The sequence below is a fragment of the Agelaius tricolor genome, unplaced genomic scaffold (genome assembly GCF_023055355.1).
Source record: "Agelaius tricolor isolate 1412-34295 unplaced genomic scaffold, bAgeTri1.0.p SCAF_26, whole genome shotgun sequence".
Classification (NCBI taxonomy): Eukaryota; Metazoa; Chordata; class Aves; order Passeriformes; family Icteridae; genus Agelaius; species Agelaius tricolor.
The window spans coordinates 3,838,370-3,982,548 of NW_027269286.1; the positions used below are offsets into that span (position 1 = coordinate 3,838,370).

Below are 144,179 nucleotides of genomic sequence, written 5' to 3' on the forward strand. Positions count from 1 at the left end.
ATATTAAAAACATACTAACAGAGCAGAACTAACCAAGGCCAGCATATGCAAAACAGCTGAGCTGATGTAAGGCTGAAAAAAATAATTTCCTGAAGTTTAAGCATATACCTTCATCACTGAGATTACATTAATCTAAATTTGTTTTATTTTAATTTTTCTGACTTTTTTTTCCACTGATTGAAGTAAGGAAAGATTTAAGTGCCAAAGACCGCAGTGCACCATGTGTTTTGAAGTCCCCAGAGAAATCACTTGCTCTCAGAGTGATTGCAATTTGCCGTGGCGTATGCCTGGATTGCAACACTCACTGATGGGTCTTGTAAAATTCTCCTCACTTCTTAGGAGCAAAGAGAGAAGGAAGCTCATCAGTTCCACTGTAATCTGTACAAAACTGCTGGAAGAGCAGAACAGAGCTGATAGCTGTGTTTGAAACCTTCCTAGAAAGAAAGCTTTCCACGTGGAAAAAAGGGTTCACCATAAGATTTGGCTTCTAGTCCTGAAAATGGTGGCTCTTAGCATGTTGTGCACCACTGAGCTTAACAAAGCTCTAGAAAAGCCAGGAATCCAAGTGTGCCAGCCTCCAGATGCAGCATGTGTCAGGATCAAGTCTAGAAGCATAAGCTGCAGTTGTTCCAGCGCTCCTATTTCGTCCTTGGCTGTGGTGTGTGATGGAAATGTTGCAGCAAGTGTTGCTGTATGTTTACAAAACTGACTTATTAAGCTCACATTTTTCAAAGCACCAATCCATCCTTATTTAGGCACCTGGTAAGCAAGCTAATTTTCAGAGGTGCTGAGTACTCCTACCATAAACTGAGCTGAATGGACATTTCAGCTGTTCGTTTCTTTTGATTTATAAGCATCTCCCACAATCTCTAGATGTATATTGGCCCTGGGATCTATAATATCCTTTTCCAGGAACTTTCAGATAGAAATGTTTTTCTCAGATACTTTGAAATGCCCCAAACGGAAATTCTCAAATAGGCCTGGACAAGGCTCTAGAATGACATCAGTTTTGGAATAGAAATTATGCAGTAATTTATATGTATTAAATATTTAAAACTTTCTGCTGTTACTCATCCACACTTGATATATACTGTTCCCCTTTATAAACAGAGGATATACTGTATCATTATAAGCAAAAGATAAACTAATTAGGGATTTCTGTCAAGAGCTGATGATACTAAAATCTTATTTGCTTAAGAATTAAATACCTTCAGGCTTGCCAACACTTTTAAGCTGTAATGGTGTCTTCCTGAAAGAAAATGCTGATGTTTAAAACACTAGACTGATCTGAACTGCTGCAGTGATATCCTTTTTATATACTCAAATCTTAATTTCATGCACATGGGCATTCTCATTTGGGTCCATATGACTCATTAAGTCCAGAAAGTTAAATGCATCCAATATGGGAATAACCCTAACCCAATCTGAGGACAATTGTTTTCCACATTTCAGAGCCATTTGATTTGCATTCAGACTTCACCTACGTGCTGTCTGTTCATTCATTTCTGCTAGGCCTGCTTCTTATAATGCAAATATCTGTGCAAATGCAAGCATCCCTTTTTGCCAAACAAAAATTACTTACTTTTGGTGCCAAAGAAATGCTACCTCTTGTCCACTTCAGCTGCAGAATTTACTCCTTCCTTCTACCCTACATTAGTTTTGAGTGAAGGCAGTTTTAAACTTTGCTCAGAGCAAGAAACAAAAGACGGTATAGAAAGAAGTGTGATTCATTTTTAAGTAGAGGTTGTTGTTTAAAAGGGAAAATTATTTCCACATAATTATGTTTCATTTTACACTGTTTCAACAAATATGGGCCAAGTTTATCTACTTTATGCTTCAGTGGTTCAAGCATTTGCATGCATGGCTTTAAATCCACTGCTCTCCACATGTAAGGGTCACCTGCACGTAGGGATGCAAGGGTTACATTCAATGCCAGTAAAAGGCCTAGTGATACATGTAACTAGCTGATGCACCACGATACTTATGATCCATTTTAAATTATCTAGTTTAAAATACTGATCTAAGTTAATCACAGGTCAAATTATTGCTTTGTTTGGTTTTATTCAAAACAAAGCATATGTGGCATTGAAACAAATTGAAATATGGAGGCCAGACACAGAGATGGCACTGACCTGAAAGAACACATACTGGCATTATAAACCTTTAAAATCATTTGAATTTCTAAATTAAATTTCAAGTCAAGCTGAAAAATAATTATTTTAAATTGTTGTTGATGACAGCATTTGTCTAAGCAAGTGCTTCTCTTATTGAAAATAGTCAATTTTAAGGAAAATAACAGTATTCATTTAAAAGCACTCAAGCAATGGTGAAAAATATTCTAACCAGCTCTGAGCAGAAATCACTTTGTCCTTTGCACTAAACAAAGTTGCATCACCTTGGGCACCTATAGGTAACAATTATAGTTTTTTGCCTTAATAGAAATAACCTTCTGAGTTCAAGAGTTTGCCAGTATGTTGGGTCAAATACCCGTAAGAGCGTGAAAAGGAAGAAAGCAGAATTAGAAGGGAAAATATAGGCACACCCACAGAAACCAGGGGATTCATATTGCCTAATTTTATGCTGTGAATGTGTAGTTTCAATCTGATTATATAGTGTCTTTTTCTACTAAATGGAGAGAAACAGAGTAGCATCCATCTGGACTACTTCCTAAGTTTATGTCAGAGTTAGCCCACCTATCTAGAGGTAGATATCCAAATTGAAGATACCCCAGATGAAGTGTAAGAATTTTCTCCACTACTTTTTGGTGTGTTTGGGGTTTTTTCCTTCTTTTTGTCTGTACTGGGAGAGGCTCCTGTTTACATACAGTTGTGATCATTGTTATAATTCTCCCTTTCCCCCTGTTTTTGGTACATCCATCACACCCTAAAAATGGATGAGGACCTTACTGTGGGGTTAGCACAAGCAGATATTTATTGACACAAGTATGCTAGATCTAAGAAGTGTTATTGTTCCTCTGTTTAATCAGCGAGAAAATTCACTTATTGGAGGTGTGTTGCTATAGCAAGCAGACCTCGGTCTGTTTATAGAAGCTGCTCAGAATGATGTATACTGTTTAGAGAAAAAAGTTGAATGAGTATACAGATTGTGAGCTGGCTTGAAATGAACAGTAGCAACACTTGTTTAATGTGCTTGATACATTTATCCACAGCAGTAAGTTACTGCAAAATATCCTCATTATGACTCAGACACTGGTAAAAAAAACCAAAACACACACACAAAAAATCCCAAACCAACCCCCCCACCCCCAAACCAACCAACCAACAGCAAAACAAAACAAAACATAAAAAAAAACACACCCAAAACCCCCCCCAAAACCAATCAAATAAGAAAAGCCTACAAAGGCCCTGAAATATGTTTTTTTTTTTTTAAAGCCAAACATATGAGTCTTTACTAATATTTTCAGATTAAAAGTTGTTGCATCAAAAGCATTATAGCAGCTATATTAACCCTGCCTTCCTTTACTGTGTATTTCTACATATTTCTCAGAGCCATTAGGATGCTCTCAGAAAGTAAATGTTCACTTGAAAAGCAAAGCATGAATAAAAGGTATGAAACAAAACATCCACGTTAGTAAGAAAGAAATTAACACTTGAGATTGAATGTTACAGTGAACCTTGTAAGTGCTGTGTTATGGCATTATTATTGATATTTTTGCTGTTACTATAGTTGTTGTTATTATTATTAGCCAAAAGTACTTTGACAGTCTGGAGGCTGCAATTTTCCTCCCAGAGTATCAATGGTTAAAAATGTAATATCTGTAGGATAAAAAAAAAAAATATTAACAACACCTTTCTACCACAGTTTATGTACATGGATACATACACTGTACATGTATCAATGTATATTGACACAATCATTTAAGTCTAAATTTTTCAGACATATGTGAGAATACTACTTACCCTAGAGTATCCCAAAGTACTATTAATCCTTGGATACTATCCATGTAGTTCAAAAAATGCCACTTATTCTTCTCCTCAAACATCTTTAAACATCTAGAATTTCTGTTGTTCTGTGGTGTTCCTATTTCTTTTCTCTGAGGAATCCTCTCTGAACAACCATGGTGTAATTAATGGATGTTTTTCTGCTATTTTTTTCCCTCCCTGCTGTATACTAACAGCAATTCTATTATTAAAGGAACACATTCATAATTCTTTTATCCAGCAACAACTAAGATGCCATTACAATGGTCCCTTATGGTTAATTAAGAAACTTAAAATAGTTAACTTCTGATTTCCGACATACAAGTCTAAACCAACACACTTATGCTCTTGCAGAAAACTTACCAGGTGGAATCTCAAACAACAGAACTGTTTATAATGCCATCTTCAGAGAGATAATTCCATGCAGACTTAATTTCTTTCCTAGCAAATACTGTGTGCCCATCTGGGAAGCACAGCTCTCACCAATGATGGTCATTTGTGATGTCATCTTCAAACACAGTCTTGCAGCAGACCCACTGAATTTCTGTTATTGGGGCTGCTCTGTCCTCCACCATCAATAGAGTAAGACAGGGAACCAACAGTAATGGTAAAATGATTATGGAAACTCTGAGTGGTGTTTATAGCCCAGTCTCCTAAGGAAGTAAGGCTTAGGGGAGGATATTGTTTATTTGTATTCATGTCTGAGTCCTCCCTCAGTAAGTGGTCACTGACTTCACACACGTTTGATGCAAGTTCATATTTTATGAGAGTGTACACCCAGGCTTAGGGAACAAACATCTTTCAGGTGACATTCAGCTCCCCCTGAAACAAATACCCATCTCTGGACAGCCCATCAGCTCCCTAAAATTCATGGCATTTGTTGACTTTGGGCTCAGCTTGGTTGCAGAGTGGGAACACCTGGCCATCCAATTCTGGTCTAGTAGGGCACTGTCTCCCATAGGTATTTTGTCATAATGTACATGTGTCAGATACCTTAGGGTATCTCAGATGACATTAGTGACCTTCCTAGGGAAGAGAAGGATTGTGAGATAAAGAAACACAAATTCTAAATGCCTTAGTCGTGAGTCTTCTGATGTTCAAATGCCATAAGGTAGTGGAGTATCAACATCATAGCCAAGATTTCTCTCTCTTAATTATTCTTTCTTCTTGTCATGCTTTCAGCTGGGATAGAGTTAATTTTCTTCTGAGTAGTTGGTACAGTGATGTTTTTTAAAGTTGGTATGAGAATATATCTCAATGTTGACAACACACTGACGTTTTCATTGTTGCTAAGTAGTGCTTACTCTGAATCAAGGGCTTGCAGTTTCCCTTGCTCTGCCAGCCAGCAGGTGCACAAGAACCTGGGAGGAAACATGGTCAGGACAGCTGACCCAAACTGGCCAAAGGAGTATTCCATACTACAGAACATCATGGCCCGTATTTAAACTCTGGGAAGTTGGCCAGAAGAAGCAGATCACTGCCTGGGGACCGGCTGGGCATCAGTCAGTGTGTGGTGAGCAAATGTATTGAGCATTGCTTGGTTTTGGGGGGTTTATTTATCTCCCTGTCCTTTTCATTATGAATATTGTTATTATTATAATTAATATTTTTCATATTATTAATATATTTTATTTTGTTTGAATTGTTAAACTGTTCCTACCTCAGCCCATGAGGGCTGAAGATTTTGATGATTTTCTGATTCTTCCCCTCACCAGGAAGGGTGGGAGGGAGTGAGCAGCTGCAATGGTGCTCAGCTGCCAGCTGGGGTTAAACCACAACACATGTAGGTGTGAATATTCCTGAAGGCTTCCAGCTTTGAATAATAGCATTTGTAAAATGGCTAACATGTGCATGGATTATGTGATGTCTAACGAGAACCTGAGCTTTTGCCATAGTTCAAAGGAAAATTCAATCACCTACAGAACGCAAAATCATTAGAAAATGAGCTTCACTAGTGAATTTGGAGCATTATTTTGTTGTTGTTATTCTAAACCCCAGATATATTAGAAGGGGTTATCTGCCTATGCCCATCTGTGGTCATGCACAGAAATCCCACCATGGGGCCAGAAGTGTGGGCTGTGTAGTGGTTGTGAGAGAACCAAGCTTTGCCTACAAGTGAAAGCAGGGTGAGCTGTAAGGCACAGGTATGAGTGGGTTTAGAAGGAATAGGTCTATAGCAGTTTGAGACACCTGAGTTTTAAGTCCAAGAAGCCTCATTTGACACAGAATACAAACACTGTTCTCACAGATGAAGAAATTTATGTAAGACAGCTTATTGTTGGAGTGGCCAATTCCCACAGAACACAGATGTCTTCTCCTGCTTCTTGCATAATTCCTGGTTGTGGCTTCTTTACTTTAACTGTGACTGTAACTGTATCAGGAGAAGTGAAATAAAGAGGGTTAGAACATGGCCTCAAACACTGTCCTGAAACCTGTCTAATTGGTGGCAACTCCAGGCTTAATCCTGTGCCATGTAGTGAACTTCCCAGACATTGCACAATGCCAGGGACAACAAGACTTTGCCCAATAAGTTGTGTGAGCAGTGTGAGTTGGGTTTGCATGGCAAGGTTTTGGTAGTAGGAGGGGCTACAGGGGTCGCTTTTGTGAGGATCTGCCAGAAGCTTTCCCCATGTCTGAGAGATCCAATGCCAGCTGGCTGTAGGACAGACTCCCCACTGGCCAGGGCTGAGCCCAGCAGTGACAGTGGTAGTGCCTCTGGGATAGCAGAGTTAGGAAGGGGTAAAAAAACTGCACTGTTCAGACAGAAGGAGGAGTGAGACTACACGAGAGCAGCAGTTCTGCAGACACAAAGGTCAGTGGAGAAGGAGGGGCGGGAGGTGCTGAGATTCCCCTGCAGCCCCTGGTACAGACCATGGGGAGGCAGCTCTGCCCTTGCATCCTGTGGATGTGCACAGTGGAGCAGAGATCCACCTGCAGCATGAGAAAGACCTCACCCAGAGCAAGTGGATGCCCCAAAGGAAGCTGTCACCCCATGGGAAGCTTGTGCCAGAGCAGGGTCTTGGCAGGACCTGTGCCTCCGTGGGGATTCACTCTGGAGCAGCCTGTTCCTGAAGGACTGCACCCCATGGAAAGTACCCACACAGGAGCAATTTGTGAAGAACTGCAGCCTGTGGAAAGGATTCATGTAGGAGAAGTTTGTGAAGGACTGTTTCCTGTGGGAGGGACACTGCTGGAGAAGGCAAAGAGTGAGTCATCCTGCTGAGGATGTGTGATGACAATGTGTGATGAACTGACCGCCGCCCCCATTCACCATCCCCCTGCACCACTGGCAGGGCAGAGGTAGAGAAATTGTGAGTGAAGCTGAGCCCTGCCTGGAAGAAGGGAGGTGAGGGTGAGGAGAGTGTGTTTTAAGATTTGGGTTTATTTCTCATTACCCTGCTCTTCTTTGATTTGCAATAAATTAATTTCCTCAGGTTGAATCTGTTTTGCCCATGACAGTAATTGTTGAGTGATTTTTCCCAGCCCATATCTGTATCCAAAAGCCTTTCCTTATATTTTCTTTCCCATGTCCAGCTGATGAGGAGAGTGACATAGTGGCTTTGGTGGACATCTGGCACTCAGGGTCAACCCACCACACAGGGCCACCCTTGGGGGAAGAGTACAGTGTCAGCATCATGCTTCTTCCCTTGGGCCCATGGAAGGCACTCTGGGTTGATTTATTTGCTAGTTTAGATGCAGCCATGCTTCACTATGGCTCATAACATGTCCAGTGAGAATTTTTGCCAAACAGGACGACTGCAAGCAGGCACAACAGGTCAGTAGTCCAATAAATCTTGCAAGGCTCACCTATTTCTAGGACTTGTGGGTGAAGATTTCGTTGGCATGGCCAGTTCATGCACTGTGAGCTTGACATTTCTGGAAGTGTAAGACTTACTGCACACGAAGAAATATTACTGTAGATCTGCATCTCTGTGAAATAGACTGTGTAACAACTGCAGATGTGTGCAGATACTGGTGCATGCACCGTGTCCATTTACCCAGAACTACCAGCCCAGGCAAAGTGATTGCCATGGCTCCAAATGGACAGCCAGTCATGTGGGGATCCTTGACCATGTTTTTTTTCTGACAGTAGAAATTTTCAGGAAAAAAAAAGGTCTTTTCTGTGGAATGTGAAGATATACTTAAGAATTTGGAATTTTCAGTTGTTTCTGAGTTAATGGTTTCAGCTCCTTTACCATATAAAACTTTTCACTTCACAACAGTTTTTCATTTCTCTTTTAAGTGTCTCCTGAATTCATGGGCAAAAGAAACCTTACTGGAAATTAGATATTGGTGAATTCTTAGATTGCTGCATGTGTTAATCATATTGAAACTAGCTATACTCTCAGGTTACTTTTAATTCAGACTGAAAATCAGTATTCTCAGTTGAATTATGTATTGGCTTATGAAGTGTTGCATCTTCACTAATGCAATTAAGTCTTATTTTGTGAGCACTGCAAAAAGATTATATTGTTAATATATATAAAATTTGATTTCAGCCAAGTATGTTCTCAAGGGAAATTCTAGGAGGAAAAGGGTCCTTGTTAGTTGGAACATCATTAATAGTATTTTGTGACCTTCAAGGCAGATAATTACAATAACAACTTGTTGAGGTTTATGTACCATCCATAGCTTTATTGAAACAAAGGACCTGTGTGCGATGCTGTTTCAAAGATTCTCTACAGATCAAGAATTGTTGTCTTTTACATAACCCTTATCAAGAACATCATACCAGAAATAAAGAATTGGCAAAAAAACATCCCCTGTACTGGATTTGGGAAGTAACCAAACTGATTACAAAGAAAGATTGTAAATTGATTTAAAATGTGAAAGGGTTGTATTAAACTTAAAGACTGCTGTACTTGTTCCATATCTTTAGAAGTGACTGGCTGAAGACTGACTTGCCCATAGTCTGAAACAGACCTTTTATCATCTGTCTGCTGGATGGAACAATACAGGCATGTTTCATTTATTTAGAATATGGCCAGGGGCCAAAGAAAGATTAAAAATGTAAGCAAGAGTCAGTGCAATGGTTGTTCCTGTAAGAGTTAGGCATTTGGACTGCAATATCAGCAAATCCACCCACAAAAGATATATTCCTACAACAGAGGATTTTCATTTGAGGTCCTGGAAAATTGGTACGGTAAGGACAGGCTTACCCATTACTCCAACAGTTGAATTTGGAATGCATTTGGCATTTATAAGAGTAAACAAAAGCAACTGACACACTTGAATAAGTTGTTTTGTGCGCAGCAGAACTAATGAATGCAAACAAATTCTAAAAGGAACAAATTGTTCCTTATGGAATTCTGTCTTTGTTCTTCAGCCTCCCTCATCATAAGCCCAGCTCCCCTGCCCAGGTCCTCTGCACTTTTTGAGCCAGCTGAGACTCATCATATGCTGCAGCTTACTCAGAGCTGGGGTGTGCTGCTGGCCCCCAGGCCCTGCCATAGTTGAGCTCACCGTGTCTGTCTCAGTGAGGGCAAGTTGTCTGAGCACCTCTGTCCTCCAGAAAAAGTTCATTGTTTCATAGATGCCTGAGAGGGGTTCAATCCTGCCTAACTGAGGGACCTAACTTGAGCTTAAATTCAAGAAAGCCAGAGAGCCAGCCTTATTTCAGTGTTTCTGCCCTACAAAGCAACAATAGATCATTGCTGCCTTCCTGAGACTGGGCATGTAATTTTCGCAGACAAGGTCTGCCTTCAGAGAGATGCAAAGGTACTCACCTGTCTCCGCTGGCCTTAGAGAAAAACTTTGTTTTAGGAGAGTTTATTCTTCAGTTTTCTGAAATGTTTGGTCAAGTTAAAAACCTACAGTAAGACTCCAATTTGAATCTTGTTCTTTCTAATTTGGTTGAAACTGGCCATGGAGGTCAGGAGAGGAAGACAGACAGATTTTCCCATTGTGGGAATTATGGGAAACTATGCTAAAAGTAATATCAATTAGGAGGCAAGTGTATTTGATATAGTGGTTTATGTGCTTTAATATTGCTCTAGATACTGCAGAAAAATACTGCAAAAATGGAATAAATTTTCAGTTAGTTTCATTAAAAGTTCTTTTGAATTGTTGAACACAAGTCCAAATCTTGTGTCTGTCTGGAACAATTTAATTCAAAAATATAGAAGAGTTCGGTCCAAAATTTCATTTCAGGTAATGCAACTTGATTCTGCTATGTACATTGGTAGTGAGTTGAACAGAAGAAAAAAACTTCTTGAACACAAACTTCTGTAGAAATGCTGTGCTTCTCCAATTGAACTCAGCTTCTCTAATAGAACCTGTGTCTTCTGAAAGTACCCAGACTAGTGGCTGATGTGATTCCTTAATCTTTCTCCAAAATATGTTTTTAATTTTTTCTTGACACTCAGGTGGATCAGAGATCTATTGCTTTATGATTTTAATTATCTTCAACTGTTTTGGAACATGTACAGCTCATTACACAAAGAGAGCAGGAGAACTGCTGGTTCAAAGGGATAGTAACAGAATTTGGAATAAGTCTGTTTGAATAAAAGAAGAAACCAGCAGAGCCTGTAGTCAAAAAATCGAACTGATTTTTGCATATTTGGATAACAAAGAACACGCTATAAAATGAAGATTTGCACCTTCTCATCCTCTTGGGCTGAAATCAGAGTGAGGAGATACTCTAATGGCAGTTCCACTGTGCTAGCTCAAGCACAAGTGTGACTAGGAAGTCAATGAGTTCTTACAGGAAATCTGTTTCCAGCTCAGTTGCACAACAGAAGAATCGAGCTGTTTAGGAGTAAGAATACCTATTTTTCTTCAGTGAATGTCTGAAGACTTTCCTATAAGACCTTGACATTCACAGTATGGAATGCCTGTCTATTTGTCCACCCATGCTTCTTTTTTTTATTTTTTTACTTAAATGCCAGTTAGGCTAAGGTATGCATTCATGAAATAAATCTCTGATCACCTGGGCTGACTTTGTTTCATAGACAGCTCCCACAGGAGTGCTGTGTCCTCTTCTGTGAGCAGTGACATTGACACAAGGAAGAGCAGTTCTCCTTTCCACCAACAGCCAACCTGCCTTCAGAGGGCAAAAGGGGGAGTTCCTTCACTTGCAGCCAGGCTTTGCTTCTTTTCTTTTCCACCATGCAAATACTCTCTAAGCCTTCTATGGTCTGGCTCTAGGCCCATCTGCCATCACGTTTTTCTTCTCAGAGTTGAAATAAAATTTTACAAGTCAGTTTTGCTTAAGCAGCAGAATGTTTGGGGAACCATCCTGGACTCAGGGAGAGGTACTTCCACTGAGGTATCAAAAATACTAAAGTGCTAAAACTATTATCTGAATATTTCTAAAAAAGAAGAAAACCTAAGAAATATGGAAAAACCATCTGGGTTTATTTGTGCAATATAGAATTTATGAATTACACAGAACGCATATAGGACACTATCAGTCCATGGGGAGGCTATCTTAGCTCAGCCTCGCAGGATTTCCACATTTAATGCACTTAGGAGTAGAGACATAAACCAAAGCTAGCACCTTTTTTTTTTTTTTTTGTTAAATTAAGACTTCTGTGCTCAACTCTTAAGTGATTTAATGTGGAAATTCTGACAGACAAAAAGCAGAAAAAGGAAAGAGCAATTGTAAATAAACTCACAAGAAATAAGGACGATTTTGGCAAAGGAGGATAAAAAGATAGAAACGAAGAAGTGAAATATGTCTAGTGGGAGAGAGAGAAGGAGTAACTGCAGGGAACACCAGAAATTTCCTACCCATGGGACAATATCAGCAGCTCAGACAGAAGCAGCTGTGCCCAGCAGAGACCCAGATTGTCAGAGACCCTAGGGCTGTCTTGACAGAAACAAGACCCAGCTTCCAAATGCCAAGCAAAACAGGGTTAGAGATGAAGAAATCTTTTTACCTTAAATGAAAAGCTCTGCCTTAAATAAAAAACTTTCAAAGGACTGTCCTACTTCTCCTTTGCTGCATGAGAAATAGAAAACTTTAGTAGTCAATGGCTGTCGGGCTCTGTTGTCACAGACTTGGTTATAATGCATCTTGAGCAGCCATGGTGGATGAGGCCAACAGGGGATACAAATGGAATGACCTTTTTTTGTTGCATTTTGGTTTTCAGTTTTCATTAAAAAAAGCTCTTTAGCTGAGGTCTCTACCTAGGCTTTTTTTTGTAACCAAGATATAAAACAGTTTGGCTCCATCTTAACTGGCCAGCCAAACTTACAAGGTCAGGCCATAAACAAATTTAACAACTGTTGTTAATTAAATAGTTATTGTAGTATAGATGGGGTCAAACAAAGGGTATGTGTGGGAGGGGAGGGAAAGAGAGGGCCTAAGTGGCAAAAGGTGGGGGAATCTTGGCTCCTGACTTAGAAGGCGTGAAGCAAGAATTCTGTGGAAAAGACCTCTGGGACATAACAATAACAGTTAGCATTTCAAATTTTGGTGCAAATATTAAGAAATTATTAGCAAAAAAACCCCAACTCATGTTCTCTCATTTACACTTTTCTATTATGTGAAACCATCCTGGTAAGACTTGGCTTTCCTCCAGCAGAAATCCTGTATCTGCCTCTATCAGTGGTATCTCTTCAATGACATATTAATGCCTCTCCATGCCAGGATGTTGTCCAAGTTCCAGCTGTTTGAAAGAGTTGTTACAGAATGGGAATTCCAGTTGGAGATTTATAGAACAGCAACAGGGAAAAAAAAGGAGGATTACATTTAATTTTAATACTCAGAAATGTGCTTTCCCTGTCATGAAAGTGGAACCCTGCCTGTGTGTCTGCAGCCTGCCCTGCATACTGATTTTGTGTGTGCCTAGCTAAAACCAGTGCCTGTGATATGATCTGATTTTGACTCTACAGAGGAAGGTAGGAGGAGCAAAATTTATGTTTCAGGTCTGTAAGGCATTTTAAAGTTAATCGGGTCCTTTGGGTCTGATATAATTTGTGTAAGATTGCTGTTGATGATTAGAATAGCTATTTAAGATTTTTGTTAATAGTCTGTTACATGGGCCCAGTGGAAAGATTCCAATAGCAGTCTGTTAGTTTTTCCCTGTCACATTCAGGTTACAGACCCTTCACAGATGTTGTAAATAGACATCAATACTAAAAGGGAATATTACACAAATTAAAATCATAAGTGTGCTCAAACTGCCAACATAGACATTTTGTTAAAAACATCTGTCACATAAAAGCAAACATTTAAGGCCATTATATTTATAACAATTGTTTTCATTTTTAATATGTACTACATATTTTTCTTTTCTTCTGTTTTTATTGATTTGAATATTTTTTCTTAGACTTTAATACTTTTTTTTTTTCCAACATTACTTGTTCTTGACCATATAAATAATAATGTGGTCTTTTAATGAAAAGAAATAAATCTCAGTGGTTGGAAATCTAGTGGATACTTACACAATGAATGAGTCAACTGAGAATCCAACACCATGTTCTCCAAAAAAAAAAATTATCAAATGTTACAAACACAAGTATTAAGCTGCATGTCTGTTCAATTACATCCAGTTATTTCGTTCTGTTCTGAAATTAATTTCTTAGGTGAAAAGGAAAAATGACATATAAAGGTTCTATTCTGGGCCTTTTTGTTGCATTAGTGCTGATGCAGCTGTTCTGACTGTACAAGTACTCACCATAACACTGTGCAATAGAGCCCCCCAAAGCTGGACAGCCCTGAGGTGCTTTCTAACTAACACACCTACTGCACTGATAGTATCCACCCTTCCTTCCCCCTTTCCCCTGCAGTTTCTGGGTAAATCTGTGGAATCTCTAAGCCCAAGCTGCTCTAGGCTTGTCTCACTGGTGCTGTTGTTTCTACTACAAAATAGAAGAGGATTAGAAGCAATCAGTGCCCCCATTTACCCTGCTTACAGCTCCTCTCTCTCTTATGTTTGCTTTGGGGAGAACTATTTGGAGCTAAGGCAGAAAAGGAGCTAACAGTAAAGAAGTGGGGACACCTGGACTTTGTGCACAAGTTCAGCCTTATCTCCTTCCATTTGTAGCAGCATACCTTCACACCTCCTAACAGCTCAAACTTGTCGAGAGATTATACAAATATAATGAATTGTCACAGTCAGGAAGAATTTGCTGCTCATGGAACAAGAGTCTTGGTCCAGTTAAAATCAATATTTGCTATTTTTTTGATTACCTGTGTTTTGAAAACCACTTACATAAATGATCAGCTTTAAGTTCATAATTAGCCTTTCTTAAAGTTGATGAGCTATTTCTCCTTGTAAGGCCTCCATATAATTAGATCCAGTTGAAGAATAGTTACAGTATCCTGAGACACTGTTATTTGCGTGGCACAGAGGGTGTGCTGGACCCTTTACAAATGTAGAGACACAGCCGTGGCCAGGGGAATTGTTGAAGCAACTCAGACTCAAAATAAAGTCATAAAAAATGTAAATACTGACTTCAGGTTCCAGTCAAGAATGGAGTTCTCATGAAGAGATTATGAAAGTGTTCAGTTATGTAGGAATGAGTAAGCCAGGCCTGTAGCATCATAGAAATGTCAGTTGGAAGAGATTTCCTGGTCATGCAGTGAAACCTCCCTCCCAAGCAGGATTGCCACCATAGCTAGAGCAGCCCTTAGTCTGAAAGAACATTGGGATTTTTTTTTCATTTCTGTGCATCACAGTTTATAATTATCCTTTAAAAGTGTCATGTACAGCTTCTTCAGAATGATCCTGCATGTCAGGATCAGGACCAGATCGCTCAATAAAGGCACAATATCTTAAAAAGTGCAATTATTATGGTCACAATAAAGGCAAACCCAGAAGTCACTGGGCTTCACTGACTTGTTGAACACAGGAGTCATATAGTAAAGGGCATCTGTGTAGCATCCTGCTGCTACTGCAGGGTTCTGGTTTGCCATAAGTCCTATTCTAACTCTCTGTCACACCTGCCAGCCTGTATGGATGACTCTTTATGGAGCCAGGGAGTCTCAACTAGACACCTATTTTTAGGAGCTCCATTGAGAGTAAATAGATTTCAGCTGACTGCAACAAGAGCTTACACAACATGCCCCCAGATAAATACCTGCATACAGACACCTTTAGGATCCAGATCCTACCTGGAGTGGTAAAGGAGGAGGTTTCTGGAAGAAGAGTTTTAAACCCTGTTTTGAAGAACAATATGTTCATCACCCATCTTTATTGTGGAGGTGCATATCCCATGTCCCTGTTGTTCCAAATGAAATATTGAGGAGGCTATGCTGTATAAGTGTATGCACTAAACCAGCCTCGCTTCTTCACATATTCTACAGGGTTTCTCTGCTGTCTAACACTTAACTGTACAATCATTTTAAAATTTCAGTATTTAGTAATAAATATGTAATAGTATCTGTTCTATTGTATTATGTTATTTTTCATTTAACAGAAGATTCCTGAGAAAAACAACAAGAAAAGATAGTGAACATGCATAACAAAAGATGAGCTATTACAGTTTCACCCTCAAAAAATGACATCATGTATTTTTAGAGGTTTTCAGTGGGGAAAACAATAGAAATTGGAACCACAATGGGTCACAAATAAATTGTTGCTCTCAGAATAACTGCTTTTATGAACTGCAAACCAGAACCACCAGGCATTCAGGCAGCGTGGAGATAAGAACCATCAGTATCAAGGCACTACACTGACAGATTCCTGTAAAGCACATAGCTCCTAGGTATGTGACCTGCATGAGAAAAATATACAATTCCTGAAATATGTCAGTTCCTCTGTTTTCTGCTCATTTTAACTTTTCTATGTGTCTTCAGGATGCCTAATTTGCTGTGTTTGGGCATTTATTTCAGCAATGATTTCTCAGCATGTGTGTGTGTGTCTTGTCCCTTTATTTCCACTATTTTGTTCTGTGGACAGTTACTGCTGTTTGCAACATGAGTTCTGGTAGTATTGTCCATCTCTGATCTTTATGACCTTAAAAGTGCATTAAGTCAGGCATTTATTTACATGTCTTTCTAATTTGTTACCAAATTATGCCATCCTCTAGAACTTACCAATATTATGCCAGCAGAGATTTCAGAGAACAGGTTTTGGGTGCATGTACTTCCAAAATATTTATTTAGAGCTAAAGGAAAGAAGTTTTTTTAGTGGTTTTTGTTTGTTTGTTTGTGGGTTTGTTTGTTTGTTTTCCTTTTCTTTCTGGGCAAATGAATTGGAAGGTTTGGCAGGAAAAAAAAAAGGTAAGAATCAAACTGTGATGCTATTTTTTTTCAGAAAGAATGAAACAATAGAGTCTGTGTTGAAAGGTAGCTGAGGGCCAGTGTAACCTGTGTAGGGATCTGGGGGAGATTTCTCCCTTAAGTGATTTAATTGTATTGCAGCTTTGCCTTGCAACTAGACTCTGCTGGGATAGAGGTAAGCTACCATGGGGAAAAGACAGCATGCAAATATTAGCTGCAAATCCACTGACATCATCCCTCAGTAACTCCACGTGCCCTTTTGTCTTGCAGAAAAGTGGTCCTTTGAAATCTCTTGCCTGTCAGCCAGAAACAGGTTGAAAAGTAACAGTCCTCTGGTACCAGAGGGGAAAGGCTGTGCTGGCCAGCACACTGGCAAAACACAGCTGCTAACTCTGTGCTCTGACAGGTTGGGAAAACACAATCTCTGGGGCTTGTTCTAGGTCCTTCCAGATCTCAGAAGGAATGTTCATTGCCTTTTCTGGTGCTGGCTGAGAGCATCTATGCACAGATTTTCCCAGTACCCTGCTCAGATCCTTCAGGCACTCCCTGGCAAACATTCTGTAAACACAGTAGCACTCTGCTTTTGTGCCTGACTCTTGTGTCTGTGGCTGATCTCTTCCTTCAAGCATACAGCTGACAGGAACCTGTATTTATCCTCATATTCATTGTGCTTTCAACTGTGTTCAGCTCTTACAAGTGTCTTCTATTTGTTATTTTTCTGTTGAAGCCTTTGTTTGCCTAAGTCTTTGATCTCACATATCCAAACATAAATACTCTCTCAAACACTGTACTCAGATGGCCAGAGGAAGGAACAGCCTTTGCAAATATGCATTGTGTCAGTATCTCAAAAATCAGGCAAAATTGCATTCATAAAGCCAAGCATTATCCTCTGTTTATAAGTCAGTAAAGAGTAGGGAAGCTTCTTATCACTGCACAGAGCAGCCCTGGCAGGAGGGGGGAGGTTCCAGGGAGAGTCATTCCTGTGCTGCTAAGGTGTTGTGGTGACACGGGGGGGGTGAGCAGATCGTGGGAGGGCAAGAAAGTCATGAAACCCTTTCCTGCTGCAGTCTGTTCCCCAGCAGAAGGCTGAGCTCCCTTTCAGTCCCCATAGTATGGTTTTGGGGTGGGAGTGATTCGGACCAGTCAGGTATCTTCCAGGAACTCTTCATGGTTGCTACAAGGAAGGCTCTTGGAGCCAGCTAGTCCTTTGGTCTCCCCAACAGGACAGCTGCCTCGTGGAGTGGGAAGGTAGGGACTTGGCCAATGGGATTTACTTTTGGGCAGTAAATTCAAGTAAGAGACAGAGTTGTGTATTGCTTCAAAATGCCTGGACACTCTAGGAATACTGTTAAATGGTATGACTGAGCTGTCAATCAGAGGATGGGCTATTTCAGCTTCACCCTAAGTCTCTGGGGTTTACATGTTTTCAACACCTAGAAACTCTGTATCCATGCACTGGCAAAAGAGGGGGGCTCGGTGACTGGTCAGAAAGCAGTGTTTGTAATAAGTAAATTCCAGTAATTTCACCTTAGTTAAAAAAACAAACAAACAAACAAACAAAAAACCATTAAAATATGATTATAACTTGGTTGGCAATGACAGTGACGGAGGGTGTTAAAGAAAAGGACTCTGGTGGCCTTCAAGGCATAGTTGTGGAGGGCATTTGTAAGCCTGCAAGATTCTCTCCCAGAAGGATAAAGAATCATAGAGTCATGGAATGGTTTGGTTAGAAATTATCATCTAGTTCCAGCTCCTGTGCCATGGGCAAGGACACTTTCCACTAGGGTCAGGTTGCTCAAAGCCCTATCAAGCCTGGCCTTGAAAACTTCCTGGGATGGGGCATTGTGAGAGTCTGTCCAAATTTTCCTTCATCTGTCTCACGATTGTCATTGGGGGACCACTGAAGAGAAGACCCTCCCTGTCTGAAAATCTCTGGCTCTGAAGGAGAAAGTCATATGCCAAAGGCCCTGAGACCTGAGAGCATTGCTAAATTATTGTTTTCACAGGTGTTGTTTGCTGTATGCTAAGAAGGGGGCACCATGCCCTTTTTTGCAATAATAGCTTTTGGAAACTGTCCCACCTCTCGGCCTGGCTGGACTTCTCCTGAGTTTCGGGTGGTCTCCCACAGAAGACCCTCACCTGTTTTACAACCACTGTGACAGACAGACTGAGATGTAAGAAGGTCTCAGTCCTCTCTGTCAAGGACTGAGACATGAAACTCCTATGTGAAAAGGCCCCTCTCCTCCTTCCAAGGACTGGGACTGAAACCCCCAACCCGGGGGAGGTGTGTGGGGAAGGCAAACTGACCAAAGCGAGATGTTTGCCTGCAGGTTGTGACCACTGGAACATGAAAACAATGGCTCTTGTTTACTGCTGAGAACATGGACTACCTGTTACATCTATTCCTTATTGTATCTGTTCTCCCCCCTCACAATTTTCAATAGAATTATCATAATAAAACCTCTGAGTTAGCTAGAGATTTTGAGATCTCCCCAGCATAACAGGCAGATTCTCAACTGGCCTGGACCAAAGGGCTTAGTCTCTACGTTTGGTAGCTATACCCCCCTCTTTCTCTCTCTTTTCTCTCTCTTTCTCTATCTTTTTCTCTCCCTTAATCCCTCTATCACATTTTGCTGTGGTCATTTAATAAAGGTATATTTGTTTTGATTATTCTGCAAACCCCCTTGTACCGTGTCAGTTTTTTGCACCCTGAGATCACTCCTATGAACCATCACGTCATCCGTTCATTAGGACGGATCGTGACAGGCATCCACAGCTTCTCTGTGCCAGGGCCACACCACCCTCACAGTACAGAGTTTCTTCCTAATATCTAATCTAAACCTACCCTGTTTCAACTTGAGGCCATTCTCCCTTGTCCTAGCACAACATGCCTGTTTTCCAGGTCTCCTGGGCCCCCTTTTAGGTATTGGAAGGCAGGTATAAGGTCTCCCAGAGATTTCTCCGGGCTGAACATTCCCACCCCTCTCAGCCTGTGCTTGTAAGAGAGGTGCTTCAGCTCTCTGATTGTCTTTGTGGCCCTCCTCTCACCCACTCCAACAGGTCCATGTCCTTCCTATGTTGGGTGCCACAGAGCTCAGGGCCCCATTCTGTGGCACAGTGCCTGCCCCAGCCATGGCCCAGCACACATGCCAGGCTGGGCAACACCAGTGCACCAGCCATGAGGAAACCAGTTATAAAGAGAGGAGGAGCACTGTTTTCTTTGGCACTGTATGAATTTCCCAAGTATGGTTGCCATAGCAACAGCTGCCAGTTACACCATGAGTTTGCCATGCAAAGTGGGTGAGAAACTCAATCTTTATTTTGTGCCAGTGTCGTGAATGAACCGTCCACCTTTACATATGGGATCCATAGGGAGTATGTTCAGAATCTGCACTGCCTGCCCATGGTGCCTCAACTCTCTAAAGTATTATTTAATCTCACTTCTGCTCTTATTCACATGCTGCCATTCAGGCTTTCCCTGAGTACCTCATCAATGGAGAGTAAGTGCAGCACTGGATTTGGTCCTTTCACTTCAATTTTTACGGTTTGTTCTTATATAAACAAATTTCAAGGAGTTTTACAAAAGCTGCATAATTCAAGACAGCTTTTGGCATGATGAAAAGAAAGTGAAAAGAGAGGAGAAAAGATCCTTTCACTCTGATTTCAAAATGAAGGAGTAAGAAGTGTCCTAGACATCTGAGATGGGAAGGTCCAGAAAAGACTTCTTAGCAGCCCCCTATCTACATAAACAGTGAGACAAATAAGCCAGTATGAAATGCTGTGAAAAGCCACAGCAGCCCTAACTGTACTTTTCAGGGTCTCAGAGGTTGAAAAAACCCCACCACTTTTTCAACATAGAGCTTGTTGGAAATTTTTTGCTTGGGCTGACCTTCCAGACAAGAAACAGTACTCTCTGAAAAAACCTGCAGTGGAAAACACTGCTATTGCTGAAGAGAAAAAACCCAAACAAACAACAAAAAAGCAAACAACAACAACAACAACAAAAGGTTTTGTTTGGAAAAGTCTAATTAAATATTTCATTTGAGGTTATCTATTTAGCTAGTTAAAAGTTATTTAAAATCACTTGAAAAATCGAAGTGCAAGGCACTGTAAGAAAACATTAAAGAATGCACATTGTTGCTTAAATGTAAACCATGCAATGGTGACTGTGATGTGTTGCTGTAGCTCTCCTGCGTTCCAGCTGCTGCCCTAGACAGGTGCTGGTCTGCTACAGCCCTGTGTCTCATCTTTCAGCCCTCTGGGAATGTCTTTGGATCCTTTACAGCACCCCACTCTCCTCAGAGGCTGCAGCTGACCCAGACCACTTCTTCCTTGCTGCCTTTTCTCAGGCCCAAAACTGAAGCTCATTCACCAGTGCATGTTCACCAGTGCAGAGGCCAACGATGAAGTCACAGAGCTCTGACATCCATCTGGCCCTTCTGTCTGGCTCTCCACTCACCTGCTGAGCACATTGCTAGGTCTGGTTTGGGAGCCCTGTTTAACTGGTTCTAGCTCTGTCATTGAGCATGACCTACAGAATTATCTTTACATATATTTCACCAACTCTGGGTGGAAAATTCAGAGCAAAATCAGACAGATACCTGGAGAGAGTCCCAGGTCTTTGTGGGGGGTGAAGGAGAAGATTTCGGCAAGTTTTTTCTACTTGTGAAGAGATAGAGTATGCATTGTATCCAGTGCACGTCTTTACAAATGTTCCTTCATTGAGTAACTATAACCATCCATAATATAAACTCTAAATAACCAACCACATGGTATGAATCTATAGGTAAGTAAAATTAGAAATGGTTCAAATGAATTCTTCTAGAACCAAAAGTTTCCTTCTTTTTCTTTTTTTTTTTTTTTCTCCCCTCCCTTTTGTTGGCCTGTAATGGAAAATAAAAAATTATACCCCTGGACTTTTCACATCTTCCAATTAACTTTCAGTATGACCGTGGGCAATTCAGGTGAGTGAAGATACAGAGGATTCATTGTAAAATGTCCCATAGCCCATTAGAACTTCAAACATGCATGAATGAAGATCTACACAAGAAAATTAAACACTTCTTCAACTATTCAAGAAAATGACAGCATCTTGCCTTATATTAACAGGACCAAAACATGCATATGTGGTTTACAATCCTGTTAACACATCTGATATAATCTGATTCCTTTTAGGCACAGTGCCTTAATAGAACCATAGAATAAAAATGAGACATTGTGTTTTGTCTAAATTTCTACTCTAAGGAACTCAGTGCTCTTTGGTCAGGGACATACCTTAGCAGGTATGGTAATTTAATTGAGTTATGATTTTAAATGCTTACCTGTCCAAACCATATTACATTAAATTAACAGAGCAGCAAAAAAAAAGAAATTAAATCTGGGTTAATTTTCGTATTATAGTAGTGGGATTACATTAAATTAACAGAGCAGCAAAAAAAAAGAAATTAAATCTGGGTTAATTTTCATATTATGGTAGTGGGATGTTAATTTATAATGACATTAAAAAGCAAATCACCTACAGCAAACACCATGAAGCTGTTGTTAATTGAGGTGGATTTTTTCCTATTGCAAGGACTATATTGTGAGGTACTTTCAGGGCCAGATATAGCTCTGATCTAGGAGGGGGCTTGCAAAGGAGATACTCAAGTGCTTTCATGTCATGCTGCTCCTCTGGCTGGTGATAATGTTAACAGGACAGCCATATTGTTTTCACCATCCCTGACTTCTGACATCAGTTGGACAGTTGTGGTTTGGGGGGCTTTTTTCCCCCTTTTCTTTTTTTCTTTTCTAGTCACATTCTTCCATTTGTCTATAAAATTTGCACATTTGATTGCCACACCTCTGATTGAAAAATACAATGTGAAAACTGATAATGCTGTATTTGTGGAAGGGCTGGCATGCAATTCCATAGATCGAAGCCCAATCCTGCAGGCTTTTCCCTAAGATGCAAAGCCACACTGAATTTAATAGCAGTTCATGACCATGTTTGCAAAATAAAAACACACACTGCATAGGCCTCTCTTTCTAGAGAAATCAGGTTTGTATTTATAGCCTTTGTAATAGTCTCTGTTTCTACATTTGGAAGAAAAACAAAAACAAACCCCAAAGTTCAGTATTTTCAGCAAATCTCTGAGGAAACTCCCAACTAAATTATGCAAACCATCAAGTTTATGGCTATGGCTGTTAAACCCAGTTGCTGTCTAATTGTATTAGTGCTTTAGCTTGAGCCATAGGAGAGGGACTGAGCCATAATATAATTGGATTAAAAATATAGTGTGTCCCATGTAGAGACCCTGGTCCTCTCCAAGCCTGGATGATAGAGGGATTTGGATGGAAGCAAACAGGCTGTCATCACTTCTTCCTATACTGAAAAGCTAACTGCACATATAAGACTTTTCTTCCAGACTGACCCTATTTTTGCCTTGCCACTTCATCATGGATTCTTTCAGCCTGTAGTAAAAGGTACAGTCTTCCTTCTTCTCTGATTAAACAATAGTGAGGCCTGGTGGTTTAGGGACTGTCTTTTCTGAAGCTTCACCAGCACAAGCTGCTGACCTCCATACCCTAAATGTAGGTACCAGCCCAGCCCCAGCTGTAGAGTCTGTGATATCTTCCTGGCAGTGACATCAATCACTATTCCAAGAGAAACTGGAGCTCATTTTAAAAGCATCCTAAGCTGAAGGGTACTCAGGGCATCATCTGAAAGTTGGAACAAATATAATCTCAGGTTTCTGTTAATCTGGACCCTGAAAAAAGGTCTAACTGGATTAAGAGTGTCCTTCTAGCAGGTGCCAACTGGCTTTAATCTACACTGCAAGGGACAAGCCTTGTCCCAGGCAAACTGCATCCATGCCACCTTGGCTCAGGATTTCCTGCAGGCCCCATATAACACATCTTGCCCTCAGGTGTCAGCATTATCCCGTGTAACATTTTCAGCTGAACCTTTCCAAAAAAGTACAGACCAAGCCTGCAAATGATGTTTTTAAAGCAAGACCGTGAGGTCAGGTTTTATGCCCTGAGCTGTCTGTGGCGAGTCCAGACCCCCCTTTCTGGCATGAGGGCTTGGCAGCAAGTGTGACACAGCTCTCATGTACTTGGCTGGCCACCTGACCAGCTGCTGGTGGGCTTGTGATGAGGACAGCACTAAGGTCAGAGGGATGGGTGTGGCAGGATTCAGGAACTTGATGTGTACATCCTGAGCTATAATAATCCTTGAACCCATTTCTGTGGTTTGAAGCAACCTGAGTGTTTGTGTATTCACTGCCAATGGCATCTCTTTTCTACTACAGTTTTACAGTTTTATTAAATTACTTTGGTTTATGTTAGTAGGATTGCCAGCACATGTCCCCTTTCTGAGTATTTTTAAGCTGGAGTGGGCAAGGGTCTGAAAAATACACACGAGAAATCATCAGAGTTAGCAGAAGAGATGTCTTCCTGTGGAAAATGGTGACACTGAGGGTTCTCAAAACCCTTTCAAAAGATCCATGGTTTTACCTCAGTGGCTTAAAGAAACCTTTCTCATTTAAATGTTCTGTAATTCTGTAAATGAGCAGTATTATTCATCTTAGGTCTGTCAGATAAAGAAAAAGAATGTACATATGAATTTAATCCCTCAGTTGGTTTATAACCTTACAACTCAGGCAGGAGAGTCACAAATCCATGTAGACATCTGAGTGCTGACTTTTGCATTTGGATTTCTGATTTAGTTGAAAAATATATAAAAAACTTGCATAGCCAAACAGCTCCCTATTGGCTACACATCTGTACAGGCTCAAGAGCATTGTATATTTCTGCAAAGATCTGGAATAAATTGTGCTCAATGAATTGGCCCATTGCATGCTTGTTTCAAACAGGAGACTCGGATGAACTCATGTATCGTGGGACCATCAATAGCAAAGCAATACCTCTTTGGTCAAATCTAGTGGGAGCTGCCATCATAAATATGGAAGATGGGTAGATGCAGAAATAAATAAGTTTGGGGAGATGGAAATGTACTTACAGATCAATATTAGTGACTGCAGGCTACATTCAGCTTCTCAAGCATTAATTTTACATTTTGAAAACTCCACAATGACTCTGAAGAAAAGCACTTTCTGTGGTTGGGATTCATCTACCTAACTCAGCCATCTAGAAAAGAGGCACCTACTCTGAGCCACCCACATATATGCATCCTTTATAGGTAGTTCTGTGAGAGTTTGACAACAGAATATGTCCCCATGTGAGATTGCCTCTTTTTCCATTGACAAAAGGGAAAATATACAGGACTCCATTTACAGTGGTACACTCAAGTTTTATCCAGCTAAAATTAGGAATCTACAGATGAATGTGTACTCACTTGGCCCCTTGCCTAGCCCACATGCATAAGTGGCAAGTGTTCAGTACTGACAGCAGATTTATTAATGGTTCTGTTTATGTAACTTCATCCACACCCCACTCTGAAGTCCTTACTCAGCCCCTTTTGTTATACAAACAATGTCTTATCCTTTTTATTCACCTGACCCGACCTTGTTTCATTAACAGTAGGATATTTGTATGCCATTCTTCTCCTGTGAACATAAACAGCTCTCTGTTTGCAATCACTAACTCTTAACCAACAGCCAGCCTCTCGTTCAGCTGCTCAGCTGAGCATTCACCCATAGAAACTGCTCATGTGTTGCTGTGCAGATCTCAAGCATGAAAGTTTGGTTTTCTTTCATGACTGGGATTTTTCGAGAGCAGGTAAAAACTGTGCACAGATTTATGATTTCTGCTATTCACCCAGCCTAATTTTTGGCTCTGCTTCAACCTCTTTCTCTTCCTGTTTTCCCAAGAACTTTTCCCCTTTGAAAGCCAGCCTCATTAATGCAAATTCAAAACTTCTCAGAGAACGCCCTCCCATCTTTTTTAGCCAGCTCACATCCTCACTAGGAGCCTTATAGGTCTGTCCCTACCGAGCCAGGCTCCTTTCCAGGCCCCTCTGGTCAGAGTCAGTTCCTCCTCCACCACCTGATATCCTGTGTTCAGCACAAGCTCAAGTCTCTCAGGTCTTTTAAGCTCAGTTTCCTCCCTCTGGAGTCTTTGCTGAATTTAGGTGACCCATAATAATGTTTCCCAGAAGGTCCAATTATAGTCACTTGCTGCTAACATGTTGAACATCCCTCAGCACATCTGCAAAGTGAACTATGGCTAGCACAGGTGAGACTGAGCCTGTAGCAACTCCCTTCCATGCCAAATAACATGCATTTAGACTTCCAGAAAAATGTAAACCATTCTCATGGCCCCTCTTCTAAAGACACAGAACTATATTTATTTGTGGTTTTTAATAAATAAATGCCTAGTCCCACTTAGTACTGGCTAATATTAATATTTCTACTCTTAGATTAGTGTGGTGACAGCCTGATGAACACTGTAAATTGGCAAAGGTATTGCTAAGGAAAGAAATCACTGATATTCCATCACTGGTTCATGCCTCACAGCATTCCTCCCTATGCTGGCACAGCAGCCTCCATATCTGCAAAATTAGCTTTTCTGGGGAGGGAATCCATCTGAAGTGTTTTTGCTGGGTAGGTTTATATCTAGATCAGCTTCTCACTCCAGTTCTCTGCACAACTATGATGGAGGAGGTGATGCACAAGCAGGAATGTGAGGCCAGATTGGGAGAAGGTAGGGCTGTGTCTTTCTGCATCAGTGCCCCTCTATACTGACTTTCTGTGTCCATTGAATTGCAGCTTCCATTAGTTTACCTGATGTTGCACCTAAGGAAAATTACATCTCTTTCAGAAACACAGAAAATTTTTAAAAATCATAACATTCTATAGTGGAAACTGTTCTGAGAACAAAACAGTCACTTCAAGTAATTGCATTTTCTTTAATTCCTGTTAGAATTTACACCCTAGATTTTATGTAGAACTCTTAATGGTTTCAGAATTTAAAAAAAAAAAAAGTTTCTGTGACGTTTGAACCATCAGTTAGTCATTTAAAAAAAGTGTATACAGCATATGAAGTTAATGCAGAATGATAAAGCTGTACTTCACTCATCCAGGACAAATAAGAACCCTTTCTTTACTCCAACATCAACATGTTTACCACTGGGCTGGAGGGAAGACAACACCCCTGGATATACTCTTAAGAATAAAGTTATTTTCGCTTGCAGGAATTTTCATTACTTTTACCCTCACAAATACAGTACAGATGTGGATATTAGGAAAAAGCATCTGAAAAGCCATAAAACTGCTACTCATTTTATCATGCACTTATAGTCTCTGTATGATTACACTGTCTTTAGCTACAGCAGTGCATTAGTCAGCTGTGCTCAGCACTGACACATCACAGATGAACCACTCTGTGCGCTGCTCCTATGGTGCTCTAAAGCTGATAAAACTCAGCAGCTGTTATTTTCACTGGCTCATGCAGCACATAGTGGGTGTTCTGGTCACTTTATAAATATCACCTTTACACTTCCAAATGCTTATAAGCACATTTATTTCTAACAGAGTATCTCCACTTAGGTGCAATGTGTATTTAGTTGGTGTTATATAAAAAGGCCGGTTCTGAGGGCAAAATGTCTCCCCAGAATGACACATAAGAGACTGAAAATATTTTTGTGTTTGTATCCTAGAAACACACACCTAAGTCTGGTCAAGGGCTCCCCACAGGAAGAGCCACGGGGTGGAAGAGGCTGCAGCACCCAGCTGCTGTGCCTGACCTTGGCTGCAGAGCCAGACCCCAGGGCTGAGCCAGCAGGGGCTCAGCAGGGCTGAGCCACGTGGGCTGTGTGCAGCACACCAGTGCTGAGCCACCCATGCTCATTCAGCTGTTCATGGACTTGTGGGTGAGCTGGGCTGACTCCATGCTTCCAGGGGAAGGGACAATCCCAGCTGGCCTTCTGTGGGGGGAATGGGAAGAAGCTGGAGAGGAGCACTAGGCAAAAGAGAGCTGCAAAATGCTGTCTGCTGAGGAGAAGGAATGACTATTGACTTGCCCTTTTCAGTACAAGACAGATGTGCTATAAGGGAGCCAAGTTAAAAACAAACATAAAGTGATTCCTCAAGTAACCAGTGGGCATGACTTTGTTGCCAAAAGACATTGTGTCTGCACAGGTTTAGAGGGACAGGGGTCAGGCGCTTGGAAGGGGATCTACTGTGGGCTACTAAACAGGAGAAACTGTCACAGGCACCAGAAAATGCCTCTAGTTGAGAAAGGTCAGAGACTGTGGAAACACTTTACAGCTTACTTGCCTCTTCTCATTCATCAACAAGCATCACAATGAGGACATTGTTTGTCTTTTTCCCTGGGGGAGATCACAAATGTGGTCCCCCATTGCCACAATTCAGGGAGATGAGTTGCCTGTTTTGGGGACACCTGCAAGATGAGTGCAACCAAAATGCTAAGGATGAGCCTGATCCAGGGAAAACACACTCCCTGTGACTCTGGGAGTCAGAATGTGGGCTTGAGTTACTCTGATCTAACAGAGTAACTCAACAAGTAAATCAACATCCAGCCAAGCAATGGACAAGTAGACGGCAGAAATTATGCTCAAAGCCATGTTCCTGAAAGCCTCTGCTTGTTTTTCCATAAGCATTTTACTGGGTCTCTGAAATTCTCTGGAGCATCTGTAATTGTTCAGCACCTGGCTTATGCCTAAGCTCTGTTAATATGCACTGGGCAGGTGTTTCTCTGGATGAATACCTGCAGGCTTATCTCCAAGGCCAGTTTCACAGCAGCAAAGCAATCCCCAGCACCTCCACACAGGGCAGCAGCAGTTCCACCCCTCTTTGTGTAATGGTGGTGGGGAAGGGAAGGGAAGGGAAGGGAAGGGAAGGGAAGGGAAGGGAAGGGAAGGGAAGGGAAGGGAAGAATTAGGACAACCTAATCAAGTCCAAATTAGAATTGCAGAATTCTGGGAGAACATGTAGCACATTTCCTGGAAACATGGTGTCTCCTGAGCAAAAGTATTCCCTAAGGTCCTGTGCCCCCAGGCCCATACAACCATCACTGTAATGTGCAAAGAGCAGCAGCAACAACCAACAGCAGTGCAGAACCCAACCATTCCTGCTAAATCCTACTATCACCAGCTGGGCAACAAAGGCTTACTGACTCACAGCCACTCAAGCTTTTTTAAAATTAGTATCAGGTTGGACTGGGCTTTGGAGCCAACTGCTACAAAATCTCAGCCTCCCCTCCCTGTCTCACAGTCCAGATACTCAAGGGAAGGGAGAGCATCCCAAATCCATGCCACCAAAAACCCCAGCACTCTGTCTGCAAGGCCTCATAGTCCCGATACCTTCAGTGCGTGCCAACCCAAACAAGCAGCAGTGAGCAGGGCGCAGGTGGGGGAAATGGGCTCCTCCCATGTGCCAATGGAAAAGGAGTGGCATGTGGCACCAGCCCAGCAGCCCCTCCTTGTCCAAGAGGCACACAGCAGGGACAGCACACTGCTGCAGGTGCAGGAAAGCCACGGAGTTTGAGTCTCCCCGCAGATTTCCTATGCTCCTTCCAAAGTCACAGTATTTTAATTGATATTTCTTATGAGAATTCAACAGGTGCAACATAAATCCCATGGATTGTGCTGAATCCCACAAAATCTTGACTTTCATTTTGGAAGGGCGAGGGGGGGAAGAGGAGTTTTCTTGCTCTTTGGGTTTTAAGCCTTGAGCTACATGAGACAGAAAAAATGCTGTATTTGCTCAAAGTGCTGCCAGATTAAAATAAGCAGCTATTCATCTTATTTTTCTGAAAGGGTGGTTAAGTCATTGAGAAAAACTCATTGAATATAGAAATACTTTCAGTTGTAGCACAAGTACAGAGGGGAAAAGCTTGGCTGTTCCTACTTTATGTCCTGGAGTGGGGAGCAAATGCTCCTATGTCCACTTCTGCCCCTTCAGGCATGCACAGCAATGCAGATGGGACAGCAGCAGTGCCAGGAAGAGAATCTCTGGGCTTATGGACACACACTGGAACCCTGCTAAAATCAGTCAGCTGACCCATTCTGCCAAGGTTTTGGGTGTGAGGTGAGAAGTGCTAGTGGTAACAAAGGTAGATGTCACCGCATATGATTTCTTTAGCATGAAGTCATCTCCTCTTGGTTTACTCTCCACTTCACGAATTGCTCAGTATCTGCAGGACTCCACATGGTACACAGATAAAAAAGGAGCAGATAGGGAGGCAGATATTGGAAATAAAGACACACTTCCACTTCTCATTTTTGCAGTTGGCCTTGTATAGTATTTTTACACAAACTCCTGATACAAGTTTGCTAGATGGTTTGAAGATTTTTAGGTTTCTATATTAAAAAAGGTATTATAAAAATGTTAATCCTGCCGAGACTTTAGACCACCTAGGAAGATCATGCTTCTAGCACTTAAAAAGAGATCAAGCTGATAAACTGTAAATGTGCCTGTTTTTTCCCCTACTTGTGTACCTGTTATTCACTATCTAGCACATTTGCACTTTGGTCTGAGTGCCTGACATGGGTCCTGCATGCATGCCAGGCCAGTCTGATAGTCCTCAAGAGGAAGGAACAGATATCCATCTGCTGACAGATGTTTATCAACTGATAGATGAGGTTTACATCTTTAGAAAAACAACTGTTTTCTCCTAACATCAACACTAATGCTCAGCACCACAACAACAGCAACAGTAAAACTGCTGGCAGTAGTAATATAATGGTAACATTGATAATAATAATGGCAAGCTGTACTGAAAACGTAACAAAGACTATTAAATCCTATAATACTGATTTCACTTAGTATATGATTTTAAAGCAGAAATAAAAAACTAGGCAGAAAGGACAATTTCTCATTTCTCTTCATTGTATATAGCATAGGGGAAGAAATGATGCTTTTTTCTCCCCCCACAAAAATCTGAGGTTTTTCACTAGGATGAAAATTGAAATATCAATTTTTTTTTTTTTTTGTAAATGAAAATCTAAAGCAATACAAAAGACAAAATATGGATCAACACAAGAAAAACACTTATCTTACTTCTTCTTGGAGGAGTATACTCCAAGGTATAGACCTTTTGTCTATACCTTGACTTAAAAACAATCTAAAAAATCTTTACAATACATGCTTGGGTGTTTAAAGGTGTTACTCTGACTTTCTAAGCATTTTTTCCTGATTTTTAAACAAAAAATTATGAAAATGGCTGTTCTCCAACAGACAATGCACATTTATCAATGCAGAATTTTTGACAAAAAGACAACTGCTTAATACTAAGTCATTGTCACCTTCTTCTAAAAGCCTGCTGAATTTGTAATACCTGACATTTTCACTGTACAGGTCCTAAAACAGATCACCATGGGAGTCAACATCATTGTCCTCATTTGCCACAGTGAAAGACTGAGGGACTCACCCCAGGACAAGCAACACACCATGGAGCTGAAACAAGAACTTTCCTCTGTTGTTTGCAGCTCAGTGCTCTTTGGTCTTAGCTGTGAAACCAAAAATGGTCTCTGAACAGATAGTTTATAATCTAGCCCTGATTTTTTAAGAAACAGTGACAATAAATCCCATCTCTACAGAGCAGGAGAAAGACCAGCACTTCTCCAGTGGGAATTATTGTGAGAAATTCTGCTGAGTGATTGAAGCAATATAGTTTTGGAGGGAGGTGAGCTCATCTAAAGGTATTGGGACCTGGCACTTCCCTCGTAACTTCCCCCTATCAAAGCAGATTTATCTACATTTATGAAAAACACAATGCTGAGAGAATGTTATCTAAAGTTTAGCTAGGGAGTGTAAGGAAAGTTTAAATAAAAGTCTTTCAAGGAAAAATAATGAGCAGAATTACACCAGAAATAGTTGCTTTATGGATAAGGTAAAACATTTGACAAGAAAAACATCTCTGAGAAGAAAGCACAAGGGTAGAGCTATTATAGCCTCAGAGGCCTTTTCCCTCAGACTTCTTATTTTATAATATATTTCTAAAACACAACACCCACAACTGTTTTTCTTCATCTATCAAAGCATAAAATTGCCAGTCCTTTGACCTAACTTAAATGAAGGAAGTAGCAATGTTAGGTTTAATTAAAAACAGCAAATATTTGTACAGCTGTCCTTGGTTTCACAGCACAGAAATAGGTTTAGCATCAAATCTTACAGTTCTAATTCCTCTGGGAACTATATACAAAAACATATAGGATCCTTCTGGCTGACTTGCTAAAGCCAAAAATACGGTTTTTTTTGAGTTATTTCAGGTGGGGCTCATTCAACCTTCCCGTTTCCAACCCACTGTTTTCCTACTTGAGACTTTTTTTTTTCCATGCTCCAAACGTGATACTCTCAGCTTGACAGGTTTGGATGCATTTGATGCATTTTGGGGTTGTGAATAATAATAATAGTAATAAAACTGGAGGTAGTCTGAGAAGTTTTGGCTTATCATCAGCCTTTCTGATGGAAACCCTGATGGCCAGACCCATCTGGACATTTCCAGGTGTCTCTGCCTCTCCGTGTGGGTGTCACTGGGAGGTACCTGGCATGGGATGCAGGAGTATCAACCAGATCCATCCCCAAAACTAGGAGAGGTGTGGAATGAGGGACTTTGCTCCTGGCCCTTGCTCTTATTTTAAATTACACATTGAAACACCCTGTGAAGTCCTTTGGCACTGAGGTTTATAATGCAGCCTTTGGAAGCTGACTCCACGTGCCACTCATCCCCTTGACTGGGCCAACCAGGGCAAGCCCACTCCCAGCAGGGACCACGGGAGGATTTACACTGCCTTGTGCAGGAGGCTTGGCAACCCCAAGCTCTGGACTCTCCTGCCTGTTCCTCCCAGGGACCTGCAGCTTTGAACCTGCCAGAGGGTGTTGGAGAGGCAGGTGGGGCAGGTGGCTACACAGCACAGAGCCAGAGATAAGAGGGGACAAGGAGAGAAAGGGCCAAACTGGGTTAAAAACTGCTCACCCAGGTCTGGAGCAGGAAGAGAGGTGGGAATGCTGATGGCTGGTTTGGGTGCTCTGCCTGCATCCGTCAGGCACCAGGCAGGGGATCTCCTCCTCCTCTGAGCTCTGCAGCCCCCCAAATTCCCCATAGCCCCCACAGGCTTCCCACACCCAAACCTCCAGCACCAGCAGGTCTGGCCCAGCTTGCACGGACCAGGAGAGGAGGGGGAGGTGTCCGAGCATGGTGGGGCTCAGGAGCTGGAAGGAGAGAGAAAAGTTCTGGGGAAGAGCCCTAAGGAAGGAGAAGAGAGTGGAGACCTTCCTCTCAGCCCTGGTGAGCCCTGGCAAGAGGGGCTGGCCCAGCCAAGGCTGGAGAGATGTGAAACACTTCAAGAGATGGCTCTGCACGGCAAGATGTCCCTATGAACAGAACTAACTTCCCTTCTTCTACACGTAGAGCATCTCCTGTTTCCTCTCCTACAGGGGAATCCTCTTCCTCCTCACCCAAGCCTAAGTAAGAGAGAGACAAGAAGTACGCTGATCTTGGGTTTCTGACAGAATGGCAGTGGACTGCACTCATAATTGCACATGCTGGGTCTTGCCATGTGAACTGCAAGAGTTTCAATTACAGTAATTTTCAGTTAAGTAATTTAAGTCTAAAACCCATAAAACAGAAAGCTACTTGACAGTTAAGTGCAGTTGCATCACAGGAGTTCAGGGGATAAAAAAGCTTTTTTGGCAGAATGAAGGCTTACTAACATGCTCAGTAGCCTGGAAAGATTATTTATAGCTTTTTCAGAAGCCAGTTTCATATGTCTAAATTTCTAGAAATGCACATAAAGTCTTAAACTGTGAAGCTATTCTGCAGTCCTCAAGGAGCCAAAAAGCAACACAAGATGCAGAGTTGTAACCTGCAAGTGGAATATGGCTGACCCACAGAGCTCAGAATTGTTCAAAACTAACACACAATATATCCAGCATAAGAGGTGAAATGAACATATGCTCGGAAAAATCCTCAGTTTTCCAATAAATAAAATTGTTATGCATATTAGCCCAGGAAGAAGTCTAAGAAAAAGCCTAGGTATGGGCTTGTAATTCATGGGTATAGTTGTCCAAGTCCAGTTTCTCTCCAGTGTCTGGTCCCCAGTCAGTTTACATTGGCATTGTCCAAAAGGTGTTTACCTTATTATATCTTGGGTATACCATGTAGAACAAGATGGCAGTTCATGTCCAATTTGTAGTACCAAAGGTGCATGCCACAGAAACACCATCAGTAGTAGATACAAATTGCTGGGCTAGGTGAACTAAAACTAGAATTTGCTTTTGTTTCTATGCCAACTTTCCTAGTAAAGATCAGTACAATGTGGGAAATTGGGGCATACTGAATGCAGCAAAGACATAACCACTTTAAAGTCTCCTCTGGTGGGTGAATATTTGTGAATGAAGTTTTGCTATGTCTTTTTGTTTCTCAGTATCTGGGTGATGAACTTGACATATTGCAGGATGCTCTTTTCATGTATACTGTGTCCAGTTTTTGATTGTTCATAATTCATTAAAAATTAAACCCAAGCTATCTCAAATCAAGATACAACTCACTCATAAACTTAGTTATCAGGAATCAGTAGCACCTTTAAACATTTGGATCCAACTATTTTCAGTCTCTAGGAAGACCCACCTAAGAGTCCACTAGAAATAAATACATGCTGAGGTGGAAAGGATGATACTGGAAACTAAAAAGGATGTTAAAATGTGTTAAATGTGTTAAAAAAACCCAACAAATTAAATAGTCAGACGAAACTCTTAAAAAGGAGACAATAGTGACAGATTGGAGTTCTGCAATACTAATTTTACAGTAACTTTTTTGTTGCTCATAACTTAAAATAAGGCTAATGACATTTGGATTTTGCTAGCTTGATGAAATACAGCCATCTCAATTAAGGTTTTGTTTTCTTCCTCTTCTTTCCCAGAACAGCTTTAATATCTATTAGCATGAAAGCATAAGTTTAGATACCACTGAGACTGGTTTACTTTGGATTCTGATTTTTGTATTCTATTTGAAGCTAAGTTAGGTCCTATTTTCCCATTGTCATGAACTGTTGAGCCCTGGGACTTTCCATCCAAATCCTTCTTCAGTGATGGTACATACATTCTGCAACAGGTTTCCTCAAACACTGTGTCACAAGTAACTAACACCTTTAATTACAAGTAATTTCACTGCTGTGGATTTTAATTTGACGTAAATTGTATGCAAGGGATCCATTTCTATTAAAACCTGTTTGTAAATTTCAATGAACAATTCCTTAAAGGTAAGCTCTGAGATGATGAATTGGCTGAAGTCCCTTCAAAATGGCAGCCCTTGATAACATGTTCCTCCACTCATTGTTTTTGAAGGAAAGCTCCAGGTTTATGGCTCAGAGACACTCACTCATGGTAGGAATCAGTATTTGATACTTCTCATTTATTGCTACAGTTACCTCTCTTTCACTTACTTCTTGGGAAACCTGATTTTCCTGTTATCCCTTTGTTTTGAGGTCATTCCTTTTTCCCCCCTAATTAGTTAGTTTAGCAGCTGAACTGGTTCCAAAAAATCACTCTATAAAACAGTCCCAAAACACAGACACAGTCTTGAAGTATAAAATCAAGGAATGGGAAGAACATACTGAAATAACCCATCCTCTGTAGGTACCGACAACAACATTTGTGCTGCACCCCGGTGCACATTACAGTGCTAGTCCTCAGCAATTAAAAGGCAGGTGTTAATTTCTTATGAAATGTGACACCCTCACAACAACTGGGTGCAAACTTTGCTATTGACAGCAAGCGTGTTACTGAGTTTGCAGTACAGCTGTAGAGATGGCTTAGCCAAAGGGGAGATGAGAGATGGGGAAGGACAAGGGGGCCCTCTCCCCCATCCCAGGACCCAGGTGACCCCTTCACCCTGCTGTCTACCCAGCTGATTGCTGGCATCACACCCACAAGTGAACTCCTTGTGCCTCCTGCCCCCATAAAGGCACCCTGTATTAATGCCTGTGCTGTCTCTCTCCTATAATTACACACTGCTAAGGTGAACAGAACAGCCTCTTTTAAAAATAGATTCTGTATTTTAAGCAGCAATATGAGTGCTTTTGAAAAGGAAAAATACAAGGTATAAAAGCTTCCCAAAATAGCAGTGTGTGGCTTGCCCTGGCTGTGCTCAGGTGCAGTTATGCATTACTCCAGGTTTTTTGATAACATCCTGTCTCTTGCACTGAAGTTGCACCAAGGGGTTGTGAGGTGGCTCTAAAGCAGAAATGTGTAGTGGATAGGACTGGGCCAATCTCAATGGCAGCCAGAAGGGAATGGAACATAAATCACGCCAAGGTAAAATAGCCATCCAAATTGCAAAACAGTCATGGTGTTTTCTTTAAGGGGGAAAAGAAAATAGTGTCCTTAAAAGGTGCCAGATTGGCAGAGAGGGATAATAAAAAACCTTCTGACAGTGCAAGTTTCTCCTCCCCTATGCTATGGTGCTGCTGCTCTGCCCAGCACAAAGAAAGATCAGGGCAGAAGGCTCAGCACTCCTAGACAAAAGGAGCAGCATTGCCAGACACACACATCCACCTGTAGTTCCCTTGCCCTGGATCTTCCATCCGGGTGAAACAGTGCAGTTGCCATGAAATCAGCCCAGTAGCACTCAGTTTGTACTGAGAGTGAGTCACATCACCCAGACTCCAATGATGGCAGAGGCAGCTCTGCCAGGCTCCTTGCAGGCTGGCGGGCAGGCAGGGGGCAGAGCATTGCCTAAGTCTGCCACAGCAGTGCCAGACACAGGCTTTGTTTTCCTGCTGGAGAGAGATTCATCCCTAGGGAGCAAAACAGAATCCGCAAGTTCACTGAAGGCCAAACGACAGCACGTCATCAGGCATTGCTGGCTTTGGCCACAGGTGACCTGAAGACATGGAGATGTCCTCAGGAGATCAGCGAGGGCTGGTGCAGCCAGGCAGCTGTGCCAGTTGCTCACATAGCAGAAGCCCAGAGCTTTCCACCCTGGGGATTTGCCCATTTTGGGTGACAAATATTGGAACGGTGGCAGTTGCTAGATGACATTTCTAATGGTAGTTAATAAGCTTGTTTTCTGGTTGCTGATTTCCTGCCACAAATCAGAGATTGGTTCTCAGTACCAAACTAACTCATTCTTTCTTATGCAGGAGATCTGATGACTGATTCATAAATAATGGCATCGGGTTGGCGGAAACGAGATAAATTGCTTTCATTAAAATTCACATAAAACAGAAGCAGAGTCCCTGCTTGCCGCCACAGATTGAACAAATGTGCCAACATGCACGTTTTTCATTTTGCAACCACTGATAATATGAAGTTGTTCCTGGACCCAATAGCTTTGAATGTTCATTTTTTAAAGTAATTAATATGAAGAGTGATGCTGGAAAAAATTGCCTCACCCTCCATAAAGTTATTTCAAGCTGTAGGCATCAATACTCGTTTGTGTGGCTATTTTTTTTTTCTTGAATACAGACAAATGAACAATTTGAACTTTTTCAGGTGAGGATATGCTTCCAAGATCTTTCTGGAAGCTCAGAGGAAATACATTTAGGTGATTCCATGTTATTAATATAATAGTCCTACACTCTGCATGAATCTGCACCTGCTGTGTTAGAAAAAGGCTTTCCAGTTACAAACTGCAGAACAAACTACATGAGGGGCTTGGGGGCCTTCTTTTTTCCACAGGAACAGTAACTTTACAAGAAATTACTAAAAACTCCACCATTCTCAGTGGTATATGTCTTAGGAGATATCTTCCAAATGCAACCTTTTTAGAAAACAGATGCTGAGAGACGAATACAGGCTTGAAGTGGGGTTTATCTGTCTCATGATGTTTCCTGAGGACTGAGCTGCTCGAACCATGTTTCCCTTTAGGATCATCACAGAGAAAGAGACACTCCAGATTCAGTTCATCCTACAGCAGCCATCTAGGCTGGATCACATAAACCATTCCTATTGCTCCCCACTGACCCCAGGCAGAGCCTCTGGGAAAAAGTTTCAGCTTAGACTTTCATGTACCCAAGGAATGCTACAGGAATAATTTTCTAAAATGGCCATTTTATTCCTCCAGCAGTTGAGCTATGCTGAGAGTTTTTACTGGAAAAATATAAAATAGGTCAGTGGGGGTGGTAGTCCTGAATTACCAGAAATGGACATCAGGAGCTCTGGCACTCCAGCCATGACTCCCAAATTTTGGCTCACCAGTCATGGAGAGCATCCAGCACCTGGACCAGGGCACCACCACTACCACTCTGCCTTCAGTGGAAATTTTGTCTACCAGGACACATGGAGATTAAGAAAAAATGTTGAGGGTTGGCAGCAGGCCTGGGTCTAAAATCTGAGTGTGCTGAAGAAAAAGGCAGCTGTCTGTAACAGCCAGCTGTAGGAATCTCTTTGATGGGTCAGGTTGGCATCTCTGAATAAAACAAAATATGGAAGAAAGCCGTTTGTGTCTTCTCCAAGGAAGCCTTTATAAAAGTGGCTTCTTCATAAACGCAGACCAAGTTGGTGGATAATATCAATTTTATGTTAAGGTGCAAAAATAAAAGCTGGGCCATCAGAAACATCCTGAAACTTCAGCCTTCCACTGAATGACAACTGCATGAAACAGACCCAGAGCAGTGGAAAATTTTAAGCCGTAAATTAGCCTTGAAACTAGTAGGCCATGTTGTTTTTATTCTGGAGGAGGTTCTTTATTAACTCATCTGTCTAAACATATGGATCTTGACAAATGAAAGCTGCAGGGAGGATCTGCTCCTGTCCTGCAATTGAAAACACTTAAAATTAAATTACTGCAAATATTCCTGTTACCCTCTCTTAAATGGCAAAGTACCACAGGAGCTGTTGCTCTCTATCAGTTCAGCTCACAAGGGGCCTATTTCCTGAAGCTAAAATGGAAAGAATTTTTTAGTCTGAAACTTTTTCTTCAGTTAGTTACTGCCTACTTTTACTGAAAGGAGATAAATAAGTTCAGTTTTTGTTCTCTGTCATGTATCCTAACTCTCCCATGTGCTGGACACCTGCAAAAGCTAGCAAAGCCAGCTTGTTTACTTAGTGCAATTTATTTGACCTTTTAATATATTTGAGTAAGGATTTTATATCTAAGGCAACTTTACAGAACAGATTTGAAAGGTGACCTTCAAAGGAAACATCAAAATCTTTCTGAAAAAGGAAACTTTGGAAATATATGTGAAAAAGGCTGCTTTTCAGCTAAGCTCCTGACTCAGGACTCCCTGGCTTTTCGGCACAGGGACATACCAGAGCAGTGAGTTCACCTTGCCTACAGCAGACCTACAAGTGCTACCATACAATACCAAAGGGCCCAAAAAAAGGTTTTGGATGGCCAGTTCCAGAGCTGCCATAACAAATGCCTTCTATCTGCTGGCTCGGGCAGTCACTCATGACTGGTTTTGATGTTAAATTGCATTTTAATCCTTAACTGCAAATCCTCTTTTCTTTTATGAACCTGGGATCGTCTAGGTCAAATGGAGCTCTTTTAGGGAGGGATGGGAGCAGACAGAGGCAAAAGGGAATGTTTTCTTTTAGTCATTGCATAAATGGGCACTGCCTTACAGTACTCACAAACCTAGGGTGGCTGAGGTCAGTGGCAGGGAGAAGGCTGCCCATGCCACAGGCAAGGTCCTACACCCAGCAGCACTACACATCCTTAGGGAAAAACTGGCTCCACTTGGCTTTTATTTGTGAACACAGAAGTCAAGGGCTTCCGTGAGCTTCAACATACAATGTTAGTTTGACTGCATTAAGGAATGCATTTATCCCATGCAGAGCACTTCCCCATCACAGGCAGCTATTACGACAGTGCTTTCCATGCTTCAGGCCATGCCACCTCTGGGGGACTGGGAAGCCTTCAGAATTAGTTATGGTGTGCAATGGGCAGAGCTGTTGAGTTCACCTGCCTCACTGATGATCCCATTCACATCACAGATGAGGAACACTGCATGGAAGTGATGCTTCAGCAAGGGCTGCTGTCATAAAGTCCCCTCAGGAACCATTGAGACACCTCTGGATATAACATTTCCCTGAGGTCCTAGCCATGCCTGATAGGGTAGAAGGAATTAAATTTCTTGAGGGCAGATGCAAAAGGTCTGTCTGGCAGAAATAATTTTTTTTAAATAGCAAATTGTTGAGGCCTGGAGAATTAGGTGCCCATTGATACTGAGAAGGTGCAATTGCTATCTAGGACTTCTTGCCAAGACATCTTGCAGTGGTTATTCCATGGTTACATACATTTATCTCAAACCTGAAGATCTTTCACACTAAATCAGAAAACATGCATAATTAGGAAATTTCTGCTTAGAAAATCAAGCCTAGAATGCTTGTGGAGCAGTATTTTCCCCTCATTTCTTTTTGCTAGTTCTTTTAGGATAGCATTGAGTTAAGAAACATCTGTAGTCATACGGCTTTACAAAGAGAGGGACAACAATTTGAGAAAGACTTACTTGAAGCTCACCAGTGTTTGAAGACCATCATTGAGAAACTCATTTGTTCATTGGCAGTTTTCCCCTCAGATTCTTACATTCCGGTCCGATCTGCTCTGAGACAAATCCTGCAAAATCCCCTGGCAATGTGAAGGAGCAGGCTGCTTGCCCAAGGAACAAGCAAAGCTTATGAGCTGTAACGCTCCTATAAAAATCACAGATACCTTGAAAGGTGAATCTTGGAGATTTCATTGTAGTGAGAGCTCCTGCTGACTTTACATCAGTGAAGATTTCCCAGAGGAAATGGTGTTCTTGCAAAGTAGTGAATAGCCTTCTCATATCAAACTCATACCAAAATCTTGTTATTAGGAGCTGGGAATGTCTCCAGAAGTTGCTCTGGAGGAGCAAGAATTCATTCTTAAATAATAAGGTCTTGAAATGAATACAGAAATGTCGAGGCTGAGAAGACAACCATCAGAAATCTCTGTTTTCATCACAGCTCAGGAAAATGTGTTTTCAAGTAATTCTTTATTGAATGAACACTTGAGAGAGACAGAGAAAACAGTGCTTAAGTATGGACTCTTTCATGAGAAGGTGCACAGCCTGATTATGTTGTAAATAAAGACAGTCTGCTAGATTTTTACTGAATTTTACCGTAATAAGCCAACTAACCAATGGAGAGGTGTAAGTGAAGTATCTTCTGTTGAGAAAAGAAAAAAGAAGACAAAGAAAAGGAAGAAGAAAAACATGTGGGTCCAGTGGGATCAATCACTTTAAAGCAATAAAAGGTTTTGGTAGATGATCCAGTGGTGGTGACTGGAAAGCAAAGCAGAAGAGGCATTAACACGGTGAAGCAAAGGTATTTATAAACTGAGGTGAAACATTTGTGAAGATTGCTTTGCAGAGCTTTCTCAGCCCCGTGACTATGCAGCAGACAGCATAAAACTCTGCTCTTCTACTGCCAAATCAGGATGGTTTATGAAGTCACTTACTTCTGTCAAACAGCTGCAGCTGTAATGCTGAGAAGAGACATCCCCCCTCCCCCCCCCTTCCCCTTTCTGCAATAAGATTTAATGTCTGTGTGATTGCTGAGCAGGAATAAGGGCTTGTAAAATTTTTTTTTTAAGGGATAAATTAAGCTCCTTTTAACTGTGATTTGGGTAGTAGGTGAGGGAATTTTGTTGACTATGAGATAGAAAAGTGTCTCTTTCCATTGGCTGGAGGAGTAAATTTCCACATGTGATTTTTAATTTTTTTTTTAATTTGTTAACATGTGATCAGGAATATCATCAGCTGAATACTTTCCAAATGTGGTTCCATACTCTGATCGATTTGCCATACTTTATGTTCACTCTTTAAATATTACACTGGTTTCATTCTCCCAACTACAATTAAGGTTTCCTCAAAAAAAACTTACTCATTGGTTCTTGGTGTGAACACAGGGTTGAAATTTTGTATGGGATGTCTTAGCTTAGGAGTTATTTAAAAATAGTAAAAAAGTGCCATGAAGGTTCAGATACCTGCTTTCTTTTTCCAAGTGTGACTCTGTCCCTGAAGGGAAGAGGGAAAAGGGCTCTGCTGGGAGCACAACACGGTGGTGTTTGCTGAAATGTTGTGATCTCCAGGGCAACGCTGAGCATAACAGCAGGCAGCAAATAAACAGAGGGAATGCACACAAAGGTGTTATACACGTTCCTACTCCGGTTTCTAGTGAGCGTGCACCCACAGTTGGTGGCACCACCCATCACAGGGAAGGACAGAAAGCTGAAGAACTCCTCTGAAAGGAGAATTTTGGCTCTTTTTCTAATGGTATCCTCTTGTAGGGGAGACATGAAGGCAGCAGAGAAGCCAGGGGAGGAAACCTGTGAGGAGGCAGCTGCAGCTGCAGCCCTGAGATTGCCCCACTTTGCAGAGCACAAAGTGGTGCCACCACCCCTACACACTTTGGTGTGACAGCCACCCGCTGGAGCCCAGGCCCCTGCTCCCCAGCTGCAAGGGACTGTTTTGTTATTTCCCACCATTTAGGCTTCTTACAGTTGTTTCTATTAGTTCACTCCATCCGCTCTCACACACAAAAAATACCCTATTATAAGGCCTGAGTTCCAGTTCCTTCAGCAATGCATTAGCCTCAAGCACAAATGGTTTTATCTCCAGTTTAATTAAAAAGTCATTTAAAAGAAAAGCTTCCCCAAATAATCTCTATACCCTCACTTGTAGGCAGCTCAGTGTGTTGAAATCCTGGTCTGAAGATCAATAGGAAGATCCCATTGGCATCACCAGGGCCAGAATCTCAGCTATGCTGTCCAGGTCAAAGCTCACTTCATCAGTGTTGCTAACAGGGTTGGCATCAGGAAAATTCTGAAAATAAACAAATAAACTAACCCCTGGCTGATTTGAACTCTGTTTGTCAGGTCACATGCATGTGTACACAAAACTAATGAGGAAATTGCAGAGGAGTGAAAGTATTTGACAGATAATCTTCTCCTCAAGCTTCCTAGAACCTAGCAAGTCCAGTCACAGTTCCACCAAATTGGACAGGTTCCCTTCTGGATGGCTCAAGGCTTGCAGAGATTTCTAGCTGAAGAAACACAAGGCCCAGAGACTTGGGGGAAATTCAGGCCTCCTGAATATCACTCTTCATGTCTTCGTACAAGAACTAGTGTTTATGCTGAAAATTTCCAGAACTTTTTCTTTCCCAAACATTCCCACTTAAAATGAATATTTTGATTCACGGTCATTTAAAAAGAAAACATTGTTAAATTCTTTGAAATTCTGGCTAGAAATCCAAGAATCCCTTGGGAAATTCATCTTGCATCAGAATATACAGCACAGGTTTTCAATTCCTCTCCCTGTCCTCAAGATGACAGTGCAAGGGAATGGGAAGGCAATGGGTTCTGAGACCCTGAGTCTGCAAACACTTTGGGTATGGTTTCATGACTCAAAGTGCTCACATTACTGTGGTTTAATAAGTTACCACCCATCAGCTGAGCTGTGGCAACTGCCTGTGCACATACAATTAGCTCACCCTAATTGCAAAATGTGCAACTTACCCCCTTACAGGAGATGTGTGCAGCTGCACATTTATCTCAAGTTCCCCCTTGGCACGTTCTGCTCAAGGTCCCGTTTCATTGTGCCTTAATTGAGATGAAGAGTGCTAGAAGAGAGGAGCATCCAGCATGCCCCTGGGGTGGGGAATCACAGCTCTCCTGCCTTCAGACATGCCCCTGGGGTGGGGAATCACAGCTCTCCTGGCCTCGTGGCCTCGGCAGGCTGGCAGTCCCCTGCCAGGGTGAGCAGCCCTTGAGCCAGGGTGCAAGCTACTCTCTGCAGTGCCTTGTGTTTGCTATGCAGCTGATGAAATTTAGAGCATCAGAGAGAAGAGCCTACATTCTGCCTCCCTGCCCTCGACACGTGCAAAGGGACCTGCTGTCAACAGCTCAAGTGCCACACACACAGTGCTGCCACACCCCAAAAAGCTCAGATTTTAATGCTAGGATATTCCACTTTGGGTTCAGAAGGAGAGCAAACACTGCTTGCACTTCTGTTATTCCATATACCCACCCCAACATCCTACATCAAAGCACCTTTGATTCAGAGCTCTCTGTATGCACCTTTTCTGCGGTGCTTTCCAAATGACACCACCCAGTTCAGCACAACTGCTTGTGCATATGATCCACAAAATCAGCCTCTTTGCCTGGTTATGTATTTACATCTCCTGCTACCAGGTTTTTGATGAAACAGCTTCCTCCTCCTTACAGTCCTTTTGGGCTTGGATGACTCAAATCCTTGCCCACGTGAGCAGTCCTTGTTTGAGCTGGATCTGTTGTTTCAGCTGGATGTTCCTACAGCAGCATCTAAAGGATCAGGATGTTTCCCACCAGCATGCAAGGTTTCAAACATGAGATACCCCTGCTACAGCAGGGAACTAGTGAATAAGAAACTGAACCAGCAAGGAAACCCTGAGCATGAATGTATCAACAATTCCATCTGATTAAAGTATCCCCCTATTGTATTCTGCACATGAGGCTCAGCTTAATAAATGAGGCAAAGTAGTCCAGGAAAGTAGAAAACTTAAATAGTAATGCAACAAAAATGTACATATACACCTTTTCATGGCATATGTAGAACTACTAGGATTTTGTTTCCAAAATCTAGGATGAAATTTGAAAACTGAAAAAAATAAAATAGAAAAAATATTTTATGATTTTTCATATGGGTATTTTTTCTTAAATAAATCTCATGCTAACTGCCCTGCATTTTCTTTTAGCTACTTGAAACAGTTTGAGATTTATACCAGAAAAGAAGACTGGAACCCTTTTTTCCAGAAGGTGTTGGTTTTGCTCTGACCGGTCTTACCATTTAGGTAACCTTTCCATACCTCTGTAGCACATTTCGTCTGTCATTCACCTTTGAGCAGCACACCTGAGCTCATGAATCCCTGCTCTGAGATTGCTTTAGCCTTCCAAATTCCTGACCAGATTCAAAGAAGCAGAGCTCCTTGTTTGTCAAACATTAAAGTATATTTCCTTCACCGTCAACTTCAAATACTCAGTGCCAGACTAAATGTGCAATATCTGACAGGTGCCCACAGCTAGAAATAGAGGGTTTTTTATAAATTTTAAGCTGAATATTGCATGCTTAAGGGGGACTGTCACTTTGAACCTCTCCAGACAGTTCAGAGGTTGCTAAATTTGTGTTCTGTGCAAACTTGCACATGCTAAGAAAATGTCACATAAAGAATCTAAAACTTCCCTAGGAAAACTTCCCTAGGAAAACTGATTTTATAATTGCATCACACCACAGAATATTCTGGTTTCTTCTTTAGCCGTGTTTGCGGTCATTAGAGAAGGTCAGTGTGCAACAAGTGCTGTAAAAGGCAGTGCCATCAAACCAGCAAAGGAATGAAAGAGTTGTCAAAGTTTGTTTTTTTGCAGTCCATCAATACCTCCCTTTTGGACAGGCATAATGTGAAAGTTTTTAATTCCAGACCCTTTGTCTGGAGGCTCCTGCTGAGTGTGCACCCCAGACAGAGAGCATACCCAGGACAGAGAGCGTCTCCTGAAGGAGCATCCCTGTGACCTTTAGTGCCTGCCGCACGGAAGAGGAGGAGTTGTGGCACACAGAGATGGCAGCCGAGAGATGCTGCCCTCGCTGGGCACAGCCGCAGGGCACCCCAGCTGCCACAGGCCTTTGTCATCCCTCCCACGGGCAGGACAAGGCCAGGCCTGGGCTCAGCCTCCAGGTGGGAATGGACAACCCAGGAAAGGTTGAGACAGGATTACTCGGCTTTAACCAGCCTTGCACGTTGCTGCCCAGCTCTGCATATGGTGCTGTGTAACTTCAATGCCTGGTGCAACCTTGTTTGCCCAGAATAAAACCAGCAGGAACTGGTGAGGGATCCTGGCCAGTGCCCTCCAGGCTGCCTCTGGCACCGGGATGCGCAGGCGGGCGCGGCTCCCGGGGTGACAGACTTGGGCTGCATCGATGTCTATCAGTGATCGCCATGCCGGCTCTGCTCCGGAGGGGCCCCGCAGCGCCGCGTCCCCGCTCGCCCTCGGTGCCCCCGGGTCCCCGCGGCGCGGCCGGCGGGGCTGCGTGGGGCCGCCCTTCCCGCGGCCGCCAGCGGGTGGCGCTGCCGAGTCACCGACGGGGCACGGCGGGGGCTGCGCGGGAGCGGAGCGGGAACGCACCGGGAGCGGAGAGGGAACGGAGCGGGAGCGGAGCGGGAACGGAGCGGGAGCCGGGTCTGGCGCGGCGGCCCCGTCGTGGGTGGCGGGAGGCTGCGGAGAAGGTGAGAAACTGGGCGCGGAGCGGGCGCGGGGAGGGAGGAAGGCGAAGGTGGGAGGAATTAAAAGCGAAAAAAGTGATGCTGCCGCGGGGGCTGCGGAGGGCTGAGCGAGTGGTGGGAGGCGGGGCCGGGCCGCGGAGGCATGGGATGGGATGGGGTGGCGGAGGAGAGGAGGGGAAGGGAGAGAGGAGGCAGGGAAAGGAGGGAAAGGAAGGAAAATAAATAAATAAACAAAAGGAAGAAACTTCTTGCGTTTTCCCCTCAGCTTTTTCAGAAGGTCAAAACAATTAAGCTAACTATCCCTATTTTTTATTACTATTAAATTTCCACCCACTTCCACGCTATCTGCAGGGATTGAAAGTGCAGGAACTCAAACACTGCAGGAAGGCTCTTTTCCAATGCAATGTTTGCTGCACTCCCCAAAGCGCTGGAAATCTACACCAAGAGACAAGTTTCTTTTTTTTTTAATCACACGGTTACTGTGGTGATACCTCAAGTGCAACTCTGCCTTCGCTAGTGGCAGCATGTACCAGTATAGCACCTACCTCCCCTGAGGAGTCAAAAATGGCACCAGTGAAGAGGAGCCTGAACTAGACTTACCCAGTAGGACTGTGCTGCTTGCACTGTGCCGTGACATCCAACAGGTACGTTCTGTCTTCAGAGTCACACTCATGGGCTCAACGCTTGCCAGCAGCATAAGACTACACAAAATGGAGTATCACTGGGCATTCCTCATTTTAGTGGTAGTTCTGGAAATGCTGAAAGCTTTCTGCATACAACCAGGTGAGGGAAACGTCCTTAGTGCTGCAATAATAGTCTTTAACCCAAAGATTTTACTTGCTTGGGTGATTTTTTTTGGTGGATTTTTTTTTTTTAGGAAATCATATTATCCACCTTTTCATCTGTTCCCTTGCATTGTCCCCTGGAAGGCTATTAATATTGCAGTGTCCAAGCCCTGAGTTATGTTTGGCCCCTGCCATTGCACACACTGTGGAGGTAGCCACAGTACTGCCAGGAGACACAGCAACACCCACATGCGCCTGAAGGAAAATTACAATAACCACTTTCCAAAGGAATCTGCTAATCATTTTTGTTTCACCTTTTCAAATAACTGCTGGTGACTCAGGCTTGACATGGCTCCCATAATCTTCACACATAATTAAGCAATTTATACCTTGTATCTGTGGGTAGACGCTGCTGTCAACACTCAGGCTGGTTCTGGAAATGGCTGAATTGCTTTCCTGGGGAAAAAAGAACTAATAAACAACAACCACCTCTTGCTTTCTGCCACCTTTGATTAAATAATCTTAAATAACAAGGCTGTACAGTAGGGAAATTTGCTTGTGTGGGCCATTGATTTTGAAGCTGATGTGACAGCTTGTTGCACGACTCTGTACACATTCTTCCATTTCATGGTGATGAGTGCAAGGGATGAGTGGAGTGAGAAGTTCTTCACTTTTGTTACTCTAAATTGATAAAATAAGCTATTTTGGCTCTGATGTTACACTGATACCAGTGTTTCACACCTCGGCAGTCTGAAAGTGGCCGTAGTGTCTATAGCATGGGCTGAGGAGCCCCAGAGTGGACTCCTACAAACCCAGAGTCTTGCTGCCACCACTCCCACTGCAGCATCAGTGTCAGAGGGAGCAGGGAGAAAGTCTTGCTGCCCCCATAGGTTACCATTTGCCTGTGTTAATAGAACATTCTGGGTAATACACGTGCTATCTTCAGTTTTCTGAACTTTTCTTGCATGGACAGGGTTGTCCCAAATTTATGTATTGTCAAGGAGCCCTGCAAGGGCCCCAGGACATCTCGACTCTGAGAGGGAAACTTGTGCTGGGGGTTAAACAGGCTGCAGTGTCCAACCAGACATTTAGAAGAGATCCAGACTATGTAACACATGGACATAAATTAAACTGGGAAAAAAAAAAAAAGTTAGACTTGTGGAATCCTCAGTTAGAGGTGAAAAACATTATTTCTTCTTCTCTTCCCCAGAGTGAAATAGGATGGTTTCTTTGATAACTGCACCATCCAAACCATTTTTTAGACTCATGGCTTACTTCCATTATTTTAGTAAAGGTGTGTCTCATTCTGCATGTAATATTTGAAACAGGGGAGACTAGGTAGCACTTTCCAGGCTAGCTAGTCCATAACCACACAGAATGCTATCATGGAAGAGTGACTTCTCAGTCTCATGCAAAGGGAGGAGAAATTTAACACAGTTAAGAAAATGCAGATGCAACCCACTTATTGGGAGGATTTTTCCAGTTGTTGGATGCTGCAGGTGGTGGAAGAGTCCCTCCAGAAAATATTGGTTTGCTCTTCATCCTGGCACATGCTGAACTCATCTGCACAAAGCAAAAGGAGACACTAGAATTAAGTCAAGGAATCGAACAGTTTTTCATAGAAAAGCTCATAGACCATTTCTCCCCCATTTTTTCCCACTTTTTTTTTCTTTTTTTTCAAATGAGAAAAGCAGTTATGTTAAAAACATCATGGGGAGTAATTCTAAACTGGCAGAGAGATGGGATAGATGATTGAATAGATTCTTTCCATCTCCGCATTTTGTGATCTGTGAACTCACCTTTGGGAAACTTTTCTCATTTCAGACTGAGTTTCTCTCCCCCAGGCTTGTCTGAAGAAGGTGAGATATTTAACCTAAGCAGCATTAACACTACAACTGTGTTTTGGCTTTAAAAGCTAGCAAGATGTCTCAGCCTGAAGAAGCCATCACAGCGTGACTCCTCTCTCTTTTGCTTTCTTCCTGGAGGCCTCTCCACAATAATTTCTGCTGGAGCTTCACACTGCAAGCCAGAGATGTAGTCAGCTGGATGTGCTGTGGGGCACATGCATCCTAAGGTGTGCTGCACCAACTCCCTTAGGACTTCCTTTTGCTTCCTGGCTTGTTCCTCACAGGCTGAAAGCTCACATGAAGGACACCAGTTAAATATGGTTTTTAGTTTTTAAGAAAAAGCCCATCTTTCTTCCCTGTGGTGGATGGTCCTCTTGCCAAGGACTGTCCAGAGAAGCCCTGCAGCTCAGTGCTGCTTCCAACACTAGGTTGGTGCTTAGTGAGCATGGCAGTATCCTCAGCCAGTAATCCCATTTAATGGGGCTCACTGTAATGCAGGGGAACTGGGTGACAGGCATCCAAGGAATTGTTTTAAAATGAGGAATCTGCAGAGAATTCCTAATGACTCATAGGATAGCATTTTTTTTGGAGAGCAAACAGCAAATTAGGGGAGAGCCTTCAAAAATGAAAGGTGTGGAGGAAAGAGGAAAGGACTGGAGTCACCAAAAGAAAAAAGGAGTCCAAAGCATTTGACCAAGCACCTGGGAATGAAGAATTTGTAGGAATGACAGTCTGTGCACATGTGGTGATGTGCTGATGATACTGTGAGGCTTGCAAAAGGATCAGGGAGATCCTCAGCTATAGAGCAACTGATTTTCCTCTGGCTTCATTCCCATAAAAATCACTTCTGTCACAGTACCCAGGCATTGCTTCTCCTAGGCTGGGTTCTTCTGGGTGGTTGATTTTACTCCAAGCAGCTGCATTTATAGCCAAAAGCCCGCGATCCAGAATAATGTTAAATTTAGTTTACAGCTCAGAGGATGTAAGGAGGAAGTAATGTGGATATCAGTTCAGGAAAAAAAAAAAAACAGTAACCTGGAAACAGAGACATAAGAGGACATTCACCCATTTCAGCTAGAACAGTTTACCATCACATGGTGCTAAGGGGACAGCATCAGACTTATATCCAGTGGTCTACAGGTTTTCCTTATATTCTTATTAAACTTTCCGAATTAGAGACAGTGCAAACTTATGTAAATAACAGTATGTAATACATAACTATTTTTGATGTAAAAATGACTCCTGGTGCCAAGAAACAATTAATATTTGAAAAAGAAAAACCTCAGAAAAATCTAATTTCATTTATATTTCTTTTCAGCCTGGAACTTTATGGCTTGGAGAATGGATACACTGACCTTTTGCTGGTGTATGCTTCAGCTCTTGCCACAGGCATCTGAGTGCAAGGGAGCTCAGCTGTCCTCCCCAAACCCCTCCACATGCAGACTCCGGTGATCAGGAGCCTGTGCTGGTCTTGCCACAGATTTCCTGTGCGGTCTTGGATAGGAAGGTGTCTGTGTGCCTCAGTTTTTCCATCTGTAAAATAAGAACGATATTACACTGCTTCACCAGTGCAGCTAAATTTCTGCTTTAAAAGCACTCTGTGACCTTTGGGTGAATGGTGGTAATGAGCTGTTTGCCTTATTTATAAGTATCATTTGCTGTGATATAAATATTTTTTGTATTGTTCATACTGTGTTTATTTTGTGCAAGTGAATACAGTCCCAATGAAAGCAGGAGACCAAGTATTTTGCTTTCCCACATAACTCAACCAGTGTTCCCAAATTCTGATCTCTAACACCTCTGCTATTGCAGTCCTGGGCCTCTCTTGAGCAGAAACTGCTGATCATGCCAAATTCTCTGGTGTTTTGTAATGTGGGCTAACATGGGCTGAGGTTTGGATGAGACCAATAGACTCATTTTCACTTAGGGCCTGCAGCAGCACTGAAGCTGGAGAGAACAGAAATGAAAGGTCAGTGTTTCCCTTCCCTGAGCCACACAGCTCCTGTTTGAAAGCAAATAAAAATATAATATGACTCCTAATATTTATAAATATTTTTTGATAGCTTTAGTGCCTTTCTCCCAACTTTACACCAAGAGGACATGTAGATGTTATTACTTTTATACATTTGCATTGTTTCTTGGAAGGTTTGCTTGAAATAAAAACAACTGTAGACCTATTACTTCTCTCATTTTTCTAATTTTGTTTGTCTCGGGTTATGTGTAAAGTGTTAGCCAATATTTAGTTGCCTTTCTGAACAAAGTGGGTGAATATGACCATGCACTTTGAGAAAATAAGGTCTGAATAGACCTGGATAAGCAATTAAGTTGCCACAAGTTAAGGCGTGTCTTTAGAGAATGATTAAAGTGAGCACTTAGCTTGGGTGAGCTGGGATCATGTGCACAGTAAATTACTATGGCTTGGTAGATGAATAAATTGTTAAATCATTTATTTGAATTTTCCATGTCCATGTCCTGAAGGACATGACAGTATCCGCTTTCCACTTCCAAGGGTAGATTCAGCTGCTTTTCCAGATTTCCTTTGGAGTCGATCAGAGAGGCACACACAAGCAAAGAGATGACCCCACTTATTTTGTGCATTCTGTTTTGGAATGGTGGAAATCAAACACTTTGAGGGCTAAAGTTGGTCAGATGAATCCTACATGAAATACATGCAATAGTATTATTATCAGAACTTCTTTTCTTGAAGGGGTGTAGCCATTGAAGGATAGTATCCTAGAATTATTTGGGTTGGAAGGGACTTTAAGGATCATCTAGTTCCAAACTCCCTGCCATGGATAGGGACACCTTCCACTAGACTGATTTGCTCAGAGCTCCATCCAACCTGCCCTTGAACACTTCCAGGAATGGGGCATCCACAGCTTTCCTGGTCAACCTATTCCAGTGTTTCACCACCCTCACATTAAAGAATTTCTTTAATAATGCTAATAATAATGCTAATAATAATAATAATATTATGGGCACATATAAAACCTTGAGACAAGCTTAGCAGCTCAATATACACATCAAATATCAGAAAGCTGGTGATGCAGCCAAGCCCTCAAATGCCACTACCACTACCCCATTTGTTTTGAGAGGAATTCTGCTGTGGACAGCCCAATGGTCTAAGAAGGACTGTTTCTCAACAGGTATACTACTTGAGACAGTCATGTCATGTTTCTGAAGGAGCCATCCAAGCAGCACATAAGGAATTACTTATTTCAGTACAGAAAGACAATCCACAGGGACATTTTATCTCCAGTTAATACATTGCATCGCACGCTGGAACCTACACAGAAAATCACTGAGCGATTGCTGCTTAAGCTCATATCTAGCTGTAAACTCAGTGCTGCCTTCCAAACCTTTCTCCAAGACCTGATATCCAGGTCTCTGTTAAAGGAGACACTGGATGGAATGTATTGCATGGCGGTGCCTCGTCACAAGCAGCACAGTATAAAAAGTCTGTGGCAAGGTATACAGATCAAATCTGAGAAAGAGTGACTAGCAAATAAGGGTGAATCTCCAGAAGTCTGAATCAAGTAGTCCCTATAAGCATTGAATATTGCTGAGAATTTATGAAAAACATGAAAATATACTCTGATGAGATTGCTCACCATTTGCATCTCTAATTACATGAGAAAGACTACCAAAAAAAAAAAATTGTGCTTTTCATTGGATCTTCTGCTACAGGTATTCATTATCATGAGAAATGTGAAGCTGCAGAAGAAGCAGAAGATGGAAAACAAGCTGTTGTGGAATTGTGTGAAACTTTGAATTTATTTGACTGAGGTCAGGACTGCAAGTTAACCCTTGTATCAGAAACCAACCTACCTACATTATAGTCTGCCTGCCTGACATTGCTCTTATTGGTGGTGAGGGTCTTTCATTGAAACAGAAATATAGAAGTTATTGTTACCCTAGGTATGACATCTCACCCTACAATAGTTGCTTTGTGATTGAAATGAGTTTTTGACCTAGCAGAGTTTATAACAAGCCAAATTTGAGCAGACACAGCCTCAGGTCACTTGAGCACATTACAGGGACAGAGCAGAAGAACATGATGGTGATCAAGCAGCTGGCTGGGGAAGCCCTGCTGGTGGAGTCCTCTGCACTTGCTCCTCATCAAACCTCAACAAAATTTTACAGGGAACAAGCAAGCGGTCCCTTCCCTACTGAGCATAATATATTTTCATGTGGTAAAGAATTAGGTGGATTCATTTTCTGATGTAATTGAAGAAAAACAGGATACCAGGATATACACTGTACTGTAAATATGATAGGCATAATGGTATAATTGGAAAAGGGGCTCCATGTTTCTCCTCCTTTCTGGAAATAAATATAACCAAAGACAATAAAAGTATCAGTAGGGAATAAATAAATAAAGAAAAAAGGTTCTGTGCTGAAGATAGTTAAGCAAACAAGCAGGAATGGATTTATCAGCATAAGGGGAGGAATAGGAGCTAACAGGAATAAAGTAGAGGGGAGCACACAGAAAGAAGATGTGGCACTTGTCTGCTAGGAGAAAGATTCTTCTTCCAGAGATTAAAGGAATCACTTTATCTCCTGCATTTTTTTTTCTTAAGAAAAGCCACAAAAAGGGTAAGACCAACAGAACTTCCCAGAAGCAGGCTTAATGAAAACTGAGGTGAAATCTCTGTGGGCTGCAACTCAAGTGTCTATTGGTGAGAAGGAGGCAGAAGACTCAGCACCCAGAATGCTGCTAAGGGAGGCAAGCCTGAGGGTGCCACTTTGACAGCCATGGCCATGGAGGAAAGCTGGAACAAGCAGTCCTGAACGGAGCTCAGATCCGGTGACCTCTGTGATCAGACCATGTATCACAAACTAAAGTGAGTCCATTAACAAAACCTTGTCACTTGTTTGCTAAAATTTTGCTGAAGGCATTTTAAAATTTGGCTAATGAAAAAGCTACATGCTCCTTTCCAGACTTGCTTAGGGAGGAAGCTCTTTTCAGAGATACCTGGGGTAACTCAAAGTATCACTACAGAGCTGTTTGTCATATATGGGGCACTTCAGTTTTTTGTCCACTTTGATAGGTCTGTTTAAAAGTCACTGTGGTGCTCTCACTGAAACTTACCTTTTCCTTATTTTTTCCCTATAAGAACTACTATTTGTGTGCCAAGTCAGTTGAGGGAATGTGACAGTTCTCAGATACTACTAGAAATCAGTTATTGGACATGAACAGTAGTTTGGGTTAAATTTACTTGGAACAAGTTACTTACAGAAATGTTTATCATCAATACAAAAAGAGGGCTGAAGAATTCTAATACAATGAACACCTTAATTATTTCAAAGCTTCTAGCATCTATTTTAATTTGTTATCTCTTCTGGTTTATATCCTCATGTTGGTTAGGGTTAGGGTTAGGGTTAGGGTTAGGGTTAGGGTTAGGGTTAGGGTGGACCTATAGATGGACCTATATCTAATATTTAAATCTTCTATCCATATAGTTCCTCATATTTGATGTTATTTTTATTCATATTATTATTTTATTATATTTGATATTATTTTTATTATAGTCTTCAAAATTACCTTTAATAAAGCCCCAAATTTTGGTACCACCAAAATTACCAAGTATATGTTTATGAGCTCTATCTCTTAAAGAGCAAATATAAAATCAAACTGGATTTTTTTTAGTGTTAGCTGTTTTCAACTTCTGAAATGAACGAGGAAAGCTTTGAAGAAATTTTTGAAGTGTTCTCTGAAATATCTCCTTACTTAAAACAAAGACATATCACATCAGCCATTACAAAAATATTCTCCTTTGCCAAGAGACCACACATGAAGCTTCAGGTGGGAAAAAATTAGGCTTACAAAAGAAGAAGAAAAAACTATTGGGTCTTCCAATAAAAATCAACATGGAACTGCTACTGTAGTTCATTACAGAGACTCATAAAAACATTTCCAGTTGCTCCCTAGTAGGTCTCATTTCCATAAGCAAAACCCCTCTTTATTTCTTCCACAGTTTCTTATAGGTCTTTAAGGAGCTATGAAAAGTCTCTTGCCAACAGGGAATTTCTTGCAGAAATAAAGTGTCTTAGGAAACATTTTTTTATAGATCTGGAAACATATTAATGATTAAAGGCCTGATCCTTCAGAGCTGAGTGTTTGCAGTTTCCATTGTCTTCTGTGTGAATTACAGATGCTGGGCATCTTTTCATATCAGCTATAATATCTGAATACCTCAAGTGTTAGATGATTGTACCAGGCTTGAAGGAAACCTTAGTGCTTTGCCTTAGGAACCACACAACAGAACACAGGTTCTCATATTGAAACCCATGAGTTTCAAATTCAGGAATCAGGTCCTTAAAATCATGGGACAGGCTTAAAATTCATGAGCTTTTTCAGTTTTTATATGATTAATTACTTTGAATCTTTTTTTCAAAGTCAGCTTCTTGCCTTTTAGGTTTTCTCTGCAGAAATCCAGGCTGGAAATGCATTTTTCTTTAGTATAGAATGGTTTACTTACCTGTCTCCTGCACCTGGGGCTAAATAAGGATGCCAACACATTTAGTGTTGCACTACAGGCCTTGATGTGGCAAAGTCATTGTCCCTCTTGCAGGTCTGGTGCCGTGCTCCTGCTTGTCTGTCCTGGCACAGCCCTGTGCTTTCTCAACACTTAGCTGGGGACGCAGACTCATATGTGAACCAGAAAAAAAAAAATCTGTGGGAGGCAGAGCTGCAGCTGCTGGAGGAGCTTATTTTATCTGTCAGCAACTGTACATGAACCCTCTCTACTGCAGGATAAAATCTGACAGAGAGGCATAAGTCCTGACAGAGAAAGTTTTATGTACATTGAAGTCCCCATCAACCTGTCAATGCATAAATGGCCATGTGCAATGTAAGTGATGATTAAAAGTGATCCAAAAGAAAGCATTTAAAAACCAAATGAACCAACCCACTACACCAGATCTACACCAAAGCTTCTTGATAAGTTAAACTGTTTTTAACTTGGAGATCAGCAACAAAAGGCCTGACTGCCAAAAGGCATTTTAGACATTCAGCAGATTTCCTTTTAAAACGTAAGATAAGAAACCATCAAAATATAAATGAAAAAGACCCCAGTCAATGGTATAAAATTTCTTGAGGAATCAAGGAGAGCGTGTCCCGTTTATGGGTCTGCTTTCAGGGTCTTTTCCCTCTCTGGCAAAACCAGTTTAGAGTTGGAATGGCCACATTCAGCCTACAGCCCAATAGCGGCTCCCCTTGGAAGGATATTTATTATTCCTGCTGCCTTTAATTGCCTGGTTAATCTGTGTAACCAAGTACTGTAATCCATGTAATCCCATGGCCTTTTCACTTGTCCTTTATTGACCAGACAGGTATTTGTTTTGCTGCTGCTTGTGCTCTTCCCTCCACACAGACTGTCAGCTCTTCACACATGAGGATTTCCCACCTCACTCAGTGTTTGTACAGAGATGGCACAACCGGACCGGCCTGAAGCTTTCAAGGGCTACCAGATAAAGCAAACAAATACCCCTGAAGCCACTCTAGTGATTTGCTGAGGTTTATTTGTCTCCTTATACCATTGAAGCTGGCAGAGGGCAAGGGAATGAGAAGAAAAATTACATTTTCCTTAAAAAAAAAAAGAAAAATAATAGAGAATCAGGTGTTGTGGGGAACCAAGCTCCATCCATAGTGTTCTCAGACCTCTGGGTAATCACCTTCTGGGGAGGTACCAGAAACAAACTCTGATTTTTCAAAGATGAAAGTCAGCTCAATGTATTCTATAAGGCAATGACAATTAAGTCAGTAATATTTTCTCAGAACCTTTCCATCAATATAAGGTACTCCTTTAATTGTGTCATTCAAATAACATTGCAATTGTGGGACAAAAATGTAATTCTTCATTTTCCTGCATTTCCATGCCACTGAGGTTAACAGATGTACCTACTCCAGTAATATGTCCATATGAATGTCTGCTCTAGACCTATACACTGAATAAATGACTGAGGATATTTGTCAAGCTGCCCCTGGGAGTGGCCTCATATTTTTTGTATAAGCTTCAGATAAAAGTCTAAACATCTGGATACTTATAAAAATCATCTAGAGCTCCTGGATGTTGAGTCTTTTCTCTCATTCATTTGGACTGAAATTGTCAGTGGGCACAGAAGTGTTGTAATGCGAGGCATAACCAGCCAGTGGACAGAAATAGGAATCAGATGTCTTTCAAATAAAACTCGCCTCTCCACCAGCAATCCTCCAGCGAATCTCCCACACCTGTGGATGAGGGTTGCACTGCTGTTACTGCCATTTAGAACTCTTTTAATGCTGAATGTGTTTTTTAAAAGACAGCTCTCACAGCTTATAAAGCAAGGTTTTGGCTTCGGCTAATGAAAAGCATTAGCGTACTGTGGGAGGTGCACGGAGAGAAAGATTATAATTAAATCTCTCCACTCCTCTCCTGTCTCTAAGGGCTTGGATAAGAAACAGTTCTTCTGGGCAGCTGAATTTTAGCTAAATAAGATAGCTGGGGGAGGGAGCCTTCTTGGTGGTTTCATATATGCTTGCACATGTGGTAGGGCCAGGGAACATTTCTGATGAAAATAAAATTGTTCTGGGCTCAATCCAGCTGAAAATACCGGCAGCTTGCCGGGCCCTGCAACTTTCATAAGGTTGCAGATCCTGGCTCCTAGCAGGAAGTTTGGCCCAGCCACTGTAGAAGGCCCAGCAAGCGAAACAATAGCTTTATGCCTGAAAATTGCTCATCAAGTTGGGAGAGGCAGGAGGACACGCACCAACACGCTCCCTCTGTCCCAATGCTGCCGAGGCTGGGCTCCTTCTTGTGCCTGCAATCTCCCTTGCCCCACAGCCTGTGAGCACAGCCAAGAAGTTACACAGGAGTCCAAAGCTGGAGGCTGTGGTTCCTCTGCTCACAAAAAAGGGCTGGTGGGCCTTGGCATCTCATAGGCTGTTGGTGATGACCAGTAATGGTCTGCTGCAGGGTGAACATGGCTCTCCTCTCATCCTCCTGTGTGTTCCTTTTACTATCAGCCTCTCCTGAGTTTGATTTGGTCTTGAAGAGCAAGTGTTTGTTGAAATGATTTACAATTTACATGAATTTATATAGCACCCTTTAAGTACATCACAAGTGTGTCTTTATAAGAACTAAGTTTGAAACAATGTAGGTGCAACATGCCAAAAAAATACAGCTATTGAAAACAGAAGACTAAAAGACTCCAAACAACATTTTAAAACTTCTGAAGGAATTTGATGTAAAACCTTTTCTTGGAGTATAAGGGAATGCTGGATTCATGGCTTTGTATTGCTGGGAAGTGTGTTCAATACACTCTTAGGTTGAGAATGGAGACTGAGCCTATGTTGGGCAAAAAAACCCAAAAAAATCCAAGTTCCTAACCTAAGTCAGATATTAGAGACATGGGCAACAATGATGTTTTAAACTTAATGCTACAGAAGTAATTCCTGCAGCTGTTTGGAGCAGACTCAGCTCTGCATCATCTCAGTATTTGCATCTCATTACCCTAAAATCTCTGGTGGTCCAGAACTTCTCACAACATGACAAGATGGCCTGTTCCAGGACCAGAAACAGGGGCCACGTGAGCAGGGTCAGTTCACCTTTCTGACATACGATCAAATGCAGCTGCAAAATTTTGCTTTAAGTTTCTTTTAAAAGGAAAAAAGACAAGTTTCTACCAAAACACAACCCTGATTCTGGCAAATCTGCACCTTTTTCAGGATTATACTGCTCTGGAGGAGTGGAAAGGCCCATAGTCACACTGATTTCTACCAACAGAAAGGGGTTTTTTTTTCAAAAAGTTGTTGTTTTTTTCCAAAAACATTCCTTACTAGAAATATTCACAAGCACAGAAAACATGGAATATAGTGAAAAATAATGTTGAAGTAAAACCAAGCTGCTAGTGCCCCTTGTCATCTCTTTAATCACTGATAAGCCCTTGCACCCACAGACTTTTAATGTAATTTAAACCAGCAGTAATTAGTCCCCATCCAAAGAGAACTTATAAAAAAACATCAACCCACCATGAGGACAGACACCCTAAGATGCTACACACACACACTTGCATGCTGTACTGACTGAAGCCTTCATTTTCCCTTTCCTGTAGGGGAACAGCTCTTTTTCCTGTGGCCATGGAGTTAACCTGAAAATTTCCCAGCCACTCATGTTTTTTCTGGTCTAGCAAAGCTTTCTCAAATATTTCAGCTGTGGTTGGATAGCAGGCCTGATTCTGTACTTGGGAAGTGACTGAAAATTTTGGTCTTTATTTCAGTGTATTCAGGATTAGATCTGGCCAAGCAGCAGAAATCTAGTAAGTATATGTGTGTGACCTTTGCTTTCAGAGTTTCTCAGATCTTGGACTACCAGGTCAGTCTCTCTTTAGAAGCACATATTTGAAGAGAATGTAAATAGGCACATGTAGACACACACTCCATGCATGCATATATATATAATAATAATATTACTTTATTACCAGAACTGTGCGAACCTGTTACCTGATCTAAATACAAACCAATATTACTTTAATGATGGAAATCTTTGCTTTTCACAGCAGTTGTCTTTGTTGAATTAAACAAAGACAACACTTTTATCAGAAATATACCTAGACATGTAATCCAAATGACACAGAGCCCTGTTAAGCACAGAGAGATATTTTACCTTCAGTTATACCAATGCAACTGCTGCTCAAGATGAAAGACATCCCTCTGATCTTACAGCAGGAAGATGTACTTCTTCTAAGCAAAAGACATAAAAGACCTGTCAGACTTGTGCTCCTCAGTGGGATTTATGTCTCTGTAAGTGGGCCTGTTTGACTTGAAGATGTTTGTATATTCATTATGGGAGCTTTTCTTCTTCCCCTAAGTGCAGCATATGCATACAGACACAACTGCATTACATATAAAAACGTAATAAATAAAATGCTTTGCTTGTGAACGTGCAGTTGAACTCTAACACGTAATTTTATGAGAGAGAATTTTTGCATAATCTGATTCTTACATTATAACATGTTTCAAATATAGTATAATGCTCTCTCACTTTGAAGTGATAGCCTGCATAGAACAACGTCTCATGGGATAAGCCAAGAGCCCCTTGCTCTTGCAAACACACTCTAAAAACAGGCTAGAGCTCTCAGAAGAAATGCACTGAATGGGTTTAGACCAGGGGCTCACTGGTCTGGGTAGCATTCCAAAGGATCTCGGTAGAATTGACTGGGAACGACCCAGGACCAAGGTCCTGGCAGTCCATAGATCCCTGGAAGAGCCATCTTCTCTGAAAGCCACATTGCAGCTTGGCCCATAATGGGTAGGAGTTATGTACAATGAGCTCCTCTTGTATAAATGGCACCTCCACACCAAATCTTTGATGTGCTTTCCAGGGCAGTGATGATTAATTTTAAATAAACACTGTGGGAAGGCCACACCTCCCTCCATGTCCCGTTCAGCTGCTGCTTTCTGCTGAAGTGGCAGTCTTTGTCCATTGTGCTGAGAAGCAACATGTTATTCCAGATAGTCCTGTGAGGGCTCTGAGAGTCACTCTGCCTTGGACCAGGGCAGCTGGCAGTATTTCAGACCACCTAAAAGCTACCACATGATGGAGTCAGGACCATTTGCAAAAAGCTGTGGGCACAATGCCTTGAGACAAGGGTACAATGTGAGCAAGGGTACAATGGGAGGGATAACGTGACAAGGGAGGGGGGCAGCGAGACAGTGGGGACACCACGTGCCTGGTGTAAGTCCGGGGTAGAAGGGACACATCTGCACACAGAAATGAAGTCAATAAAATTGCAGTGTCTCAGGAAGCCTCTTGGAATAGGCACTGTAATCCCTGCTGTATGTATGTCTAGAAATGCATGTCACAGCATCAGTGACAGACTTCCACAGAGAAGCAAAAGGGGTTGCTTCTTCCATCTTAAAAATAATTTCCTTATTGTAATGATGGTACACAATGACATTGTTCAGTATTTAGGTACTGAATTCCCCTTTTTTAGAAGGGACTTAAACTTGAATGACCTGTGGACCTACCATCCATGTACTGAGCCCTCTTTGTTATTTGTGCTTTTCAGAGAGATTATGCTCTCATGATTTATATAAAGATTCTGCCGTCTTGGAGAGGATTTCATATGACCCCATGATCCCATTATTTAAGGACTAAGATCCTTCTTGTTAGAGGTTACTTTAACCACCATTTAAACACTCAGCTCGCCAGAACAGGGCTTTCCCTACCAGTGTCAATAAAGTTAGCTTTTGTTCAAGTGCTCTTCCTCTGCAATTAAATCACACTTGAATGGCAACAATCCTATTTTTTTGGCCTCAGTCTGGCTGCATCCACCCATGCCAGTGGCATGTTAAGCAAAATCCAAACCCAAGAGTGGATGTGGATGTGGATGTGGGTTGTGCTGCCATGACTGTGGCTCTGAGCCCCACCAGTCAGCACAAGAGTGCAAGGACTGAGCATGGAATGGTGATGGCATCCTACAAGACTGTGATGAACTCCTTAAATAGCACATGCTCAGGCAAACCCCCAAATCATTGCCACGGCAAACTGACATGATGAAAAGAACTGACTTTGAAACTACTATGTCCTTGCCTTTTTGTCTCAAGCATTTCACATTTGTGAACCATGTGAACCATGTGCTTTGTGGGCAGTTATGCTGGTAGCATAAGATTAAAAGCTTTGTTTTAGCATGTTTAGGTAAAGAATGCTTAATAGGACTCACAGAGAATAAATACTAGGACAGTTTTAATAATAAGTGGCAATGGGCTCTTGCAAATTTCAGGGAGCTGAAAGAAAAGCCAGGAAAAAGCATAGTGAGGAATAGTATCTTTTTAGAAGACAAGTACTGCATGGACCAGAGCATTTCAATTCCACAAACAAGAGACAGAAGGAGAAAGGTAACTAGGTATAAAGGAACTACAGTGACAATATATAAGATGTGGTAGGAAAAAAGATGATGCAGACACGAATATGGCAATGCAGAAAAGTAATACAGAAAGTAAAGGCACAGAGAAATAAATGAGTCCATTAAATAGCTGTCTTTCCATTGTAGAACTGTAGGTGGATCATGAAAGGAGAAGAGGAAAATGAGGAATTCCTATAGGAATTTCATAGTTTAGAGATGGCAAAAATTCTTTTAAAGATGTAGCCAGTGATGTTTGAAATAAATCATTCCATGAGACACTTCACAGGCGGCTGAAGAAGCTAGGTGTTGCTCACAGGAGTATTACAGAGCAACATACCTACAGAGGCTGTTAAAAATCACCTGTTCCAGAAGAAGATATATCTGAGGTGACCTTTGGCTTAGTGGTCTGATATTTAGGAGATGCTTAATAGATTTTAGTGTATCAGGATAATTTCAGATAATTGAGATGTTGACTTTGTGCCAGGATTCATGAAGGTAAATGGGTAACTCTAAACAAAAGTAATGAGAGGTTCTCTCATCAGACAGAAATTTTAAGGAAAAAAATAGAGTAAACAAAGTGAAAATTATCAATAAAGGAGGCAGAATAGAAGTCTTTCCTTGTTAGTTTGCTATTCTGTTCTTTAAATTGTTCTTGATCGATGACTTAAAAAACCCACAATAGATTGAAGAAATTACTTTATTTGACCCAACACAAATATTTTATTTGGTGTTCAAGTATAAAATGTTCTTACAACAAAGCCGAAGCAAATTTTTAAATTTAACATTTCAGACTAAAACATTCAAATACTTAGTTTTTAAAATGACAACCCAATACTTTTCAGCTGTTTTTTAGGTTCTCCTTGTACCCCTACATATATGAAAACACATGTTTTCAGCTGCAATAATTTCAGACATGTAACATTATTTCAGAAAATGTATTGGTCTGTTTCAATTTGCATTTTTCAATGGGTAAAAGGAACTTTAAAATAACTTTTCACTCAAATGTAACAAGGAAATTATAGATGAGAAAATATTGCCAATCAATATGGTCAAAAATACAGGTATAATTTTACATTTGTACATAGCTGCAGGAACACAGATGTTGGAACATTATGTACAGTTTTGGTCATCTCATATTTATAAGAATATGTTGAAAAACTGAAGAAGATATGAAAAAATGAGCCAGGAAAAATATTTCAGAGGAGGGAAAAAAATTCTGCACAGTGCAAGACCTCAGAATCTGTTCAAAAAGAGGATGAATAAGTAACTTGAATGTGCCACACATTCTTTCATCACAAGATATTCTGGGACTAAAGTGAAGAAAAATACAACTGAAGAAAATGTTTTGGAAAGCCAAAGCAATTTATTGTCCCAAAAGTCTTCATTTCAAGGTTAGATGTATATATGGAAGACTGTGATTCAGAGAAACTCAAGGTAGAAAACGTGATATGGAACAAATTTAATTTAAAATAAACAAACAAACACCAAAAAAACCCCAAACCCAAAGAAATCCGAACAAAATCATGGCCTATTTTATCCTAGGAAATCAATCCTGATGATCTAATAGCCTTTCTGGGCACATCTGTGTGACTTGCTGACTCTGTTTCTATGGATAACACTTTGTGGAGCAGACCCAAGTCTTCCTGTACATCCAATTTACCTTTTTTTGGCAGACTACTGAGAGGAGAGAGAGCTGTGCAGCTATTGCCAAAGCTAAGAAGAGTATCTGGGACAAGACAAAGCCCTGCTTGCAGAGAGATTTGAGCTGAAGTGCTGTCTATCTTCAAGCAAACAGCGAAGTCATGAACACTCTGAAGCCCATTCTGCCTTAGGTTCCTCGCTGCTCTCGCATGGTGTTAAATGCTGGGTGAATTCAGGGCTGCTCTTGCCCTCCCTATGCACATCTGTGCCTTCTCATTTCTAATGCTTTGTGGCGTTGAGGAGACAGAAGTTCTGTAACACTCTTGTCCCCCTTCTATAACAAAGCCATTAAGACCTCATTTAAATCTGCATCTCTCCATTGATTCCTAAAGGTTTTAGTCAGTGTGTTTGAAATTCATCCACAGTTTGCTGTACCCAGAGCCCCCAGCCCAACTTGAGCTACTGTCTTCAGAGAGGCCTGAGCCCTCAAAAGGTTTTATTTCCTACCCTTATGCTTCTTAACTTGGAGTCTTCAGCTCCTCTTATACAAACTGACAATGAAAAAAAGGATTTGAGGATCATGTCTTAAATGATTTGGAATTTTACTCTCATAAATCCTTATCTGTTAGAGGACTGAAATTTTCCTTTTCCTAAGAAAGCAACAAACCTCATTTCTCTTTAGAAGTCCAAATATCCCAGAAAGCTAATTGCAAAATAATACTGACTGTACAGACACCTGTGCAAAGTGCTTCTGGCTGTCAGCTAACTCAAAAATTCAGATAACCAACACCATTAAAATTAATAGGAAAACTTGCTTTCTGAGAAAGTAAAGTTTGTAGGACCCAATCCACTGCAGAGTTTCTTTGTTCCTAGAGACATTTTGTTCTTCACTAAGTAAAAAAAGTCATCATATTTCAAGGTGAAATTTTGCAGGCCATTGATCTAGAATGTGAGCTAGTTCCTTTGGGTATTTTGAAAAATCAGAAACAGCATATTTATTTAATTTAGAAAAATTACTTCCGTCCAAGGCTGTTTCTCAAGAAATATTCATGACAGCCAAACTTGCAAACTTGCTACACATACGTGCCAGGCATAGCATAAAGAAAAATAGCTCAATACTTTGTGAAATCTCGCTGAAAAAGAATTGCATATTGGATTGTAACAGATCTTAAAAGAGCTTCCAATGTCCTGGAAAAATAATCATAGTTTTAAAGGGCTAGTAAATCTTCATATGGTAGTTAGCAAATGTTTCAATAAACTGTTAAGATTCCTTCTAATGATTTTCATACTTAGTCACTGAATGATTAACCATGTTGCTTTTCCTAAAGTTTACATAAAATAATAAGAAATAGACTTTCCAAAATAGTAAGGCCTTGTGATTCTTATGCCAATAGGAAAAGCCAAGGGCATTAAAAATTAAAGATGACATCTCAAATCTGGATTTTGACCCTAGCTACGTAATTTTCATGCTTCTGGAATGTCTTGGTCCCCTGAGCAAAATGGACAAGACCATTCTCCAAAAGCTGAGGGTAAACCTGACCTAAATTCTTTCAGACTACAAATTTAGGGAGCAGAAACTAAAGTTGGCTTAGTTATTGAATTTCTTTGTGTTGTTACATAAGGCATGGTACACTTTGCAGAAATAACTGCTGAAATAACTAAGTGAATTGTGAGCAAATTGTAGTCTAAAAGAAAGAGTGTTTGGCTGTGTTACCTGGTTTAAAGGAGCTTAAAATTTCTCTTCCATGCTTTTATTATTTTCTCCTTTATGTTTTCTAAGTATATAACAAACTTAAAATTTGATAAATGTTGGGTTTTTTATCTAAAAAAAGTAAATCTTTTGTAATAAAAACCTCTGAATGTTGGTGTGTGTGTGTGAGGGGTTGTGTGTTGTATTTGTTTTGCGGGTTTTTTGTCCTGAAAAACATAAAGAACATGCAGAAAATACTCAGATGGAAACCAAATTTTGCTACCAGTCAGAAAGCTCACTTCTACTTCCCTGGAAACAGAAGATTAAAGGTTCATTTTGCCCTGAACCAGGCATCCTGTACCAAATGTCAAAGAGCAAACAAATAGCAATTCTTCACTAGAATACTGTCTAGTAGTCATGGGGCAGAGACTTTCTCTGTCGGGGTTGGTGTCTTTGTATGTAGTAGCACACACAGGATTCATCCCCCAAACCTTTATTGTCATCTTGTTTGAAGAACATCCTCAGCATAAACACACGTGCAAGAGCTTCCTTTTGCTCACTCCCAGCCTGACATCTGCTAGATGTTCTTGTCCTGTGTGAAAGTGAGAAGGTTTTATTCACCTTCCCACCTCTGTCATTCAGCATTTCAATTCAAAACTCTGAGGTCTTCTTGGTGTAGACCAGAACAGAATAATTTCTGGACAGTTCAATAAAGCTAAAATTAAATGTTATATTTACATTTAAGTGCCAAACTTTGAATGAGATTCTTGTGAAACAATTCCATTTTGTAAAATCAGGGAAATCTTTTTTGACAAAAAAACCTGTCTTCTGGAAAATATTCAAGCTTCTCTGAGTGTTATGCTACATTTTTGGCTAAAGAACCTCAGTAAGGGTTCTTTATTTTTATTTTAATACAAGGTGTCAAAATTAATTATCAGAAATTTCACTGACATAAAGGAAAATATTTGGGCCAGGGCACTCATTGTTATAAAGACTATTACCAGAATTTTCATGCTGCAGCCATAACCACATATTCATGTAGACTAACTAAATAAAATACAGATTTCAAGCAAGGAAGGGTAGAATTTTTGGCTAATACACACAAGGCAATATCTTTCGTGAAGTTTGACTTTTATCAGTTCATGTTGTTCAGCTTTGACTACAGATATTTTGGAGTCTTAACAATCTGCTCATTTAAAGAAGTTGACTCAGAAATGAGGGAGGCCAGAGGCCTGCCAGAGATTATGCCATCCCTCTTACAGAGCAGTCTCAAGAAATAAATGGCAAAAAGGCAATTCTGTGTTTGGTGTCTGTATCATGCCCAAGCCCCAGTTCAGCTGCCTAGCTCCTGCAGAAGACTCTGTTGCTCAGACATATTTTCCCCTTTATAAATCCATGCTGATTTCTCCCAGTCACCGACTTGTCCTTAATATGTTTGGAAATGTTTTGTTCTATCACTTTCCTAATGATTGTGTGGAGGCTGAGTGGCTTTTAGTTCCCTGGATCCTCCTTCATGTCATTCTGGAAGATAAGAGTGAAATTTGCTTTTCTCCAGTCCTAAGGAGTCTCTTGAGACACCCACGACTTTTTCAAGACCACCAGGAGCGGCCTCACAATAGCAACCATAGTTCCCCCTCATGGTGTAGGTTGCCAGCTCCATGGGCATGGGTACATTTGGTTTGTTTAAATATTCCCTAACCTGGTCCTTTTCCACTAAGGGAAGTTCTGCCTTGTTCCCACCTTTTCCACCAGTTTCAGGAAATTGAAATTGAGACTGGGATTCCTGAAGGTATATCTTATCAGTAAAGACAAGGAGGAGAGATTGAAGTACCTTGGCCTTTTTCCAGGCCCTTTGTCACCAGGTCTCCTGCCCTACTCTGCAGGGGGCCCACATTTTCCCTGGTCTTCCTTTTGCTTTTGCTGCTGTGAAGCTTTTCCTCATCACCTTTCAGGTAGGCTCTGGCTTTCCCAACCACGGTGCTGCATGCTTAGGCAGTATCACTGTGGTCCTCCTAGGTCATCTCTCTCTGCTTCTACTTCTTTAACTGAAGTTTAAAATGTTGAGCTTTTTAAAAAAGATAGCAGAAAACATTCCAGAGAGGGAAGAATAAGCCTGAAAAACTTATGGTAACTCACATTGCTGGAGAGGCACATGGACCACATTTCCTGAGTGTTGATGGCTCCTGTCTTGTACCATGTTGTCCAGCTGAGGAGTGACAAAGATATAAAAAACCAAAGCCTGATTTTAGCTCAGAAACATCATTCAAAGATGTCTCTGTATGCAGGCTTGGATACTGCAAAGGCTCCAAGGCTTCACTAAAACAATGGCCTGAGCTGAAATAATACATATGTGATATGTCAAACACAAGATCATGAAACCTTATGATCTTTTAGAGGGATATGGGCTGGGAAATGTGGAATATTCCTGAAAGGATTGGCATTAAAAGTGACACCCATTATTGTGAATTTTGCTCATGAATATGGCAAGAATTTATCATAACACGCATTGTTAGGCATGTAAGCTATTTAGCAGGAAAATTGAACTTTTTGTTTTTCTTCTTGGAAGAAGGAAATTCCACAAGGGAATACTGAATATTGGGTTGTTCTCCTTCAAGATGCTGGATAAAGAAAGGATATAAAGAGGATAAATTGAGAAATTTTTTTCCACTCTTTTTTTTTTTAATAAATCCTTGTTTCAGTGGACTCCAACTTAATTATTTTTCAGAAATATTCAAGAGGGAGGCACAGTGTGTTTAACTGTCTAAAATAGTTGATGATTTCTTGAAGCACAAACCTTGGAGGGTGTAGACCCTGCTTAAGTCTCTCTCTCAAGGTTTGGGGCCAGGGCTTGAGCCAGGTGTCTGAACCCCTGGCTAAGGAGCTGCACCAAGATGTGCTTCTACAGGAGTTCTCCTCTTTCTCTTTGGAGGGAAGCTTGGTCTGGAGCTTCTGAACAGAAGTTTTTCAGGAAAGATCTAGTTGTAGCAAAGATTTTCTTGCTTCAGGAAATAGTAATTTTCCAATTTAAAACATGTGCTGTGGACTAAGTTTCCTGCCTTGCTCCAAGGCTGGGTGTCTTCAGAGTCTGGAGATGTTCAGGAAGGTGGAAAGTGCTTCACACAAGGGGCAGAGTGCTCATCATCTCACGTGACTACACAGCAAACACAGGAGATGCAACAACAGGAATGAGCCTATGCCAGGGCTGTTTTATAGTCATCCAGAACTGACCACAGCTTGTTGCTTAATGCAGCAGTTCGGTTTGGGGAAGACTGTAGGTCTCTTTAGGTTGTTGTCCTGTCCTGAAGGCAGCAGCATTTTCCAGCTCAGGAGAGATTGATAAGAGACTGAGCGAGCCAAGCTCTGATCCCACAAAGAGGACTTTCTGAATTTGCCATCTTTTCAGAACAGCGAGAAGTTTTATTTTTTGATGTTATCCATTTTCTCGGCTTGTGAATACTTTGTTTCTTAAATAAACAGTTTTTTTCCACTTTTCTCCAGGGAAATCTTGTTCCCAAACCAGCTGGGGGAGGGGCCACTTGAATCTGCTTTCTAGAGGGATCCCTTTGGAAGTTTCCTCCCAAATTTGCCCTAAACCAGGTCAGAGGGCTTGGGGAAACTAAGGATGGGAATATGGGAGTCTGGTGAAACTTCTCCAGAAAAATAGTTGTCTATCCAAAGGATTAAGTGAAAGTTGGCTTTTCTATAAAAGCTCAGGTCTGGACATGTGCATGCTGATGGAATAGCAAATTCCTGTTTTGCAATTATAGCCAGAAAGAGAATTGTTTTCCATTTGCTGCCTCTCCTCCCACTTGCCCAGTGTTGGATAAGGGTGTTATTCAGTTCAGCCAGAGAGATGGAGGGTTGGGGGATAACAGGAGTTTCAGGGACAAAGAGACAGGAGTATGAGGAGAAAAGAGGAAGGAGAGGAAGGAGGAGGTAAGAGTCCTGGCACAAATATATATATGCATTCAAACTGTTGCAAAACTAGATCTTGTGAGAATATAAACCTTGTGTGATGGAAATGCAGGTTCTGGTATGATTATTTCTCCTGCCTGTGAAGCTAGGAGGTCAAAACAGGGAAAGATAATTCTAAGCAGCAGATGTGGAGGCTGGCCAGGCACTGGTACACCCACACACACTGGGTAGGAGGCCTGGGCCTGTGGCAGAATCAGAACCCTGGCCAACTTTCCTTTTTTTTTCCCTTCTCACAAGAAAAAGCATGAGGTTAAGCTGACCAGAGAAAGCAAAGCTACCACAGCCTTTGTGGCCAGTAAAGCCAAGTACAGACTGTCATTGTCAGGCTGTGTAACACAGTCCACTTTTGTTGTTTACTTGCAGCAGTGGGTGAAAGGAACTGCTCTATGTTTGGTGATGAGGAGCCAGGAGAAGGGTTGTCGTGGGAGGAGGCTCTGCTGTCTTCCTGAACTTTCACTTTTGATTTTCAGCTGAGCTGGAAACATGATTCAATTTTGTTATTTTCTTTCAGTGCCTGGACCCGAGGCGAGATCCTCAGCTGGGATAAATCAGCTCCACTTCCCTGTGGCCAAGGGAGGTAGGAAGATGCACAGTGGTTCTGGATACAACCTGCCTTGTTTAGAGACTGGACCTCTTCTTTTCCCTGGTAAAATTGAGACCACCATTTTTATGTATTCAATCATGAAGTATGGGAACATTTTTCAAAAGCACAACTTCCCAATGACCCAGAGTGCCTTTAAATAAAAAAGTGCTATTGGGCCTCGGCAGTGTGAAAGGAGCAGTTGAAATCCCTGTCTTGCCCAGCTGTTAAACCTGTGTTTGATTTCTGAAAAACCTATAGAGAAAAAGGGTTAAAGGAGACCATACAAGAAGTAGAAGAAATAAATTGAATGCACATGTGCAATCATTATTCATACTAACGTTCCTTGTATTACTTCATAACACAGCTGTATACACAAAAAAACCAGTCCAGTTTGGTTTCTTCCTATTTGAATCTTATTAATTTCTGTTTAATGAAACACAAATGTTTGTGCTCTTCATTTTGACGAATGCAGCCTCGTGGTGTATTTGTTAGGCATTAGCTAGCACGGTTGTGACCATCTAATACAAATGTCTCTGGGCCTTTCATGCCTCCTGACAGGACATCTTTTGAGCATGACAGTTGCCATGGGGATGGGTGCAATGCCTATTTGGAAGGAAAATTGGGAGCAATGCTCATTACGTCAAAAACTACATTGGGTAGGGAGGGAAGGAGAATGTTTGCTTCTTGTGCTGACACTTAGCTGCTTGTTTTACCCGCCACCCACACACTTCCATCAAACAATATCTCTTTCAAATGCAGAAGTCAAAGTTTGCATCTCCTATCGTTCCAGCTGGAACAGGCAAGGGCTGTGTGAAATGAATATCATCGTGCTCATGGCCGGGGCACCGCCTGGCTGGCTCTATCTGTCACTTCCTAACACAGCAACACTGAGCCCTCTCAGCTTTCCCCTCCTCCCACCCTCGGCCAAATGCTTTTCAGAGCTCCCTGGGGCACGGCGGGGACACCAAGGTGGCGTGGGGAGGGGGCAGCTGGGGAAGTGTAACCAGTTTACTCAAAAACATCGGATTTATTGTGGGTTTACTCTGGTGAGAGAAGGATCAGCGTCTGTGTGTATCATAATTTCCAGAGATAGGGAAGGTGGCAATAAAAAATGCAAAGATCATCGTAATTGTATCCTCCCCATCCCCCCAGGACACCGTGAGAAGTCAAGGGAAAAATACCCCTTTTTGTACAAAGGGTCCAGAGCTTGCTCTTTCCATGTATTCCTTAAGTCTGCACATTTCTTTCATTAGAAGTTAGCCATTGTTATATTTTTCATGGACTTGTTCTGTTGACTTAGACGTTCAAAAAACCCCTAAACCCACACTGAGAAAACCCCCAAACTCCACAAAAACTGGATACCAGCCAAACAATTGGGAGAGAAGGGAGAGATGAGGCAGACTCACCATGAGGCCCAGGTTTGAACAGGAGGTGTTTTCAAAGTGCTCAAATGTCTGACTTTGGGTGCTGGTGTAATATAAAAAAATCATCTTGGTGAAATACAGGATTCAGTGCAGCAACACCTTGCTGATACCTGTGGTGTGAATTGTCAGGATGGGAGGGATGCTTAGTCCCTGAAATACCTGCATCTTGAAGGATTTGCCTTAAGCTCCTGCTTTGCTTTCTGTGTTTTACAGGGGCCAGGTGTTCATGGCAGCACCCAGGGGCTTGCATTTCTCCCGCCCTCAGGATCATACAGGCAATCCAGAACCTATTTAGTCCACGCTCTAGACTTCTTAGAATTACACCTTCCCTGGCATCTGGGCAAATACAAATTATCTGCCATATGGAGCAGGGACAGGATGGTGGAGTTGGAGTTAGCCTCTACTTTGTAGATTCAGTGTGTGTGTATGTGTGAGTGTGTGCGTGTGTGTATGTGTGAGTGTGCGTGTGTGTGTGTGTGTGAGACCTTGGGGTTATTTCATGCTGTCAGAGCACTTCTCCATTCTCTTCACCATAAGATTGCAAACATAACATGTGATGCAGAGAAAGAGGCAGCTTTGACACACTTGCAAGTTTCCTGGCCATCACCAGTCTGTGGGAATTCTTGCTGGGTACTCCAAACCAGAGAGGCTCCTTGACCAGCTCCCTAACTGAAGGCAGCAATTAATTTCTAAGGTTCTATTTACATTAAAAAAAGTCCCAAACTACCAAACCTCAACCCTCCCCTCCTAGAAATGAATGCCATTATGTGCAGCTGTAACAATTCTCTCTTCCACCCCCTCCCTGCTCAGCTGTGCATTGACAGCTGTCTTTACACTTGAACTTTCTCTACTCCTGCACAGCCTGCTACCACTTAAACTGCTTGACTAATATCACATCACCTTGTAATTGCAGCAGCAGCAGCAGATGTTATCTTGTCTGGGGAGAGAGGTTTCCAGGTCTGAATGCCAGAGTTGCAGTGGGATCTCACGCATTTCCCATGGAGTCACAACCCCCGGGAGTCATAAAGGTGATTTTGCATAGGGGTGACAGTGAGAGTCCCAGGTAGTGCCTGGACCTTGGTAGTCTCCTCTCTCCCCTCTGTATTTTTTTTGTGGCATTCACTAAAGCCAGGAGGCCATGTCTGGAAGGAGCAGGAGGTTGCCTCTCTCACATCATGCCCACCATTTGATGACCACTTGTGGAAGGCTCATTTAGCCCCATTGGAGGACTCTTCCTGTTCATTAGGGTGACACGTGTGAAAGTCCAGCTTCTCTTAGCTTTCCTGCACAGCCAGCTGCTGGCCTCCAGATTAAGAAATGACATTTTTTTCTAGAATATTATTTTGTCTAAATACTGATGTGTTTTACATGGGTTCATTGTCTGCTACATCAAAATCTGGAATCAATTCCATATTTATTCTATAAAAATTATATAAATGCATATTTTCTCTCTAAAACAGTTTTCCTCTCAGTAGACACAGCTAAAAAGAATTTAAACAAATGAAAACTAGCATTGCAGCATGTTTCAGAGTTAACCTGTGGTATCTGTTTGCCTATGGCAAACATGAAGCAATTGAATTAATTTAGCCATCCCTGCCTAGTCATATCCTCCATCACCATATTTATCTGGCCATCTGATCAATTTGTTTTGTTCAAACTTTAGGGGCAGTTCTTTCTGCAGATTTATGCATGCAATGACATGCACAAGTCTCTTAGGTTTAGTGGGAACTATGTCTCTGAAGGAAGAGCTCTAGATCAAAAGTTTATATGTTTTCACAAACTTGCATGAAAACTACTCTGCAGAAGAGTAGTCTATAATAGACCAGTGTGAATTTATTCTCAGTCTTGCTTTTTTACTGTCTGAAGGTATAATTTTCATAAAAATTTAAACTTAGTTGTAAAAACCTAGATTTTTATAATATCTGATATAAGTTACCAGTTTATCACTTTTACAATGAAAATAATATTTTCAGAGCTTCTAGAACTTCTTTATTCAGTTTTAAAGGGACTTTAATTTTTAATTTTTTTTATTTTTATGCAATGTTCTGGCATTTATGCCAGTGTCAAAATTAAAGCAGGAGACACTTTGAAATAAAAAAGAAAATAAAAAGTTAAACTTGCTAAATGACACTTACCTCTCTTTCCTCTGTGCTTTTTAAATGTAATTTAAATAAGAGTACATTAGAGAAGCAGTTGTCATTAATTACACATTGTATAATACTGTGAAAAAGTAGAATAAAAGTTAAAACTACATTACATTAACTAAAAGAAAATAAATTTTAAAAAATTCTGAAATGAACTTTTTAAAATCATTAGATATTTCCAGTTTCCACTACACTGAAGTTTTCATCTGTATATAGTAATGTTCTAAGTCTCTGACAATCTCAATAGATGTTAAGAATCTCGGAGCAGGAAAATGTCTTTTCAAAAGACTACTATTGCAATTAATTCTGCTCTCTTACAGTGACTTTACTATGCAAGGAACAAACACTGGCCTAAGTGTTTACTAGGAAGAAACTCCCATTTCCAAACACTTGAAGTAACTGCTTTTTGTTCTGTGGCAACCAGGTTTTGAAATTAAGAAGTTTCATTCTTCTCTGGTACAAACCTCCCACACACTTTGCTTTCTCCTGCTTGCAGTGGCTCACAGAGCTGCACTTTGCAGGCAGGGACCCAAAATCAGCCCTGGTGCAAACAGCCCCTGACTCCTAGGCTGGCCTACAGCTGTCTTTGGACTTGTGTCTGCTTTTCTGCTCAGGGTTCAGCCTTCCATGGAGCTGAGCTGCACTGCTTAGGAGTCATTTGATTTAACAGAGGGGATGAGTGAACAACTCCCTTGGCCTTCATTGGAAAATGAAAACTATGTCTCTGGCAAAAAAGTCTTCTTAGACTTTACACAGTCTTTAATGGTGCTGTGCCATGAGGTGCTCACTGAAGCATCCTGTCTCCTGGGCTGTACTGTATTTTACACATTCTGAAGGTGTTCCGAGTGCAGCATTTCCCTTGGCACTCTGAGCACAAGGATATCTCCACAGCCTCACCATGATACTCTGAGGACAAATTGCTCCCATCTATTGAAAACAGCACTATTTCTACCATTAGAATGAAAAAAAAATATTTGTAGGATGTTGGATATCCTTTTTTTTTCAGTCAGTCAGGGAATTCTTCCCTTTTTGAACTTGCTTAGCAATACTATAATTGTTCAGAGAAACAGCTTCCCTTGAGCCAACAGTATCAAGAAAGCAGACAGGCTTAGTTTGTTCCAGTCACCTCTATCTTTCTTTCCAAACTCAGTGAGCAGTCCTTGTGGCCCGGCAGAGGGATGGAAAATCCTACTCTGAGTCTTGATCTCTCAAGAAGAAAACAATAATTTAGGGAAAGGTACGAGAGATTCAGATCCAAGAAATACTAGAAGATAAGAAATGTTTGCTTTTTCAGAGTTTTCTGGTCTTGCTGAAGGCAGCAGTTCCATAAAAACTAGTCAGCTGAAAGGCTTGCTAAGTAAGTGCAGGGGTTACATTTAGATATCCTCTCCTTGCTGGTGTAGGAATAGCCAGGATTACAAAGAACATGAATGTCTGGTACAGCTCAAATGGATTTGTGCCAGAACTCCTACAATGTGCTCCTGCTGTCATGCTTGTCATGCTCATTTCAAATAAAATCACTTGCTGGTGATTAACATACACACACGCACACACCAAAAAACCCCCCAAAAACACCAAAAAAACCAACCAAACAAACAAACAAAAAAACCCAGTTATAGTTTGGTATATTTTCTGGGTCTGCATCACTGGTACATGTAAAAGACCATTTTTTTTGCTGGGAAGATTGCTATCAGAGACTGATAGCTAGGGTTGCATCCAGACAACACAGCACAGGTTGTCCAGCTAACCACAAGACACCATTATCCAGACATCCTTGAGGAAAGAACTAGGAGAAGATGTGTCTGGAGATAATACATCTGTGAAGTTTCCATTTCCTGAGTCAAATGACTGAATCATTTAAGCAGGATGATGCCCTCAACATGTCCTTGGAATAGCCTCTCCCTGGACTGGTGACTTTCCCTTCTCCTTCTGCAGTTCTCTCTTCCAACACCAGCATTATTAAGTGTAATTATTTTCCTTTTCCCTAACTGAAGCCTAGATTAATGCAGCTTTGTGTATTCTGCTACTTCAGCCTGTGTTCTGGCCCATATGCCACTTATACCAAAGTTGTCATTCTCAGTTAAAGCTGTTCAATCCCTTTATGCATTTCAAGCCTGAGGCCGGTGTCCCTGTTTCCCACTACTGAGGTAATTCAGTGTAAATCAGTCCCTCTGTCCCTTCTAGGAAATGGAAGTTCAAAATCAAATGAGAATAACTATGTTGCCATATTTCTTATAATTCCCTTTTTTCCTATTGCACTATCCAGGTCCTTGCTTTTTTAAACTGTTCTCTTCTCTCCCCCTCCTCCTTCCCATGTGTCCTTCATGAATCCAAAGCCCTCTCTCTTGCCCAAGGTGAGGTTCCCATGCATTTTCTTACAGTCATATGGGAATTCATTTTGGTCCTCTTTGACTAATTCAGGCCCTAAATGCTGAAACCACTCACAACAGCAAAAAACAATTCCTGCTTTGTGTTTCTTGGGGCTACATCCTGGGCTTTGCAACCCCAATAATCCAGCAAACCTCACATTGTATCTTCACAGGGTTCCACATGGCTCATACTTCTTAACAAGGACCATCTGTGTTGCCTCACTCAACATACACACCTGTCCTAGGTTTTCTTCCATCCTCTCTGTTGTGACTGAATGTCTCAGGAATTCTCCACAAATAAAATGGTATGGAATTTCTATCTTTCTGACAAAGAGGGAAGAAAAGAAATCAATTTTTACACAATTTCTCCTCCAAAAAGTGATGCTATGTTTAGTGAAAACAGTAAGGACAAAAAGCAGGTTTTATTCCCAACCTTAGGAATAAAACTTCATCCAACCACAGGATGAATTCCCTTTGCATTTGTTCTAGTCAGGGACATACATCATTCTTGTGCTTATCACTGATTTTGCATCTCTGCTAGTGCTCCTCAATCCACATGGCCCAAAAACCCCCAGCAAAGATACAGATCCTAGCAGGAGCCTCAAGTTTGATTCCCTCCATGTTCTAAAATAAGCAAGTACTTTGCATGGGAAAACATTTCTATATCAAGATCTTATTTCTTCATTCTCTGAAGAGGAGTGTTCTATAGTTACTGAAGAAGCTTGTGCCATATGGTCCCACCTACATGCTCTTCCTTCCTGTTTTCACAGTATATTTTGCGCTATTTAGCCACTTTTTTGTTTTGCTGTTGATGTACCCGCAGTGATCCAGCAACAACGCGTTTCTTGTCGTTCAACTGTAGAATTGTGACAACAACCATTCTGTGTGCCTGTATGTGATTGAGTCTAATAGAGGGATGGTCATTTTTCCATAAACTGCTCCTTCTAGTTACATCCTCTCTCTGATCTCCCATTATTACTAGTGGTAACAGTGTTCTTGTAACAACAGCCAGAGGCTTTGGCCTCTAGCTACAAGAAGCACTGAATGACATTTTTTTCCTTTTCTTTTTCACAATCTATTAAGGTCACAGCAAGATCTGCTTTACTTTCTCATCTGGTTTCCCCTTTATTAAATGCAAATATGTTTTTATGTTGCTAAGTGGGAATGTTGTTAAGTAGAAAAGACAAGTCTGCAAAATTAAAAGAGTGCCAAATGCCCTGTGCTGAATTAATTTGCCTGTCCCTGCCCCCATCTGCTAGTGCCCACAATAGCTCAATGCTTTTTTCTATCATAGTCAGAGAAGGCAGAAACTAAAAAACAGCACAAAGCAATGACAGGAAAATTGAATTTAAAAAATCACAAATGGGAAAAAATAATAGAAGTCATTATCAACAGCTAGACAAGAAACTCAGTGAGCTACAACTCTGTTATCCAGCTGAGGGTCATGTCCTGAAATGTCTATGGAACATCCTGAAAATTTCCTGAGCTATTAGAAACTTAAACTCTTTAGTCTTCAGTCCTTATTAAAGAAAAGATTAATCATGGCAGAATGTTTTATAATACCTGCTGTGTGAGGATCACTCCACAATTTATAAGGTCCAATGTTATGGCTTCTCTGAAACAAACATTATTTTCCTATTGTATGGAAAAATGCATTTAGATGTGCAGAAATTCAGGCGATTCTAAAATAATTTTCATACTGTAAGTTATACAATAATTATAAATGGAAATAAATTTAATTAAAAGGATATAAAAGATTTTCTACAGTTTCCCATGTTAGTCCTCAATTTCTCTTAATTTCTGTTCTTTTTTTTAAAATGTGTTATGGATACAAATTAAAAAATATGTAAAAAGTTACACAGAATCTGTGAATCTGTCACTCCACGGCATATATATTCACCATCTTTGAATACACATTAAGGAGGTTGACTGTGAATTTATCTCTTTTTTGTTTCATTATCTTGGGAAATCACCTACTGTTTTTGGTTTAGAGGAAAAAAAACTTCATCACCAAAAAAAACTTAATTCCTTTTTCTTTTTAAGAGATAAAGTCTTTAAGATTTATACATCAATAAGATAAGATATAGAGATATAGACAATCATCATCAGACTTTTGCAAGACTGTTTCCAAAGTGAAACACATTGCTTTTACTGGCATGACTATGATTAAATAATTAAACAAAACTTGGTCAGAAGAGTAACAGAGGATTCCTTGGCCCTGTTTGGTGGTTTGCTTTTTTTAATATGGGCAAAAATGAGGTTAAACTGGGCCACTTAAAGTATGGTTTTAGTCCTGAGAATACTTGTGAGAAAATCCAACTTTTTACATCTGAGCAGCCTCCATCAAGTCTAGAGGAAATATTCCCATGTGTAAAATTTACTCAGATTTGTAGCACCAGGACTTAAATTAGGAAACAGTGCTGCAAGCCTGCTTGAGGCGAAAAAATAGAACAGCTGCACCTAATATGTGTCATTATTATTACTGGTTTAATCTGTCCCCTGTGTAAATAAAATTATGCTAAAATGGCATTTGCCTAAACTGAACTTGAGAAACAATTAACAAACGTAGTTCCAAAGCATAACAGAATCCTCTGCCACTGGTGACACACATGGCTGTGTGCAGGGACATGTGGAGATGTGCAGAGCCAGGGGCAGGGGTGTCCACCTGATGTCTCCTCCTTCATCCCTGGCTATGCTGTGGGGCAGGCTCCTGAACAAGGATGGGCTTTTTTGGTGGTGGACTCCTTCTCCCTGTATGTTCTCTCAAAGCCCAGGAGTCTGGCACTGAGTACATGTGGCTCCTTTTAGGCATCTTCCTCCCTAAGCACACAGGATTTAAGGATATTTCCAGGAGATCTGTGTGGATCAGTGGTCACTCAGATCATGGTCCACATGGAGCTGAAGGGAATGAGGGAAAATTACAGACTATACAGGCTGAATGCAGGAAAAGACAGGCTGTAAAATGAGACATTGAGAGATATGCCCCAGGAGGCTGCTGAATGAGTGAAGCCTACTCAAGGGCTGCTTTGACTTGCGCTCAGTCCAGCAGAGGTTTTATATGAGCACTTACCACAGCAGCTGCAGCAACCCACTGCAATCCAGAGAGCACCTTGGAGATGCAGGGAACCAAAGGTACTCACAGGCTGAGGGTAGGGGCTCTCAAACATCCTGAAAAAGGGAAGCTCTTAGCAAAATAATAAATGGGACATGTGAGCCTGTCAGCATATCCTGTACAGCATTACTTTGTTGTGACTTTTACACCATTTAGAAAGTTGCACGTGGAGAAAGCCTTCCTCTGTGCAGCTGGACCACCAGGATTACAGTCAAGTCTTGTTGGTGTACTCTGTGAGACTTCAATGGTGCTTGGCTTTTAGGAAAAAAAGAGAACATGGGTCCATGCCAAGTGGGAGATGCAGAAGGAGGAATTCAGAACTCAGAAGGGATCCCCAACAGCCGATTCTCCATTTTAAAGGAGGAAACATAAAGTATCAAAAGACACTATAATCTTTTATTTTCATTGGTCTGATGCAACCAATCAGACACCTTTAAAAAGCAGAGATGAAAGTACAGCATGTTGCTTGTATTGAGAAATTGTCTCAGCAAGCCAGAAAGGAACAAATGCAAATTAATTCTGGAATAGTTAGGAGTGCTGTGCTGGCACGTGTGAGCCCCAGTTCTCCACCCCAGCACTGTCCAGTGCAGTGTTGTACGCTGGGCGCTTCTCTGTCCAGAGCTCTGCATGACCATATGGGGCATCAGGGTCTTCCGGTGGTGTCAGCTGTAAGAGGTAGGCATCATTTCCAGCCTTACTTTTCTTGGACTTTGCACAGGTGTGAGTTGGGGAATGGGGAATGTTCTGAGGGGTTATAAGAAGGAAATCATCCTGGGTGTTTCTGACTAAACTGAGCAGTGTGCTGCCCTCAGCTGCAGCGGTGTTGACAATCCAGATAGCCCCATCTCATCCCGTGTTCTCCAAAATACTTGTGAAAATATTCAAGTGAAGGACACAAGATGGCACTGGCCATCTGGAGAGCTCTGGATTTCACCCAGAACTTTGGCTTGGACAGCTCTGGTGTTATAAGGATATCTGGATGGTGGTGTGCCATGGTGCAATGTCTACATTCATGATGTAAAAACATCCGCATGAGAGTGCTGGTGATGAGCATGTCCAGTGCAGTGTTTGGGATGGTCTGCCAAGATTAGATTCATCTTTTCTGGCATTTCTGCTGCTGGGCTTGTTTGGAAGCACAGCAGCTTTGCTGTACAGGTGGTGTCAGAGCTGTAGAGAGCCTGGGCAAAGGGCTCAGACCCTTTGCTGGATGCCTCTCGGATAAATTGAACCAAACAGGGCTCTGATGTCTTGGGGTCTTGGACAACTGCTTGGAGTTCTAACCTATTAAGCCAGCTCTGTCTATAACTGTTTTATTCTCTGCACCCCAGGACTCTGAAAGACAAGCTCCTAAGACCTTGTTTTGGAGCAGCAGACCTTGTGATCAGATTCAGCCAGCTTTCTACAGCCTGCCAGTTCGTGTTATGCAGTTCAGTTATTTCACCAGCTACCTTGGTGGAAATGAGGGTCATTTCCCCCCTCATAGATTGGGGCTGCTGGGACATGGCTACCTTTCTAGACAAAGGAGGGCTGTAGCCATGATGGCAAAATTTTTAGGAAGTTTTCATGTAACTGTTATGTAAGCACGGGTTGATTATTCTTTCCAACTTGTTAAATTTATGCATGATATTCACTGCTGTCATCTCTATGGCACAGAGCTTTAAGGCTGTGATTTTGAATAGTGTTACACATTGTGCATTTGTTTTGTTTTCCAGAATGACTGGAATGACTTGGAGTGTGTTTTTATGCAGTTCTCATAGATGTAGATAGGTCTGTGTTGCTCTTCTACTCTAGCCAGTGTACTCTACCAGCATTTCAATGCCTGCTAGTCAATAACATTTATTACAGTAGAAGGGAAACTTGTGATGATCTTCATAAGTGCTGTGCCAGGTGAATGGCAAACACAAGAAGTCTTGACTAGATAGAGGATCTTCACACCTTTTGACAGATGCACTATATACACAGAAAATGTAGTGATATTTTTCCAGCCATGAGTCTCAGCCTCTGCATGAACATCAAAGGGAACATACCCGGAATATTCAGCTAGATGAAGAGTGTGAATTCATCACAGATTCCTCCTCAGCATCTGCCTAGACTTAAAATAAGCAGATCCAGAAAGATTACTGCATCAGAAGCGGGGAGAATCCTGCTGAAGGTGAACTGTCTCTTTCCTGAATACTGCCAAGAGGTGGCTAAGGCAACTCTACATGACTTCTATGATGTTTCTGCCTGGCCTTTCAGCTAGTCATAGACTGGGATGACCTTGAAAGGCTGATAACTCCCTCTCTGGTGACACTGGAAGGCATTGGCAGAAGGGTACTGACTTTTCCATAGCTGTTCCTGCTTTTTGTACAATTGATGGAGGTGAGCACTCAGCACTCAAATCTGGTGCCTGCAGGGCATTTGTTTATCACTCATGTGAAATCCATATGTAATTATCAGCTGTTACTAACTCTTAGTTATGGCATATGTACCAGTAAAACAAGCTATATTGTAAATAGCACATTTGTGATGCACAGCACTTTTTCAGTATAGGAGACAGTCAGGACCTGGCTTCAGGCTTAAAGTCAGAGCATGAACAGACTGAGCTGTGACTGTCAGAAAGGGAAGAATGTTAAAAGGACCAATCAAATTTTCCTACTCTAGAAAAGCACAGCATCTCACAAAACAGCTCAGGGAAAAGCCTCAAGGCCATACTGTACTCACCTGGCTTGCAAGAAAAGTCCCTGAGTAGTGCTGCCTGTCATTTATTCATATGGGTCTTGACATATTAATAATGCTATGTAGCGGTGAAAGTCCACTATTCTGCATGGGGAAGACAGATGTGTAGAAGTTTTTATAGCTTTTTAACAAGTGCAGTGTGGAGAAGGAAATGTACTGCCCAGGAAGAGTGCTTCAACACAGCTGAGACCTGCACACAACCTTGCTACATCCAGGTTTCAAAAACCTCTGGCCTCCTTTTCACCCCATTGTTATCCCTAGGGGTCCTTGCCTGCAGTTAAAGACCTGAGCCTTCTGTTTTCTGGTCAGAAAAAGGTTATTTTGCTCTGTCCTAGTTTCAGTCAAGGATGTGAGTGGCAGAGGGTGAAGCTGTGTGGCTGTGTCTAGGTTGTTATACTATACCACCCAAATCCTTGCTGGGGCAGAAGTAAGGGATTCTCACCCCTCCTTCCCATGCAGACACACAGGAGTGTTCAGTACCCCAAGGTGTTTGCAGTCAGATTGTGGAAGTCTAATGTGGCAGCAGCACAGCCTTCCCTTCCCTTCCCTTCCCTTCCCTTCCCTTCCCTTCCCTTCCCTTCCCTTCCCTTCCCTTCCCTTCCCTTCCCTTCCCTTCCCTTCCCTTCCCTTCCCTTCCCTTCCCTTCCCTTCCCTTCCCTTCCCTTCCCTTCCCTTCCCTTCCCTTCCCTTCCCTTGGAGCTGTTTCTATTTTTATCCCTAAGGAGATATACCAAATGAAAGCAACTTTAATTTCTACTACAAGCTGAAAGCATCAGTTCCAGTAAGCAGTCCTCAGATGTCGGCCAATACAACACTAATGAAGAAATTACCAGCAGTGAAACCTGATATTGAGTTTTGACTGCCTCAAGAACTTGAAAATTGCCCCAAGTGAGACTGGATGAAAAAACAAGCAATTTTCTTTTGAAGCATGATTTAGGCTGCTTTTATGGAAAGTCAGAGTGTACTTTCCAGGTCCTGTGTTTACCTGCAATTTTTTTCTCTTTAAATGCAAGCATCCCTGCAATGGCATGACCATATAAACCAAGGCATTATTAAAAGAAAAGAATCATTGCCATAAAAATTCAAAACCCGATCACATTGTGACCCCTATGAGAAAAGCAAGTTTTCTAAAAGGAAAAAACATCTGGGTCAGTAAGGCTTCTTTTTGCTGGGTTTCAGTATCACAAAGATAGGCATGCAGAACAATATATCAGCCCATCTGATAAAAACAAACAAGAAGCTATAAAAATATATATACATCTTTTCTTTTATTTTAAGTTTTCTCACAACTTAGCTCTAGATATCACCAATACCAGTAGTAGCAAAATTAAGCCCTTCTCCAGAGAAATAGCATTAGTGAATTAAACCTTTCTCCAGAGAAATGCTTTAATGAATATCAATAAAAGGAAAATGGAAACAAAGAAGGTTAGTTAAAATTACTAGATTTTTTATTATTATGATATATTTACAAATCTTCTATATTTTGAAAGCAAAATATTTTTTATTTCTAGTGCTAAGAAATAAAGACATTTCAAATGGACCTGAGTTTTTTCACGTAAACATATAGAGGGCTTTGACCTTTGGAACTTCTGAGAAACAGTCCTGGTTTATAAATACAGTGAGTTGGAATAAGTAGCTGTGTAGTGAGTAATACCATTATCTCATCAAGAAAACTCCTCACGTAAAAAAAATTAAGGACATACAGAAGTGTTTATAGGGTCAGGATTTAAGAGGAAGTGATGAGTGCAATGGAAATCCCTAAACCAAAGTGAAAAGGGCCCAGATCTTTGATCCATGAATTACACAGCCCTTTGCATTCACTGACTAATAACTAGGCATCAGCCTTGTGTAACAACTATCTCAAATATCTTCATAGTCCTTATTTTACAAGTGGTAAAGATCCAGTGGAGAAGGCAGTACTTGCTCTGGTTTATGACTGGCTCAGAGAAGCTGAGTGGCTGTGTCTGCTCCAGGGTAAGGAAAGGGCTTTGAAACAAAACATAAACAAACAAAAACAAACAAACAAAACCTGAACAAACCGTCCATCAGTCTTTGCTTCTCAATTAGCTGGCTGGTGGTGCTCCAGCCTACAGTGAAACTATCTAAATGCTAGCTATCTAGCCAAGGCTGTTATTTGGGTTCTCCTTGTAGGTGATGAGCAGACATGCAGCAGCCTTCCTGCTGGACTGGAATACCTAAGCCTGGGACAAGACACAGCCTTACAGCTGTTGTCTCTCTCTGCACTGATTATAGCTGGGTGAGTGACTCAGAAAGGACACTTCAGGGCAGCTAAAACCAAGCTGAAGGAGTTTCTGTTCTTACTAAGCAAGTTTTGACCTTGGATTCTCCACAGTTGACAGCAGCCATGGAGCCCTTCAGAGCCTTTAGAGGCATCTCCTGATCAATGGGGCGCACTGAGCTCAAAGCTTCTGCCCAAAGGCACACAGTGTCTTCAAGTGTTCTGCTTTCAGGAGCATCCAGAGCTTAAGAACAACCTCTTTAAACATGAGTTGTATGTCAAAAATGTGATATGATCTTGGACATCTGGCAAGTATATGTATATGTTTAATTGAGAGAATAAACATTCCTCAAAAATCAGAGTCCTGAGATTGCAACCTTGATTTTAACCTTTTGGCTTTCCTCACATCCTAGTAAATGCAATCTATCACACATACCACATCAGAGTCGACCCCCCCAAAAAAATGGAACAGATCACAGTTCTATGAATTTTAAAAAAATATTTGTGATAGGATTTAGAAATGTAAGATTACATTGTAATCCTCTCTTCAAAAAGAAAAATGAAAAGCTGAGGAAAAAAAAAAAGAGAAGCAAATTATTCCTGCTGCAGCATATGAAAACTAGAAGAATTTAATTTTCTGGTCTGTTTGTCCTAGCATGCTTCTCTAGGCTTGTCATCAGTTCCACTGGAACACAGGGAATGTAAAAGATATTTTAATACAAATTACTGAATTTGAGTCATTCCATTCTCCTTATAAAATTGTCTGCTGTAAAATTATGTCTAATGTGAAACAGTTATAGTTTGCTTGCTACTCACTGTATTAATACCTATTAAAACTGACCACAGTAGCACGCACCCAGTTGTTGCAACATGCAAAAACCCAGAAGATTTATTTCAATGTGTCTGGGGAGTGCCAAAGCATGAAAATATACTGAAATTTAAAAGGTCTAATGTAATTATTATATAGATCCTTGAGAAAACTGCAAGTCAACTTGGAATAGTACAGTCAGCTATTTCTAAATATCACAATAAATCTATTTTTGTGATGTTTCCTACATGAGTTGCACCTGTCACAGGATTTTTGAACCTCGATTTCAAGACTTACAGTGTCCATAGACCTCTTTAAGCACTGGAAGTTTCACAACATGAAATAAATTAATTTCAGAATACACATCTATAAGCTGCACTAAAGTCACCTTACAAAAAAGCCCTCACAAGCAGTGTGTTTATCATCAGTATTAATTAAAGCCTGGAATCTGACCCCAGAGTTAGAGACTATCCCAATGCTGGCTGCAGATCAGTCCATCTAGCAAAACAAACCCTCTAAGCAATACCACATGGAAGACCAATGGTCTCCAGTAGGATTGGCCTTTGGTGATAAGATCAGTGTGGAGGTAAACATGACTAACAGTATTTCAGTGCTTTGATACTCTGGTGACAGGCACTATAAAAAACCTCAGACAGTTTGTACCAACCTACACTCACCACATATGGCAAAGTGCCAGCTCAGCCCTTTCTCTTGATGGACAAAAGCAATGCTGGGGATGGTTTTTCTTTCCACAAAATAGCAAATGGTGGACAGGGGTTCATGACAGTGAGGTGACAAAGTGATAAGAGCATTTTCTTCCTAAAGGAGTCACAGCGTCTGCTTATAGGAGGATGCAAATGGCAACCACAAAGTGACCAAACCAGCCAATGAAGATTATTGTGGGCTGCTAGCATGCAGCGTGCTAAAAATTTGCAAACTTCAATCCTTCCTGTGTATAATGTGTAGATCAAACTACCTCTTACTGTTTCCAGCTGTGGGAGGACGAACAAATGCAGCAGGAAACCTGCAGCTGCATGGAAAGGGAAGAAGGCACCCAGATGGTGTGTGCACAGATGGAGCAAGCCTGTGCTGATAGTTCTGCCCCTCATCCAGCACCAGATGACACACAGGAGCTTCTGGGGAGAGAGGGACAGCTGTGTGGGTCCCCACACAGTGCCCCCATGTTGTGTGGTGTTCATTTAGGCTTCATTTTGATGAATTTGGGGGTATCCTGACCTTGGTCTGGCCTTCTGTCCTGGGGGCCCTATGAAGCACTTGCTCAGGGGAGCTGTGGTGAGGCATACGGGGCGGATGAGGCTTAGCCAGAGGAAACCACGTAAATCTCAGCAGTGGCTAATTTGTGGCTTCATCCACAAATCATTTAGGCGGACAAGGGCAACCTACTTCCACTGCAAGGTTGTAAACACATATATGTTTCCTAATCCCCCTGTTCTGTCTGAACCCAGAAAGCATTTACTGGAAAGCCTGCCTGGAAAGTCTCCTCTGCACCTAGTAGTTCCTAAAAAAGGTCTGGTTTAAGACTGTTGTTCCAGAGCATCACAGAATCACCTATTTTCACTGGAGGGAGCATCTGTAGAGACACAGCTCTGCCTCTGTGAAGGAGGATTACCCTGCTCTTCTCTAGGACTTTCCCCATTGGCTCTCTTCAGTACCTGTCAGCTTACTGGCCACTGAAGATCCCACTCTTTGCTCAGCAGATGTAGGGCCTGTCTGAGTGAATGGGACCCTAAACATGAGAAAATGCAGCACCCAGGACCTTCTGCCAGCACTTCAGCCCTAAAAACCTTGCCTGTGGGAGCACATAATAATGGGTGTCCTTGCTCGACTTGTTGGCAACATGCTATGTTAATGTGATAGAGCAGAATAGAGGACTGATGAGAATAGGAAATGCAGGAACACAGGGAATGAAAATAAGAGCATGAGCCTGGAGAAATTCTGCTATCAACACTAATAAATTGTGTCCATTGCTGTCATCAAAATGAGGACAGTGGGCAAAGAGTGGGCTTCAGTTCACTTACACTGCACAGATCTTCAGAGTAGAGTGACCACACCCAAACAGTTTGAGGAGAGTGGTCAGTATTCCATGCTAACCCCCAAAATGGGGAGCGTTTGAGATACTGGTGTTTGGGCTGCACTGAAAATCTGCCAGGAAGAGCAGTGACACATTAACAATATACACAGCTGAGTCTCAGTGCCCAGATACATGCCCTGGCATTGTTCAGTTTGTTGTCACATGCTTTGCCTTTGAGATCTGGTCACCCTGTGGATTAGGTGATGTTTGTACCACTGCAATGTGTTAAATGCTACATTTGAAAATACAGTCTTCTGAACATTGTTGCAGGAGGCAAAACAGAAGGAGTGGTGGCTTCCTAAACTATATCAAACACAAAAGCACTTGTATAATCTCTGGCAGTAAGACATCATCATTTCTTCACATAGAGCCACAGAGAAGTCACTCTGATTAAGTAAGCATTAAAAGAGCAATTTAATTACCTGGCAAACCTAACAGTGGATGGAACCATATTCCCTTTGAGCAACATTCTTGACACGTTCTCTTAGCAAGGACATAAGTACTCCCTGATTTCGTTGTGAAAAAAACCCCAAAACTGTAAGGGGAAGAGAATATAACCTGTAGTGAGATAGAAATTGCCATTCAGATCAGTCAAATCCCTCCTGCAATCTTTTTTTCTGCCTGACTGCTGTTAGCACAGGTGCTTTGAAGAAAGGTGCAAACACAATGTACCACTATGCAATGACTTGCCCATGGAACAGTTTCTGCTTAGCTCTAAGACATGCATTATGTCCCAGAGCATGACAGTTTATTGCAGATTGTGTGACTGCTACATTTTTATCCTAGCTTGTATAAGAGTAGATGGGATGATTCATACACGTCATTTGGTGCTGCTTTTAGCATTTGTGAGGAGATGCTAACTGTTCCCTCTTACTCCTTTGACTGACTTTTACCACTCCAGTTACCACGGGGCTAGTGACAAAAGAGACAGAAGCAGGTGCTCTGGCTTCAGCTTATAATCACAACTAGATTCAGGTAATTTCTTCCAGACTTAAAATATCAGGAGCTGCAAAGGGAGCTACATGGTATTAGCAAGGCCAGCCTTGTTTTCTAAATGTATAGCTTGCAGGTTGAACCAGACTTTATTTCTGTTTGTGTTGTGGCATGACACCTTGTGACTTTGATTTAAGTGGGGGAGCAGGTGAGGGCTTTGGTGACTTTCCACTGGCTGGAGATTTCCCATCGGGAAACCAAGTTCACCTGCTGGCTTTAGCTGTGAGCCTCCAGGCACCTCCAGGCTGTTGCTTATTGACTTTGAGGCCTTTCTTGCCTCATGTGTGGGTTAACATTCCTCTGTTCCTGCCACCTCCTCTTACCCAGAGAGGCACACAGCTCTCAGGGCCCATTGATGTGGTCCCATCAATCCATCATCATGTAATGTGGTGTGGGCCCTGACACCTCCTCCCACCCCTCATGCCAGCCTCCTCACTGGAATTGCAGACCTTGTTTCCATTTGCAAGCTTGGATCTCTGAGGAAGGAAGAAATGCTTTATGAGTCATCACCCTCAAGAGCTTTACACTTTGAGATGTAAATGTAGGAGGATATTGTTCAGAGGTCTCTCAGTTTGCTCTAAAAGCCTGCAAAATCTAGTGTAGAAACCAAAATTATGAATTTCTCTATTTGACTATGTGGAAATGATTATCGCAAAATGCTGATACCTGCAGAACTTTCTATGCAATTTCCACAGTTCGGAAACAGCAAACACGAAGTCCCTCAGCCCTAAGCTGACTCAAGAAATGAGTTTCCATTTACCTTTGTATGCTCTGCTCTTGCTGGTGCCAGGTAACTCTAAGCAAGTTGTCTACAATAGCAAATACTTACATAGGTATAAATGACGTGTTTTTACAAAGGGTTCTAACATATTGGCTACACCAGAAGGGGAAATAAGTGAAAAAGATGACAAGAATATCGTTCTTAAATGGCTTGTAGCAAAGGGAAAGTTCAGCTCCTAATCTATAATGGAACTATCTTGTAAAATTATGCTCTTGGGTCCCATTTCACCTACAGATTAGGAGCACTAAAGATGCCACACAAGGGGCCAAGAGCATTACCAAACAAGCACAAGTACTCCACCCTTGGAAGAATCTGTAAATACAGTACTCCAAGCCCATCTGACAGCCCTCCAAAACCACTACAGGAAAGGAGGTATTAATAACTGCTGCTAACATCCAGAAAGAGTAAACTGGGATTTCTTCTGGGTGATGGCTGGTGTCTAAGACTATCTCAACAATTCCTACTGTGACCAAAGTTGGAAAGAATTGGAGGCTTAGTTTTTCTCATTTCCTAGGAAATGAGGAAAACTAAGCCAATTCCAAACACTGAATTTAATCCCTGAAATATTAGGAGTTTAAACAAAAGAATAGTTGTTTGTCTTTTGATCTGGACTTGTAGACATTGCTTGGTTGACTCGTTGGACAATTCTACTTCAGCTAAGAATATCCATTCCTTTTTCTTTTTGGGAATTGTTAGCCACTGAGAATTTGAATGCCAAGGAAATTGCTAAATACTGTATCTATGACTGATATGGAAAAGGGGAGGAGGGAAATGCCTCTGATTAATCAGCCCCATGAAACCTTTCTTGCTCTCTTTTGCTTGAGAAAGCAGCTGTTGAGGGTGCCAAAAAGGTAAGATCAGTAGGGTTCCATATTATCTCTTTCAGCACTGGATGTTTATGGTGGAGGTTTATGGGGCTATATCAAAGACTGGCTCAGGGACCATCTCAGTGAGAGGCACACACATTTTTGGGATGCTTGCTATGGTCAGAATGAGTTAAAGCCAGGTCTCTGACCTTTCTGCACAGTTCTAGTGTTGAAGCCAGAAGCATTTCTGCTAGTTTATCAAAAATCAAAGCAGGAGTGCTCAGATCAGTCTCAGCTAGATTCACAGAAGTGCTGGAGCCCAGCCTGCCCAAGGTAAGAAGGGCCAGTACTGAGTCCATTGGTGCAGATAATGTTCTTATGGCATCGCCTTTCATCATCAGTTGTGGTAACAAGAGACTACAGGGGACAGTAGCAAGTTAGCAGAGTCCTTACAGGGCTTCGTGCACAACATGTGCTGCAGGGAGATGGATGCTAAAACAATTTCTCAAGCCAAACATGGCACTCAAGCTTTCAACAAAAGATCTTAAAGTCCCCTTTGACCTTAGCATGGCCAGAGATTTTGCTGCTGCTTCTGTCAGATATGATCTAATTTTTGATGGAATTTTGATCTTCAAAATGCCTCAGTCTTGATCATAGATAGAATGATAGGATTTTTTTTAATTGAAGGGATCTTTACAGGTCATCTAAGCCAACCCACCTGCAATGAACGGGGCATCTTCAACTAGATGATGGTGCTCAGAGCCCCATCAGCCCCATCAGAGCCCCATCAAGCCTGGCTTTGAATGTCTACATCCACTGCCTCTCTGGGCAGCCTGTTCCAGTGTTTCAACAACCTCACTGTAAAAAAAAATCTTCCTTGTATCAAGTCTAAATGTACCTTCTTTTAGTTTAAAACCATTGCCCTTTGTCCTATCGCAAAAGGCCTCGCTAAAATTTTTTTTCTCATCTTTTGTATAAGCCCTCTCTAAGTACTGAAAGGCTGCAAAAATGTTTCTCTGGAGCCTTCTCTTCTCCAGACTGAACAAGGGGGGTTGTACCTAAGGGACCTGGAGTGGGGCCACAGCCACAGGACTTTGCATGCCCAGGTGCCAGTGCTTGCAGAGACTGGGGTGCAGGGGCAGCTGCTAGGCAGGCTGACAATCCAACCCCCTGGATGGAGGCACCCACATTATATGTATGTGTACATTTCCCACTCCCAGAACTTCCTAGAACTGCCAGAGACAGGACAGGACAGGCCCATTTGAGTCACCTGTGTATGTGTATTTCTGCCAGCAATGTGTGTATGTGCATCTTGTGAGAGTGTGGATCATCTCCTGTGGTGGTTGTGTGCTCAGACCCTCTGTGGGACAGTCCTGGGAGCACAAAGATGTGGCCACCCTGCCTCGATCAGGCTGCTGGGTTTGGCAGCCTCTACAATAGATTACTTTGCAGACGCGAGGCTTGATTTCAATTAATGTCTGTTAATCAGTTTTGCTGAGAGTACATGGAATAAAGTACTAGCAAAAAAGGGCATTTGGACTGATCAGGTTTCCCTCAAAACAAAAGGCATGTCTGGACTGTAGAGCTAAGTTTAAGATCCCAGACCAGCTGTTTATTAGTCTTGCTGGTGTAGCTTGGACCTGAGTGTTCTTTAAACACCCAAACAACTACCCAAGCTTCCTGGGCTCCTCTGTCAGACACCTGACACAGAGAGGATCACTCAGCATGCAGTATTGCTTTTATTTCTCTGCAGGTCATAGGTTTTAAGGGCAGGCATCACCAAGAAACTTTAAAGGTTCTTAAAATCTGCACAGATGTTGTCCTAAAATCCTGCAGCCCACCGAGGTCTGGCCTCATCTTCAGTCACATCTCTGCATGACAGATAATGAGAGGGAAGAAAGAGCCACTGACAGAAAGCTGTAAGAGAAGAGCCTGAGATGAGAGAGCCACCTCGCTTGCCTTCATGCAAGACAGGCTCTGCCCCAGCAGCTCTTTAAGCCTGTTTCCCCACTTGAATCTGCAAAAGAAATAAGATAAAATAACCCAACAATAGGGCTCTGTGTGATTCAAGCCACAATACTATGTCTGTCACAAAAGAGAAAAGCTTTTGTTTGTATTTGGCTGGTATCTATGAATCACAGAGGCCACAAAGATTTTCACCAACCTTTGCACCATCTTTGATGGTTTGCAGATGTTCCCCACTGCTGCTTAATTTCAAGTTTGAGCTGCTTTAGCAAAGACATATTGAAATCAGCAGCTCTGATGGCCTTTCTCTGAACTGGTTTTTACCTTACATAGTGCTTCTTCCTTTTTAAAGCTTTAATTTTATTTTTTTATTTTTTTATTTTTTCATTTTATATTTGAGCAAAAATGGGTATAATTGTGCTGTTGGGAATTAATGATATTGCCAACTTGCTCAGTGGTATTTTCACATACAGATAAAATGGCTTGTAAAGGAACAAAGCAAAAACACTGGAAGATTTCCTCCTCCACCCCATTTTCCCAAAAGGACAAATTAAACTCTGTAATAAAGAGTATCTCTTCCAGTCCAAGGAAATATTTGAATGTGATGTGCTAAAGAAGACAGTGAATAGCCACCCTTCTCCCACTGCTCTGTTTGCTGGTTTTATCATTAGATAACTGCACTGTGGTTTTTTGAACGGCCAAGCTATTACACTCACCCTAAATGACTACACTCTTCTGAATGAAACATGGCCTTGATTCAGAAATCATTTATTTCACAAGGAGTGGGGCCTCCTCTGTCAGACACTTGACTCAGAATAGATCGCTCAGCATGCAGCATTACTTTATTTCTCTGCAGGTCATGGACTTTAGGACAGGACTCACCAAGGACCCTCAAGCCAATGTTCTTTTTCCATGGACCACAGGACTTACTGAGATCAGTTCAAGCTTCAGATCCAAAGACAATGGTTGGAATAAAACAGATTTTTCTGGAAAAACTTCCAGTATAAACATTTTTTTTACCCATTGTGAGTTCTGATGATGAAGTACTTTCTTACAGTAAATTACTTTTAATTAAAAATGTATTTCCAACCCCAGCCACTGGATCTTGTTTTGTATCTTTGTGTGCCAGACTCTAACAGTCTTTTGAGTTGTCTGTTAATATATAACTATCTCTAGGTTGTAATCAGACCACCTTCTGGTTTGCTGGTCCCTTTAGACCTCTCCCAGGTATGTTTTTCAGTGAAGCATATTTTTGTGCTTTGTTTGTGAAGAGTCTGAAGAACATCAACACCAGTGTGAGATCTTTAACTCCCACCTGCTTCCTTTCTCCCACGATTCTCTCTCCCATCATTCACAGAAATACATGTATACAGAAACATCTTCAGATGATGAACATACCCCTGCAGAAGTGTATTTTGAGACCAGAAGTTGACCTATTTTTGGTGCATCTGGCACATTCCCCATTGATTCTGCATCACCCTTGCTGCCCGATAAAAACGTTATGCAGGACCAACTACAATTTCCAGGATCCCCATAAGGATGACAGGTCTACAAATTATCTGGTTCATGCCATTTATTGTGCTAGCTTTCTCCCAGGCATCTGGAACTTCCCCAGTGTGCTAAGATTTATTTTCTTTGGCTTGCTCTTTTTTTTAGACTGCTGGATACAGGTTACTGGGATCTTTGCCTGACTTTATCATCTGCTGTTTAACCTCCTCTTTAGTTACAACTAGAACAAAAACTATGTGATTACTGTTGGCTGGCATGAGTAAATGATTAGGATTTAGGGTTTTATTCCCTGGACAGAAAACAAAAATACAACAGAATAAGCCTCTTTTTTTAACATCTTTTTAACATCTTTTCCTATTGGTGGTTTTACTATTTTCATCTCGTAATGGACACATGTCATTTTTAGTGTTCTTTATTCTGGAAATAGTAAGATAAAATCCCCAAAATAAAGAAAATACTCCTCAACAGGCAACTTTCCTCAGCTCTGCTTGTCATGGTTCTCCTTGTTACCTTTTTCCCCTTATATCAATTTTCTCCAAAATCTACCTGCTAATTTACATGTATTGACATTGAGAGTGTTTTCCATTTTCTTCTGGGATCCAAGTACACATATGCGTAAATTTTACTTCCCTTCTGCAGCAGGCCCTTTAATGAATGCAGATTCTTTTGCTGGGTGGGGCTTTTTTGGGCATCTCCTTAAGTATTATCCAATGATTCTCAATCATCATTCAGATTTTTCTGTTAATAAAGTCTTTCTCCCAGCTGAATTTCTCCCAGCATTGTTTTTAGCTAAAATGATTTTTTTTTTCTTTAAAGCACAATTAATATCCTTTATTAACTTGGACTTCATTCTGTTTGGAGATAACAATAATTATAATCCCATTGTCATCAGTTATACACAAGCCATTGTGTTCATTTTTTATTTAGTCATTCTGCTGTAGTGAAAACAAGATCTAATGTAGGAGTTTTACTAGTTGAATATAGTACTGAATCTGTTGTCTGTAACATTTGCAATGATAACCTCTCTTTTATTCAGTAGAGAAAATTCAGGCTATTTCAGAAGATCATGCTACACAAAAGATAAAAACCTTGTCAACAAAAGAGGTCAAGAAAACAGCCCAGCTTCTTTGCACCATTGGTTATATTCTGAGGAAACATCCTACTGGTCCCTCTGAACACCAGTCCTGTGTAATATTTTATGGACTTTAATAGAAGTAGCTCCTTCAGCAGCCCATGACATGTTACCAGCACACAGTACCTTCCTTCAGCGGGGATTCAGAAGATGCACAGCCTCCTTGTTTGCATAAAGGGATCTCCTCTGGTGCCAAAACCAAAATAGTCTGGCTGCAGGGACATCACAGAGCTTCTGGGAAAAATGGAGGTTTAATGCACAGTGCACCCAGTTTGCCCTTTATTGTTACCCAAATAACAAAAAAGATTAAAAAGGAAAATGCACTTGAGAAAAAGGTTTGTAAACACAACACCTGGAAAAATGTCCCCTGGGTGTCTTTATCTGCACAGCACCGAGAGATGAGGCAAATACAACTGTTACATGTAAATATAGGAATAGGAAGTTCTGAAGCTCCCTTTGTGTCAAAGGGGTTCACTGTTAGCTTTTTCTGGTCCACCAATATTGCATGGCATTCTCTAAGTTCCATTTCAGATGTCCAGTTACTCAGTGCTGCACAAATTGGTACTATTTTGTGCCTTGAATTTCCCAATATTCTGTGTTGTATTCTTTGTGCTGTGATGAGGAATGATAGATGGTCTAAAAGACTGTCCTAATGTAAATCTGCATGTGATAGGGAGAACATATTATTGCAAAAGATTTACATGAAAAGCTGAGTTTTTAAATTGCCATTTCTCACACCTACTTTTAGCACACTACCAGCATCTGCAATGCTCACCTATTCCACAAAGCCTGAAAAAGTAGCAAACAGGTCTTGCATGCTGATTTCATTTTTTAAAAGAGCGGCATTTTAAAACATCAATCTGACTTCTGCAAACAAGCACATGTGTATACTTACACAGAGAACCAGATAGTTTTCTAATTTTGAGTTTAGCTTGCAACACGACCTTTTCCTCTTTGGGAGACTTTTCCAGACAATTCACAACTCAGGAGAACTCAGATTTTGTTGTGTAGAGGATTTTTCCCTTTTAACTCTTTCTTTCTTTCTTTCTTTCTTTCTTTCTTTCTTTCTTTCTTTCTTTCTTTCTTTCTTTCTTTCTTTCTTTCTTTCTTTCTTTCTTTCTTTCTTTCTTTCTTTCTTTCTTTCTTTCTTTCTTTCTTTCTTTCTTTCTTTCTTTCTTTCTTTCTTTCTTTCTTTCTTTCTTTCTTTCTTTCTTTCTTTCTTTCTTTCTTTCTTTCTCTCTCTCTCTCTCTCTTGCAGGAGCAGGCTGTGTTTGCACTGTAGGTCACCAGTTGTTGATTCAACAACGCAGGAGCACAAACACGCAGACTCACTCACACACACACATACCCACACAGAGCTCCACAGGAAAGTGATTGATGACCAGTTTTCATGTCAGAACTGTGATATTTCTGTCTGAACAGCTTTCTACCTTTTTTTTTTTCAGTACAAAAGCCACTGCATAAAGATAAGAGGCAGAGCACTTAAGACGTGTTTACAAAGATTAAGCCACTGACTTGGCTTTAGTTAAAGTAAATTCTCCTGCTTCCTACTGTGCAATGTAGGTTTACAAAGGGAGGACTGGCAAATGTTGCTTCGTCTTCTTTTCTGGCACTGTCTGTTGGCTCCAAAACAAATGCACAACTTAAACCACATAAAAGCGCAGCAAGGTATTAGCATTTTTGAGGACTTCAGCATCTGACACATTCCTAATCTGCCTGGGTAGGTTTTTGATCTGAGCTGCTGCTCTGCCTTTATAATGAGAGGGCAATTTAACAAGCCCAAAATTCAAGATTCTCTCTGCAGCCAAGGAGTTACCAAGCCCAGCACTGAGCCCCTCTCAGGTGCCACTGTCACAGGGAGGACTGCCTGCTCCCCACCTCTCCCCTGAGGCCAGGGAGGAGCAGGAAACCCCAACCCCCCTGTATTATAGCCCAAAATGCTCTCATTTTCCCCAAGGCTGAGACCACAGTAGATCAACCTGAGGAAGAATTTTAGGAAGTTATAAAAGGGTAAAATTGCACAACTGCAAACCTCCAGCATGGAGGACAAGGTTTTACTGAAGGGAAGGTGCTGTCTGCTCAGAGAATCCCTGGAAGCAAGGGCAGCAGAACAAACATGACACAGCAGAGAGGAGGAAAAACTGTAGAAAATAATAGGGAATGGCAGAAACACAAATCTCAAGAGAACAGATAAAAAATAACTAGGTAAGGCTCACAGAATTTTTTTTAAATATCTCAAGTACATCTGGAAATTTTGTATTAATGTATTTGCATTAGTGTTAGTGTGATACATTATTATGCACTTCTTGCAGATGGAATTGTCTTGGCTATGGTGACAGAACAAGAAAGGATGAATGTCATGTCTACCTCCAAATAAATTATGTGCCTAAAGATTATTTATCTCAGAATTCATTATTACAGCAAATAATTGTTAAATAATATTATTATTTATAATAATAAATAATATTATCAAATAATGAGCACAGAGAAAGGAACTGAATATCAGCCTTTCACTTTAGCTTTTGTCCCTGGTAAGGAAAAGAGTTATTGAAGTCAGCTTTGGTGTGGTGTAATCCAGAGGAAGACATGGTGGGGCAGGAGATTTGTACTGAAAGGATATTTGACTGTATTGCCAGTCAAAGTGGAAGGACATATGGGATAGGTGGGGCACAGCCTCTCCCAGACTTAGTCATATTCAATATTTTTATTCATGCCTCAGACGATGGAACAGAGAGGATATACAGATGGCAGCCAGCAGGGAAGGACTGTCAGGAGTTTGGAAGACAAGATTAGAATTCAAAATGATCTTGGAAAACCAGTATTTTTAAGGTCTAACCAGAAAACATGCTACTCTGGAAACAAGCTTGCAGATTCTTTCTCATAGGGGCAATAGCTGGCTGTATACTGCAGGATGGAACAGCTGCCTGGCCAGCAGCTCTGCAGAACACCATCCAGAGGCTGTAGAGGATCACAAGCTGAGCAGCAACTTTGTGTTGTTGTGGAAGAGGGTAGCCCCAGACTAGCAATGTATAAACAGAATTACACCTTGTGAAACACATAACCAATTTTCATCCCTGCAAAGTGACTGTGAGGATCCGTGTGCAGTCTGGTAAACTGCTCTCCCAGAAAGATGTGATTCAGCTGTGCTAAGCTGAAAGAACAGCAAAAGGGCTAATTAAAGGTCGAGAAACATAATGCAGGAGAAAATTTAAATTATAGAGTTGCATGAGTAGAGAGGGCTTTCTGCCATGATACACAGGGTGACAAAAGAGAGACATAAAGGGAGGCAGAACTGAGGTTAGAGATCAGGAGACACTTTTCTAATGCTGAAGGGAGGTCGTAGAGGAGCAACTGGACCATGGCATGTTCACCAGGGTAGGGTTTTGAAATGCTTGCTGGAGTATCTGAGGTGTAGGTGATCCTGGCTGACAGTGGAGTGATGGTCCTACAAGCCTGTAAATGAAACTGAATGGCTGCATCCCAGCCCACTTCCTCAGGGTACACCCAAACACAGTTTCTGGTTCACAAAATAGAATTGCCTCTCAGCACTTACCCCAGGGTAGGAGAACACTTCAGTGGAAGGACCCAAAACACAATCATGGCTTGAAGTGTCTCATGATCTGCCATCTCCTTCATCATACTGGCTTCTGGGATACCCATCCTTTAACTCCCAGCTCCCCATCATTGGGATACAGGGAGCTGGGGTCAGTGCTAGAGAATCTGAGGATCTGCACAAAGCCACTGCAAGCCTGGGAGGGATATTTAATGGTCTGGTGGGTCAAGATACAGTCATAATCACTGGGCTAAGCTCATTTCATCAGGAATAGAGGGAAATAAGTCTAAGCAAAATAACACATGTACTCCAAATCAACAAGTGAGTCAGAACCAGAACAAAAAGAAGATGACTAATAAGATTTCTCTTCTAACCCCATACATTGTGGCCTCTGCTACAATTCATATACCAGTCAAACAGTCTCTGAAAACCCCTTTTTTTAGAGACAAATAAATTTTGAGTCAAAAGAAATTAAAAGCAGGCTTAGGGTACAAATCTAGCAACAATCTCCAAAGAAACAAACCAAAGAGAAATTTGTTATTTTTGAAGGATTTCTCCCTCTGTTTCAAAAAAACCCCAATGTTTCAACATCAATTTTCAGCCAATACTGTTAGTGCATACTGGCAACAATAAACATTTATGTCACTCAAAAAAAAATTCACAAAAAAAATTGCAGACAATCAGTGGGTTAGAGTGTCAGTGGATTCAAAAGGCATAGCATGGAACCCATTTATTAAAATTCATGAAGGAGTAAGCATGCTGTAAGAGTTTTCAGGGGAGGAACAATACATCCTGCTCACACTCAGGAGTGCCAGTGTGGCACAGTCAGCTGGGTTTTTAAATGCCTACCATTGTGGTTTGCTCCATCCATCAGGCAGTCGCTCCCAGATAAAGTTTCTTGCAGCATTAATTTCTGGACCTTAATGCTCTTAAGAACCAATGAAATGTTGATTATGGGGGTGCCTCAAACTGTCAGAGGGTTTCTTTTGCCCTCGTTACATGGCTTAGATGTTGGTGGGAAATAAGCAGATAGAACAAACTGAGAAAACATCTAAATACCGTGAAAGGGCGTATTTTCAACACAGACTCCTACATGACCCTTTTGCAGAACTTGCAGACATGTCTATTTGCATTTGGCAAGTGGGTGAATGAACAGACATGACATTTTATACAGGCATTTGCAGTTATTTCTTTGTTGTACACAAAGAGGTTGCACAACCATGTAATTTTCTGCACACAGAATGGATGCAATTTTAAATTTTTCAGGTGCACTTTAAAATGCTGTTAAAAACCTTCATATGACTCTTTCAACATGGAATTCACTGTTCTCACTTCCACTTCTTCCTTACCTCACATCTTTAGCCAGAACCATTGAAAATACACAGAGCTCATAGAGAAGCAGCAGTGTCAGCTCCGAATCTCCATGTTTTTCTGTGTTTGAATAAAACATTTAATGTTACTTGAGCTGGCGAGAAAGGTGGGGAGATCTGTGTGCCTTAGTTGAAATTAATGTTTTGGTTGGCTGGACAAGCTCAGGAAATTTCTGTAGTGAGCATGACGAGAGAGGATTCTTGGCAAGATGTTTTCCAACAGCTGGTACAGGTGGAGGATTAGGGGGAAAAAATGCCTAAGAGCTTTTTCCCTAATTTTTCTGCTTTGTACCTCTCTTAGATGTACAATATATTTTAAAGTCTCATACAGATCTTGTTGAAATCCATGGGTCTCTTTCCACTGGCTCAATAAGACCTGAAATAAATGCTCCCAGTGCTGTGTTGGTTATTAAAAACATTTTGACATTCCTCCCTGCCCTCTTAAACACAGCTATTTTGGGAAGAAGTAGCAGATACTGGCCTCTCTATGCGGCCTGAACTCAGAGAAACCACCCAGGTGACTCTGGCCTTGGCCAGGACTGGACAATCTGTCAGGGTTCTAACATGGTAGGTGATGGGGCTACTTCTCCCACTGTTCCCCCCTTTCTGCATGGGTGAGGGGTGGGGGAAGAGAGGCCATGGGGGGCACAGGCCTTCAGACTGCCTGAGGGCAAAGGAGGTGTAGAGAGAGAACGAGGTTTGGATATGGTGCATTGTGCCTTGTGGGATGTGAAGGGTGGGGATGGTCCTTAGCTGGCGCCTTCACCTAAGGCTCTTTGCTAAAGAGTGCTGTAAAGTGAGATGAAAGAAAAAGTGACGTAAAGAGAGAGCAGGATTGGCCTTTAAAATTCAACATAATTTGTATATATAAGAGAGTTTCCAGCAACTGTCTTCACCCCTTTCACTCAGCAATACAGCTCTGCAACACCATAAGTGCATTCATACAGAGTATTTGGTATTTATAATTTATAGGTACCTCTGAAATATGAACATTTACTGACTCCAGAATTGCTTTTATTTAGTTCATTATGAAGGTCAGAATTATTGTAAATCTACACAAATTGAAACAGTATTTAGCATGTCTCTGATGTTTGAACCAAGTCAATAAAAACAATGATATATAGTATTTGGGTATCATTTAATCTTAGGAATCCATAGTGAGTACAAAGACCAAAATAAACTCTTGCAACACATGTCTATTCACATATTAAGATCCCCTGAGACTGTTCTACATTACTGACTTTCATATGCTTGGAAAATAAGAAAGCTTTTTCATATTCATGTTCAGTGAGTGAAAACACATCACTCAGGAGACCATCTGCTTCTCTCTGGAGTGTGGATCTTGACCTTAACACATTGGGCTGCATACAAACTCTGAGGGGGAAAGATGTATTTGGGTGCTTCAGCACACTCTTAAGAGCATAGATATTTCAATCAGTATTCAGAGGATTCAGTGTTAGTTCAGCTACCATAGCAGCCAAAATCATGGGACATTATTCAAGTCTTCATCTATCTGCTGTGGTACAAATATTCGGCCACAACCCATTTGTCATTTTATCCCAATTCATTTACACACGGCCATACCTGGGTCCCCAACAAACAGATGACAGTTTTGCCACTGACTTCCCTGTGATCGTGATTTAGCTTGTGGCAAGGAAAAGAAAAATAACAGAAGAAAAAAGAAAAAAATTAAAGAGAAAAAAAAAAAAGAAAAAAGTAAAGAAGAAAAATAGAGGCAGCAGCAAGTCCATCTGGAGAGAGGCAAGCTGCCTGCCACCTCAGTGCCCACAGTCAGCACAGCCAGAACAAAGGACAAAGTCAGGAGAGGGGAGAAATGTGCTGTGGATATGCATGGCTTTTATTCTTCTGAGGGCTCCCCAGGTTCATGTGGTTTCACAGCACCTCCTTGGGGGTCTTCTCTGGAGGGAGCCACTTTCTCTTCCATCAATAAAAATGGAAAGCTCTAAGAGGCTGCCCCACAACTTCTGTGCTCTCAGCTCCAAGTGGCTTCAGGATTAAGGTGGAGGTTTGATTAGGTTGGGGTGGAGGAAGAACTTGCCTTTAGCTCATCTTGCAGCTTGGAGAGTCAAGGTGTTTTAGCTGGTGGGGGCTGTGCATGGAGGAGGAGCACAGATGCTTATTACTTCCCAGGTTTGAGTCCTAGAAAGATATTGAAACAGGTTCCTGACAGCTGCCTCTGCTGAGGACATGCCCTCCTCTTCCTGAGTTAATACAACAGCAAAAGAGCATTTAAAGAGGAACTGGACACAACAGGAAGATGAAAGTTGCTATGATGTAGTGCTCCCATGGAGGTTCAAGGGCATAGAAATCACAGTTTACAGCACAAGCCCTGATGACCTGCAGCAAATTAATTCCTAACTCAGGGTTAGGAACCTGAGTTCCTAACTCAGGGTTTGCAAGCTGAAGCTGAGCCAAAGCAGGGTTTTCCTAGATGAGGCGGCTCTGGTGCAGGAACATACACTGTAGACAGGCCACGTAATAGCAGAAGGAGAAGTGGTAGCATCATCTGCAGAACCTTCCAGGAACTTGAAGTATCCAGGTAGCAGTTCCCTGCTGCCACATCTGCCACTGTCTAGTTACCTAAATCAGGGTAAAATTTACTTGAGGAACTTGCACTTTGTCAGGGCAAAGTTATTGCTCATGACTGCTGTGTCAGCATTGCTTCAGGTCTAGGCTGTCATTAGACTGTCTCAGGGCAAAGATACAATTCATCTGCCTTGAAACCACTTCTCTGAGCTCACAGCAGCTTGATGTGAGCTATGCACACAGTGCAATGCAGATGTAGAAGAACTTTATGAGCAGGAGAGCACAGATGAGAAAATTGGTCATTTTATCCTGACTCAGGGTGAGGGTCCAATCTAGTCCCAGAAGAAAAATTATGTGAATATACCTACTCAGTGTCAGTGGGAAAACTGCTCATAGCAGCTACCTGCTTGTACCAAGGAAAGAAGAGAATTAGAGGTAGTAAATCCACCAAGCAATGGAGTTTCTTCCCTGTATCCATGCTCAAATGAGCCTTGACTCTTTCCCAGTGTCATGAAAAGTCCCAGAGTCCCAGAGGTATTGAGGAGTGTGATCAAATCCCATACATGCATGAAATGACCACACTTTCCAAGCAGCACAAGGAAAATGATAGCAGGAAAAGCACCCTCCTCTAAGTGTCAGAAAAGAAGTCACAGAAGCAGAGAGTGAATGTCTTCTTGTATGAGCATTCACAGCGGCACATGGGAGTCTAGACGAGAAGCAGCTTCAGAAAGAGAACCTTAAACTTACAGATTAAGGACACAAAAATATCTTGCAGTCTATGAGAAGCCCAAAGGGACCAAAGCATTATCTAGTAATAGGGTGAAAGGCAGCTTTCTCCTGAAAAGAAACCAAAGGAAAAAGATGAGCTGCAATGACAACACACAGCCTTTGGGAAACAAAAACTACAGACTGGAATATCAACCAACCAAGAAGACTGAGACTTCAGAAAAGTCCTTTGTGAATGAGATGGGAGAGGTTAGTGTCCCAGTGGGAGACCACTGGAAATTTTGTTACGAAAGCTGCCAGGCAGTAGAGCAAGACTTGGAAGAAATCCAGTTACAAAGAACAAGGGATGGTTTGATAAAGACCCTGAAAAGTCTTGAAAACAGCACGTGGCAAGGGTCACATGCTGCTAGGCTCACAAGATGATATTTGTGGGGTGAAGTAGACAGAGCAGGAGATACTCCTAAAAGCATCTGACCAAGGGGAAGGCACAGAGGGTGTCAGCCTCAAGGAGCTTGGACATGTGGGGGAAAAAGGAATTTCTCCACATTTCAAGGCACCTCCTTGACATGGAAAGAGACTTTGGCTTTGCAAAACACCAGTACACAACCTGCCACCCCCATGCTCATAGCCAAGGCCTGAGGTGCTGCAGGAGGTGGCTGTGAAGCTGCGCAGCCGTATATGAGCACAGTGGCACCCATAGCAGGATGGAGCACCTTGCTGTCACCCCCCCAAAGGGACATTGTCAAAAAGAAAGATTGATGACAACTTTCTAGCCAATTCCCAAATCCATCCTGGTGGTAAGCAGAATAAGGCCCCAGGAAGGGTCCAGAGCCAGGTTTTTATAATGTCCTGTTCCTGACACATTATCAAAAACAGGATGGGTAAATTCAGTCAAAGACTGTGTGAATTAGTTTTGTTGATTGGGTGGCTTGAATTGATTCCAGGGGAATGCAGGTTTTTTGCCTGATTGTGCACAGGAGGGATTGAGAAGAGTCAGAACAGGCTGGAATATCTCCTTTCCCAGTGCAGCGTGCAGAGGCAGAGCCTGTCCATCTGGAGACACTCTTTACTGAGCAAACGGTAGCAGAGCATTCACATTAAATCAGAGGGACAAATCTTGGCAAGGTTGGCCTGCCCCCTCTCTCTCTGAAGTTATCTGGGCACATTAAGACTTTCAGCACTTAACTTGGGAACAGAAGAGAGAACAAATATCCAGGGGCCACAAGGGTGTGGCCGTGGGATAGAACTGACCCAAATCTTCTTGTTATTTTTGTTGCCATTGTTTTTCTATTAGTTCCTATTACAGCATGTGAAGAGTCTGCTCTCGACCCAACGGCGAAACTGGCCTCTTTTGAAAACCCAGTCCCCCATGGCTGTCAGGATTGGAAAGTTGTTGCATCAGTTAAAATTTGTCTTTTGAGTTCACAAGTTTGGAAAATTTTAGAGATGAAATGAACCAGAGCTGTTAGGGTGCAGGAAGGAGAGAGGGGAAAGAGTTAAAAAGGTTACAAAAGTGTAGATATGAAACTAAGGAAAGTTAAATATCACAAATCACATTTGATAAAATGTAAAAAGCATTCTTGTTTGGTTTCTGATTTCATTTTCCATTTGAAATTGAATTGAACTACTAAATTGTTATTGCAGGAGGTAGGTCAGAGTGTTCAAAGGAACGCAGAAAGAAATAACCTTCGGATTATAAATACTGGCATCATCAGTCATTAGCCATAGTGAGGTCTTCTCACTGCCTAGTGTGCAAATTAATTTAAAATAGATTTTGAACTTGAAAATTTGGGTGTGCTCTATTCTAAAATGACACACAGAAACATTAAAGAAAGTGACAAGATTAAAATGATGTGCAGACGGCTCCCTGTGGCCAGACCAATAGGAACATTCCACACAGAATTAGCTTAAAATTAGCCCTAGTTTTCATTCAGAGCTGGTACAGCTCAGAGTCATTAGCCACCATGCTCTGTGTCAGCTGCTGCAGGACCTGCTGAAACCTGGCTCTGGTATTTCAGCCTTCTGGCCTGCCAAGCTTCTTTCTACAGAACAGGGAAGTTTTGCAAGAAGTCTTTGCAAAATGTTGTAATAATGAAAACTTTAAAAATACACGGCTGTTTTGCAAAACCCTTGTAACAAAGACTCCTTTGAGATCAGGTCCACACAGGCTCTACAGTTGATGTGCTACCATCAGTACTCTCAAGAGAGACATTATGCAGCCTGACTTTCCCTCCATGTCTCTCTCACCCCAGAGGTCCCCTGCCTGGACCTTGTTTCTTTCAGGCAGTGCTGCCTGCTCACATCCCTGCTTCAGTCCCTTTATTTGGGTGCCAGAAACTGCTTCCAGGGGTTATGCACATTTGTCCTTTGGGGTGACCTCCTCATAGGGCTATTTGTCCTGCCTTGCTACTGCTGTGGCTTAAACAGGGCAAGCTGGGCATCCTTTTGGGTGAAATTTGGCTGCAGCTCAACTGAGTAACACTGAGGAAAAGAAGTCCATGAGACCTACAAACATCTGAGCAGCTGAGCCCCTGCTGCATTGATTTAGTCTCCCTCCACATGTAACAACATGTTTGCATGCTGTGAGCACTGTACAACATGCTGCTCTTCCTGAAACCTACCTATTGGTGTTTGGCATCAAGCTAGACTCCTAGATCATGGTTACTGATGAGTGTTTAGGGGAATCCATTTTCCAAAATGAGTAGTTTATTGGGATTTGAACAGCTGAAGGGAGTTCATTGTGGCAAATTAGGTAGTGCCTGACTAGGAAGTCTGTTTAAGGTGCTTTTATTACCACAGGGAACATGGGGATTCAGTTTTTCAATGTTACAAGTATTTTGCTGAAGTGATCATTGGAATAAATAACTCCTAGATTCTCAAATGCTGGCATCTGTACATAAGCTATATTTCCAGTCAATTTTAATGACAAAAGAAAGCTGGTCAAGGCACTACATGATGGCTTTAAGTCTTCTGGGGAAACCAGGAGGAACTTCCCACCAGTTTGAGCAGGACCTGGCCCCTCACACCCTGCTGCTATATCTTTTTGCTTTAGTCTCAAAAGTGTGTGAGGTGAGAATCACAAACTTGTCAGGAAGGAATAGATAGGGAGGAACAAGCCTGTCTCAGACATCCACAGGATAAAACTCTTGTATTGCTCTTCTGTGGTTCTTCTTCAGGGTCCTGAACACAAACAAGGTAAGAATAAAGTGTGGTTTTACCTAAAAAACCCCTAAAGCCTTGTCTGGCTTAGTATCCCATCTCTAAAAGTGGTCAGATGCACTCATCAAGAGAGAGAACAGAGGAAGCATATGCCATTCTCCCTCTAAATGCCCTGCTAGACTCAGCATTCTACATCCCAGGGCCTCCTATGGCCCCCAGCCAGGAGACCAGAGGACGTTGTTTTACCGAGCATTGTGGCTGACTTGAGGAGGTGTTCGACCAGGCTTTTGTGGGGGGTACACACCCTGTGTAACACTGAGTTATCAGTGGTAACATTTCACTCATGGATCCTGGTTTTTTTGTAGACAGAAGACTGGAAGAGGCTCAGCTTCATCTGATCCACCACACTGCTGCTGCAGTAAGGAGTATATGACCCCCGAGAGATGTTATTCTCACCTGCTCTTGAGGCAAGCAGAGGGGAGAGCCACAGCCTCCCTAAGCAGACTGTGTTTCATCACTCTCAAAGTTGGTAATTTGCTTTGTAACATGGAGCTTGAATATTCTTTGCTGCAAATTAAGCTAAATTCCCGTTGACCTTTTCCTGACAGCTACAAGGGACTATTTTATTCACTGGTCTCTTTGTTGCAGTCTTTGCATTCTGGAAAATATATCACATGCCCCTTTGTCTCTTCTCCTCCAGAAAATAAACCCCATTCTTTCAACCTTTCTTTGTAGGTTATGTTTTTTAAACCTCTTTTTACTCTCTTTTGGGTTCCCATAAGGGTGTCTGCTTATTAAAATAGAAGCTTAATTTTACAAAGGTTGCTACATTACTTGGCTCAGCAGAAAATAATAACAAAGGCTACACTGCCACTAGGAAATCCAAGATAAGATTGCAGAGTGGAGGGATAGGGTGGATCTCAAGAGATCATCCAGTCTGTTTCCTTGCACTAGGGCAAGTTCAAGTGAAACAAGAAAATCCCTTAAGATTTGTCAGGTCAATGATGACAACTTTCAGTGATGGCACGTCTCCAGTTTCCTGGCAGTCTACCCCATGGATTTTACCGTCCTTGTATGAATCTGCTGTATGTTGTTACAACTGTGAGGATTAAGCTTCTTAAAGATTTTAAAATCACATATGACTATTGAGTTCCAAACCAGAAAATAGTCTGAGTAAATAGAGGTAAAAAAAGGGATAGATTTACCAGCTGTGAAAATGAAGCCTTTTTTTCCCCCCTCTATTCCTGCAATTGATTGTTCATTTCCCTTTAACGCATTCAACTATAGTAAATGTATAAAATAAAGATGAGATAGATAGGCAACATTTAAAGACCTGGCCTAGAAATCCCGATGCATAACTTGCACTTGGCATTTTCCTGGCAGTATTTCAGCTACAGAATAATTTTTCATGCTAAAGGTGGCAAAATGACAGAGTTCCCTGGCAAAGGTGAAATGAGTTCTCCCCATCCTTTGGTTTTATTGGTTCTAGCCAGATCTCACCCTAAATCAGGTAGAAAAAAATAAGATCCTCTTCCTGTCAATTCCCTACCATAGATACATAGTCAAGACTGGCAGCTGTACTGAAGGTTTCCTTCAGCCTGAAGCTCATGGCAGGTTTCTGAAGGCTGCAGAGTCAGAAGACCTTTTGAAGGTTCCAACAGGAGCTGGCTGAAAGTTTCATATAGGCTCAGAATGCTCCCTTGAAAATGTGATTTTATACCACTCTTCTTTCAAGGAACAACCCTGTGCACAAGTTCACATAAGTTAGACCCTCCATCCCAAAGAGGGTCCTGTCTAAAGATCTTCTCCTTCCCCTGTATTTATGGCAGGGTCTCTGGCCAGCAGATGCCACCTGTCCCAAGGTGGTCAGAGTGGAAGAGTACAGGCATTGATGCTGGAAGGTCTCGTGTAAGCCCTGAAAGCAGAAGTGCAGACCTTTCATGTGTGGTTGCTCTGGCTCTTGCTCAACTATTTTGTTGTTATCACTGCTCATAAACAGAAATGTTTCACTCCACAGGGTTTCCTTGCATGAATCCTGATGTCATCTCTCTCCCCTGCATATAGGCAAAAAGTTTCTACCAGGACAATCAACATGGGAGCATAGAAAAAGGGGAGTGATGAGCTTTTGCTTTAACTAAATGGGTCTTTCAAAAGCTGAAGTTAATGAAGATCCACTTAACAACTCTTCATATAGCTCTGATAAACAAAATGTTTCCAACTGGAATTTCAAAAGCTGAACATAATAATATGAACAGGGAATAAGAGCTTCCCCCTGTCAACTGGCTACTAACAAAAGAAAAATATGAGGAGTGAATACTTAAAAAAAAAGACCAACAGTGCTGTAATATAATTAAAACCATTAAAAATGCTGTACTCTGGTTTTGCTCCCTGAAGCACTATGTTATTTTTCTTTTTAAAGCTGTCACCACATTTTGATACCATAAGGAATAAACTAAATCAAGACAAACCTCCATTTCAAAGTTGGAGGATTTACTAGAAATAGTAACTTAAACTTCAGTAACTTGCAGATGATGCTCAATCAGCTGCAGCCATCAACATCTCCCTTTTAATTTGTTGACAGTAGGTATTCCTCAGGTACATAAGCAGGACTGACATGAAGGAAAGACAAATACAGAGACAAGGCCAAGAGAAAGCACCCACAGAAAACCTCCAATTTTGGAAGTTCAGAAAGGGCCCCATTCAGCAAAATGCTGAACTATAATGATCCCTATTATATGTGTAACTTAAGAATATGCAACATTGGGTTTTTTTCATTTGGCAGCCCTGCAGACAGAGGTAAGACAACCTTCCTGTCCCTTGCTATCATATTCCAAAATTTTCCTGATGCTATGGAGATGATGTAATTCTGACACTTGAGCAGAGATTCCAGTTGCCAGCAAACTGCATGGGGCCACTCTTCTGCTAGAGACATAAAAGTATGAAACAGGGGTTGTAGGACTGAGCTATCTCATGCATTTACCTCCTCTACTTTTCTTCTTGAGGAAAAATGCAGTCTACTGGCATTGGGAATGGGACTAGAGGGCAATGCACAAAGCAGTGAATGTTCATAAATTATTTCAAGGAATTTATAAAATTTTAAGCCATAAAATAATAATAAAAACATAATAATAATAATAATAATAATAATAATAATAATAATAATAATAATAATAATCCATTAATAAAGTATAAAATGTACAAACTAAGTTCCTAGCTAGTCAAGCAAAATTGTCAGTTATCATTTTTGAACCTTGTGAAAAAAACAGATTACTTAGGAAACTCAGTCAACCTCTACCCCACCAGCTTCTAAAAACTCAAAAAGCAAAGCTAGAAAGTTGAGTATGCACTAAGAGCAGATTTCTCACTGAACTTGTGTCTCTACACTGTAACCCAGACAAGCAACACTGGACACCCCAGCTGTTGTCTTCACAAGAGTGAACCGGACTGTTACTTGCACCACTCTGCAGGGCCTTGGGGCATTGCAGAGCTGGGATCTGGATGCATCAGATCCTGCAGAAACTCTTTTTAAGATCTGAAGATGCAAACTTCTCCTTTCTCATCCTATACCCTCAGGAAAATAAAGATACAAGGAAATGTAAGAAATATGCTGTGAACAACTCTTTCAATGATGGGGGACATGGGACACAGTATTGACATGACTGTATAGTCACAATATATTCAGTGTATTGTTAGGGGATAGAAGAATAGTTGCAAAAATAATCTTTTCAGTGTGGTCAATTACAATAAATTGGCTACATTTCAGTAAACTATGCTGCAGAGTTGTGTTTTGCAGAGAAGGTTTATAATGTTGCTGGTAGTGTGCTAGAATAACAAAACAGAAATGAATGTTGCTGTTCAGGTGGAATATAGCTCATAAAATGTTGTCTTCACCATTTCTTTACCTTATGAACCAAAACCAAATTGTTTACCACAAGCTCTTGGTACACTGTGCCCTAATTTTACTCAGTTTGTTCCAGCAAATCATTGGTAGAAGAGAGACATTGTTGATCCAAGGGCTTCGTACTGATTCCAAGCTGACAATATGAAGACAAGTTTCTAAGTAATACAAATGATCCCTGGCACCAGCCTAGGAGTCAAACACAACATACTGTCTCAGCTGGAGATTTCCAAACCTGCCCACTGAATCCTCAGAGGGCACATTTGCTCTCTGCTATGTCATGTTGAACCTTTCAGCTGCATTCAAGTGCTTGCACATAAGATCTCCAGAAGGAAACATCTTCCTTCGCTTTTTTTGTTTCCTACCACCCTGTTTTCAGTGACATCTGGATCTTTCAGAGGAGGACAAGAATATTCCACCTTTAGGAGAAAATCTCTTGTCTTGACATCACCAATTTTAACAGGAAAAGGCCTGGAAAAGGCACCCAACTGGATTTGAGACCAAATCCTGAAAGCTGACTTCTCTGGCCTAGTGCTGGAGAGGAACTTCAGCCATTACTTCTTCCATAGGGATAAATCTCCAAACAGTGGTAAGAAAGGCAGGACCAAGGATTTTTTCTCAGGGAAATAAGGTACTAAAAAGAGTTCATGGTAAAAGAGTCTAGCAGAGCACTTTGTGTCTCTTCTGACCACAGATGAAATGATGGGGCCAGATGTGTCTCATGGGCCACTGACTAGAAAAACTGGTTGTGAACCTTCCTTGGATCAACATGAAAGAGACCTAAGGTTACAGAGTACCAAAGCTGCCAATAGATGAGACCCTTTGATGTTTTTTATGAACATAAAAATGGACAGAAACATTTTTAATTTTGCATTAGCATCTTCTGTTGTGTGGGTTTTTTTCCAACTGACTCTGTGATTGTTGATATTAATTAAGTGAATGATAGATTATTTTCTAAAGGCTATAATTTAAACCAGTAGTTGAATATAGACTAGAGTGTAACATTCTTCAGCTCAAACCACAAGGTATGCAAGCTGGGAATGAACTCTATTTCTTTCCTGTTGAAGGACAGATTAAATATTCTTTATTAATTCTAATGCTAGCAAAGAAAGTAAGATCCCCATTTTTCCTTCAATTTCTCTCTACACTTAATTGATGTATTCTACCAAGCTGTCAAGCTGCTTTTAAAACCCATTCTTTTTCATGGAAATATTATCCTCCTTTTATTAGTTTGAGTTGATAAATGAATCAAGAGCCTTTGAGGTATTGTGCACTGTCAACGGAATACATCTTTCAGATGCATCCACTGCAACAGAGCTGAAAAAATATATATCATGAAACACTTAATAAAAAAGATACACAGATTTGTCTTTTACAAGATCATGGGACTTGAGTATATCTCCAGGGAGGAGTTCCAACATGAGAAAGAAAATACATAGTTCAAAAGCCCATGTTTTCAATTTGCGGCCACATGGTTTAAATTATCCCTGTATTTATTAAGGGCGCTAAATGGGCAGCTTGACTTAGGGGAAAGGGTCATTCAAGTTGAGAATAGTCATGTTTAATCCCTCAGCTAGCTGCAGGTTAAATTTACTTTAAAATGCTGAATATTCTTTACATAGTGTGTGTTAAAATACCACATGAGACACAGCTGGAGGGTTTTTGCCATTTATTGTTGGTTTATTTGAGTTTTGGGGATTTTTTTACTTTTGTATAGCTGCATTAGACAACAATAAAAGCTTTCTATTGTAAACAAAAATAGAAAATTGTTGAACACCTATTGTGGCAGCACAGCATTGTCATATATATGCCATACTAAACTTATCATATTGCCACCCCTTGTACTTAAGTTTTACACATATGTGTGCACAGTGTTTTGTGGTCAGCTCATAATTTCCTTGGTACTCAATGTTGTACATTTTCATATAGTTGGAAACCCCAAAAAAAAAAAAGTAGTGTAAGATGTCTTTTCTGCTTTGTTGCTGAGGCCTTGAGATAGTAAGTTTTTGCATATTGCATGTACTTGCATGTGAACTTGCTTGCTCTGCATTTCAGGAGGGAAAAAAAGAAAATTAACCAAAATCCAAAAAGCAGAAATTAGACCAAACAAAAGAGCATTTCCAAATGGACCAGCAATATGAAATTTTAAGATTTTAAAGATTTTAAAGATTTTAAAGATGAAAATAAGTAGCTAATGATTATCAAGGCGGTTTATCATAACCTTAATATTCTTTTATATTGGTGGTTTGCCCACAGACATGCTCTGGTGAGAATCGAACATTTCTTGTTCTATCTGTCTCTTAACTGACGCAGATAATCACCTGGATTTTGTTCATGAGATGAGAATTGATAGTTACAAACATCCAAAAGCCCCACTGTGTTTGATTCAGAGCTGAGATTGTTGCTTTTGTTCTTCAGTTGGGCTGAAGCAGAAGGCTGTGGAAACTGGGATGGCCTGGGTGCTCACACCCAGCTTCAGTGTCTGAATGTTTTCAAGGAGAAAAAAAGCCAAATCCCAACAACCAGAACACAGAGGATTTCTGACCAAAGTCATGTCTAGAGTCACTTTTAAATTCAAATAAATATTTGTGGGAAAACTGCTTTCCCTATTCTCCTAGCACTCATAATTTAATTATAGTAGCCGCCAGGCATTCTTAACTTTTGTGACCAGAAGATCACTCTGGGTCTCAGTGACCTTGGCTGTTTTAATAGGGTAATATTTTCACAAGGATGAAATGTTCTTGAATATATATCTCAAATGTACTGGTGTTTGCAGGCATTTCTCAGCAGATCTGACCTGAAGTGCAAACATAATTCTTTTGTTTCACCTAGAGGTTTATTGACAAACTCCAGAGATAACGTGTTCCTCTTCCATTTGCTGAATCTCACTCTCTGTGAGAAGACAAAGATGCTGGTATTCTTCCTTTGAGCCCTCCATCATCAGTGGGAGTCTGAGCCAAAGGTCTGAGCCCGGGAGCCTTTGAAAATCATCCAGTGGCCACACATCTAAACATGAAGAGAAACAAGAGGTAATGAAAATGAGCAAGAGAGAAAACGGGTAAGAACTCAAACCTTTGGGGTTTTTTCCAAGATATTTTAGTGTAATATTTCATATAAAATTGCTCCTAGAGTTCATTGCAAACATTTGTCAACAAAGCTCAATGAAAAATCCCAGGCAGGTGGGAATTAGTATTCTGAAAAGGCCATTCTTTCACTAACACTTTAAGCAATAGTTGTGAAATGAAGGAATTAAATCATCAGCTCAAGAAAGATGTAGTAGCCCAAATCTCTGCATTCTTTCGTTGGTGAACAGTCTTCTCTTCTACCCTCATTCAATGTCACTTTTGCCCAGATCTTTTGCCCACAATCTGTTTTATCAAACCAAAAAAAATGTCATCTATTAAGACCTTGAGATTATGACCTATGGCTTGTTTTTCCATTTTGGATCATGCAAATGCAAATCTTTAACTTTATCACAGAATCAGAGGAGCATAGGATGGTTTGGATTGAAAGGGGCCTTAAAGATCATCTAGTTCCATCCCCGGTCCCATTAGCGAGGACACCCTTCACTAGACCAGGTTGCTCAGGGCCTTGAACACAGGGTGATGGGGCATCCACCACTTACCCAGGCAACTGGTTTCAGTACCTCACCATCTTCATAGAGAAGTATTTCCTCCTGATATCTAATTTAAACATATTCTCTTTCAGTTTACAGCCATTCCCTAATACCAGTCCCTGAGGAATGTGACCCATCACTGCTCTCTGCTTGGACGTCAAACTGTTGACCACAATTCTTTAAGTATGACCAACCAGCCAACTCCTAATCACTGGGTGGTCCACCCATTAAATCTATATCTCTCCAATTTAGAGACAAGGATACCATGCAGAACAGTGTCTATTTCTTTGTACAAGTCCAGGTAGATGACATCAGTTTCTCAGATACTTTTGGCAGGAGATAAATGTTTGCCTCTTCAAACCAGGAGACCTGTCACTGTGCTCAGAGCTTGACTTTAAATTCCTTGAGTCACATCTCATGAAGATTTCAGGATGCCTGAGTTTTCTCCCATGTTCCTAGGTAATATAACCCCGTATTTAATGTGCCACTTAAAAGCCAAAGTCATTAGTTTAACATACATGTTCTGTTACTAATTCAAGTATGTAGGTACCCCAAGTGCCATATAAACTTGTATTTAAGGTTAACTAGGTTATCTTGACTTCCCTACCTAGAGATGAGGTCAAACTGGCCCCATAACAGTAGTGTAAAAGCATAGTCCTTCTGGGTAATAAGAAAGCAACCACACCTACAAGGTTATGACTAATATTTTTAACAAGGATCTTCTATTCAACTTATTTTCTCTTCAGATGGTTTGTGAAGGGTTGACAGCAATGCATCTCATACTACCTTGCTGTATTGCAGCTTTTTTTTAGCAAAACAGGTAAATATGCAAGGTGCCACAGTTCAGCATGTTGAGGGCTATACAGTTTGTTTCCTGAAATGGTCATGAGAGCAGGGGTTGAGCAGGTCTCTACTGAGCACAGACCCAGTGCAACCAAAAAAGATTGTTCATCCATGGGCTGAGGCCAATTGGATGAGATTCAACAAGGCCGAGTGCCGGCTCCTGCACTTGGGTCACAACAACCCCTGCAGCCCTAAGGGCTTGGGGAAGAGTGGCTGCAAAGCTGCCCTGCAGAAAATTACCTGGGGGTGCTGGTCAACAGCAGCTGAACATGAGACAGAGTGTGCCCAGGTGGGCTGAAGAGCCAATGGCATCCTGGCCTGTATTAGAAATAGTGTGGCCAGCAGGACCAGGGCAGGGATTGTCCCTCCACACTCATCATTGGTGAGGCCATACCTTGAATCTTGGTCCAGTTCTGGGCCTCTCAGTTCAGGAAGGACATTGAGGTGCTGGCTAGAGTGTGTCCAGAGAAGGCCATTCATTGGAGCTGTGGAACATTCTGGAATACATATCCTATGAGGAGCTGCTGAGGGAGCTAGGGGTGCTTAGCCTGGAGAAAAGGAGGCTTGAGGGGACCTTATTGCTCTCTAGAACTACCTGGAAGAAGGGTAGAGCTTGCTCAGGGTTGGTCTCTTCTCCCAAGTAAATAGTGATGGGACAAGAGGAAAAGGCCTCTTATTCCACAAGTGAAGGCTTAGATTGGATCTTAGGGGAAAAATTCCCCTAAAGGGTTATCAAACATTGGCACAGGCTCTTCAGAGAAGGGATAGAGTCACCATCCCTGGAGGTAGTGAATAGATGTGTAGATAAGGCACCTGGGGACAAGTTTTAGTGGTGGACTTAGAGGTATTACCTTAATGGCCATACTTGATGATCTTAAAGGTCTTTTCTAACCAAACTAAATGATTCTTTGTTTCTATGGTTTATTTTTCTGCCAACAGCAACATTAGGGATGGAACTGCCGATTTTAAAAGACTCCAAGTGGAAGTATGTGCTGTCTCATCCAATATTTTAGTCCTGTGTTTGATTACCTTCACTACAGAGAGAACATAGTAAGTATGCTAGAGGGATATTACAGATTTAAGAAATCACAGTTAATGGCATTGTTCCTCTGCTGTAATAGATCTCATTTTTAAACTAATTCTTCATTCAGTTTTATCTTTCTGGTTTCTGTAGGTTTAAAAAACAGAACCATCAGTTTAACCACTGACTCAGAATAACTTGGATTAGATTGCTGAAGGTCATGAAGCCCAAACTGCTCAAAACATATCCAGCTTGGTTAGGTTGCTCAGTACAGTCAGGCTTTGAACACCTCCAAGAACAGAGACATCAAAACCTCTTGAGACAACCTGTGCCAATATTTTATCAACTTTCTGAGGAAAAATTGTCCTGATATCCATCAGAACATTGTTGGTTGCAATTTCTGTCTGCTGTCTATTATTCAATGTGCACCTGTGTGAGCAGTATAAACCTGTCTTCTCTATCTCCTCCCATTAGCTAATGAGCAGCAGGACCAACAGCACATCTTACCTAATTGGCTTGTAGATCTCCAGTGTCAGGAAATAGCTCTTGCCATTCTTCAGAAACATGTTGGATTGCCTGTGCCCTGCCATGTTGCCCATTCAGGTTGCTAAAGTCAACCATGAGAGCCAGGGGCTGCAGTCAACTCTTTCTCTCTGCCAACTTCTCACAGACCAATAAAGCAAACCCAAAAAATTGTAGAGAAACTGAAATCACAGTTGATGGCCCTTATGAACAGTGACCAATTTTTTGAAATTTGAACATTTTAACCACAGCATTTTGGTGAACATTTATTGTTCTATAGTCTTTTTATTCATCTAGAAAATGACAACAACTGTTTAGCAAAACTTCAGAAATCACTCATTCTCACAGTTATGCTAGAAATTCATCATCACCATCACCATCATCTCTAGGGGTAATAAATTTACGTGTCCATGGCACATCTCTCTTGGTTCCAGCTACCAACATTCCTATCTCACAACCCAGCATTTCAGATGGGTACAAAAAAAGCATTTCTCCACCTTTCTCCCTTTTTTTAATTGGCATTCATGATTTTATCATGGGTATCAACAGGCAAAAAAATATTTTGGCTTTTTACAGGCTTGAAAAAACAGCATATCTTTTTTAACTCCATTGGGATCAGACCTTTTTCCTGTTCTTTATATATTTTATATTTTTTCATTCTTTCTTTGTTTTACTAGGGATTTTTTTTTTTTGCAGGTAGTCTTTTAAATAACCCCATTTTTTTTTGTTGTTGATGAAATCATGTGGTTTAGAAAAACTAGCATGATATTCTTGAATAATTCCTGATTTTTCTCAGTGCCTTTCCACTTAAAATGCATATGCTCAGTCAGTTATGCCAGCAAATGCTTTAAGCTTTGAAAACTGTCCCTACTAAAGTTTCAAATGGGCACATTTTGGTCAATAACTTATTTCATTTGTATAAAATAAATCTAAATTGACTGTGATCTCTGGTACCTCAGCAACTGCGCTTTTTTGGGTTTGTAACTAACACTTTCTCATTCAGCAGACTTGAGTCCACTATCAGGTTACCTTATACTGGATACAGGATTTCCTGTTTTGCAAAGAAAACATTATTATTATTATTTATAGAAACACAAAGGAAATCTGTCATTGGCTGTGGGACATCAGCACCAAACGACTCTCTGGTTAAAATCTTCCATTATAAGTTTCTTTCTTGCCTTTTTGACTGTTGTTATTTCCCACATCCCATATAAATTATTAACTGATGCCTAAAGAATAGCCACTTTGATCTCCTAGAAATTTTTCCTGAGATATGAAAGACCCTTATCTATATATCTATCTATCTTTAGCTTTAAATAGCTTTGAAAATTGAGCTTCCAGGTTTAAGCAACCTTAAAGACATATCTAGAGGGTATTAAGAACTGGAGTAGAGAAACTGGCACATTAGTAGAGATCCTTGGATACAGCACAACACCTACCTCTTAAGGAGGATGAGGTCCAGAGGCAACTTATCCCAGTAACCTGGACACTGCACAGGAGACAATAAGTGTCAGCACTATGACCTTGTTCCTTTGGGCTCACAAAAACACATATAAATTGCATCTGTGCACTTCCCTTCTGGTCCCAGCACACATTCAGCTAGCTCAGGTGTCTCTGTACCCACCATCAAGTGACTTTCCTGGCACTAAGAGCTCCAGGTTTAATGTGGAAGAGTAAGCTCAGATATCTCTGAATCTGTCACTGTGATCAAGATCAAAATCTTCCCTCCGTGTTCTGTTTTCCTCTTTCCACTCTTCATCTGAACCCTTGGCTTTCTGGAGCAGAGGCAATGGCCAAAGACTGAATAAGGAATGAGTAAAGCTCACAGCACTAGCTGTCTCATCTTCCTTTTTATTTTTACCATCAAGTATAGGCACTGTTTTAAATTACACAAAAATAGCCTGTAAAACTCTCATCAATCTCATTTGTTCAAATGCAGCTTTTCCACATGAATCATTTACTGTGACACAAGTAAACAATGCCACATGTTTCAGGCACAATGGTGCTCTTACATTATTCATTCAGCCCAAGGTACACTGGTTTTCAAGAAGTCTTACTCCCTCTTTTCTCTCTTAAAAAAATTACATGAAAAAGAAACCATGCAACCACCTTTTCATTAAAGAGTCAAAGACAGGAATATTCAGGGAACAGTTGTTTGCAGGCTGCCCAGCCTGCAAAGCACTGGAAAGTGTCACATTTCAGCCTTCCTGCAGTCATCCTTCCTTTCTCTTTCTGCTCATAAAGACACTCAAACTAGCTCTAGACACTCCTGATCAAATACTGCAAACAAGGTTGCTTCGTTAGCTCAGTGTGTCACAAACTCTAACTTCACCTCCCTCTAAGCAGACATATGGCCATATTTCTTGCTAGCCCAAACCAGCTTGCTGTCTGGACCCAAAGCCTTTTTTCTTTTTCTTTTTCTCCAGCCAGTGTAACATTTTGGTGTAAGAGAGGGGAGCATCCAACAGTTGTTCAAGAAAACCAATTTCCCACTTTTGCACTTACTGAGTTATGCTAAAAAGTCATGGACAGGTTTTAACCATCTGTTCATTGTGCTGTGCCATTTAGATACACTTTATATTATTTTTTATTTTCAAAATAGATTTCAGAGTAGAAAGAACTTCAAAAGCAGAGGCTGAATTTCAAACCCACAAGCATTCAGTCCTGGAGTGTAAATTGGACTCTATCCCCACAGGAAAAAAAAAAAAAAAAAGAAGCTTAAAAACACTCCCTGTTGCTACCAGTATTCAAGTCCCAGATTGGAATGAAGACACTGAACACAAACCTCAACTTTCATTCCTGCAGGAGAAGTTTCCATCCCTCATGTTTGCAGAGAAAAGTTTGAAAATATGACCTGACTGGGCTCAAGAGAGTTGCTGGGAAGGGAGAAGGAGCTGACTCATGATTTTTGCTACCCGGGGATTGCAGTGCTGGGACATTAGCCAGAAGGGAGAATGAGACTTTGGAGCCTCGTTTGTTATTGCAACAGTGCTGTTACTCTGGAAGATGGCACTCTTTGCTAGAAAGGACACCAAGGCGGAATGTTTTGGTTTTGAGGAGAGTTGTCAGTCAGGTGACCTCTCCTCATAATCAAACCTACCTTGGAGAAGGCTGTGTTCAGTGTATTACAAACAGTCTATCTCTGGGGCCTGGTTCTTCCTGGTACCTGACAATTAGCAATATTCCACCTCCACATTTGCCCATATGTCAGCACCTTCTGAGGCATGCCTGGCTTCCTCTGCCCATCACATTCAGTGGGGTTCCCTCCCTAAGGCAAGAGTTTGACTGTTCTTACCTCAGTGTCACTGCTTACAAACCTCCTCCATCAATGGCCCCTAGTGAAAGAACCCAAATGGCCCCATCTGTTTGTGTTGGCTACCTCTGCACAGAGTTCAACATTTTACAAAGCTCATATTAAAAATACAACCAAACAACTGCTCTAGTTTTATAGGAACGTCCTGATTAAAAACCATAAAAGCACTAATACTGTGATACTAAAGGGACAATTGAGTAGGTGTGGTGGTATGTGGCAGTGATGAATAATGGTGTATCAACTGACCCACTCTAGCCTCATAACCAGCTAGGAAAAACTAGGGAGAGGGAAAACAGTGTGAGCTTTTTTCAGAATATGAAGAAAAGAAGAAGAAAATAAAATGAAAATGAAAATGACAAGAAGAGAAGAGAAGAGAAGAGAAGAGAAGAGAAGAGAAGAGAAGAGAGAAGAGAGAAGAAAAAAAGAAAAGTTGTGAACAAAAAACAACTAAAGATTTTTGATACTATGTATTGCTGAAGCTTCCAAAGCTGATAAGAATTTCATTGTCCATATTAACACATGCAGAATTAGGCCAATGGAGACCACCTCTAAAAATGCCAATCATCAAGTAAATTCTGTCTGTTTACATGCTAAAACCAGCAGTAACATGATATTGGATTAAGAAAAACCTTGGCTAGCTACAAAAATATGAAACCTGCATTCAAACTGTGTATTCTCTGATTGCAAGAGGAAATGTTGGCAGGAATGGGTGAATGGCAAGAAGTGATGCAGCAGGACTACCTGAGAGCTGACCATTCTGCTAGAGCTCCAGCTGAACAGAGCATGAGGGTCCTTCAGAGCCCTCTGTACCCTGAGTACTGGCTACATGCTGGATGCTGAGCTCCTTGCTAAGGGTTTGAGACTTGTTTCAACAAGCAGAAGTGCTGTACATGCCCAGTATCTGGATTTCTCTTCACAAATTCCATAGAGCTTAGCAGCTATCTGGAAATCTTCTTAGGATGAGAAAATGAAGACATGAGGAAGGACAGGAAGGACAAAAGTAGTATGTGTATGTGTATGTATGTGTTGAGATTTTTTTTTACCAGATTGCATTAATTTTTTGGCATTTCATTTCTCGCTGTTGTCCTGACCTTCGGGTGTGGTACGTTCTGAGTTTTGCCCTGTGTGCCTTTAGAAACACTATTCTCTGGGCAAAATTGCTTTTCCATTTCATTGCAGCATTGTGGTTATGCATTTATTTCATAAAGAAAGCGGGTTATTTGGCAATTTAGATTCGGATTGTGGGTGTGGTCCCTGATGATAGTTTTCTTCTGGGTTAAGTCTTTGTGAGCTGTTATTTCTCTGGTAGTACACCAGTGAGCACCCCACCATTCTCCAGACAGGATTTCATTTTATCTCTCATTTTGTGAAATCACCTGTTTCATCTGGACCACCAGCTACACTGTGCTGTGGCAGTCCTGGGCTCTTCTCAGGGCAAGTGGCTTGGCCAGCACCATAACTTACCTGAAGCACAGAGCATTGAACAGGTGTATGCGCCCACCACTGGCACCCTGCAGTATCCCAGAGCTCTGTCCAAAGCTAGCCCAGGTATCTCTCTTTACATAGCACTTGACTGTGGAGCATAAACCTACCTGCCCCAAAGAATCTCTTATAGCTCTGGAGTGAGAACACAGGAAGAAGGAAGGGGCACAGAAGCTGGCAATGGAAAGCCTTTTCAGATGTCACACAAAGTGGTTTTTATGCCTCATAATCACTCAAGGAGCAAAGAAGCAAGGTAAGTAGTGTATTCACATCTCCCATGGCAGGTGTTTATGCTGGGAGAGGAGTCTCCCTCTTTGCACTGTGTATTCTCTCTCTTTCCAGAGTACAAATAGGTGCTGGAGCATGATTTCTCTCAGCTGACTATGGATACAGAGCTAAGGAGAAGAGCTTCTTAATTCCAGCGATGTCAGGCATATGTCTGACATGCAGTGATGTGAAGGTACCTTTAGACCTGTTGAACCATTTCAGAGTCTGAATCCTTTTGATGATCCAAAATCATACCTTCTGCAAGAAAGCACTAGGAAAAGTTTGCACTGGTACCTGGCTGTTCGGTATGTCCTGAATATATCACAGGAAATGCAATTCCTAACCAGTGGATCAGGTCATACCTTGATGAACCTACTCCTTAGACCTAAATGTCCTGAAAATCAACCTGTTTTCCATTAAAATGAGAGGGGGTGGGGGGCATCACTGGCCAAACACCATGCAGACATCCCTCTAGCAGCAGGGCCTGTGCCTCCAGCACCAGGAATGTGACCTAAGGCAAAGCTTTGCCTCCAGCTGCAACGGGAACTGCAACTGTAGCAGAGCCATTACTATGGAGAGGCAGTAAAATCACACACATCACACCACCGTATTACGGGCACAAATTAAATCAGGTCTAAGGCCCTTTAAAAAAATTAAAAAGGCCCATTAGGTTTAATTTAGAATCTCTTTCCTCACAACTACAGAGCAGATTGACAAAACAGACTTTTAAATCACCTATGAAACTTCAACAAATGACAGGATACCAAAAAGACTCTTTTGTGTTAAAGTGTTAATTATTAAAACATGACCAAACGGTTAGTTCAATTTACAGCGTCGCCATTAGGAGGAAGGCTGGAAACAATGCGCACATTAAATGGCTATGTTATATGTTCTGTTACTTGGAGAGTCTCTGAAGTGAAAAAAGACAGGTTGCAGAGCCAAAAACTTCTCCACTGGAATGGTGGAAGCGCTTTTTTTCTCTCAGTACAATCTCATTTATCTGAAATGCTACAGGAAGCAAAAATAATTCAGCCAACAAGAGATTCAAATCACCAAATGAAATCCTGGGGAAGCAATTCAGGCAAACATTTGGAAAGAATGGACAGTTTGGATGACAATGTCAGTCGCTCGGGCTAAGTGGCAGTTCATTATCAGTCATCGTTAGTTTGTGGCTGAACCACTTTTCTTCTAGTTTCCCATCCGTGATCATTTGAACGATTTATAAAGCAATTTACAGAAAGTTTCCAAAACATTCAAGAGATGTACTTAGTGTTAGGATTTTTTTCAACCTTTCCCCTCAAAAGTGTCTCTTTATCTGCCCTGCCCAGAGGACAAGGAAGGGTGTCAGGCTGAAAAGCCACTTTGCTGACTTAGAGAATTCACTGCACGACCAGACAAAGGAGAAAGATACCAAGGTTGCAACTCAGTGATTTATTTTGAAGTACTTAAACACTAAACTGAGATTTGGGTTCATTTTGTAGCAGTATAAATCCATCAAATGGAGACAATGAGGATGAGTATTTCTGTACTGATTTGAGCTAAACAAGTACAACATATTCTCAAAAAATAAAAAAGCAAGCCATACACAAAATGCTGAAACAAGCTTAGTAACAATTTGTATAATTATCTATCATTCAGAGATGATAGATAATTATACAAATTATACAAACAGCAAAAAATTAAACACACCCAAACTTCCCCCAAGAGCTCAACTCACATCAGCTCTTCTGAACTCTTTTGAGATTTGTGTCATTTATCCTCATCTAGGGATCTGTCCTGGAATCTACATGTATTTTACAAATTTTTTTCCCAGACTTTTTTTTCACTCAGACCTGTTATGTACAATAACAAAACAGACTCTGAAGCTGTGTAGAAGTTTTTAGGTCAGTGATTGCAAACTGGTGTGAAGCAAGAGCAGACCCAGATCCCGTGACTTGCTGTAAGACTTTTTTCCTTCACTCTCATTCTTTCTTTAATTTACAGCCTCCAGTTCTGTTCATCTTCCTCCATTCCCAAGTCCTTAGTAATGACCCTATTTCCTTAGCTCTTTTCCCATAAATAATTCTCCTGAAATAACATGAGGAGATCCTACTTTGCTAGCACAATCCCCCTTGGAGAAGACCAGGAGATCAAATACTCCCATTGAAACACCATGGGAAAAGGAGAATTTCAGAATGGGATTTTACACATCAGTTTATAACAACAGGATGGGAGAAGGAAAAGCAATGAACAATTTTATTGTGCTTCTATGTAGCAAAAAAGAACTAAAAAGTGCCCATCATTGAAAATTACTCTCCTCGGGTCTTATTTCCAATTGACTTTTCTCGATGTCCAAGTGTTATCATCTCAGTGACAGCTACTGTAGCAATATACAGACAACACCGTACAACAACTGTTTCCTTTAAGTTAGCATACAGTAAAATCAGTCATCTGTGCCACTAATTCACTGCTGCATTGTACAGGGAGACAATGTAGGGAAAGGACTTAAAGAACTTAGAACTAATTCTGGTTCAATGGGAAAGACCTCTAAAAAACCTGTTTATTAAACGTAGTAACTGCTTTAACTGAGTGTATTTTACACTTGATGTAATTTTACACTGCTTTTGCATGAAGTGGTTCTTTAATTAGCAGTAAAAATGCCTTCATTGTAATACTTGTAGCTAATGTTTGTGGACTACTTCTTATGCTGTGCAAGTCTGTGAATGCAAATAGCTTCATTTCAACTTAGTATATGGTTGAATTAGGACCAGCAAAGAGTACAGTAGCAGAAGCTTTGAATAAAAAATACATCTTTGAGAGTGGGGGAGATAATAACATGTATTTATCCATACGGCATCTAAATGAATGTTCTTTTTTCTTCTTTTCAGATTAAATTTTCCCTCAAATTTCAAGTGCAGAAGTAAGTGACCTGGAAGCAGAAGGCATGTTTGAACAGATCCTCAATGATAAGGACAGTTTCTTAATTTCTCTGAAGGTTCCCCACCTAGATTCAGTCCAGTCAGTTTTAAAGATAAATATGTTTGAAGTGCTGCAAATCTGAATCTCTCATCCAGCTTTAGGGCACTTCGCTGGCCTTCTCCATTTTAAAGAGGCGTTTTTTTCCTCCAGGAGCAGGGGGACCTGGACCAACAAAAATGGTCTGTATTTGGATGCAGAGAACAGGTGATAACAGGGATGTTAAAGGCTCAGTTTAAACACACCAGCAAATGAGCTAAATAAGAAGCATAGAAGAAAAATTTTCTCTGCTCTTTCAGTTATGTTTCTTGACACATTAATATTAATTTAAAACAAAGGAACAAACAAATAAACAACAAGCCCCAGCAACACAACATTTCATTTTAAACTCCCTAAATTGCCAGCACAGGGACAAAATTTTCCACTGATCTAGCACAGTGTAACTCAATCACAGAACTTTGCCTCTTTACATTGACTGAAGGTCTGTCATATAACTTTCTATTATATGAAGATATGCTAGTTCTTAAAAAATGAGCAGGATATTATACTGATTTAGAAACATCCTTCCTTCCTTAAGAACTTGCCCTCTTATTTTTCATACTGATTAGTGCCAGTTTCATCAATTTACCTTTGGGTGTACAGCCAGTGCAGAAATATAAAGGCCAGATCAAGAAGAGGGAGGCAAACAGCAATTATTTGTAACAAGAAAGCTTGATCTGTCTCAAGCGTAAAGGTTTTTGATCTCCTGCAATGACATCTCCTGGTTCCCTGAGAAAACACTGATTGTCAAAGGCAAAATGGTGTCTTTTAACACAGCAGATCTTGAGCAAGAAAAGAAAGTCCAAGGGGAAAGCAAGGAGGTCAAGACAAAATTATTCTGGAGGAAAGGTTGAAGGTCTCATGCTCTTTAGTCAAGAGAAGACATGACTGGTGGGGAAAGTTCGGCAGAAAAAGCACTACCCTACCCTTCCACACCATGCTGAATTTAGTGGACAAAGTAGAGCTGGAATATACTTTAGCTGGCACAAATAACTTTCCAGCCACAGGACATGATTGGGTTGGAGACATCTGCCTGCCATGATCTAAGCATGGGACAGGCAGACATCACTCCGGAGCAAGGGTGGCCAGGTCAGCACAGTCCTTTGCGACTCCATGGAAAGGGATACAGTGGCTGGGGAGTGAGAGAGCACTCGGTCTGAGTCAGGGCAACACATCTTTTAGAGGATTAAGGGATGATGTAGGAAGTTGAGACTGCAAGTTGCCGACAATGAATACCAGACGGCCGATGCGGAGCTGCCAGCTCATCAAGGACCTGACTCAGCAAACGGCTCTGCTTTCTGCAACTGCCGCGCCAAGGGTTTACTGCTCCCACACTACAGTGCATGCCTCAAAAGCCAGAACAACCTTTCTTCTTTTTATTTTTTAATTTATTTTTTTTAACTGAGGGAAATCCTAAGCCAGTGTCTCCTAAACTGGGCAGGCAGAAGATAAGTGGCAAGGGAGCTGAAGAAGAGAATCATGACTCTGGGACTCCTTCATGCTTCATGCCCACCTATAGACGCACAACAGTCCTACATGCATCTGTGGTCTGTAAAACAGCTGCTTGCCAGTCATCGCCCCCACCCCAGCTACTGTGGAAACCCTCCTGTGTGTTGCTACCACACTGCCTGTGCTCCTCCTTTGCTCCACTTGCCTGATGTTGAGCAAAGGATCCCTCCCTGCAGCCAGAGTGGGCAGCAGCAGCAGTGCTTTGCCACCCACCTGTACATGGGAAGAGGTAAGTTACCCAGTGCACAGGCAGGGATGGCAGAGAAACAGGAAAGGGGTTTTAATAGATGGTAGATTAAAATAGAACGGGAAAAATGGGGATAAAGTGAGAAAAAAACTTGCTGAGTGGCACAGATCAACTGTTGGTGGCCATTTGCATTTCCTATGAATGTCAAATGAGCATCCAATATGCCTTCTTGCTTCCTGCCAGCAATGCCCAGGTTCTCAGGCAGTCTTTTGTTTTCCCTGTCCAGCAGCACTGTGGCTGGTCCCATGGGCAATATGAAGCTCTGGAAATGGGTTTGCATTACTGCCTCGATTGTAAAAACAGCTGAAAAATGTGGATTTTCCATGTTGCATGTGAATTCTGATGTTAATAAAATTTCTCCTCTGAGCTAGAGAGCCAAGACTGCAAGAGAACATTGTTCAAAAGGAAACAAATTAAAAAGATCTAGCTGATTTATTCCAGAACAATTAAACAGGCTGTTCCCTGCAGTTTGGACCACAGGGTCCAAGGCACCCAGCAGAGTTGCTGTAGCACCCAAGGTATCAGCACAGCAAACAGCCTGCTGTAAGCTCCCAGGGAATGGATCTGATTCCTGACAGAACCCTGCCTGTAATACACAGAGACACCTGTAGGTCTCCTCAGGACCTCTGCAGTAAAATGCTTGTTCACCTACTCCAGGTGTTTAATCAGAAAGTTTATTGGTGCATTATTCACAATTTCACCTGTGATATTTGGTCTACTTTTATTATTTGTTTGGTTTTAAATTGTTCATTATAAACTTTAATGCTCCACAGATAAATGTTCAATGAGTGTACTACTAAAGAGAAACTATTAACACGTTCCTCTTAAGAAGCAATAAGAGGGTTAAGTATTTGCATGGCTCATTTATTAGAAAAATGTGTGCAAGTAACTCAAGGAGTTTTCAGTGAGTTACTCTTTATGAGTTAGATTCAATCAAGATTTCTCCTGGCTTTAATGCTGCAGTAATGGTCCAAGGCAGATCAGCTGCCCAAGCCTTGGCTGCCCAAGCCTGCACCAGGCTGATGTCGCTTCTCGTGGCAGCTGAGCATGCACAGGGTCTGTGGCCCTGCTCAGCCACCACACAGCCAAACCCAGCACATCTCCAAACCAAGGACTCAAGAGGAGATCCCCAGGATCCCACGTGGCCTCTTTGCCACAGCGGTGGTGTGGTATCCCAAAGGTATCCCAAAGGATGGGCCAAGTCAAGTAAGTGTAAGGAAGTGACAAAGGTGGGTTGAAAGACCCCAGCTCCTCAAGAGCACGAAATTTGTTTGAGCTAAAGTGACATGGGAAGTTTCCTCACTGAGCACATCTCTGGATCTTCCACATGGGAAAGAGTCCTTCTCGTCAAGACTTGCCATTGACCTAACTGCAAGCACTCGAAAGTGGATTTTTCTCTCTCTCCCCTACCCACAACAGATTTTTCTTATTTTTGGACAAGATTTATTTGACCTGAAATAATAATTTTTATTAGCCGAGATGTATTCATTCCCATTTTCAAACTGAAATCTTCTTAAATTGGTGTTTAGAAGATGTTTTCAGTTAGAGACTGACTCATTTTATTTATTTCTTTTATTAGGACTAAGCAGGCCAAACCCAAGTTGTTCTATTTTGGATTAAATAAACCATTTCAGGTTGACTACCCCCTCTCATGTACTTGAAGTATGAAAAAGAAATAGGCTTTGTTGAAACAAAGATAAATTTATAAAACACTTTCTGGCCCATTTTTCACACAGCTGCAGTCAAAACCTCTCCTACTTGGATTAACTCTTCCCACTTCTTCACACGGCCTGCTCTATTCCAAGCACTCAAACAGAAGATGTAAAAACCATCTTCAAGTAAATAAGAGCTACCTGCCAGCTGCAAAACAAAACACTGGAAAGCAGAAATTAATCTCTTTTTAATCTGAAACAGAAATTGCAAGCACTGAAATTTCAGCATGTGGCCCCACCCTGAAAACTGCCTGTGTTGGCTCTGCTTTTGGTAAACCAAGCCACAAACAGAATGCTAAAGACTTTGGCAAACCATACCCCTATGGAGCAAAAGCAGTGTGAATGACATGGAGGCCATGTCCTTGGTAGATTATATTGGGGTGGTTTTGCAGAAGTCAAAGATGATACAGCTGGAACAGCAATAGCCAAGACCCAGCATCCTGAGATCCCTGAACCTTGGGGCAAATATTTAGTGTCCATTCTTCAAAAACTTTGCTCATTTTAAAATGAGATAATCTCTAACAGCATTTATTCAGAGGTAGCTACCAAGACTCTGCCTTCATTGGATGAGTAATTTTCAGCTCCTCAACATGTGTTTTTCACATGCTGGGGAGAATAAATAAGGTTAAAAAAATAAGGTTAAAAAGCAATTCTGTTCCCTTAGCAGACGTCAGAGAAATTGCATCTTACAACACAGCATATCAAACAAGAGAGGTTTCCAGGGGCTATCTTCAGTGCTGTTTGTACACAGAGTATGGACCACTGTGAGTGCACTGGTGTAACAGTTATGGCAATAAAGACCTTGGCCACTGGGACCCAGTTTGCATCCTTCTTTTTTGTTTTTGTTTTTGTTTTTGTTTTTGTTTTCCACTATTTTTTAGGGTCCAGCACGAGACCCTAGAAGACCACTTAGTTTATAAGCAGTTACTCTCTATTACATCCAGATATCTCTAAGGTCTTCTCCCTTCCTAAGTCTGTTGCTTTTATCAAATCAGCCTTGTTCCCACTCATGCCCATTGGCAAGCAGCCCATTCTGTGTCCTGTGCCTTTGCTCCTTCACACAGAACCTGGCTGTTGATGGGGAGTTACATATCACAGCTCACAGGCTGGAGGGTTTTCTGGTTTTTCATAAGAGAAAGAATAAATGCCTCATGAATGTCATCTCCTCCTCTTTCCTGCCTCATGAATATCCTCTCCTCCTCTTTCCTCCAGGACGAGCCTGCAGGAGGTCTCTCTGCCAGGCTGATGGGACACTCTGGGCACAGAGCTCCCACATTGTTGGGGAGCACTTTGCCCTTTCTCAGACGGTCTGTTCCCACCACAGCAGCCTGTCTCTGTCTGCAGCGCCATTCAGATTGGTATGGCTGAGCCAAAGGCTAACTCAGCAGCTTTTCCCACTCTGTAAAGCCAGGATGGGCTTGCATTGGGAACACTTTGTACAGTCCTGGATGTTCTTCCACCCACACAACTTAAAAATGATACAATGCAAATTGGAGTAGGGTCAGAGCAAAGCAACAAAGAAGGGTCAGAGGTTCAGTGCTGTTTGCACACAAGGAACAGCCGAATGCCCCAGAATGCTTCAACCTGGGAAAGAGAAAACCTGAAAGTAAAGGAAAGGGTTTAATATGATCAAAAATCAAGTAATCATGAGAAGCATGGGAAGCTTAAGAAGAAAATGCCAATTCACTGTCGTTTCCAGGGCACACTGTTGAGCTCACAGCTGTTAGTTGGATCAAATCCTATGAAAGAGGGTGGTTTTGCACAGAGTGTGTACTTAAACTATGGACTGCCAGGACTTTACATGGGCTCACGGGGAGACTGGATGAACAAAAGTCCACTGAAGGTGTTCAGTGTACTACAGAACTTCTGGTTCAGGTAGCCCTATCTGTGAATGGTTGGATGCTGGGAAAGCTTCTGTGGAAGTGGCACGCACACTTGGACCCTCATAATAGGCATTCAGCCACTGTTTACCACTGCCAAAAACTTGTCACCAGACTACACAGACCTTTAGTCTGCCCCAGAATAAATTGCTACCACACATTCCCCATGCAGAATCATGCTCTTTCTTCCTTTTTTCTCTGAGAACTGCAAATTTCACTGGTATGACAAGTAAACCCTGCTGCGCCAAAGTCCTTCCTCCCTTCCCCAGGGTATGGCACACCACACCCAGTCCCACAACCAGTCCACTTGCCTGGGGATCAAGCCACATTTTTGTGCTAACCTTTGCTCTTCTACCTGCTCTCTGAAGGACAAAGCCTCCCAGCCCCTCTATGCCATGTCCTAACGCTGTTTTCCCCTGGCCCAGCATGCCCAGAGCTAACTGAGGACTTGTCAACTTCAGAGGAACTTCTTTAGTGGGTAAAAGTATCACCAGGGTGGGAGGCTGAGCATGGCCCCAGAGAGAAGGGATTTCTGCACCACTGCCTCTAAGGATTGGCCAACACAAGCAGGCGTAATAATTTTCTGGACATTCAGCAGTTTTTACCTTGGCTGTTAAAGGGGTAGCTTGGGTTAGGGATACCATAGTGGTACCTGCAGCAGCTCTGAAGGCATCATCAGAGCCCTCACAATGGGCTTAGGCAGACAAGTCCCTGCTGGGCCACCCTGGTCCAGGCAGTGCAGAACAATTATGATCAAGCTGGGGGAAAAACATTAATATAAGCTGAGTTGACAAATTTCCTTTTGGGTCACCCCAAACTGCTACATTTGACCCAATGTAAAATATTTATTTTACTTTTGAAAACAAAAGTCTTCTCCCTGTGCTCCAATTCAGTAAAAGTCTTGTTCTGAAAATGTTCATGGCACAAGTGTGTTTCAAAACAAAACATCATTTCTTCTTTTATATTTAAAGGGGTTTTTCTGACTTCAGCACATTTGACATATTTATTAGTATTTCCCAACCCTCCCCACCAAAGAGAAGTGTCACTCAGCTGATTTTACCATGGCATGTCTGGCAAAAATACTGGAACATGGTGCCATAGCAGTTTTCAAAACACAAACATTCATGACCACAATTAAATAGCCCAATGTTGGGGATGGATCTGATCATATACTGTTGAACTCATTCAAACTCATACTCAGACTCATTCAAACCAGAGGAAGCAACACCAAGCCAGTGGGGTACAGGTAGCACCACAGCACTGAATACAGGCAACACCCATTTGTGTCTTGACACAGTTCACTCCCAGGTTCCAATGCTCCAGGGGAGCTAATGGTCATTTTAGCCTTGTGTACAAAATCATAACAAACAAGGGCTCAGTGCAGGCAGAAAACACTCCTCTACCCCCCCCCCCCCCCCCCCCCCAGCTCCTCTGCTCCTTGTACCTGAGCACTTTGGCTTCTTCCTCACGTTTTAGAAAAAATCCAATGTTCACCCATGCATGTTCACAGATATGCACTGGTTTCACTAAATTATCCTCGAAAGTCTCTTTCATCCAAATTAGATTTGTTTAACAAAGTTAACTTTCTTCAGGCCAATACTATGTTTTTCGGTCTTTTTCAAGTGTGTCCAAAGGCTCTGATTCTCTGTCAACATGAGTTACTAAGAAATCCCAAGAAACTTTGGAAAAAGCTGAGTCTACATTTGAAAAGAACGTGCTAAGCAGCTTGCCAAAATATCATGCCTAGCCTCAGATAGATGTCTTGAGAGTGTGCAATAAATGACTGTACGATCACAAGATGGTACCACAGGTACCCCAAAGTCCTGAGTCCTACAGCACTCACAGGGGTCCTACAAAAAGTCTATTTCCCATTCCCATGAAAAGAGCCCATTGCAGCCCCTTGTCTAGAGTCATGACACTTCTATCCTCCCCAGAGACACAGCTTTAACATTTCTTGTTTTCACAAAACTGTTCACCGCAGTAGCTCACTCTGCAAGTCCACCTAATCACAGCCAGTTAATTCATCATTTCTGCTGGTCTCATTGCTCTCCCTCTCCCCTTTCACAGATAAAACACATTTAATGGCTGTGTTAAATAACAAGTAGCATGCCAAAGAATATCTGGCATACTTCAGAAGGGTAATGTCCTACCAGATTTATCTGGTAGTTTAAATCTCATTTTGAAAAAGTTTTCTTGTTTACTGAACTGCTGAATGCAAATTTCATAATAATTTATTTCAGAAGGGGAAAAGAAATGAAAAATTCTTAGTTTTTCATTATTTGTCTATACGTTAATATCTCAATTTCAAGTCCTCATCATAGGGCTTTCCTCAGGTGCAACCTGGCATGTTCTCAAAGAATTTGCCCATAAAAGTGTCTCTCAATTTCCTGTTCCCAGACATAACCACTCCAAGCAAGGACCTCAGCTCAACTTGGCAGGGGCCATGCTAAATCCACCTCCCAATTCTACCTGCCACTTGTGTTATCCCAGCAAAGAGGCAATGGCATCCCACCATGGGATGCTGTCCATATCTGTGTAGCTACGAGTCTGCATGGACAGCAAGCAGCATGCTGCATTCAGTCCTCACCAAACCCCTTCTGTGTCTACCCAGCATGCCTGTAAGCTGCAGAAACACCATTTTCCATTTCATTGTTTATTTTTTAAAGTCGAGTCTTTGATCTTCTAGGTAGTAATAGTAATTTTCCAGCCATCAAATAGGCATAAGGAGTGTGGTATGTGCCTACCACAGCCTCAAACCACAACTGAGAGCTCTGAATACCCTCCGTCGTTAGCCCCAGTAGGACACCAAAGCCAGGCTCAGGTGCTGAGCCCTCACTGTCTCAGCTAAACTTATGTAATTTGCTGTTAACTATTATTGAAACAGGATGGGAGGGTGTGGCAGAAGCCAGAAGTGGCAATCACTTGAATCTGCCTGCATCTTTTCTTTAAAGCAAGCCCACCTAAAATATAGAATGGCTTTTCACCTTGAAAGTGGAGATTTATTGGGGGATCTTATAATAGATAGGAAGGGGAAATCCCCAGCCAGAAGGCAAAATTGTTGAAGGATTTTCTCAGAATACAAACTATGACTAAAATCATGCAGTTCTCAGAAACACCTCCCTTTATTTTTCCAAATAATCTTTTTATGGCTTTATTTCTTTTTAATTGAAACAGAATGCAAAATCTCTAATTAGGAAGCACAGAGAAGGAAATGCTGAAAAAGTCAGCATAGGAGAATCTATTACCAAACTTAAATTAAAAATTACTTTGGATCCTTAATCAACAGTGTCTCTCCAGCCTCTACCATCCTGACTGTGATTTGCTCCTGCCTCCCTCCCTCAGATAAATACATCCCAGTGTGGTGCATGTCTTCACAGGTTTGTTTTCAGCCACGGTCAGTTTGCTTTTCTGAGGGACTGATTATATTTCCTTTGAGGAATATTTCTCTAAGTATCATAAGGTTATACTGCCCCTTGGCATTTTAGCAGTCTTCATGAGCTCTCATCTCTTGTATGCTTTCATTGAACAGCTATTTTGTTCCTCACTCAAAGATTTCAAACCTACCTATCACATGCATCAAATATAACTAAATAAGTGCGTGATGTCTGGAAAACAGTCTGATGAGAATTTTTGGTGCAGAAGTGACTGTAAGGCAGAAAAAAAAAGTAAGGAATTTAACTTTTATTAATCAGGCTTTTTTCTGTAGCACTGCAGCATGAAATGGTGTAAATTTTTTGCCATGCTTTGGAAGGCTGCCGGCTCCTCATGCTGTGTGCAGGAGAGCCAGAGCCTCCAGCAGGATACTGCTGTGGCTATCCTAGCAAACCACCTGCAATTCACCACCTGCGATGCACCACGGCCCCCGAAACGAGACAGAAATCTGGTGGGTTTGTACTTTTATAGTCATAGAGATTCCACTGACAGTTGCATCTCCTGTAAAACACACTAGTAATCATGGCCAACACTTTTATCGACAGTCCCTGCCATTTTCACACAGAAGTTACATATGCCTACTGCAGAACAGAGTGATCACTGTGGTCCAGGATCTGATCTCATTACCCCGCAGTGAATCCAACACTATTCAGTCACTCACGGCTGGTACTTTGGACTTGCACCAGTGTCACTGTGATCAAACTCTGCCTCTCTGCCTGCTTCAAAAGAAATATTTAGAAAAAGATGCCAAAAGTATCCTTTTCCCAGTACAGGCACTGGCTAAGAGCATGTCCTACATTATTAGAAACCTCTCACCATCTGGTCACACTTATTTCAAATATTATCACCACCTCTGCAAAATTCATACTGTCCTGCAGCATTGAGTGCTCCAGGGGGCACAGTGGGATCAAGGACCACAATGAACACGATGTCACTGCCTGCAGAATATTTTGGGTCACTGCTCAGCCCATTTGTGGACCGAGTCTGGATCCTGGCAAGGCTGGAGAGAGAGGCTGAGCCCACACAACTTACACTTGTCCAGTTTTGTGCAGGAAATGGCCCCTTTTATCTGAATCAATGCTCCATGTAGGTTAATTACCCTGTCTACAACAGTGGGCTCAGGGATTTGACTGCCTGGGGAGAAAAGTGACACTTTCCTCATTGCCTTAGAAGTATAGATGGAGTATAGGGCATATGTAGCCTGACTTGATTAGGTTCTACACATTTTTCTGAGAATGAGAATTAGAATTAGCACTGCCTCAGCTGATGGGCAACAGAGACTCAGACCTGCCAAGACAGCACATTGTGAGCATCCGCTTCTGTCCATCAGGACCTTGAAATTGCAGCAAATCCCTCTTGCATCCCCTGCTCCTGAGCTTGAGACTGACAGCAGACTTCTTCATGTGTTCACTGCTTGAAGGTGCTACTGAGTGAGATCAGATGGGAGTTAGAGGAAGCAAAATAAAAACCAGTAATGTTTGCGTTCACATAGTGTCTAGAGAACTAATTAGTCTTGGTTTTGGTGAACACGCTGGGGGTAATGATACCAATCAGCAAAGCTGACTTGCCACGTCCCTGGAGATCTTCAGTGCATTAGAGAAAAAAAGCATTACCTTATGATTTTGACACCAGCACAACTCCCTGCATGCTTTCTACACAGCACTGTTATTGGTTGTTCGTGGAGAATGGAAAACTGCCTGTCTTTCTGGAGTGCCTTTAACAGCCATGGTCCTGCATCCCCACAATGCTTTTCCCTGTGGGATACCAGCAGCCATCATCATCTGGAATTAGCTTGTGCAGTTTTCCATAATTAGGGCCCTAGTGAGTGCTGCTGTGGGAGCAGGAGCCCTCAGGAAGCACGGAGCCTCTTAGGGTGCAGTCCCAGAGCAGAGTAGGTGACACAAGTCGGTGCAGAAAATGCTGAGATCATCAGAATCTCAGACAACCTGGACACCAAGAAGAGGAGCAATAATGTGATAACACCAACAGGATCACCCTCAATGACTGAACAATAACAATTTCTTCTATAACATGGAAGCTCCTCAGTATTGAAGCACCAAGGAGGACGGAAGTCTGAGTGTGCTGCTAAGTCTCAGGATAAAGATGCTGCAAAGATGCAAGGAAGCCTTGTGCCACTGGGGAACACCAAAAGAGACACAAAGTTCTGCAAGGCTGAAGTGCCCTAAAGACCTACTGCCACACAACTAGAACAACCCTTAAGAGCAATCTGTCATAGAAGAGTCAGACAACCAGGAAGAAATCAAGCAGACCAACAAGATGCCCTGTTGGTAAAATTAAAGTAGAAGCAAGCAAAACATTTCAAAACAAGTAAATAAATACTGTAAATATCATAAGAGAAAGGTTTACAGGCCTGAGGGCAGTGAAGAGACTGTCATAATCCATCCAGAAATAGGTGGAGCAGTCCAATAGAGCTCCTGTCTAATCCTTTCATAACACAGCACCATAAAAGGTCTTAAAGTAAAGCTGGTCAAAATTTTCCATCCAAACTTCTCTACTGAACAGTAAAAAGAGTGCTTTTTTTGATTACTCTGATTTTTTTTTGACCCACAACAGCTGCTTTCCATGAAAATTTTCAACATTTTGTGGAAAAGCCAAAAAACACCCAACCCTCTGTTTATGGCAACTAAACATTTTCAGACAAAAAAAGTTTAACATTTTTGGTGAGAATTAAATAATGACTTGTAGTTTTGAGACATAACTAATCCCTTTGTTGCCAAACACCAAATATTTCTTGGTTTTCCACTAAAAAGTTCAAATTATTCTCTGGGTAAGGGGGGCACTTTCCAGATCAGCAGCACTTTAAATATCCAAATAAAAAATTCAAACTCAATTCCAGCCTTAAGGGATGGCCAGTGCTGAGATCTTTGTAAAGAGGGAGTACTGGGAACTGGTCAAAGAGCAAAACCAAGCAGAAAAACAGACTGATTCTGGGCAGGATACAAAGAGAAATGGAAAAAACCAGGAAAACCAGTGTGTTGGGTTGATGCTGGCTGGCTGCCAGGTGCCCATCAAAGCTGTCCTATTGCTCCCCTCCTCAGCTGGGCAGGGGAGAGGAAATACAACAAAAGGTTCATGAGTTAAGGATGAGGAGAGGTCACCAATTGCCATCACAGGCAAACCAGACTCCACTTAGGGAAAATTAATTGAACTTTTTAACCATCAGAAGAGGGTAATGAGGAAAAAAAAAATCTTTGAATCCTTTCCTATCACCCCTCCCTTCTTCCTGAGCTCAGCTTCACTCCTGAATTCTCTACCTGCTTCCATGCAGTAGCACAGGGAGTTGAGGGCTGGAGACTGTGGTCAGTTCCTCACAATTAGTCTCTGCTGCTCCTTGCTCCTCAGGGGGAGGACTCCTCACCCTCTGCCCCTGCTACAGCAGGGTCCACACCAGTGGGTCCCTTGCACAGGAGACAGTCCTTCGTGAAGTTCTCCAAGGTGAGTCCTTCCCACAACCTGCTGCAACATGGGTCCCTTCTACAGGGCACAGTCCTTCAGGAAAAAAACAGTACAAGTCCTGCCAGGAGCTTGCTCCAGCATGGGCTTCCCACAGGGTGACAGCCTCCTTTGGACATCCCACTGCTCTGCCATAGGGCTCTCCACAGGCTGTGGCTGGATCTCTGCTCCTCTTGGACCCTGACAGTCCATGGGGAAAACTCTGCCTCACCATGGTCTGCACCAGGGGCTGTAGGGGAATCTCAGTTCTGGCACCTGGAGCACCTCCTGCTCCTCCTTCTCCACTGACCTTGGTGTCTGCAGAGTTGCTCCTTTCACATATTCCCACTCCTCTCTCCCACTGCAAACTGGTCTTGGGCAGTAATCATTCCCCTTGTGAACTCTATTATCCCAAAGAGTCCACTGCCCCTGCTGGTCTCAGCTTTGGCCAGTGGCCAGCTGTGGGTCCATCTTGGAGTTATGTGGCATTTGCTCTGTCAGACATGGGGGAAACTTGTGGCAGCTTTTCAGAGAAGCCACCCCTTTAATCCCATGGCTACCCAAGCCTTGACATGCTAACACAACATGACCATCCAAAAAGAAAATTATTTAAGCTATTAAGCTGGGAGACACAGTGAGAGAATTGGAGCTCAGATTGGTGGTTTTGTTGTAGGAAGTGTCAAATGGTTTGGTTTTGGATGGCTGAGAAGCAGTTTCCAACTGAGCATCTAAAGACTTGGAGACCAAGCAGTTACAGTCTTGAATACTTGGCCAGCCAGTGGTCCTGTCTGCCCAACATCTTTGGTTGTTTATAATGAGAGAGAAATGTGGGGTATACATTTTTTTTTAATCTGCCTTTGCCAGGGCAGGCATTGTCAGGCCAGAGAGGTTTCTCTAGCCTAGTGAAATATCATCCAGTAAAATAACTACATTATTGAAAGAAGTTAAATCAAAGTCTAAAATACTAACATTTATTGCAGGAATTCTATATGGTGCTGTATATTAAAAATAGTTATTTGAGGAAACTGTTCTGTTGGACTGGAGCCAACTCTTGTGTTTCTAGTAATAAAGTATTTCAGCTCATTTCACCTCTAACTTTTGATCTTGGGGCAGGTATCACCAGAAGATGGCAGGGTAAGCCAAGGCAGCTGTAAATGTCATCATGCATTAGTATAGGACCTGGAGTTAATTTAAACCTATTTATTTGTGTGATTCACTTGCTTTCCTATCACCTAGCAGCTTACTTTACAAATGCAATTGTAGCCTGGGGTAGATCTTTCTCATGAAATTTCTGGTTTAAACACATTACTGCAAATGATTCTCAGCAGCTGAAGTGATAATAGAGGCCAAGTAGCATAAACTTCTGGAGGAGAAAAAAAAACACTCTCCATGGGTCCCCTATAACCTCTGAAATCTTCACCAAGCCAAAAAAGAGCTAAATTTCATCTATTTTCATTTCAAAGAGCTAAATAGCACATGTCTCAAAAGGATGCAGCCTTCTGTGAAAGCTGGGGAAGACATTGATGGAGCTGATGGTCTGGTATCTATGCTAGAGCAGAAAAGGTACTAAGAAAAACAGTCCTGGGCTGAAAAAGACAAAAGGGTTGGAGCTCTGTCCAGCCATGTTAAACAGGAGGAAGAGAGGGAATTATCCCCCTTCAGAAGGAGAAAGCAGGTCACACAGGAATTAAGGTGAATTAATCAGAGATTAGGTAAAAACAGTCAAAGCCTGCTTAAAAATCAAATACTTTTGGCCCTGCTTCCTGCTGGTAAAGTTGCACAACATGAACTCGGGAGGGAGCAACAAGTTGGGAACACCACCCTCAGCTCAGCAAATGGATATCAAGCATTTAGTGTCAGAAGCAGGAGCAATCCTGTCAGACAGGGGCACAGTGGTGTCACATTGCATCACCAGTGGTGGTCTGGAAGCAGATCCTGTTCTGCTGCTGCAAAGGCTCTGTCTTGGCAGTGACCTGGTCACAGAGACATTGTCACCAGCATGTGTCCACCTGAACTGGAGACAATGTGGTGAAGGGAGGGAGGGAGGGAGGGAGGGAGGGAGGGAGGAAGGAAGGAAGGAAGGAAGGAAGGAAGGAAGGAAGGAAGGAAGGAAGGAAGGAAGGAAGGAAGGAAGGAAGGAAGGAAGGAAGGAAGGAAGGAAGGAAGGAAGGAAGGAAGGAAGGAAGGAAGGAAGGAAGGAAGGAAGGAAGGAAGGAAGGAAGGAAGGAAGGAAGGAAGGAAGGAAGGAAGGAAGGAAGGAAGGAAGGAAGGAAGGAAGGAAGGAAGGAAGGGTCTGAAAAGGATATTTAATAGACAGTATACAAGTGGCAACAAAGGACTTGCAGAAGAGGAAGAGGCTGGATTCCTGAGCAAGGATAAAAGGCTGTCTAAGAAAAGGAAAGGTTGGTCTTCAGTCTCTTCTTCCTTCAAAAATCTTACCAAATGGACACACATTGAAGGATATGGTTTTTGTGAGGGTTCCAGGAAGGTTTTTGTGAGGAAGTTCCAGGTAAGCATGGGGCAAGCATCATACTCACATTGCATTTCTCTTAAGACTCAGCAGAGATGTGAAAAAACCAAAGGGAGTCACAGCCAATAGTGACAGGAGAAGAAGAAATTTAAAAACAAGTAGGTGCAAAGGGAGAAGAGGAAAGCAAGACTGGGACATGTGGCTCAGTCCAGGGTAAATGGCAAGGCTTTGCAATTCCTGAATTTCCTCTGGGACCAATCCCAGTTAATTTACTTTAAAGAAGCTCGTTTCATTTCAGAGTAGTTATTTTGGTTCCCATCCTTGTGCATAAAGTATTATGGCTTTTTCATTAAGAATGTGCACAAATTTCACTCTGTAGTGACATTCATGTCAGGCTGGAGTGCTGGCAGCAGGTTAATTTCAACCTCACAAAATAAGCATTGCTTATTTTCAGTCCCACTGTAGGGTGAAGAAAACATATAGTCCCTTCCGTTGGTTTGCTGCTTAAACAAAACTAAAAGACATTAATGTAAACTGTGAAATACAGAATCTTTAACTTAATTAATTCTCCTTCACTAACTTGAATTTTTAGGCACTTTTCCTTAGAGCCGGATAAATTTAAAAACCTACTTCTGAACTCATTAAGGCCAGTATAAATAAGGAGTAATGGCTCATGCTAATGGTAATACACTTGTGTATAAATTAGCAAAACCAGATTTAGTTTCACTCTGTTTTGTGTTGTACTATGTCTAGTTTCACTCTGTCCTCATGGTTACATTTCAAGAGGTGTTGCTGTGCCTTGCACACTTGTACAATAAGTAAAACTATTAAATAAACAGGGATACAACAAAAATATGAAGTTTCAGAATATTCAGGAAATCATCATTTCCTGGAGCTGAATAAACATTTTAGAAAAAACTCACCCAGCAGGAAATGAAGCTATCTGAAGTGGCCAGTAGGTTCAGGGGATGTGGAAAGGGGTTTGTTCAGAGGCGTTAAATAAACAGAGTAAAATGCCTTGGGAAGCAGTTCCCTTTATTTGCTTTCTTGGCTAACAATGTTCATTTTACATTCAGCCTTCAGCACAAGAGACACAAACAGGCCCCATGAAAGATTACCAAGCCAATTGCAAACTGATGCCCAGCCTTCCTCATTCTGCAGGCATCCTGAATGGAAAGCTAAAGGAGATCCCACTGCCCTGCTCCACTCCTGAGTACAATACCGGTGCATATTAAGTATTCGGCAAGTTAAGTATTATCAAAATAACCATTTCACTGCTCTTAAACTTTACAGGTTTGCTTATCTCTTGGCCAACTGACCTCCAAGTCACAGGAAACAATACAACCATATATTGATAGAAAAGCCTGTGGCACATCAAAACCTATTAACCAGGAGATGACATAAAACCTTAAGTCTAAACATCAGCAATATAAAAGGGAAGAATATAAATCAAGACTTTCATGCTTAAATCTTTGCAGTCTTCTGCCTCTATAAATCTGTGAAGCTGACACAGAATTTCATGAACACTGTACTGGAATATCACAGAATACAAGGACTTTGCTGCGTTTTTCAGCTCCAGCCATGCCTCAGGAAAAGAGGCATTCCAGGTCTGTGAGCCAGAGTCAGGCAGTGAGCACAGACTATAAAGTTTCCTTGTTTTTTCTCCCACTCTTCTCTCTCCTTGCCTTTAACTCCTGTGAGTTTTACTTTCCCACCATGACACTGTGGAGAGAAATTGATGATCTTGAGCTCTCAGAGTGCTCTTGACTCAGACACTAAGAGCAAGTTTTTCTGTGTTTTCTACATGGGCGTCATTCCTACACCCCGGTAAAATTAATTGCTTGAATGAAATTAAGACAGTTAGCATGCAGAAGGATATCAGACTGGGCAGAAAAAGTGTGTCCACAACTTTATGTGCTAAAACAGTTTGGTAAATGTATCCTTATTTTCCATATGCCTCAGTTGCAGGTGATTGAGGCTGTAACCCCTTTAGTCCTGTGGAGGACATGAGGACTTGTGGCACAAGAGCTGTGTTTTCCTGCCCAGCTGCACAATTCTTGGCACCATGGGTCCCTAGCATGACTTGTTCATAAATATCAACACCAGCAATACCATCTGGACCTGCATCTCACTGTTGCTCTGAGGTCCAGGACAAGGCCTTTTCAATGAATGCGCTCCATTACTGAGGCTGTCATTCATGGAGCTTCTGGAGAAAAGACCAAAATGTGGACATGAGGAGAAAAACAGGAGAGGCCTGAGAAATTAAGAAGAAGGGCAGATAAAATGGAAGAGGCAGTGGAGAAATGCAGTGAAGGATGAACTAATGCATGAAGAAAAACTGAGGAGAGAGATTACAGCAAAAGAAGCCAGAAAACATATATCAGGGATTTTGAGAAGAAGCAGAAGTAAGACCTGGATGGTTGAGAGAAGGTGGACCAAGAGAGTGAGGGGAAAATTTCCAGCAGCTCTGATAGCAGAGCTCTGGTGAGACTTCACACATTTCAAACCAGAAATATGGCCCCTCCCCAGAAAACTGGGCTTCCAACTGCCAGCAAAATTGTTTCCACAGCTGAGATTGCAGTGCCAGCAAATGTCAGCAATCAGTCCATCCAGGTGCTCTGTGATACAGGCTGCACCAGACTCAGCCCATCAAACCAATGGGAATAAATCCGAGGGCCAGGAATTGGGCCCCTGCTTGGCTGCTGCTGTGCAGAAATGAGAATGTAAGTAGCCAAAAAAAGACACATTTAAGGCATAACTCAACAAAAATAAGAAACAGACCTTTTGACAGCACACATGCTAACAAATCAAGTTCATGGTGTAAGAACCAGCTATCCTGCAGGTGGGACAGGACACTGCTGTAGGAGTCTGATATGCCAGTTTGCAGACATTCCATCTATTTCACTTTTTAAACTGGACTTACACAGGAAAACTATCCTATCTGAGCTTTTAATTAATATTGTATGAACTACCCAGCCTGCAGAGATTCAAAGCCTGATCAGTGTTCAGTCTCTTGCATCCCAGTGAACACCAGCATGACTTCTGTGGTGGGCCCTTGGTCTCAGCAGGCAAGTGCAGCAGTGTCAGTGGCTGATACATCATCGTCACCACCGAGCTGGGGCACTGCTTCACGTTGTCTCAGGGGAGCCAAAGGCAGGGCACTCAGTACTGCTTGTTCCACAGGTAGCTGCACAGACTTTGGGGGGGATTGTTAATCCAGTCAGGTCAAATAGGAGCATGACAATTCGGTCTGATGGAAAAGAGAGAGACACTATGACCCAGATCTGCTCTTTCAAGCATAGTTCCAACACATTGAGTGCATTATATAGCAAGGGGTAGGCGAGATTTTCTATAAACAAAAGAGTAACCCAAATCGCAGTGAATACCTCCTCATGGATCTGTACCAGCAAACAATAAAATTAAGCTGGAAGGTGCTCTCTGGGGCACCACAGCCAACTCACTGCTGCTGCAAGCAACCACTTTATAGAGTCTCCTCAAACCCATTAATTCACTTTTTTTTACTGGGGCATCAGGGTGTCATCTATTTAACTATGTCAAATATTCACTTTTTCATCACTGCAACACAGACGGTTTTGTGAAGGAATCCAGTTCTTGGCCCAGAGAGGGAACAACATGGCTGTTCACGCGTCAGCTTGTCTTGGCCTCTGTCTGGTCTTTGTTTGCACAGGACTTGAATGTTCAAAACATATATTTAAACTCACTCATTTAATCCTGATATGACTCAAAATTATGGGAGTGCTCCACACTAGCAAAACTGAACCAAAGCCTTGCTCTGCTGGATGAAGATCATTTTAAAGATAAACACCCACTTTCCCGGGAGGCTTTCTGCAATCAGCAGCTGAATGACTCTGAGTGAATGTAACCCAGCTCACATATGGTGCTCAGCATGGGACTGGCAAGATCCCTGCCCTCGTGTTACATGGGACATGGGAAAGCTACCACATCAGGAGATGGTGTTCTCCCCAGCACCCCACAGTGCTCCATGTTATGCTTAGATTGTTCTCCCTCTGTTAGCCCCTTGCCTGGGCTGGGCTCCACTTCAGCTGTGAGGGAAGAGACCTAGGAAACTTTTCACCATTGCTCTGTCTTGAATTCTTCTTCATTTCAAACTCCCCTGGAAAAATACCCTCCTGCAGCTATATCAGCACTGTGACAACACTGAAAGTTTGTGGTGGTGCCCAGAGGGGGTTAATTTAAACATACTGTTAGGCAGCTTTAGAGGAGCACCAAGAAGAACCAAGTCTTGGAAGGACTTTGTATTTTCTCAGCCCATTCCCTAAAACTTCTGCAGCAAGGAGCCATGGATCCAAATTGGTTCTGTCAGCTGCCTAAGGTGCTCAAGGATGGTGCAAATCAGAGGTAATCAAATCCTCTTTGCCTGCTTTCAAATCTGCCCAAACACAGCATGCAAAGTCAGGCAAGACACTAACTGGACACTGATTTTGCAGTCCTCATGGTTTCAGGCTCCCTTTGACTGCACTCACAGCCCCCCAGTGCTGACAGCAGCCCCCTTCTCTGCATGAGGCAGGCAAAAAGGATGGTCTACTGATCCCATCCAAAGCAGGAGGCTAGCAATCTCCCTCTTTGAAATGGCAATGCAAAAGGGAGGCACCTGTCTCCTGAGGAAGCTCAAATCCACTGTAAAGGAGAGAAAGGAATAAAGGAAAATTTACCATGAACTTCCAAATGAACGATATGCCTCCTGGGAAGAAGACAGTAAATTTCTTTTGGTAAATCATTAGTCACAAAACACATTTCAGGTTGGTTGATCATTCTCTGAAGTTTGAACAAATTCAACAAACTGGTTTTGCCAAAACAAATTAAGACTGCGGGGGGCAGGGGGGGGAGGAGGAGTTAATCTATCAGAAATAGTTTGTTTAGACACTTACTGAACATAAGCCCTTCACATTTTGAAATATTTAACTTTCTGGGTACTTACAATTGAGGTCATGTAAACAAAGGTCATGTAAATAAAATTAGTTGTAGTTAACTTTCCATCCAATAACACAAAATTAATACCCTCAGCTAAAAAATGAAAGATGTAGGTTTGATTTCTTCCTATGACTCAAGGAGCTGCACTCGCATTCCAGAAAAAAATGCTGACCATAAGTCAGTGCTGATGTGTTTCTGCTCTCCTGGATCCTTGTGGATGGTGCTGCAGAGTCTGCAAGTTAAGTGTCCTTTCTGATGAAAAGGACTGGCTTGAACTAAAGCCCCCTACCCCCTTGGAGGACAGTGGTCACTCAGCCTGTTGTTGGTCCCTCTCAGTTTTTCTCTGCCAGTACCCCACGTAGGGAGCTCAGGATGCTCCAAGGAGGAGAGCACAGCCAGGGGGTGAGGATGAGGCCAGGTGCAGAGCTGGCAGTGCTGCCTGCAGCAGCACAACCTACACTTCCTTGTGACATGGACAGAGGAGTAACCAGGGGTTCCTTTCAAGTCAAAGAGAAGTACAAACTGCTGCCAACTTTATTAATTTAATTTTCTTGGCTTTTACCTCAGAACTCTGAGTAACAAACATTCTGTGACTTTTTATCCCAAAGTTTAGGGGGTTTTTTTAATGCCTTTTCTCTATGGCAAATTAAAAATCCTAATGTTGGGAGAACAAAACACAATCTGCATTTTAGTTATTTATTTCAATTACTTTGCAGATCACAACAAACTTTAACTTGGTTGTTTACCCAATCCCTCCTTGCTACCCTCATTTGACTCATTTCCACTTTATTTAGATGTCTGGGAAAACAGACCCTTTTTTTCCAAATTAGTTGTCTTTTTACTTTGGATAAGGCACTAAGGAGTCCTAATTGCTCACCCCATCTCTGGAAAAAAATTTAAAATTTAACCTTACTAACATCTAGCTTCCAAATTAATTTCATACATCACTGTCTGCATTTCTAGTAGATAGAGTGGAAAATAAAGAATCCATTTGTTTGGCATAAAAAGATTAAAAACCCAACATAATTTTCCAATTTCGTGTTTTTTAACATGCTTCATTATATAGCTGAGGGAGAAATCAGATTAATTTCCCTCATGCCTGACCATATGATCAGAAGGCAGCTACTGCAGGTACAGTTCTGTGAGGGAGCTCTTTTGAAGTCAGAAGTCAAAAAGACTTTCAGGGCTTTAAATCCCTTTTTAATGTGGTCTCTTTTCTGTGTGGAGTGCAGTCCACACTTAAAGGGCTTTCTGTGTGCCTGTGAGAAATACCTTTTTTGAAACTCATTTTTCATCTCTGTTCTACAAACTCTGTGCAAAAGCTGAGACCACTCACATGCTTCAGTGTGTGCTCATCTTAACCATGGTTCTGTGAGGTCCCAAAACTAGCAGATTAGTCTGGATCAGATAATGTAGTTCTCAGTCTAAAGGCTGAATGCAAATATCTATTATGAAAGTAACAAAAACCTTTTTTTCCTTATTCCCTTTAAAGTCAAGGACATCTGCTTTGCACTGAACTGATTCTACTTTTCACAACCTCATTGTATTTTAATTTGGGGCCCATCACTCAATGAGACTGCTACGTGTCCCAGGCAGGTACCAAGCCTGTGGAGGTCAGGTAGTACCAGGTTCTTGTGTCCCTCCAAACACAGACCACAATCCTCAGGAGCAGGACAGGTATCATTAAACTCCAAAAAGTGCCTTCTCAGGGAAATATTAGTAGGCACTGCCTCAAAAAGGGCAGAGGGGTTCCTAACATGGTGAATGTTGCTGTCCTCTGTTGTCATGAAACATCTGGTAGGAGCTGCCTCAGGTGCACAGTGCTTTTGGGTAATGCTTGGTCTTTCCTCCATGACATCACAGCTGGAAACAGCTGTCTTGTGCCAAAACACCCCCTGCAATGTGCTGGGCACCATCAATGAGGGCCATCATGGAAATCAGGAATGATGGAAATCAGGTGGCTGTATGCCCTTCCTTTGAGCCTTGTGCAACAGCAGAAAGGGTGGGTCGGGAATTACCTATTTCTCCCCTTCCCCACTGACTTTCCTTCTCACTGTAACCATTCAGGCTGCAGTGCACCCCCAGACTACAAGGGGGAAAAGAAAGAAAAAAAATCCAAACAGTTTCTGGATCATATTTCAGTTTTCATAGTCTTGTCACCCAATCCGAATGCAACAGTCAGAGTAATTATGCAACCTTTTAAAATATCACAGTGACATATGAGGTAATGCCACTTTCTACCCAGGCTCTGTTGGGAGCTGCTAGGCAGAGCCCTGCCGTCAGCAGTGTGTTTGGAGCAAGCACTCATCCACCTTCGTTTTCACAGGGAAACAAGAGTTCCCAGAGCCCAGACAGGATGTCATGGCACAGAAACACCCCTCTGATGTCAAAGTCCCCTTCATTCCTGAATGATTACTTGATGAAAAGAGGAGTTGCTGCAATTCTGATTTGAGAAGATAAAATATTTGTTATCTG

The 144,179-nt window shown here is 41.7% G+C and overlaps 1 long non-coding RNA gene across 5 annotated transcripts; it reads left to right on the plus strand.

Moving 5' to 3' along the window:
- The first annotated feature begins 44,990 nt into the window (after positions 1–44,990).
- On the plus strand, positions 44,991–104,790 carry LOC139600310 (uncharacterized). 5 transcript variants are annotated; one of them, XR_011682479.1, is made up of 3 exons: positions 44,991–45,239; positions 45,588–52,712; positions 68,574–68,978. It is a non-coding gene; the product is annotated as an uncharacterized lncRNA (long non-coding RNA). The 5 variants fall into 5 exon arrangements; XR_011682478.1 differs by having other exon boundaries at positions 44,997–45,239; positions 51,556–52,712; XR_011682477.1 differs by lacking the exon at positions 44,991–45,239 and adding an exon at positions 104,458–104,790 and having other exon boundaries at positions 45,310–52,712; positions 68,574–68,708.
- Positions 104,791–144,179: the final 39,389 nt, after the last annotated feature.